Consider the following 110,524-nt stretch of genomic DNA (forward strand, 5'->3'; position numbering starts at 1 on the left):
AAGTACTTTTCCAAGAAATACTTAGTAATTACAAAGACGGAAAGAATTATTTTACAATGGAGAAGCCTAGCAGCTACCACCTTAACCAAGCGATCAAAATGAACATCATTTGTAATGCAACAAACTGAAGTTGTGTGTCACCTAATAAGATGCAATGAGAACCCAGCCTCACTTCCATGTTGTTTTTGCCCTGGATGCACAACCTGAATCTAATCATGAGAAAACATTAGACAAACACAAACTGTAGGACATTCCACAAAACAGCTGCCCTATAATTTTCAAATATTCCAAAGGCATGAATTTTGCGGAAAGATGGGGAACTGTTCTAGATGGAAGGAGACTAAAGAAAGACGAGAGCTAAATGCAATGCGTAATTCTAAACTGGATCTTTTTGTTTAACCCTGGTAAAACTTGAATGTGGTATGAACACGGCATGGTAGTAAAGATCAACGTGCATTTCCTCATTTTGATGGTTGTACTGTGCATATGGAGGAAAATGTTTTTGTTTGTTGGAAATACCAACAAAAAGTATTTGAGGGTTATGGGACATTCGTGGTAACAATTTACTCTCAAAAGGTTTTTGCTGGGGTGTGGGGAGTTCTTTGTACTTCACTTGCAACTTTTTCATAAGTTTGATTTGTTTTCAAAAACTAAAACAAGATAGCACTTATATAATAAATGCATATATATGTATATGTGTGTGTGTGTGTATATATATATATATATATATATATATATATATATTTCCTAGTTCTACCCATTAAAGAGACTCAGAAGCAATGATCCACCAGTAGCACTGAGTGCCTCCTGTGTGCAGATTATGAATTCTAAATACCATTTTCCACCAACAGGAATCAGAGTTCCTAAAAGAGTGTTGGATTACAGATCCAAGACAGGAAATATACAAGATAAGCCAAGAACATTTTATCATTCCTGAAAGCAAGGAAACTACCAAAGATTACTGAAGTTGGGGCAGAAGAATTCAGGAACTAAGCTGGGGAGGCCCAAAATGGGACCATTTGAACACAAGTAAGAGTAAAAAGTGCAATAGGTTGAAACACATCAAAATTGTTACAACCCATGAGTTCATGATAATAATAGGAATAATAAAAAGAACTCACAGATCATTTTTGGGTGATATAGTGGGGGAACCAATTCATTCTGAAAACATAAAAGGAAGGGGATCAAGAATTCCATCTGCCTTTCTTATAGGAACTACACCTCCAGGTAATCATTATTTGAGGAGAAAAAAATTCTCTCTGAAAGAATCCAGCTGGTAAGTGAAGATGCAGTACTAGAATCATGACTCTGCAAAGCCCTTATGAGCCGATGGACCTACTCATCAGTGTTCAGTCACATCACAGCAAGAGAGGCCGGGAGACATTACATATCTCCTAATGGCACAACATCACCTCCAAAGTATTCTTGCTTAAAGATCGCACCTTGCGTCTATAGATCTATCAATTTACAAGAAATAAATGGAGCAGGGGAATGATTTTTAAAAATATGACCAGCATAATCCATAATGTGGGAAACCCTATAGGAAAAATGACCTGGCTTCTTCAACAAAGAACGTTTACAAGGAAAAAGAAGGAGCAGGAACCTATAGATTCAAAGAGACTTAGGAGACATGTCAGTCAAACGCTGCAGGCACATTTGGGGGAAATTTGAGCACTGGCTGAATATTTGATGATATTATGGATTTGCTCCAAAACAATCCATTTGTGGGGATGAAAGAAGTGTAGCCATGAGTCAAGTTTTTTAAAAGGTCTGGATGATCAGATCTGAGTAGTAGTTCATTGCTCTCTACTTTTGTTATGCTTTAAATTTTCACTATAAATATTTCTAAATGTCACTAAACTCCATAGTTTCTGCCTAGGTTGTTCTGGCTCTGGTCCCTCCCCTAGCCTGCCGCCTACCACATCCAAGGAGAGCAGGAGGTCCTCTGTGTCAACAGTGTCTCCTTTAACAGAAAACCTTCCTCTCCCTCCGTCCAACGATAAATGAGCAGAAACAAGAGAAGAGGTGGATGAGGTGGGTAGTGTAGGGTCTTGAACTTAGAGCCTCCAATAGCAAACATGGGGTGGGGGATAAATTGGGAATTTGGGATTAACAGATACACGCTACTACATATAAAATAGATAGGCAACAAGGACCTACTGTACAGCACAGGGAACTATATTCAGTACCTTGTAATAACCTATAATGGAAAAGAATCTGAAAAAGAATAGATATAAGTAACTGAATATATATATATGTATAACGGAATCACTTTGCTATATACCTGAAACACTGTAAGTCAACTATACTTCAATAAAAACAATTTAAAATAAATAAATATAGCGTTAACTGCTCCCCCCCTCCCCCCGCCAAAAAAAAAGTAAAGAGTGCTTGTGAGGCTCAAATGTCTGAAAAATTACATATGAAAGAGCCTGTATGTAGAAAATGATATGCAAATGTAAGGCGAGATTGTTTTTATTTTCAATTCCTTCTCCTAAACAGAATTTTTCTTGGCCCCATGCTATAGAAATATAGGAACAGGAGGATGGGGGAATTGTTCAGGCCTAAGAGAAGGCTCTCTTCGATTTTCTGCAACCACATACCACTGAATTTGCTGACCTGGGGATCCTGGCATCTGTGTCCTAGGGTGGAGCTGCCTGGACCAGCCCATCAACCACGGGCAGGGAGAGAGACCTGGAAGGAGGAGAGGAAGTGGGGGCAGGGGGTGGGATCTTGTCCGAGTGATGAAGTATGTGAATGAGAGTTGGCTGGAACCAGGCATCAGCACTAGGTTGGCCACGCCATTGACGCAGCTGGACTGTGTGGCTCTAGCCCTGCGCCAACACCCCACGCCTCTAGGCACATTTTGGAGGGCATTTTGGGAAGCTGAGCAGCTGCCCACCTGACAAAAATGCTCCACTGCTCCTCTGGGTCTGGGGGAATCCGAGGCCGGGCAGGTGAGTCTGAGCTGGCCTCCGTGGGACTCGAAGCACCCCCTGCCCCAGCACTGAATCTCAGCACTGTCCAAAGAGGTACATGGTTGGAGCTTCTTGGACGCAGTGGGGTACCTTGAAGAGAAAACTAGGGTGGCATGCAGCCCAAGTGGGTGTGTGAAGACCACAGCACCTGGGCAGGAGGCCAGGCCCTTGTCCAGTCCTGCTTCTTCCTGGCCTGGTCACTTATTCCGCTTCCCTGGGCCCCAGTTACTCTAGGTCTTGAATAGGGTCCAGAAACCTTTGTAAAATCTTCTCAGGTGACTCTGATGATCACACAGGTTAGAAACCATGAACTCATCCAAATGGTCAATAATCTTCTGACTTTGGTTTTTGGAATCTGCTCCTGCCTGATCTTTTGCTTTTCTCTGAACTGTGTTCATTTAATTAAAAAAAAAAAAAATACACACACACACACACACACACACACACACACACACACACACATATATACACACACAAACTATATATATATATACACACACACATATATATATACATACACACACGCACACACACACGCACACACACACATATATATATATATGGATGGATAGGAAGTGTTCATTCAAGGGGGGAAGAAAGGAAAACTGACATTTCTTGAGGAGAGAGTCTGTTCTGTGCTGGGTACTTTACCAACGTCATCTCTGTGTTGCCTGCCCAGAAGACAACTGTAGACTATAGACGTACTTTCAAGCAACTTGCCTTTCTCCCTTTTCCTGACTCTGAAATGCAAGGGCTACTCCGCTAGGGATCTCCTCACATTCTAAGAGGGGGAAATGAGAATGGGAACTCACATCTATTTTTTAGTCTTTTATTAACATTTAATTTTTTTATGCTAAAACAGTGTATAAAGGGAATATCTGTATGTGTTTTTTTAAGTCCGTAATGAAAAATAGTGAGAGTTTATCTCTCGCCACATTCCAAAAATTGTCCCCCTACCCATTGCCCAGACAACCACTTTCACCCACTTCTTTTGGTAGTTATCCCTATAATATAAAACTTATATGCTAACACTGCATTTTTCTCAATGTATCAGTTTTAGGCATAGTGTATTTACTGACTTTTCTGTTATGATAGTATGTGAAGTATTAGCTTTCTCATTGCCACCTCCACCTGTTGTCTCCCCATCCTCTCCATATGGTTGAATCACTATTTTTTAAAAAATTTTTAAAAATTAATTAATTTTATTTTTGGCTGTGTTGGGTCTTCATTGCTGCGTGCAGGCTTCTCATTGTGGTGGCTTCTCTTGTTGCAGAGCACGGGCTCTAGGCACTCGGGCTTCAGTAGTTGTGATGCACGGCTCATTTGCTCAGTGGCATGTGGGATCTGCCTGGACTAGGGCTCAAACCCATGTCCCCTGCATTGGCAGGAGGATTCTTAACCACTGTGCCACCAGGGAAGCCCTGCCATTTTTAAATTTTATATCTGTAATCAGGGTTTATATCATTAAGACTTATATAAATATTGTTTATGACAAAAGTCAAGTGGCACACTATGAATGCATTCTCTTTCCTGTATAGTTTTTCATTTTTCCTGGGGTTATTAATTGCTCTTCTTTTTATTTGCATAATTTTCTGTACTTCTTTTGAGGAGCTTCATCTTGAAATCTACAATATCATTTTTGTTATCAAGTCTATGTTTTTTCTAGAGAGCTCCTTTTGAAAGTCCTTCATTCTTCTCCTAAGTCTGCTCTAGAGTAACCTCTGAGAATTCTCACCACTCCTCTGAGTTGCAACCCCATTTCTGGGAATCTGTGACTGTTTCTATTTGAGTTTATTTTTTTGTTTTTTTGGTACCTCTTCTCCCATAGTTTCCCAAGACACTGTGGATGGAACTGAATTTTCTGAATCTTTGCATGTTTGGAAAACATTTCTCTTCTGCTCTCACACTTGGCTGATCAATTAACTGGGTACGAAAACATAGGCTGAAAATAATTTGATGTCATAATGTTAAGATACATTTGCTCAGGAGAAGTCTAATGCTATTCTTATTCCTTTGTGTGTAATTTGTTCTGTCTCTAGAAGCTTTTAAGTTCTTGGCTTTATGCTTGGTGTCCGGGAATTTTAGGATCAAAGACCTAGGTGTAGGTCTTTCAGAATTCTTTGTTCTAGGTTTTGGGCAGGTTCTTTTAATCCTGTGTCATGTACTCTTTAATTCTTGGAACATTTATTATATTATTTACTTGATAATTTCATCTTCTTCATTTTCTCTCTCTTTCTGGAATTTGTTAGTCGTTGAACCTCTTAGACTGATCTCCTGATTTTCTTATCTTTTCACTGTTATTTCTTATTCCTATGTTCTATTTTCTGGGAAATGTCCTCAGTCTTATCTTCTAACCCTTCAACTGTATGTTTTATTTTATCTGTTAATTTCCAAGAACTCTTTCTTGTTAAATGATTGTTCCTTTTTCATAGCACCTTGTTCTTGTTCCATGGCCTTTCATATTTCTGTGAACATATGAGATTGGTTGCCTGTTCATATTTAAGAATGAGGAGCTACAAGAGTTGATTGGAAGCTCTGTGTTGCTTATCACTTTAAAGTGACTGGGATGAGACTTTACCATTTCTTTGGAAGACCACTCCCCCTGAATATTAGTATCTGGAAGATTTTTCTTGGAAACTATTCAGTTTCTCTAAAGAATCCCATTTTCCTGTTGGAGAAAAGATGTGCATCAGCAGGTAAGGCAAGAGGAAGGGGCTCCCTGCCTGCTCCATAGTCAGACTTTCAATTGATACTTCCTTTTTAGCCCTGAATCTCACCCCCACTATTTGGTGCCTGGAGCCCCCAAGTCCATCACCTCTTCTGTTCTCTTTCTCCTAAGAATAAACCCTGCCTCCTGCCTAAGGAGTAAGAATCTGGTGCTAGTATTCTGAAGGTAGATAGGTTTCCTACTTATGTCCTCATTTTCCTCCCATGCCTCACCCTACCCTCCTCCCTTCCTGGTGCCTTCACATTCTGAGCCTCTTCAGGGTCTACAGCACGGATCGGCTCTTTTCTCATAGATACCAGTCTCAACTCGCACATTTCTCCTTGGTGCTAAAATCGTTACCACTCCTCCCAGCATCGACGCCTCGTCTTCTCCTGCGAGACCCATTGAATCTCCAAGTTCCACTGCTTCTTCGTCTCATCACCTCTCACACTCACCTGCTCTCCCCTTCTCTGCCTTCACTTCACCTCCACAGTCAGACCCCTGTTGTCTCATGCCTGGCTCATGGCAACATCCTTCATCTCACAGTCTCTTTAAGCTCTTGTGTATTTCTCTCCTTCAATCAGTTCTGCATCCCGTGGCCACACAAAGCTGATCATCTCTCTCCCCTCCATTAAAGTGCAGACTTAGGATAAAATCTCAACTTGAGCATGAATACTCAGCCTCCACTGCTCTCTTCAACCTGTCCCTCCTGGATCTTCTTCCCACTGCACACGCCCTCTCCAGCCATACTGAATCCCTCTGCTAAGCCATGCTCCCGCTTAATGCCAAGCCCACGCCCATGTTGCTTTTTTGCTTTCGTTTTTCTTTTCAAGAACTCCTACTTAGACCCTGCCAGTCTCAGCTTAGATGTCATTTCCTCTGGATAGGTTTTCCTGGCCCCAAGACTAGTAGCTTCTCCTCTATACATCCCTAGGGTAATGCCACTTGTCTTCATTAAGCTACCAGCTCCTCCTCCTGAGTCGTCAAGCATAGTTTGATGAATATTGCTTCCCCAGTGCCTAGCACAGTGCCTGACACATAGTAGATACTCAATAAATACTTGTCAAACAAATGAATATATGAATAAATGGTTGGATTCCCACGTTCAGATGCAGAAAGTGAGGTGGGAGAGGCCAAACGAATTATTGAAGGTCATCCAGCAGGGATCTGCACAGAGGTCCCTCTGGCTTCAAAGCCTATTGAATGATGGGCACCTCGTCCTTCAAGTGCACTTGCTTTCCTAGTCCCAGGCCTCTGACTCAGAGATGTCAGCCTTGGCGCCCCTGGGGATTAAATTTCCAGGGCCCTCTGGGGTGGTTTACCGTCGGCTGATCTCCAGCATCTCCTGCCTGGGTCTACCAAGGTCCTGCAGAGGTCCCTGCCAGCCTAGTGCCTGTGATAAAAGACAGCAGCCCCAGAGGGAGGCGGGTGGGGACCTCCGGTTCAGCTCCAGGCTCCTTGGACCCGCCCTCCTTCCCCCTCCTCTCCTCATCCCCCTCAACGCTCGTTTGCTCTGGCCCTGGTACCCGGAGAAACTCAGACTGCGAGGATTTTCATGGGGGACGCAGTGGCGCCCTCACTAACTGCTCCCTTAACGAGCAGAGGAGTGAGTTCCATTTTGGCCCAATTCAGAGGACACTGCCCTCTGGGGACCAGTCCGGGCTGAAAGTTCAGATTATTTTGCAGCTTTTGGAGCAAACATCCACTCCAAAAACATGATGTCACCAGAGAAGGCTTGACTACCCTGTGGGGTGCTGGCAGCAAAGACACCCCTCTCCCATCTCCAGCACGTCCTCCCTCAGGGGAGAGACAAGAACACTCATTTCAAAGCAGGAATGGTGCTTCTGAGGGGAGTTGGCCTGGTGTCTTTTGTGTGTGTGTGTGTGTGTGTGTGTGTGTGTGAGAGAGAGAGAGAGAGAGAGAGAGAGAGAGAGAGAGAGAGGGACCCAGAAACCAGAGATGGGAAACAAAGCCTATGCACGAGTTCTGAAAGGCTTTGATGAACTATCTCTGCAGCTCTAAGCACATCTAGTTCAGGAAGCTTCCCTCTAGTCCAGCTCAGGCTAGGGTCTTTACTATTGACCTGGGAAGTGAAGGGGGCTCCAGCTAATATTTCTTCTGCTCCCCTAATGCCTTCCTCTTTGAGAGGCCAGCACTGAGCCCCAGGAATCTGCAAGGTGAACATGAACCCCTCATGTCCACACGTTTTCCCTTCCTCCCTTCCTTCGTTCACTCCTTTTCGTTTTGCATCTATTCTTTCCTCATTCTGCATGTTCCTCCTTTTCCTTTTTCCTTTCCTCTGCTTTCTCTTCTCATCTTCTTTTCACGTTAAGCTAATAACATCTAACCTTTATTTATCCATGATGAGAGGCCAGCCCCTCATTTATCTAAACATCTTATGGGTAGTGTGTCATTTCATAAAAATTTTTTCCTTTAAGTGTTTTACAAGAGTAATCTTGCTTGTTGTAAAAAAAGAAAAAAATTAGAAAGTACAGGTGAGCTGAAACCGAACAAAAAACAACAAAAAGTTAAAGTCCCACCATAATCACATCTTTGACATGTGGTGTACGTTCTCCCAGATTTCACTCTAAGAATGGACCCTTCCAAATCTACTAGAGATTCTTTAGAAGTCAGGAGTCCTGGGTCTGCAGTTGAAGCTCGGCCTTGAGCAAATCGCAGCCCCTCGGCGTGTCCCTGGGCGGCACCTGCATCGCAGGAAGAGGCCTGCCCCTGCCAGCTGGTAGCACGCCCAGGTCAAGAGACCAGATTTTTTTGCTCTCAAGAAAGCCCCAGCCCATTGCCTTTTGCCACCATCCCGAGAATCAGAGCCGGATTCCGGGCATGGCCACACACCTCTTCACATCCCCTTGGGCCCACCCCGACTTCTCAGCTTTCACTGTTTCTGCCAATGCGTTGGAAATGCTCCTGTGTTCCCTCCACCTGCACTAACAGAGGGAAAGTACTGCCCCAGCACTCCTTCCATGTGCTCAGCATCTCTGCCAGGCCCAGGTGCCCCACAGATGCAGGTGCCCCCCGGAGGCTCCTCTCCTGATGGCTTGGGGCTGTTTCTTCCCTGGAGCGTCATGGCCAAGTTTCCGTGGCCCTGCCTGCGGGGACCCTGGGCCAGGGCTGTGGGTGTGGGCAGCTTTGGGTTCCACGTGGGCTCTGAACAGGAAGGGCTTTCATGTGGGTGCCATCTGGACTCCTGGTCCTGGCCCCGGCCCTGGCAGTGCCCAGCGAGGGGGAGCTGCAGTGAGAAAAACATTTTGTGTTTGGAAGCCTGTTGGTGAGACGGGAGGACGGCAGGGCAAAGCGTTCGTGCAGGCTGAGAGGACAGAGACCAGTGTGACCCTGTGGAAATGAGACGAGAAAGCCTCTTCCACCTAAGAAGCAGCCTCGGCAGAGACACCGGGAAGAAAAGTCCATCGGGTGGTGATGGAAAACAATTTTTCGAGCCTGCCTTTGCTCTCTCCCTCTCTACAGGCTCACTGAGCCTAATCAGGTCAAGCGTCCAGCTCCCGCTGCCAGACATGGTGGCATTGTTTCAATCCCCCGCCCCCCCTCCCCCCCGCTCCACCATCCCCTCCACCCCTGAGAACCGAGTTCTGACAAAGGAGGCCCTGAGGGACGGGCCTGGGAGGACAGAGGCCAAGGGCTGGGGAGGCAGGGTCACTCCTTCTCTACTCCCTCCTGCTGGTTATTTTTCTCCCTGGGACTTGAGGGAGAAAACAAGGCTGCCTCTGGAAGACCCGAAGGCTGTTTTTGTTTACATAAAGGCACTTTCTGAGCAAACTGCTCCCTGAAAGGTCAGCACTCATCCCAAGCAGCGCTGGGACCCAGGGCAGGTTTGGGAGATGTGGGGAGAAAGGAAACCGCAGGCCACTTGAGGTCAGATGACTTCACCGGAGAGGGGAGGGGAGCTTCCTGGAAACGGGACTCTGGGAGACTCTTGCTGCTCCATAGAACTCGAATAGGGCTTGTTTATCTGTCTTCCAGAACACCCCACAGCGTGGCAGAGAGGCCAGAGCCACGGGCAGGACACAAGGGAGCTTGGCATCTGGGCCTGTATCCCACAGCCTCTGCCTTCACCTCCCTAGGCCTGAGTTTGCATGAGGGCACGAAGTAGAAGAACCTTGAGAACCCCCCAACCCATATATTCTCGGTGTTCAGCAAACATTTTCTGAGCAAATACCCTGCACCTGGTATGATACTAAACCCAGGGGCCCGGGTAAGGTGACCGATAGCCCTGGTTTGCCTGGGATTCTCCCAGTTTTAGTACTGAGCACCTGGATGTTGGGTCAGGCCAGCCCCAGACCTCAAGCAGCTCAGGATCTGGAAACAATGGCAGCTGTACAATAGCATGTGATGAGCGGCCTAATAGAGAGTATACAAAGGCATGGAACGTGAGAGACGCAGAGACTAGCTCTTGGGAGGAGAGCTGGGAAATTGCACTACGGTGACACCTATTAGCAATGAGGAGCTATGGCTAGATTTCTTTTCTTTCTTTTTTTTTTTTTTGCGCTATGCGGGCCTCTCACTGTTGTGGCCTCTCTCGTTGTGGAGCACAGGCTCCGGACGCGCAGGCTCAGCGGCCATGGTTCACGGGCCCAGCCGCTCCGCGGCATGTGGGATCTTCCCGGACCGGGGCACGAACCGGTGTCCCCTGCATCGGCAGGCGGACTCTCAACCACTGCGCCACCAGGGAAGCCCTTACCACAATTTTTTTATCCATTTACTTATTGATGAACATCTGAGTCCTTTCCAGTTTTTTTGCTATGATGAATAATGCTGTATGAATATTACATACAGATCTTTGTGTCTCTTGGGTAAATGCCTAGACGTAGAATTGCTGGATCATTTGTTAAGTAAATGTTCAAATTTATAGAAAATTCCCTGACTTTTCCAAAGTGGTTGTGCCATTTTACAGTCACACTGTCAACGTCTAAGAGTTCCAGTTGCTCCACATCCTCCCCAACATTTAGTTTTGTAAGTTTAAACAATTTTAGCCATTCTAGCAATATCTCATCATAGTTTAAATTGCGTTTCCCTGGTGATTAATGAAGGTGAATACTTTTCATGTACTTACATATCATTCATATATATCTTATTTGCAAAATGTCTGTTCAAGTCTCTTACCCATTTTTAAGTCTGGCTATATGTCTTTTTAAAATTGAATTGTAGGAGTTCTTTATATATCCTGAATGCATATCCTTTGTCTGATACATACATTGCAAATATTTTCTCCCAGTCTGTGGTTTGCCTTTTTATTTTTTTAAAGGTATAGTTTGAAGAAGAGAGGGTTTTAATTTTGATAACATCCAACTTATCAAGAATTTTTCTTTTATGGCTGTGACTTTCATATACTAAGAAATCTTTGCCTACCACAAGGTCGTGAAAATTATCTCTTATATTTCCTTCTAGAAGTTTTATAGATTTAGTTCTTACATTTAGGTCTGTGGTCAATATCAGATAAATATTTTGTGGAAAAAAATCATTTTTGTTGAAAAGATTTTCAGAATTCCCTGTCTGTCCAGTGGTTACGACTTAGCACTTTCACTGCCAGGGGCCCAGATTCTGCAAGCCCACATGGCCAAAAAAAAAAAGACTTTTCTTTACTTATTGAAATTCTTTGGTGCCTTTGAGGAAATTCAATTGATGGTATATGAGTGGCTCTATTTCTGCATTCTCTGGTTCACTTGATCTATATATTTATCTTTACACCGTTATCACACTGTCTTGATTACTGTTACTTTGAAGTAAGTCTTTTTTAAAAAAAATCTTTTTTAGAATCTATACATTTTTTAAGTAATAGAAACGTCTTTATTTTATTTATAAAATTTATTTATTTTTGGCTGCATTGGGTTTTTGTTGCTGCACGCAGGCTTTCCCTAGTTACGGTGAGCGGGGGCCAGCGCGCAGGCTTCTCATCGCGGTGGCTTCTCTTGTTGTGGAGCATGGGCTCTAGCGCATGGGCTTCGGTAGTTGTGGCACATGGGCTCAGTAGTTGTGGCTCGCGGGCTCTGGAGCACAGTCTCAGTAGTTGTGCTGCAGTGGCTTAGGTGCTCTGCAGCATGTGGGATCTTCCCCGACCAGGGCTTGAACCCAGGTCCCCTGCATTGGCAGGTGGATTCTTAACCACTGCACCACCAGGGAAGTCCCTAGAGTAAGTCTTGAAATCAAGTAGTATAAGCCCTCCAACTTCACTCTTCTTCAAAATTCTGTTGGCTTTTTAGGTCCTTTGCATTTGAACACACATTTTTGTCATCAGTTTATCAATTTCTACCAAAACAATCCTCTGCAATTGTGTTGGGAATGTATAGAATCTACAGATAAATATAAGGAGAATGGACATCTTAATAATATTGTCTTCTTATACATGAAAATAGTATATATTTCCATTTGTAAAGATTCTATAAAATTTCTCCAGCAATGTTTTGTAGTTTTTCAGCATAGAAGTCATGCACATGTTTTATTCAATTCTTCCTATGTATTCTATGTTTTTATACTATTACTGGATTTTTTTTTTTTTTTTTTTTTTTTGCGGTACGCGGGCCTCTCACTGTTGTGGCCTCTCCCGTTGCGGAGCACAGGCTCCGGACGCGCAGGCTCAGCGGCCATGACTCACGGGCCCAGCCGCTCCGCAGCATGTGGGATCTTCCTGGACCGGGGCACGAACCCACGTCCCCTGCATCGGCAGGCGGACCCTCAACCATTGCGCCACCAGGGAAGCCCCTCTTTATTCTTTAGTTTGGATAATTTCTATTGATTTGTCATCAGGCAAATCATTGCTAATGTGCTGTTAATTCCATCCAGTGAATACTTTATTTCAGTTATTGAAATTTTCAGTTTTAAAATTTCCATTTGTTCTTTTTTTTATAACTTCCACTTCTCTGTTGAGATTCTCTATGTTGTCATTCATCATGACCATATTTTCCTTTAGTTATTTGAACATATTTATTATCGTATTTTTAGTCTTGGTCTGCTAACATTTGGGTAACCTCTGAGTCAGTTTCTATTGCCTAATTTTTTTCTTGACAATTGTCACATTTTTCTGGGTTTTGCTGGGCTTTTTTTTTTTTTTTTTTTTGGCAGGGGTGGGACACATCTAGTAATTTTAAATTCTCTATTGGACATTGTTGATGACATATTTTAGAGACTATGGAATCTGTTATTTTCCTTAGAAGAGTGTTGAGAGACTGGAGTTTTGTTCTAGCAAACACTTCGATCACTGGTTGATACCCTTAAACTTGGCTTGACTTGATTTTATGCTTTGTTATGGTAAGTCTGTAAAGAGCCCAAGTTATCTTCTAAGCCCTCTAACTTCATAGGACTCAACCTCCAAACTCTGTCTCTTAGACATTTTTTAGAGTTTGGCTTTAGTTTTTTTAGGGTGGGCCTATGAGAGGCCTTCCCCTAGGGTATAGTCCTTACTCCTAAAACACAGATTTTCTTATATCTCAGCCTGATGTCCAAGATGTTAACAGGGTGTTAATGACATCTCTCCACTCTGGCTGGTATGGATTTCTAATACCTCTAAGACTGTTTGACCTCTTATATCTCTGTTCTATTTTTAAGCCCCTATCAACCTCACAGGTAATTCTTCGTAGTCTTGATCTGTGCAGGTACAGTCCTCATCCAAGGACTCATGGGTGACCCAAGCACAATTTTGGGGTCTCTTATATGCACATGTCTCTCTTATTCAATGCCCTGCTCTGCAGATTCCAGTTGCTTCAGCTGCTGCAAGCTCTGAACCCTGACTCCTCAGCTCAGCAAAACTTCTCTGCTTAGATTAGACTTCAGCCCTATGCCTTCACTTACAAAACTGTCTCCAGGGTGATCATGGTGTTTACCTCGTGGGTTTTCGTTCTCTCGGAAACCATAGTCTGAGATTTCCTGTTATCCACTATCTGAAAACAGTTGTGTCATATATTTTTTCTAGTTTTATGGTTGTTTATAATGGAAAGACTATACCTGTTATCCTGTGATATCCAGAAGTGGAAGTCACCCAGTGGATTTCAGACAGGCAAGTCTCAGAATCACTTCAATTTGTATCATATGGTAAGGTGTTGAGGGAGACCACTTAGGAAACTCTACCTCATTTTCTACTCCCTTTACATTCCTTCCTTTTTCTGTATCTTTTTTTCCAGTTATACCCTGCCCTCTGATGATTTGATCCTGCTGGGACCTGAAGTGATAAACAGATGTGTTTAATTCCTTTAGGTCAGTATTACGTCCTGGCAGTTCATAAATCGGCACAATTCTCTCTTTTGTGGATAGCTTGCATTCCTCCTCCATGTCATGTTCACGAATTAGATCATGAATAACCTGTACTGACCAAACTATCAGGGAGGTAAGCTTCTTATTGATCAGAGCCCCATTTACTTCTTCCCACACATCCCTCCCCTTCTCCTTCTGAGAGGATCATTTCCTCATTTATCTGCTCATTCTTTTCTTATTCTGTATGTGTTTTTCCTCTCTCTACTTTATTTCTTATTAAAAAATTTTTTTCTGGGGCCATATGAATATGTATGTATCTTTGTATAAACTCATATACATACATATGATTTACACAACCTGATGGGGGATGTTCATGCATATGTTAGTGAGAATGTGTGTGGCATAATTTCTGTGGAATGAAGTTGGCAAAGTGAGGTTGGAGAACATCCAGAGGAAGAGAACTATTTATTTACTAAGCATTGGCTCTGAGTCAAGGCACTAAAGTATACCCTTTACACACAAACTTCATTTAATCTTCATCACTACTCTATGAAGTAAGGATTCTTATACTTATTTTTCAAAAGGAAAGCTGGGGTTCAATGAGGTAAATGTAACTTGCCTCAGACACAGTTGGTAAACAACAGAGCAAGGAGTTACATCAGTGTTTCTCTGGCTCATATCTGGGCTCTTTTCACTATACAATACTTTCTCCCTAGAAAGATGTCTGTTAAAAAAAGGGATCAAAGGGCATGTAGTTCCCTGACTTGTGAGGGTGGAATGAAGGGAAGAAGATGTATGGGGAAGTAGACCTATGGTCCAGTATTGCCTTGATGGAAATGGTCAGATCTTAGGGATCCTCTCTAATCACCTCCCACCTGGAATCAGAGTGATCTGCGAGGGTTTGTGATCAGGCACTGGAGAATGAAGAGGGTGGGAGAACTTAGCCGAGGGGATCAGAGATGTAAGTAATTGAAAAGTGCAGAAAAGGAATCATAGGATTCACAAGGAAATGGGTCCAAAATCTAGGAGGAGAAGGGATTGAGGATGAGGTCAGGAGAACGGAACCCTCAGGTGACAAAAAGGTCATTCGGCGCTGAAACTTACAGGAATCCACGGGGGCGGGATTAATGAAGCAGACAGACAGCCTTCCCAGAAGTCACTCACACATAAAGAGACAGGAACTGGGTGAGTGCAACCAGCCTCCCCTGGTCTCAGCAAGGGGTGCCAACATCATTTATTAGATAATCAGGATGAAACGGGTGGTCTAGCTAGAAACCTTAGCATGTTATGAAAGTGTATTGAAATGAAGCATGATGTCATGACAAGTGCAAGAAGGGAAGGAGTCAGAGAGTTTGAAAAAGAGAAGAAAGTAAAGGAATGTAAGGATTGCTCAGAGATTCTGCCACCCTGGCCAAGGGAGACAGACTGAACTGGGTGGCGTTCAAAAACGGGGCGGCTAGAAAGCTGTGCTCTGATGATTTGCTAAGTTCTCCCCAGTCTCAATTAGATGTAAACACTCCTTGCTTTGGAAAGGCAGTGTGACATCTTTACTTTTTCATATTTTAAAATAAAAATAATTGATTAACACATTCACAAAAGGTGCAAAAGAATATACAGGGAAATGTAGGTCTCCCCCCACCTCTGTCACCCACTTCCCCAGCCCTCCTTTCCAGAGGAACTCCTGTTATCAGGCTTACGTGGTTCCTTCCAAAGAGATTTGCAGCATTTAAAACCAGCTGTGAGTATATTGATAGCTTTCACAAAATGATAGCACACCGTACATGTTCTTTTGCACTTTGCTTTTTATAAATTTTAACTTTTTGAGTATTTTTTGGAAATTATTCCTTATCAGTAGCTAGACAACTGCCTTATTACTTTTTAAGAGCCACATACTTTTCCATTTTAGAAGCTGTATCATAATTTAACTAGTTTCCTACTGATGGGAATTCAGGTTAACTTCCAATCTTTCGCTATTACATACTGCATACTCGGCAATAAACATCCTTTGAACATACATCACTGTGTGTGTGTGTGTGTGTGGTATGAGGGAGCAGGGAGGACCTAGGAGTGGAGGTGCAGTGTCAAAGGATACGTGCATTTTGAACAATGGAGAATGGTTGTCTCCCTTTTTAAAATGAGTGCTGGCTGCTCATTTGTGAAACCACCTGCCTGATGGGAGGAAATCGATCAGATATACCACTACCTATGCTCTTTGTTTCAGTTCTTCCAACAATGCTGTGAGGTACAGAGGCAGGTCATTCCTATATTTTGTCCAAGAAAGTCAAGCTCAGCAAGGTGCTGGCAATCCCAATGTAACTCGGCAACTTCCAATCAGTCTCTTGGGTACCCTAACACTGGAAAGGTTGCAACTCTCTGGATAAAGGATAGAGATGCTAGGTCTCTAGAACTATGTGTCCTTCGTGATAAATAACCGAAATCAGCTTTCTGGTCCAAACCAGTCTTAGCTGTGGGCCTGGGGTCTTCTGCTGCCTCCAGCTTAGCTTGAGCAGAGCTAAGAGAGCACAACTGGGCCTGCTCCCAGCCCACCAGGTTCTATGATGTCTTGGGGTCCTGAGACAACGTGGCCGGGCCACCCCCAGACACAGGATTCCCCAGATCCTAGAGCATTTAGATGTCTTTTTAGTGTCCGCATACCCACATCCAAACACAAGAGGACTTTTGTTCTGAAATGGGTCCTTGGGGAGCCAGCCCTAGCCACCCGAACCCCTCCTCTGCGACGTGGGAAGATGATGAGCTATAAACAAGATGCGGCTCAGTGCGTTACTAGCATCGCTTTGGGTCACTTGGTTTAGCTTGGAACCACCACAGAATAAGCACACTTTTGGTGGGCAACCCCGTTTCACTTCCTTGTTCCTAGGGAGTTTCTACCCCCAGCCTGGCCTATAGCCCTTTCCCTCTTAGCTTTCCAGGTTTTGAGGAAACAAAAGCTCTTCCCAGTGTCCCCCCAAGTCAACCCCTTGGTTGGAACTGGGGTGTCTACAAGACCTCCCACCCCGCCAAGCCCAGAGAATGTCTCCCCCTGGGCACTGCCAGAACTGGTTTATGAAATTTCTCTCTCAGACCTTTCGAGTTGCCTGGGCACACACTCCTCTTAGATGCTGTTTCTGATTTCAGGTCTTTTCTGACTGACTGGTTCGGTCCTAACGTTTTCAGAGTATTTCCCAAGGAATTCCAAGTTCTAAGGAAGGGCCTTGGGGCTGCTTAGGAAAGCCTCTTTAACTAAAGAGTTCCCCACCCCCTTTTAAAAAATTGGGAACTATATCATACATTCAGAAAAGTACAAAAACATATATGTACAGTTTAAAAATAAAATTAAAGCCAACACCCATGGAACCATCACCAGGTATAGACATAGAATATTGCCAGTACTCTAGAAGCCCCCTTTGTGGCCCTCCCTAATCTATTTGATACGTTGAAATTCAGGTGAGAGTTCTCCCCCTAAGCAAATCTGAAAAACAATGAGTTACTGTCCTTCTGGAATGCCCCTCCAGCTATACTCACAGCATCCACTCACACACAGTGCTGTCTTCTCCAGGGCCTACGAAGCTCTAGAACTTTGCTCACTCCCAGCCCTGCCTCCCAGCCCACCAATGGGTTAGGAAGAAATATTAGTAGGTAAAAAACTTCACAAATGAACGTATTCGTGAGGGAGAAGTGGCTTTTTACGGTCAATCTTCCTTTGCCTTTTCTTTGTTTTGAAAGTCTTTTTGGTAGGTTGGTTTGTTTTAGGACACTATCAAGGACTTTGGTGGTTCTTTCCCCTTTCCCCTGTGTCTTTTCTATCGCTTTCCTTCCTTCCTTCCTTCCTCATCATTAGTCATCACTGACCATCAGTCATCGTGGGCACAACAAAACATTCCCTCCTGTAGATGGAAATAATTTTAGAGTACAAACCACGCATAGGTCACTAATTACAGGTACAATTACTGGTCACAGAATCAAGTTCTGTCCATCATTTTTAGTTAGAATCCCTGAAGGACAGGAATTCAATAAATATTTTTAAACCAATGAAAGTTTCCTGGGTTGCTGTATCATTCAGGATCCACTCAGAAGTAGAAATCACACCAGTTATTCAGATAGAGGGTATTTAATACAAAGAAGTGTGGACTGGGGTATAGTGGTCCATCAGAGAAAAGGCAAGGAGGGAACCCTAAGGGATCACAGAGGCAGGAAGCAGTCACCACCCCCAGGGCCGGTAGAACGAAGGGTCAAGACTGAATTATTGAAACTCAGAAACTTGGAAGAGGGGCCCATAAGGCTGAAACTCAGAGGTCTGAGGAGGGGGCTCGGCTCAGCTGACCCTGGTATCTCTGAGCTCGGAGAGGGGAATCAAGCCCTGTGATGTGAGGCATCAACCATCTGGTATCAGTGTTTCCAATGGGGTGGGGGGGGGGCGTGCAATCAGGCTGCTTCTGTGTTTGACAAACTTCAAACTGGATTCAGCTGCTGTTATAGGTGAAGAAGGGAGATTGGGGTGATGCTCACAAGAAACAAAAGCCCACAGGAAGCAGATGGGAAGGAGTGAGTCTCTCCTCCTCCTCCTGGCTTCAATCTCTGTCTACTAACCTCTCTGGGCAGAGCGTAACCGGAAGCCAGGTGAGTGAGAGAGTCCTGGCATCACGAAGCAGTCATTGAGCAGAGTGCAGAGTTTGGGACAGAGAGACAGTAGCTTAATAACTGACCCAGTAGGTCTGACAGGTAACCCAGGACTGGCTCCACTGAGACCACGAGCCAGGGGCTGTATTTAGTCCGTTTCCGCTCACAGGGTTGGAGCACTTGATTCTGGAGAAGCAAAGATGAGCTTATGAAACACAGCGCCTGCCATCAGGAACTCACAGACTGGTGGGAGAGCACGTATGCCTACAGGTTATTACAGGGTGAACAGTATGTGTGAAATGCTCCCTATTTACAGTTCCCCCACCATCATCCTATTTATTTATCCTCCTACTTGCAGAGAGATGATCAGGGAAGGCCCCCCTGGGGAGGTGACATTTGAGTGGAGTTCTGAAGGATGAGGCAGCAGCCATATGAAGGTCATGGGGAGGAGAGTTCCAGGCGGTGATATCTGCGGTGTTCACACCCTGAGGCTGGCACCTGTCTGTTCTGTTTGAGGAAGTTCAAGGCCACTGTGCCTGGAGGCAGGTGGGGGGCAGAGGGACAGTTAGAGGAGCCAGCAGGGAGCAGAGCAGGGGAACCTCCTGAACCTTGTTAAAGAGTTGGGATTTTATTCTAAGTGCAGGGGGAAACTATTGGAAGGATTTTAGGCAGGGAATAGAGGAGATCTGATTTATGCTGAAACAAAACGAAAACCTCTGGTTTCTTTAAGGAGAACAGCATCAAGGATGGAAGCAATCTACAGATTCGGGGCAATCCCTGTGGAAACACCAATGGCATTTTTCACAGAACTAGAACAAATAGTTCTAAAAGTTGTGTGGCAAGTGAAATAAGTCAGAGAAAGACAAATACTGTATGATTTCACTTATACGGGGAATCTAAAAAACAAGACAAATGAACAAACGGAACCAAACAGAGACAGAGTCCATATAGAGGCCAAACGGGTGGTTGCCAGGGGGTGGGGGTCAGGGGGAGGAGAGGAAAAGGTGAGGGAGCTTCAGAGGTACTTTCAGTTACAAAATAAATGAGGGCCAGGTATGGAATGTACAGCATGGGGAATAAGTCGATAATTACGTAATATCTTTGTATGGTGACACATGGTAACTAGACTTATGGTGGTGACAATTTTGAAATGTACAGAAATAATCGAATCACTATACTGTGTACCAGGAACTAACATGGCATTTTAGGTCAATTATACTTATATTAAACCATCAAACTCATAGAAAAAGAGATCAGATTTGGGGTAACCAGTGGTGGAGGTGGGGGAGGGTGGATTGTATGAAGGTGGTGGAAAGGTACAAACTTCCAGTTATAAGGTAAGTAAGTACCAGGGATGCGATGTACACCATGATAAATATAATTAACACGGCTGCATGTTATATATGAAACTTAAGAGAGTAAATCCTAAGAGTTCTCATCACAAGGAACAGATATTTTTTTCTATTTCTCTAATGTTGTATCTGTATGGCATGATGGATATTCACTAGGTTTATTGCGATAATCACTTCACTGGTGTACGTAAGACGAATCGTGATACTGTACACCTTCAACACACACAGTGCTGCGCGTCAATTATATCGCAATAAAACTGGGGTGGGGGGGAGGATGGAAGCAGAAAGACCAGAGTGTGCTGGAAAGTGTGCTGTGGACCTTCACACACGGTACCTCATTTAGCTGTGGCTCAACAGCCCCATGGAGAGCTTTTATTATCGTCACTTGATAGATGAGGAACGTGAGGCTTAGAAAGTCACGTGGCTTATTGGAGCTGAGATTCAAATCTGAACAGCAGGCGCGCGCTTTTTCCACACCCCTGCCACGCTGCAGCCTGCTTCTGCTGCTGCCCGTTCAGTAGGGAAGAGAAGGGGTAAAGAACACCTCCTCCAAGTTATTGTGGAGGTGAGGCGTCCGTGGGAGGAGGGCTCATGATCCTCTGACTGAAGGGCATATAATCACGGGGAAGCCAGATTATTAACCTGAGGGCAAAAAAAGGATGCTGATGGAATTAGCACATCATTATAGAAAGTAAGAGGAGAAGAAAATCTCAGACACCATATGCCTTTTACCATTTATTACCATATGTCAGCCCCTTATGCCTTTTACCATTTATTTCTATGTCTCACTTCATGGAAATTTACAGGATCACCAATTCCTTGTTGAATACAAGTAATGACAGCAGTATCATCTCTCGTTCTTGATCCTAAAGCGAATGCACTCTCTCGACCTCTCCCCACCCCCTTCTCTCTCCTCCCTCTTTCTCTCCCACTTCCCAGCAAAAGGGTATTTGGCTCATTAATGCGCAGGAGGAGTGCAGGGGGTGGGAGGAGAGACTGCTTTGACGGCAGGGAGTGTGGCTCTGTTCAGGGATTATGACATTGTCGCCAGGCTCTGAGTCTCTGCTGTCTTACGGTGGCTTCTTTCCTAGGCAGGGTCTTCTCTCAGTGTTAGGCAAACGCCCAGCCACTCCAGGCATTTCAGTCTTCTGACCTTGCTACCCCATGAAGAGGAAGTGTCTCTTTTCTCATATTTCCAGCACAAGTCTGGGCACTGATGCTCTTTGGTGAATGAGTCCCGCCTGGGTAACACGTCCATTCCGGCAGAGGGTATGGCCAGAGCAGTGGTATTCTCACTGGTCACCCCTGAGTCACTGGTCCACTGTGGGGGAACGTGAGTGGTGAGGTCAACACTATTTGAGCCGCATGAAGTGGTTAAAGATATTTATGCAAAGGAAAATACGGGTGTTGTTACCCGAAGAAGAGACAGTGATTGCTGGGGAAACTAACACAGCAGCTATCGCTGTAGGCAGCAGGGGTGCTGAGTTTGCAGGACTGAAGCTGACCGAGACCAGCAGGAAGGGAATTCTGGGAGAAAGAAACGGTACAAGAATCAGGCGTGGAGGTGGACTGGAGAGAGTTTATGCAGCAGCCTGGGCCCCCAGGAGGTCCCATGATGGCCAAGGAGGAGACGGGCCTCTTGCCCTCTGTTTTCTTTTTAAAGTAACAGTTTTCACCATCATCATCATCATCATTATTTGTCTCTTAAGTTTTGATTATTGAAGATTTCCTATTACTCAGCCATAAAAAAGAAGGAAATAATGCCATTTGCAGCAACATGGATGGACCTAGAGATTATCATACTAGGTAAGTCAGACAGAAAAAGACAAATATCATATGATATCACTTATATGTGGAATCTAAAAAACTGATACAAATGAACTTATTTACAAAACACAAATAGACTCACAGACATAGAAAACAAACTTATGGTTATCAAGGAGTTTGGATAAATTAGGAATTTGGGATTAAAATATACACACTACTGTATATAAAATAGATAACCAACAAGGACCTACTGTATAGCACAGGGAACTCTACTCAATGTCTTGTAATAACCTACAATGGAAAAGAATCTAAAAAAGATTCTATATATAACTGAATCACTTTGCTGTACACCTGAAACTAACAGAACATTGGAAATCAATTTTTCAAGAAAATTTTTTTAAAAATTAAAGAAAAGAGGACTTCCCTGGTGGCGCAGTTGTTGGGGGTCCGCCTGCTGACGCAGGGGATGCAGGTTTGTGCCCCGGTCCGGGAGGATCCCACATGCCACAGAACGGCTGGCTCCGTGAGCCATGGCCGCTAGGCCTGCGCCTCCGGAGCCTGTGCTCCGCAGCGGGAGAGGCCACAACAGTGAGAGGCCCATGTACTGCAAAAAAAAAAAAAAAAAAAAAAAATTAAAGAAAAGAGAAAATATCCAACATACACAACGTTAGAGTGACTGGATAAAGAACCCCATGTCCCCATCATCCAGTTTTACAATTATCAATGTTTTGCCAGTTGTGTTTGATTTGTCATATCCCATGGAGTACTTTAAAGCAAATCCCAGACATCAAATCATTTCCCCTCTAAACATTTCAGGTGTGTATCTCTAACATACAGAGGCTTTCAAAAAACCATAATCACAATACATTATCACACTTAATTTCTTAAATGGTCTAATCATAAATCTGTGTTCACGTTTCTAAGATTTTCTCAAAAATGTCTTTATAAGTTGGTTAGTCTGAATTAAAGTCCAAAGTTCACACGTTGCATTTGGTTGATATGTCTCTTGAGTTTCTCTCTTCAATACACTTTGACTTGAAGATGAATTTTAAGTCTCTTTTAATCTATAACATTCCCTCTTCTCTTTGCTTTTCCCATGCTATTTATTTGCTGAAGAAACTGAGTCATTCTGGGTTTGACCGGCCGACACCTCAAGCTCATGCAGATGGTATTAACATCTTTCTTTGGAGCCACTGTATGTAAACTGGAAGACAGATCTAGTGGTTGGATTGCAGTCAGGGTCAATTTTCTTTTCTTTCTTTCTTTTTTTTGGGGGGGGGATGTTTACTTACTAGGTGGAACTGTGTACTTTCTATTGCCTCGTATCAGGAGGTATGTAATGTCTGGTTCTCTTAAAGGAAATAATTTCTCTTTTTTAAATTTTTATTGGAGTACAGTTGATTTACAATGTTATGTTAGTTTCAGGTGTACAGCAAAGTGAATCAATTGTACATATACTAAAGGGAATCATTTCAATTCACCTCAATGAAAGATTTTGCTGTGGACTTTTTGGGTAGATAATATATTTCAGGTTTAAAAGTTCCCTTTTATTCCTAGTTGGAAAAGATTTCTTAAGAGTCATGAACGGATGCTTTATTTACTAAATGCTTTTTCTACATCTGTTTATGTATTTTCTTTTCTGGTTTTGGTAACAAGATTTTCTCTCACAGGATAAGTTGGGGAATGCTCCCTATTTTTTTCTGTTCTCTGGAAGAGTTTGTGTCGGATTAGAATTGCTGTTCTTTGAACGTTTTCGTAGAATTTGCCTTTAAGTCTTTCTGCATGGGCCTGGTGTTTTTCTTGTGGGGCTATTTTTCATCACTGATTTAATTTCTTTAATGGTTTCTAAATATTCAGGTTTTAGACTTCTTGAGTCAGTTTTGGTGAGCTGCACTCTCCTATGAATTTCTTTGTTTCATCTATGTTTTCAAATTTATTGGCATCAAATGTTCATATTATTTCCTCTTAATGTCAACTCTTTCATTCCTAATGTTCTTTATTTATGCCTTCTTTCATTTCTTTTTTGATCAATATTGCCTGAAGTTTATCAGTTTTATTAGGCTTTTAAAAGAACCAACTTCTGTCTTCTTTGATCCTCTCTATTCAAAACGTTCTTTTTCCCATTTCATTAATTTTTGCGCTTTATTATTTCCTTCTTCTATTTTCTTTATATGTGTTCCTCCTGTTCACTTCCTCAAACTTTTTAAGTTGGACACTTACCTCATGAATTTTAGCCTTTCTTTTTTTCTAATTAATATGAATGTTTAAGGTTATTAATTTTCTCTCCAAGTATGCCTCAGCTACACTGCTCAACTTCTGAGACTTAGTCTTTTCATTATAAGATAATTTTTTTTTTTGTGTGTGGTACGCGGGCCTCTCACTGTTGTGGCCTCTCCCGTTGTGGAGCACAGGCTCCGGACGCGCAGGCTCAGCGGCCATGGCTCACGGGCCCAGCCGCTCCACGGCATGTGGGATCTTCCTGGACCGGGGCACGAACCCACGTCCCCTGCATCGGCAGATGGACTCTCAACTACTGCACCACCAGGGAAGCCCCATTATAAGATAATTTAAAAATATTTTCTATATCTATTTCAGCCTAATTTTTATTATAATTTCGTTTTTGACTCACAAGTTTTGGGAAGTGAATTTCTACTTTATGATTTTTAAAAAATTGAGTGTTAGTTTATATTCAGTGAAACGCCCAGATCCTGTGTATGGTTTGAGTTTTACCAAATGCATAACTCTGTATAAATCACATCTATCAATATGTAGATAGTTGCATCATGCTCTTTCCATCAACCCCTGCTCTTCTTCTGCACAGTCTAAGGCAGCAACTATTCCGATCCTGAGCATCACAGAGTAACTTTGCCTCTTCTAAAATTTACTATAAATGGAATCATACTGTATGTATTCGTTCATGTCTAGCTTCTTTCTCCAGTGTAGCAGTTTTCAGTGTTGTTGCGTGTATCTTTTGTTTTTCTCTTTCTTCCTCCTCTTCTTCATCCTCCTGCCACTCCTTCTCCCCCCTCCCTCTTTTGAGTAGTTCATATTCCATTGCACAAAAATACCGCAATTTATTCATCCAGTCCCCTGTTGATGGATAGCTGGGCTGCCTCCAGTTTTCAGCGATTATGATGAAAGCGGCTGTGAATGTTTTTGTGTAAGTCTTTTTTTGTGGAATATGTTTTTATTTCTCTTGGGTAAATACCTAGGAGTGGAGGTGCTGAGTCACAGGGTGAGTGTTGTTTACCTTTACAAGAAACTGCCAGGGAGTTTCCCAAAGACGTTCTACCATGTTCACACACCAGGAACATCCTCACTAACACTGGACATTTTAAGTCTTGTTTTTTTTTAAGTCTTTTTAATTTTAATTATTTTAGTGAGTAAGCTGTGATATCCTAGTTCTTTTTTAAAAATCAATTTTACTGATGTATGATTTACATACAATAAAATGAACACATTTAAAATATATCATTTGGTGGGTTTTGACAAATGTCTACCACTGTGTCACCACCAATCCTAATCAAGATATAGAACATTTCCATCACCTCGCAAAAGTCCCTCATGCTCCTTCACAGCAAATTACACCCTACTTCTGCCCCAGGTAACCATTAAACTTATTCCTACCACTTTTGATTTGTTTTGCCTGTTCTAGAATTTCATATAAATGGACTCATACATGAGATACTTTTTTTTTTGGTATGGCTTCTTTCACTCAGCATAATTATTTTCTTCTTTATTGCTGAGTGGCATTCCATTGTATGGATGTGCCACGACTTGTTTATCCAGTCTCCTGAGGGGGGATATTTGATTTGTCTTTACTTTTTGGCTCTTATGAATAAATCTTCTATGAATATTCTTATACAATTTTTTTGAATATATGTTTTTATTTTTCTTGGATAAATTCCTAGGAGTGGAATGGCTGAACCATATGACAGGTGTATGCTTAAATTTTTAAGAAGCTACCAACCTGTTTTCCAAAGAGGTTGTATCATTTTACATTTCCACCAGTGGTGTAATTGAGTTTCAGTTGCTTCTCATCCTAACACTTGGCATGGTCTGTCTTTTTTTTTTAATAAATTTATTTATTCATTTATTTATTCTTGGCTGTGATGGGTCTTAGGTGCTGCATGCGGGCTTTCTCTAGTTGTGTCGAGCAGGGGCTACTCTTCATTGTGATGCGCAGACTTCTCATTGCGGTGGCTTCTCTTGTTGCAGAGCATGGGCTCTAGGCGCCCAGGCTTCAGTGGTTGTGGCACGCGGGCTCAGTAGTTGTGGCACGCGGGCTCAGTAGTTGCGGCTCGCGGGCTCTAGAGCGCAGGCTCAGTAGTTGTGGTGTACGGGCTTAGCTGCTCAGCAGCATGTGGGATCTTCCCAGACCAGGGCTCGAACCCATGTTCCCTGCATTGGCAGGCGGATTCTTAACCACTGTGCCACCAGGGAAGCCCTGGTCTGTTTTTTTAATTTTAGCTATTCTAACAGGTGTGTAGTGGTATCTCATGGTGGTTTTAATTTGTCTTTTCCTAATCACTAATGATGTCGATCATCTGTTCATGCGCTAGTATCTTTTGTGAAGTGTCTGTTCAAGCATTTCACCTATTTTTATGGGTTATTTATCTTCTTGTTACTGAGTTGCAAGAGATATTTATATATTCTATTTATAAATTATTTGTCAAATATTTTCTCCCAATGTATGACATGCCTTATCATTTACTTAACTGGCTCTCTTAATGTGCAGATTTTAATTTTATGAAATCTACTTTATTATATTTTTCTTTTATGGTTAATGCTATTCTTGTTTCAGCTGAGAAATCTTTGCCACTCCAGGATCATGTAGGTATTTTTCTGCATTTTATTCAGAAGCTCTATATTTTAATTTTTAAGTTTAGGTCTTGACCCATCTTGAATTGACTTTTGTGTATAGTATGAAGTAGGGGTCAAGATATATATTTTTTCCTGTTTAGATATTCAATTGTTCCAGTACCATTTTTAAAGAATCTTTCTTTTTCTCATTGATTTCTTTTGATGCCTTTGTGAAAAAAAATCAGTTGACCATGTAGTATTGAACTTTTTTCTGACTCTGCTCTGTTCCATTTGTCTATCTTTGTGCCAATACCATACTGTGTTGATTACTATATCTTCATATTAACCACTGAAATCAGGCAATGTAAGTCCTCCAAATTCGTTCTTTTTTCCAGTAATTTTTTTCTTTTCTCTTTTGCTATTCTATGTCATTTATATTTCCATGTATCTTTTAGCATCAGCTTCTCCATTTCTACAAAAAAACATGCAGGAACTTTGTTTGGGACTGCACTGACTATATATCAGTTTGGGGAGAATACATGATATTGAGTCTTCCAATCCATGAACATGTGTATCTCTCCATTTATTCTGGTCTATCAAAATGTCTCTGAGTAGCATTTTATAATTTTATATGTAGAGATTTTATACCAATTTTGTTAAATTTATTCCCAAGTATTTTATGTTCTTTGATTGAAAAAGCTTTCTTCTTTTTTAATATCGTCATTTAAAGCTCTATACTTCCTTCTAAGCACTGCTTTATCTGCATCCAACAAATGTTGGTATGTCGTGCTTACGATACCAGTTTAGGATGACTATTCAACCGTTGCTGGGTGCAGTGTTCTCACATCATTAGGTCAAATCGGTTGACAGTATTGTTCAAATTTCTATATCCTCATGGCTTTTCTGCTTACTTATTCTGTTTCAAATACTGAGAGAGGGGTGTTGTTTTTAGGCCTTGTTGCTGTTGGTCTAGAATTAGTTCAGAGTCAGCTCACAGGCCTGCACAGATTCTTGCCCTGTATATTTCAGCCAACCACTCAGGGGAGCTCTATGCAGATTTCTGGGGATCCGCCTCTGCACAGCTCCCTCCTGCCCAGTACCCTGTCCGGTACCCAATTCCAGCTGCCTTGGCAGCCCTAAACTCTGACCTCTATTCCTTCCAACCCGTGGGACCAATGATCTCTGAGTGAACAAACTCAGTGGGATGCCCACACTGCCTATTCAGTTTTTAAATGTTTCTATGTCCAGAAGAAGGTTGTTTTGTGAAGCTGAAGTAAGAACAACGATGGATGATGGGGAGCAAGCAAGTTCCAAATTATAAACTTGTGGGTCAGGCTTGTTGGAGGCATTTAGAGGTTTTGGGAGTTCAGAAGAAGCAGCAGCCATCAGGTTATAAATCTGGTTAAAATCATCAAGTGGAGATTCTTTCTTCCTTTCATATGGGGGAACTCTGCTTTATCACAAGGGACAATGTCAGAAGAAACAGAGTTGGCTTAGGGCAGTGGTGTTCAAATTTTTTGTTGTTGTTGTTTGGTTTTTTTGCGGTACGTGGGCCTCTCACTGTTGCGGCCTCTCCCGTTGCGGAGCACAGGCTCCGGACGTGCAGGCTCAGCGGCCATGGCTCACGGGCCCAGCCGCTCCGCGGCGTGTGGGATCTTCCCGGACCGGGGCACGAACCCGTGTCCCCTGCATCGGCAGGCGGACTCTCAACCACTGCGCCACCAGGGAAGCCCTCAAATGTTTTGATCACAACCCCCATTCATAAAAAATAATTGGGGGATTATTTCTTTGATCTCCTAATATATGTAAATTTATTTATGAATTACTTTCTGTGTTTCTATTATTGGTTAATGTCTCAAAGCAAAATTGCACTTAGAATGATGTTGATCGTGAAGGATAATAAATATAAATCTATTTTCAAGTCATATTTTTGATCAGTCCACACTTTTTTGGCTGACTTCATGTCAGATCTGATTCTGTGAAAACAAAGTGTGACCTTGAGTGAATAAAACACAACAGGAAGATGTTTTAATATTTAGAAGTTTGTTCCTCCCCGCTGCACAGTTTGGCTGGGCACCCGTTTTGGAGACCTTGGGTCTAGGGAGAAGGACGTAGGGAGGTTAGCAGCCTGGCTAAAGGTCGGCGTCTGGCTTCCTTGTGGAAGCCTCCAACTTTCACAGCAGGAAGCGCACTCCTGTCTCCAAGTCCTGCACTGTTCTCACTAGTCCATCATCATGTTTAGTGATGAGGCAGCCAGGATGGGGAAGTCTGGTAGCCCTGAGACTTGGGGCCTTGTCACAACTTTGTCCCTAGCTTGCTTTGGGACTCTGAGCAAGTCTGTTTCTGTGTATCTCGGTTTTCTCAGGCCCCATTGAATTCCCAATCCCACCGTTCTGGAAGAAGTAGCTCTGAGACAGGCTGGGACCTGGGGCCCTTTGCTACAATGCTTACACCTGGACAAACATCTCCTTGAGCAACAAAATACAAAGAAGCTATAAGGGACTAAAAATAACTGCATGCCTACGCAGTTGGGGCAAATTCTGGACAAAAAGGTACAAAAAAAACCCCAACTGCCACTTCTGAAGAGCAGGGAGCAAAAGCAGGGTACTGTGCATGCCACCTGCATCCAGCGCCACCTAAGAGGTCGGCAAAACTCCTAAGCCACCCCTCCGGCCTGACCCCCGGACACATCCCTACCCTCACCCCATATAAGGAACCAGCTCGTGCCCCTGCTTGGGGAGCAGGGGCCCCAATAAACCCTTGCCTGAATTTCTTGTCTGGCCTCTTATCGATTTCTATTGACTGGGGAAGGCCAAGAACCCTGGTCAGCATTAGCTCGGCATAGCTGGCTTCCATTAATCCTGGGTTCAAATCCACATAATATCTACGTGGCCTTGAGCAACTTACTGTTTTGAGCCTTGTTTTCTGACCTATAAAATGTAAATACATTTAGTTCATGAGGATTAAATGAGATACTATACATAAATCGAAAAAAAATATTTTCCTTTCTCTGTCTCTTATGCCTGTGGTTCTCAAGTTTTACATGGGGCATTGGAATTCCCTGGGGAATTCTCCCCCTCACTCCTCCTGTCCCACCCCATCTCTGTGGTCCTGAAGCAGTGGGTCTGCGGTGCAGGCCCGCAGTCTGAATTTTTGTGGGTTCCTGGGTGGTTGCCCTGCTGAGGGCACTGCACCAGCCTTTACACCTCTCCCATTACATCAGACACAGAGCCTTGCCCTTCGAAGCATTCAAAAGAAAACAAAAGGACCGGACAGGTGAAGGCAAGGAAAACAAATCCCCAGGGAGGTTGCTCAGTGCGCCGCCAGCCTATGTGTCCAGGCAGCTCCTTGTCAGCCCGGCCCGCCCTATTGGAAAGCACGGCGTGGTCAGAATGTATTTGTCAGTTCTTCGCTCTCCTCTCCTGTGGCTCTGTTTTGACAGGTGTGTCCAGGGCTGGCATGGCAGGCGTTGCCAGCTCAGCCCTGGCTGGGGAAAAGGAGCAGGAAGAAGGCGTGGACGTTCTGCCCAGCTCACTGTCCTGCCCCAGCTGGCAGGGCACTGAGGCTGCTGGGGAGGAAGGGTGGGCAGGTCGGGGGTCGTTAGAGGTGCTCAAGGACGTGCCCCAGGCCTGTGACCTCCAGGAAGCCCCTTGCTCTGCTTAGAAAAAGGCTCAGGAGCTCCTCAAGATTTTGCACATCTGGTGGAGATGAACACAACCCAACAGCGAAGGCCATGATCCTAAGCCACTGACTGCATCCCGCTGCTGTCACCTCTCAGTCTGGATTCAGACTTTCCTGCCTTGGCCCTGGCCGAGTCCAGGAAAGACACCAAGCAGGGCAGGAGGAAGAGCACTTGGTTAGAATTGTGGGACAGAGGGGTCGGGCACATCCGATGACTCCCACATGGAGTTGAGACCAGGCCACTCTCTTTGTTTCCTGACGAAGAAAGTGAAGGTTAGAGAGGGCCGTGCTGGGCCGACTTTGCCGCGATAAATGGAGGACCCAGCAGGGAGCAAGAACGACGCATCCCTATTCCATGTCCACCGAGGGTCTCTATCGTGAAGCCCACCCGATCTCCCCACTGGATGCGGGTTGGATCCATTTCCCAAAGTTTATGCACAGAACAAGATACTGATTCACAGAGTTTGCTGCAAACTTTACAGTTCTGACTGCCGGCCCTGCTAACCCCTGTGGTCAGCTCTTAGGATTTTCGGCAATACCTACAATGGTCCAGATGCCCTGAAGGGCCGTTAGTACCAGGAGTGTTTGATGACATGAGACAGAGAGAGGGATTGCAGGGAGAGTACTTTCTGGGGAACGTGCAGCGGTTGGTGCCCATTGGTCCTAACCAATAGCAAACTGAAATTGCGGCAAAACCAGAGACATGAGAAATTGCTTTGCCCAGGAACCGAGACACCACAGTTCTGGTCCCGGTTGGTCAACGAGCCCTTCAGCCCGTCTCAGCCTTTGGTTTCTTACCTGTAAAGAGGTTGAGCTGGGTGAGTCACAGCTTGTTCCAGGCTCTAACCGTGCAGGGAATGTGGGTGGGAGTGTGCAGGACCTGGAGTTCTGGCCACTCATCTGCAGAGGAAAGTGGTGAGTAATGTTGCCATCCAGGAAGCTTGGGTCTATAGGATAAACACCACCATGATGATGCCTGATGTTTACGGGATGGTAACCCTTGCCGGGCACCAGACACTGAATTGTGTCCCTGGAAAATCCATATGTTGAGGCCCTAACCCTCACTGTGACTGTATCTCAAGATAGGGTCTTACGAGGTAATGAAGGTTAAATGAGGTCATAAGGGTGGGGCCCCGATCTGATAGGACTGTGGCCTTCCAAGAAGAGGAAGAGAGCCTTCCCTCTGCCTCTCTCTCTCTGTCTCTCTCTCCGCTTCCCCCACACTTCCTCTCCCCCTACCATGTGAGGGCAGAGCCAGAAGGCAGCCATCTGTAAGCCAGGAAGAGCTGGTGCCTTGATCTTGGACTTCCAGCCTTCAGAACTCTGAAAAAATAAGTTTCTGTTGTCTGAACCATCCAATCTGTGGTATTTTGTTATGGCAGCCTGGGCTGACTAAGACACTGGGAAACTGGCCAAGAGCATCATCTTACTTAATCCCCTCAGCAACCTCATTTGGTAGGTCCAGTTGTAATCCCTGTTTTACAGGGGAGGAAACAGAAGCACAGAGAAGTTAAATCACCCAAGACTGAGGTTCAATAGAGAAACGTCTAAAAACTCATTATCGGACTTCTCTGGCGGTCCAGCGGTTAAGATGCTGCGCTCCCAATACAGGAGGCCTGGGTTCAATCTCTGGTCGGGGAAGATCCAGCATGTTGCACGGCATGGCCCAAAAAAATAGAAAAAAGAAAAGTGGAATTGTATAAATAAGTAAATAAATAAAAAGTGTCCCAGATTTGACCAGTGGGAACCCCTTTAGGCTGGCTCCTGTGTCCTTTAAAAACAAACAAACAAAAAGACGCAAAAACAACAACTCACTATCTATGTGACTTTGGGAAGTTAATCTCTTCAAGCCTTAGTTTCCCCATCTACATAGTGGGAATAATAATAATATATGTAGCTACAATACAGAGAGAGATTATAGATTTATAGACATTATAGCTGCATTACAAATTGTAGTGAGGATTAAATGAATAAATATATGAAAAGTGCTTAGAACGGTATTCTGTTGCATAGTAGCTCTCCCATGGGTGTTTGCTATTACCATTACTGTTGAGGTTATTCTCCTGTTCCTCTGTTGCCAAACACAGATTCTGTGGCCAGCTTTGCTCATGGTTGCTCTTGCTCTTGCGCCTCTAATTTTTTACCACGTGATCCCTCTCCCTCCGCCTCTTCCTCTGTGGTCACAGCCCACTGGATCAGGGTAGACCCCTGACCCACAGGGTGAGCGATCAGATTGCTCTCCTAGGGCTGGGAACTAGAGATTGTAGGACTGGGTCCTTTGGTGGTCAGCCGTCGCCCTGTTACGCTGGGTCTCGTGCAAACAGAAGATGCTGGTCAACAGAAAGGGTACAAAGAGTAGCAGGAAGGGGAGGTCAGGGGCCCCTGAGAGAAGAGAGATAGGAGACTGGCTGGTGCTCTGGAGTGAAGACGGATGCTTGAGACGTTGGCAGCTTTCCACGTCTAGTCACCCTGAGATGGAGTTGTACTTCAAGTTTCCATAGGCTTGATTTTACCCGCTGCATCCTTGTCATGACTGCCCCCTCCTGATTTCCTTGCTAGAGCCTGAGAGGGCTTCTGTGACCAGGGAAACCAGAGGTGGTGGTGACTGCCTGGATGGACCCCAAGGGCCTGTCTCCATCCTGTGCCTGCAAATCAAGGTGATCCCCCAAAACCACACGGTCAGGGATGTGTTGGTGGCCATTGTCCAGGACCCATGAGTTTTTCTTTTGTGTGTTTGCTTATGTTCTGAAATCAACGCAGTTTTCCATCCTTGCAGCCTTGTCTCTCATTCTGGCCCCCAAGTCATCCCTTGGAATTCATCCCAGACCTAACTTTTCTGGATTTGGACTCTGGGACGTTGGCTTGCTCCGACGCCTGGGTTTTCCTGCTCTTGTTTCCCTGGCCCAGCTCTCTGGGTACCTGCGCCCATGCCGGCCCCTCCCACCCAGGGGTACCCCTGCCAGGCCTGTCATCCACCCCACCCGGGACAGTGAGCAGTGAGAGTTTCCTGGAGGGTTTCCTGGGGACCCAGACTGTGAAATGACACCACTGGATGGTCCTCACTGCCTCCCCCAAGGCCCATTACCTCTGTGCCACGACCCCTTCTTCTCCAGCCCCCAGCCTGCCCCGCACGAGGCGGAGACGTATCTTTCACTACTGCCCCCTCCTCTATGAGAGGCGAGCCCCCAGGTAAGGCAGCTTCAGCCCTGTAACCCCGCAGTACCTAACTCACTGCCCAGCACATCTCAGTTGTTGATGGGGGCAGGTGGGGCAGGGACCCTGAGCCACCACGGGGAGTAAGGAAGTGGTGGGCGCCTCGTGCCATGGTCCCTGGGGCCCCATCCCCATCCTTCCACCTCTCTGCTTGCTTCCTCTACCAAACACCCTATAAGCCTTAATTTCAAGTGCTGACTTGACCAGGCCGCGGGATACTCAGGTGTCAGATTAAACATTATTTCTAGGTGTATCGGTGAAAGTGTTTCCGGAAGAGATGAGCATTCGAATTAGGTGAGCATTTGAATGGGTGCACTGAGTAGAGAAGATGGCCCGTCACTAAAGCAGATGGGCAGCCTTTCAGCCTGTTGAGGGCCTGAATAGGACGAAAAGGTGGAGGAAGGGAGAATTCTCTCTCTGCCTGACTGTGTGAGCTGGGACCTCTGTCTTCTGCCCTAGGGCTGGAACCATACCATTGACCCTCCTGGGCCTCCAGCTTGGGGATGGCGGATCATGACACTTCTCAGCCTTCCTTTCTCTGGAGAATTCTGACTAACGCTCCCCACAACCCCTGCCCCCCCCAAAAAAAGTAAAAAAGCAAAACAAGGCACAGGGCTTTCACTAGGCCATGTTTTACTGACGAATGAGGTTACTATGCTACCATAGTCTGAATGTTCATGTCCACCCCCCCAAATTTCTATGTTGAAATCTAACCCCCAGTGTGATGGGGTCAGGAAGGGGGGGGCCTTTGGGAGGGGATTAGGTCACGAGGGTGGATGACCCTCATCATTTATGTTGTTTCTGCTGTTTTAGAAGTCACCCAGTCTGTGGCGTTCTGTTACAGCAGCCTGAACGGACTAAGACATATGCCTTGAAAGCCAGCCGAGGGCACAGCCCCTTCACGCACCCCTGATTCCTGGAACAGGCCCAGCTGATTCCCAGAGGACCCAGCTGTCCTTTGTTTCCTGTGGACCCTGGAGGGCCAGGTCCTTTGGGGCAGGTCTGGTCTCCTCCCCCTTTTCTGTTTTATCTCCTTGTGTTAGGGACAAGACGGGGGAGCAGGGGGTATCACTCAGGTGTCCTGTCTTATTTTCCAATCTCATTCTAGCCCAAGAGCTCTAGGGCCCTGCTGCAAGATTAGTAGGTTCACCTTGCTTCCACTGGGTTCCTGCTCGCTGTGGGTAATCCCTCAGCCACGCTTGGTCCCTGGCCCCTGCAGGACCACTGGGAACTCCCAGCAGAACTCAGTGTTTCCAGAGTGAAGGGCCAGGGGGTCCGACCTGGACTCCACAGTGGGACTGAATATCTAAGGGACCCCTTGTGTACTGGTTCCCCTTCAAAGGCCAGGTGAGGTGGAGCCCTTGAAGACATCACGGTCCCGGTCAAGCAGAAAGGACCAGAAGACACCTCCCTCCTGGAAACAGCTCTTTACTGAGTCGGTGATACTACGTGGCATGATATCATATGTAGACAGGAGAACTACACGGCAGTGAGGGCAGCGGGAGTGCAAGCCAGTTGCACACCTGTTACAAGAAGGGGGAAGGCTTCTGGAACGGAGAGGGGCCGGTCTCTGGGTCGGGCTGGGGAGGGGACAGCTGTAAGCTCCCATCCCGGGGTGGTCGTTATCTGTTAGAACACAAAGGAGGGGCAGCTTCACTGGGGATGTCCCAGTCCTCCTTGCTGCTGGCTGCGCAGGAGGATGAAGGTGGGTGAGGGGTGACATCAAAGGGAGCTGGGGCCCCTCCCCCTCATCTGGTCCATCTGCCCCTGCAGAGAGGACTGGGGCCATTCTGGGTCACGGTGGGGTGAGGTCAGGAGGAGAGCAGGCGCGGGGAAGGGAGAGCAGCCCGGCGGTCAGCCCTCCCCCAGTTGCCACAAAGCGGTCACCCCCCGGATCGGAACGGGGCCTTCTACTTTGGCAGAACGTTCCAGGGCCTGGAGAGTGTCCCGGTGCAGATGAAGCTCCTGCTTGGATTCCTTCTGGGATGCTCCTGAGAGGTGGATGCAAGGATGAAGCGAGGAATTTTCTGGAGATGTGGAAAAAAATGCTGAACTCCTGGGGACACAGTGCTCAGGGCCCAGGTGTGTCCCGTGTGAGTTCCCGGGACGCTGCTCCCATGGTTACAGGGAAGGTCTTGTGGTTGCCAAATCCACCTCGTCCCTCGAGTTTGAACCGTAATCCCCTGCAAAGCTTTTCCTGGGTCTTTTCAACCCCTGGGAGCCTCAGGGAACTGCCAGCCAGCTAGGATGGGTGTGAAGATGCTAGAAAGACTAGCGCTGGTCACCAGCTCAGAGCCAGAGTTAAGACCGTGCCCCGAGGTAGCCGCTTCCCCGGCAGGCTCAGCCACAGGCGAGGGGGCTTCTCCTGCCCTCTCCCCCCGCCCAGCCACGGAAACCCAGTCAGCCCCCCGGCCAGCAGGGAAATGTGCGTGTGCATGTGCGTGTGTGTATACGGGGCTGCCTTCTATGGTATAGTCACTACTGGGAAGCCCGGAGGTGCAGGGGCAGGCCTGGGAGCACGCTCTTCGGGACCGAAGGACCACAATGTCTGCAGGTGCGGCTTTTCAGGGGTCTCTCCTCACCCGAGCACCCTTCCCCACCTTCTGCGTGGCAGTGTCTGGGACCGGGCCGCTCCTCAATAGCGGCTCTGGCTCCCTGGTGGGCCTGGGGGCCCAGGGAGGCCAGGGGGACCCTGGATTCCTGGTTCGCCCTTTGGCCCCATGGGCCCCCGCTGGCCTGGTGACCCTATCTTCCCAGCGATCCCTGGTTTTCCCTGAGGCCCCTCTGGCCCTGGAGACCCTGGGGGCCCCTCTGGCCCTGGTGGCCCCACGTCCCCTTTGGGGCCTGGCTGTCCTCTTGGGCCTCCAGTTCCAAAGCTGCCCTTCAAGCCTTTGAGGCCTGGGAAACCTCGCAGGCCAACCGGCCCCCTTTCTCCTACAGGCCCGGTGTCCCCTGGCTGCCCTTGAGGACCCTGAGGTCCTGGGGGGCCCAAGCTGCCGAGGTCTCCTTTTGGTCCTCTGCTGCCAACGGGCCCTTTCACGCCCACATCTCCCTTGAGTCCTCTCGGTCCTGGAGGGCCTGGGGCACCTAGGGTCAGAGAGAAGAGGGGAGAGATCAGTCCAGGAGGGCAGGTGTCCCGAGGCTGTCCCGTGAAGTGGACGCCTGGCAGCGGGCACTGTGACACCCGAGGGTTCGAAGCCACAGAGCCCAGGTCTGCCGACTGACTTGACCCTCTAAATCGGCTTGGCCACCGGTGAAGTGGGGCTGAGAATCTCACCTGCAGGCTGTGAGCCCATCCCGAGCTGACATGCGTTGGCATTTGGCATGAGGCCTGCGCCTGGAGGGCACTCATTGTTTTGACTTCAGGGCTTGGCCGTAGTTCCACACTTGCACTCAGGTTGGGGGCTGAGAGAGCTGGACAGCTCTGGGCAAAGGCCACAACCATCCAGGATCATCTGTCCTACTCTGGAGAGCGGCCTGGATGCCTACACTCATTATGGACTTTGACTGCTGTCCTGACCTCCTGCCCCAACCCCATCCCAACCCCAGGATTTGCCCCTGACCTTTAGGCACCTGGGACCAGGAATGGAGTCAGGTAACAGGGAGGAGAAAGCCAAGAAAGTGAAGCCTGAGAATTGGATCCCTCCCAGTGTGAGTGAGTGAGTGAGAACAGCTACAACCCAGAGAAAGGGCAGCTCCTCCAGGAAGTCCACCCTGACTACTCCAGCATCTTCTCTGAGCTCTTGGAGCTACTACTTTCTGAATCTTTTAGTTGATACATAGAGAGAGAAGTCACAATATAGTGAAAGCAAATCCTTGGTACCTCTCTGGTGGACTCCACTAGACTGTAGGGCCCCAGGAAGATGGGCGGGCCACGGCTCCCATCCCCTGCCCTGGGCTCGGAGCCTAGGCACACGGCAGGGAAAGCTCAGTATACACTTGAAGAGCGTGATTCACCAAACAGCTGTGGACCCCCCGCTTTTGCTCAGCTCTGGCCTAGGGCCTAGGAGAGACGCCAGGATGAAGACACTCTTCTCTTCCTTAAAGAGCCCAGTCTAGCGCTCAAGCCAGGGGTCAGATGACCTTAATGCCCTTCCTGCCTGCCATGTAGGTCAGAGTCACCACCTCTCAGAGCTGTACCAACCCTGAAGACACAGAGCAGAGTGTGGCCGTCACTCTGGCCAAGGCACGTCAGATGCCCCGGGGTCAGAAGAAAAGAACCCTCTGGCCTAATGAGAACAGGAATTGTGGAGAACAGCTTTAGCCCCCGCGGGGTCAAGGCACCGCAAAAGCCTGGCTTTCTTCGGTGGTCTCGGCAGCGGGTCACAGGCTGCCCCCCAGGCCTGGCCTGGGAGGTGAATTCTCACACCCATACTCGGCTCTCCCCCAGAGCTCTGCTGTTACACCATCCCCTTTGTAACAGAATCCTGGAGTTTTTGAGCTCCGTGGGAGCTGGTCCAAATCCTCCATGTCAGAGAGGTGACGTGATAGCCCCAGGGGGCCCTGAGCGGAAACCAGGAGCCGGGTGGGCCTCTCAGAGAGACGGGATCTTCTATGTGGGAGCCAGGAGCCCTCCCAGTGGCCGTGACCCAGTTCTGCGGCCTCGGGGCCCCGTCCCTGCTAATGCAGACACCACTGCTGTCCACCCTGGCCGGGGCTACCTGCTGCCTGCCCCCAGCCTCCCCCCACACTCCCACCCCCTCGGTGCCCCCTCTCACCTCCCTCCCGGAGTGTTTCTAAGTGGAGCAGAGAGTCAGTGAACCCCATCCTCCAGTGACGGTCTAAACTGGGGCCCAGACACACTCAGCCCCACCAGGGCCAATAAAAACCTTCCAGCCGTTCCCTGCCACCTCCTGCCCATGACCGCCTCCCACACACAGAGGGGCTGTGGCCTGCGTGGGCTCGGCTCACGTGGCCTGCCGGCGGCACCGGCTGAGATGCCTGCCGTCATGGGCTGGCTGGGGTCTGGGAGCGGCTTGACCTGCCCTTGTGTCTGCAGCACAACAGCCAGAACAATACGGCCCAACGAGGGCACAGGGCGACACCGGGCAGGGACCACCTGCCCCAGCCCGGTAGGCATGGCTGGGAACCGGCAAAGCCACTGCGCCTATCCTCACCCCAGCTCTGCCCTTGGCGCCTGGGCCAGCTGGGGCTGGAAAAGCAGAGCCATTTGGAGGTGGAGAGGCCCCCGTAGGCTGTGCAAGTGGAAGGGAATCAGAGAGCGTGGAGTGACGCTGGGCAAGTCGCTGCCCATCCACGCTCAGACCATCTATAACATTGAGGTTGCACTTGACCGTCCCCCAGGGCCCTGTGGCTCCACAAGGACCCCTCCTCCTGCCTCTGTCCCTCCTGCTCTAAGAACGTGGCTCCCAGGGCTTGCCCCAGCTCCCTGGTTCTTCTCTCTTTCTCTATAACCACTGCTGTGGCTTCCAATCTTGTCCCCTGGATGGATGGCCCCCAGGCCCAGCCTGGACTCAGGAAAAGCCTGAGAAATCTCATCTGGACAAGGATGTCCATGGATCCAGCGGGAGCCCCTCCCTCCTCCCGTGGGACCCCCATCCTTCCTGAGCCACCATCTTCGTCGCTCGTCCTCTGCTCCCGGCTCCTAAGGGCACGGCGGCTGCAAGGATTTCTCACGGTTTCTACGCCAACAGCGGGGAGAAAAGGCAGAGAGTAAAGGCCTCTCTTTTGCTTCTCTCCTCCAGCCCCCTCGGGCTCCTCTTTCTGGGAAAGCTCTTGGGTACCTTTGCTGGCTGGGGAAGGCTGGGTGCCCACGGGCCCAGGATGTCGGTTTGAGCAGAAGCCTGGGTTGCACCGTTCTCCTCACTCCCCCAGGAGCTGCAGGCCCTAGTGCAAGTGGAAGGAGGCCCGGCAGGAAAGGGGTCACCTCCCTCTCCACTGCCGCTGCTGACCCCGTCTCTGAGAGCCCACGCAGGTCTCCCGGTCAGTGGCCTGGAGGACATCCGGTGGGGTGGCTCCACGTGGGGCAGGACCTGTGTTGCAGGCATTGGCCTCTCTCACTGCCCTGGCTCGGTGTCGGTGTGCCCACGATGGCCCCGGCTCACCCTAACTTCTCTGTGACCTGCCTTCTCTTGGGTCACGGCCACTGGGAGGGCTCCCTGCTCCCACATAGAAGATCCCGTCTCTCTGAGCAGTGAACGTTTGCCTGCCTAGTCTCTCGTACGTCCCCAGCACCGTACATTGAGATCATCGCCCCATTTTACAGATGAGAAGTCGCGGTGCAGAGAGTGGCGACTTGCCCATCATCACCAAGCAGGAAGGGTGGAGACAGGATGCAAACCCAGGCCTGAGAGGCTCCTGGTCGGGTCCCTAGACCCCCTCCCACTGCCAGGACCTCCTGCCCTCGTGCCACTCGGAGGAAGTGGAGGGTCCCCACAGAGCTGGGAAGGGGTCACCTGAAGGACTGTCTTCCTCTGGTGAGCCGAGCCTCTGCCTGTCCCTCCAGAGCCAGCCATGAGTCATGCAGTCAGAGAGGGGAGAGCTGGCAGGACCTGGGTCTGGCCGGGGAGGAAATCAACAAGCAAAGCTTAGCGGTTAGCATGGGGGGAAGGGATGCAGGCAGAGGCTGACCAGGGGCTCTCCACAACAGGAGGCCCTTCACCCAGCCTGTAACAAGATCTGGGTGTCGGAAGGGCTAAAGGGCAAAGTGGGGGCAGGGAGCTAAATGCTTCTCTGAGCAGCGGGGGCACATTTGAGACAAAGGAGGAAACGTGATGGGGGAGAGGAACGGGGCACTGTGGAGTCCCAAGAAGGCCCGGAATTACTCAGGAAGCCCTGGGCTGTAATTAGGCCATCCCGGCCCATTAGCGCAGAGCCACAGCTGACTGCATGTCTGGGACAAGTAGGTGGTCTGCTCCTGGTCTGCACTGGGAGTGGGGAGAGGGCGGGGGGCTGAGCAGAAGCACCCATGGGTGCATGGGTGAGGGAGTGCATGGGCGGGGAGGGGGTGGGTGCAGTCCGTCTCATAATCTAAAGCAACGTGCCAGCCTACAAAGGGAGAGGGAGACAGAAACAGAAGGGGAGGCTCTCGGGAGACTGGCCTAGTGCCGTGAAGGCACACTAGCCTGCACTTCAGAGGACCTGAGTTTGAGTCCCAGCTCCCCTAGTAACAAATCGGGTGGCTGGGTAAGTCATTTGGCCCTCTTTGGACTGCAGGCTCCTCTTTGTTCAGTGAGAATATCAGCCTGGGTCAGGGACGCTCAATCCTGGCTGTTGTTACCTGAGAAGCATTGAAAACATGCCAGTGGATTTCCACGTCTGCCTATGATGGATTAATTTGTACAGACTCAACCTCCCGCTGAGAGCAACCAGAATCATTAGACAGAATGCCAAGACATCCTTCTGAAAGCTTTGGAGAGCGATCAAGGGCCAGACTCCCAGGGAGAAGGGAGACTCATTGGAGAAAGCCAGACCTTCTGGGCCTCTTTCTCCTCTCAAGGCATTTGTTGACTAGTAATTGGTTTGGGCAGAGACGCTGAGAAGCTGAGTAGGGTTTTCAGCAGCTTCACTGGGGCTGGGGCTCAGGGCTGCCAAGGTCCAGGGCTGAGATTCAGGAGAAAAGGAAGAAAGGAAACTGTGTGGGCATTTGCGGTAAGGACCAGGGGGTGGAGAAGCTGAGCAGAGAATTAGGCTTCATCCCTTCAGTCCTGTGGGGCTGGGGAAACAATAACCTGAGTTCAAGGCCAACAGGTAGTAGTGACCTGTAAACACTCCTCAAAGACTGTGTCCTGGAAGTAAGAATGTATCAGAAATAGGCCAGGTGTCATGGTAAGCTCTGTCGCAGGCACCAACAGAAGCTGGTATCATTCTCCTTTTCATTAATCCCCCTTGCTTCTCAATAACAAGCGAACCTACTAATCCTGCAATCAGGCATGTTCCTCCCTGGCTCCCCTCCAGGTAGCTCCTCCGCCCTAAACCACAGAATAATTCAAAGTTCTCTTTACAACATGTAAACTCCTGGACACTGTCTGTGGCAGGAGGAAGGAGGTTAGTGCTTAGGGAACGAATTGGTAGGTGTAATCCCTCGTCCTCAGCTTCTGCCCTGTGGTCATGCTTTCACTGATGCACTCAACGAGCAAATGTTTCCTGAGAACTTTCCAAAGGTCAGGCACTGTGCTGGGCACTGATGAACAAGACAAGGAGCCCATCATCAAGTGAATTAGATTCAGAATCATCCCTTCATTAGGACACCCTTTTATATTTTACCAAGAACTGTTCACACAGTTAACATTCTTACTCACAACTACCCATGAGAGATAGGCAGGGCAGATGTTATATTCCTACTTACAGATGAAGAAGCTGAATTGAAAGTGGCCAAGAGGGCTCCTCTGGTGGCACAGTGGTTAAGAATCCACCTGCCAATGCAGGGGACACGGGTTCGAGCCCTGGTCCGGGAAGATCCCATATGCCACGGAGCAACTAATCCCGTGTGCCACGACTACTGAGCCTGTGCTCTAGAGCCCGCGAGTCACAACTACTGAAGCCCACGCACTTAGAGCCCATGCTCCACAGCAAGAGAAGCCACCGCAATGAGAAGCCAGCACACCACAATGAAGAGTAGCCCCTACTAGCCGCAACTAGAGAAAGCCCGCACGCAGCAACGAAGACCCAAAGCAGCCAAAAATAAATTAATTAATTACATAAATTTATATATAAAAAAAGAAAGTAGCCAAGAGCCTTGTCCAAGGCCACTCAGCAAATAAGCAATGATGCTTTCTTGGCTCCAATTCCCAAGCGATAGTCTTAGGGTAGGCACTGTCTAGCATACACACAGAAATCCTCCTATAGAATAGGAAGAAACAGTCTATGAGAGGCACAAACACTATAGAAGTACCACTGGCTTTCCGTTTGGCAAATGGAGACTCAGAATTAATCACAGAGCTGGAAGAAGTCTCAGAGAACAGCTGGTCTTATCCATTGATTTACATATGAAACAAAACCAAATGAAACAAAAACCCCCCAAAAAACCAGAGGCCCTGAAAGATGAAGTGATTCTGCCTAAAGACCCACAGCAAATTAGAATCCAGGCTCCTTCCCCGGACAGTTTAAGAGCCCCGGAGCTTCAGTCAGCACTTGGCACCTTCCACACTGGCTGTGGCCATTGCTATCCCTCTTCCTTTATTCTGGAGAGCAGCTCGGCTTCAGCCAGAGGGAGACGTTGCCAGCCCCAGCGTGAAAGCCGATCAGCACCTGTCTATGAATGAATGAATGAATGAATGACATGTTCCTGTAGGAAGGGATGTTGGTTTTGTCCCTGAAATTTTCTTTCAGATGTGAGAGGCTTTATATGTGGTGATTTAACAACCAAGAGAAATGTTGCCCAAAGACACAATTTAAACAAATATGCTGAGAGTCAAATGTAGCTCAAAGCGATGTCCCACCTTGCTCTCCAGTTAGGATGAGGTTCTTTGATGAGAACTCTGCCCTCGTTAGGACAGGAGCAAATATAAAGTCCCATGACTATTGTTGGGTTATACTTAGAGTGAGGTTCTCAAATTGTTCCCTTACTAACACTCTTGGGACCATTTCCTTCTTTTCCAGTCTGTCCCACACATGACACCTAATCAGGACCTGAAATGCCTTTTTGGTATCTGCTCTCAGTGTCTCCTCTTCTGGCTGGGCACTAGACGTGTGCGTCTCAGAGCCATGGCAAGGGGTCAGGATCTTAATCATAGTGTGACCTTGAGCTATCCCTTAACCTTTCCCAGTCTCAGGTCACCTTTCTGTAAAGGTGCACCTGCAACACGTCTTGTCCACAAAGGTTGCCAGGCTAGGGGAGGGACAGATTGGGAGTCTGGGACTGGCATGTACACACTGCAATAATTAAAATAGATGACCAACAAGGACCTACTGTATAGTACAGGGAACTCTGCTCGTTATTCTATAATAACCTAAATGGGAAAAGAATTTGAAAAAGAATAGATACACGTATATGTATAACTGAATCACTTTGCTGTACACCTGAAACATACATAACATTGTTAATCAACTATATTCCGATATAAAATAAAAATTTAAAAAAAATGTTGTGAGGCTAAAATGAAACAAAGTGCGTGAATGGGCTTCATCATGATTGAACGCAACCTAAGAACAACAAGGTTACCAGAGGATGAACCACGAGAACTATCTGCTAATGCCTTCTCTGGAACACTGCATCCTAGAAGTCACACAGATACGTATTTTAGATGAAATACTGTGGGACTGTTTCAGTTACTAAGGAAATACTCAGTACCTGGCTTTGTTGCCAGAATATGACAACAGGCAAACAAGATCTTACCTCACCTCCATCCCCTGCAACACCACCAATCTAGAGTAAAGAAAATATTAGCAGAAATGCTCACTGATATAAAATGACGGTAACACAGGTTTGAAACCAAATGGTTATAGAGAACCAGAGAATCAGAGAGGTTGGCTCCAAGTCTGAGCTCTGTGAAGAAAACAGCGCTGTGTGGGATCATGGGGCCCTCCCTCCTGTCTCCTGCAGCTCCCTGAATGATCAGGCCCAGGCTTCTGGCCCCCCCAAATGTGACTATACATTCTAGAGCCTCCAGATCTCAGTGGCTACTTATTCTATTCTCTAGAGCCAAGAGCTGCTATATTTTCAGGTTGAACATACTTCCCACAAAGACACGCACTTCCTGGGGAAGGGTCCAGGAAATTGAGTATAGCCATACAAATTCCTGTATGGAATCCGAATTAGGAGTCTTCTGGGCCATTTTCCAGGAGAAAAACTGTTGGAAATATTGCTGTGAAGGACTAAAATGGAAAGGTAATGGTGTTTGTTATGGGGTGAATTGTGTTCCCTCAAAATTCACATGCTGAAATCCTAACCCACTCTGAATATGACCTCATAGGGAGACAGGGTCTTGACAGAGATCATCAGGTTGAAATGTTGTCATTAGGGTGGCCCCTAATCCAATATGACTGGTGTCCTTATAAAAAGGGGAGACTGGGACACAGAGACAGACACACACAGGGAAGATGTTATAAGGAGACACAGGGAGAAGATGGCCGTCTACAAGCCAATGCCTGGAATAGATCCTGCCCTTATCACCCTCAGAAGGAACCAACACTGCCAACACCTGGACTTTAAACTTCCAGCCTCCGGAGCTGTGAGATAAGAGATTTCAGTTCTAAGCATCCCCAGTCTGTGGTGCTTTGTTACAGCAGCCGGGGCGGACTAATATAGGGTTTACTTCAGAGTGAAGTACTCATAAGCAGAAGCCATAGAGCATTTCAAGTCAATTCAAAGAGTGGGCCAGGTAACCAACCTTTGATGTGGGATCTAAGGGGAAACTGAGGGCAGAGCTGTCCCAAGGGGAGAAGAGGTCAGTCCCTTTTGGGGAAATGGATGGACGGTAGACAGGAATAGAGCGCAGAAACTCCACCAGGAAGCCTGTGCTGTCAGCAGGGAGCATCTCTCGTTTGCTCAGGTGCTTTTAGGGGAATGCGGGTCTTAGGTGACTTTGGAGGAGGCCACTCAAGGCAGCTCGCACAGCACTGGATCTGAACCACCTTGCATCCGAATCCCATTTCCCTTCCTTGCGAGCTGCGTGAGCTTGACTAGACCTCATCTGGCAGCCGGTTCTTCAGTTTCAGGGACCATGGGAATTCAAGGCGATAACGCATGTGCCCAGGGTCTTTGCACGTCTGCTTCTCCACCTGGAGCGCCTCTGCTCATCCTTGCCAACCCTGCTCTACCTGACTTTCTCCCCTGTTCTCAGGCCTCATTTCTGATGTCACCTCTGGTGGTTGATTTCATGTGTCAATTGGGCCGGGGGAGCCCTGATATTTGCTGTGGACCTGCCGTATCAATAAACAGAGGATGTTGCGGCCATCAAGGCATCAGTCACTTGCAGCCACCCTTGACAGTGCACCCTGAGAGGATTCAGGATGGAATAAAACAGGATACTGGCCCAAGATAGTGAAGGTGCCTGTCAAAGGAATAATTTCATTAAGCCCAGACTCTTGCATCTTCCCATACATAGAAGAGTGCTAAATTCATTAATTGAGATGTCTGGTTTTCCTTTAATTAGGAATAATCTTCTGATGTTCAACTACCTGGATTTTTTGGCAAAAACTCCTATATATGCTGGCTCTTCCCTTAACTCTTCGGAACAGTCCCTTAGAGCTATCTGAGAGGCTGTCTCCTGGGCTTAAGTCCTCGGTATAGCCGCTGAGTAAAACATCGTTCTCAACTTGAAGATTGTGCATTTTTTTCAGCCGACATTGGTGCAACAGCATTCTGGGTGTGTCTGTGAGGGTGTTTTGGACAAGATTAGCATTTGAGTTGGGGGACCAAGTAAAGCAAATGGCTTTCCCCAATGTGCATGGGCCTCATCCAATCAGTTGAAGGCCTGAATAGAACAAAAAAGGCTGAGTAGGGCTTCCCTGGTGGCACAGTGGCTGAGAGTCCGCCTGCCGATGCAGGGGACACGGGTTCGTGCCCCGGTCCGGGAAGATCCCACATGCCGTGAAGCGGCTGGGCCCGTGAGCCATGGCCGCTGAGTCTGCGCGTCCGGAGCCTGTGCTCCGCAACGGGAGAGGCCACAGCAGCGAGAGGCCTGTGTACCGCAAAAAAAAAAAAAAAAAAAAAAAAAAGGCTGGAATTAAAGCATCATCTCTCCTGGGTCTTCTGCTTGCTGACTCACCCTGCAGGTCTTGGGACTTGCTGGCTTTTACACCTATGTGAGCCAATACCTTCAATTCTTTATAATACATCAATCTCTCTCTCCAGAGAGCCTACTGGACATAGCATACATACACATCTTGCTGGCTGGTTCTAATACAGATTTTGGTACCAAGAATGATTCCAGGTGAACAGAATCTTAAAGATGAGTTTTCTGATTTGGTCTGTGGTTTCTGCAACGGGCTCTCTAATATGATTAGATTTAAAGATGCTGAGGACTCTCTATCCAGTAGTGAAAGCAGCCTGAGAATCCCTGGCAAGAGAGATACCCAAAATAATGGAGACGCCTAAGCGAGGATCTAGGCAACCATGTATGTTATACCTTTGAACATTTTGGTCAAAATAACAAGTATGATGAGATTGGCTGGTTGTTTCTAATGTTACTGGACAAAGTGGGGAAAGAAAAGGATGAGCTCAGGGATTCGAATTCCTAGCTCAAGGGCCCGTAAATGACCTGAAAGCTTCTATGTTTGCCCTGAAGGAGACTCTTACCCGCCGTAGCCACAGGGCTGAGAGGCTGAAAATCAGACCCGCAGTCTCCCCCTGTGACTGACTGAATTACAATGCGAGTTGAACTCCCAGCCTCCCAGGGTGTCTCCTGCTAAACCCAGGCCACGGGCTGGGAAGGAAGGGGATCCTGCAAGTTGGAATGGGGGTGTGTGGGAAGACCCTGATGGAGCTGGGGAACTTGAACCCTAAATTCTGATGCGTCTCCTCTGCCAGCGGCAGCAGTCTCTCTGTCCCCAGGAGAAGCGGCCTCTCCACCCCCACCCGTCCCAGGGGGTTAACCCTGCGTTACCTGCGGAAAGGGTAATGACCGCCCCGAGGCAGCTGACAAGCAAGACATTGCTGGTTCTCCCCAGTGTCGACCCCACCACCGCTCTTGGCGTCTAGACCTCTGAGCAGACTCAAGTCCCAGCAGCCCCTAAAGTGAGGTACAAAGCGTGACCCGTGAGGAGGTGCACTACCCTCCGCGTTTTCTAACTCCTGCAGATAGACACCCGGGCCACACGTGTGGGGATGGGTATTAAGGCTGTGGGATAAATCGTGGAAGGAACGGAAAGTTGGATCGGGCGGCATTTATTGCCACGGGCTCACTAAGCAGGGATTCTGCATCTAACTTTGCATCTTGGGGAGGAAGGAAGAGCTCTAACAGTTTGCTTCGCTGCTTGGCTGAAATATGGCCAAAAGGAGACCCACAGTGAGTGAATTAGAATTGCCAGACCTGCTTTGGGTTAATGTAGAGAAAGGGATTCCATGACTTAGGGAGACGGGAATGTTCAAGTGAGTTTGTCATTTGAAACTCACCCACCCTGGGAAGGACCAGAAGGCATGCCTTTCACCACAACTGTGAGAGATAAACTTGAGAGGGAAGCCCTGGCATCCCTGGCTCTTTTCTGTGGGCCAGACTTCACAGAGGGAACTGCAGTCACGGAACTGGGAAACGTAACCACAATGAGAGTGATTGGACCCGTGGTGGCAGGGACCAGAGGTGGCACTCAAGCCCCGAAGGCAAGGAGGGAATGGTCCCTGGAACTGACAGCAGGGTCAGTGCTGCAATCAGAATGTCCTGACTCCTGCAGACCATGGCTGGCTAGCTCGTCGTGGGGTTCCTAGAAGTGAAATAGACAGGAAGCCTACTAATTCTTAACGTGTTCTGTGTAAGCAGAAAAGTTCTAGATCAAGTGAACAAGAGTCTAACTTGAATCATAAAAACAGAGTGTCATAACCCCCAACCAGTTCTCAGACTTGAGCCACTTTACAGACTCAGAACCCCTTGAATGAAGAGGCCAGGTCCCCTCGAGGAAGGACCCTTGTACACTACCAACAATATTTACTACTAATCATTTTTCCAGCCATCCCCAAAGGCCCCTATGGTCTTTTGCCAGGATAACTGTGCATTGGGCAAGAGGAAATAATCAGAACTTTCAGGCACCACTGGACACAAGCTCTGAACTGACACTGATTCCAGGAGACCCAACCATCACTGTGAGGCACCAGTCCGAGTAGGGACTTGTGGCGGTCAGGTGATCAATGGAGTTTTAGCTGAGGTCCATCTCATGGCGTCCTATGTGAATGCTCACCAAAGGTGATATCAGCAGAGGAGGATTTTAATAATCAAGTGAAGAGGACGACTTGTTCTATGGGTTCCAGTCAGGCTTCTTCTCCAGCCACCCCTGTCATCAACCAATGGGCTCACGAACAAAATGGCCATGGTAGCAAGGATGGAGCTTATGCATGGGTTCAGCAACACGGATGGACTTCCAGGCCCCAAGGCTGACCTGGCTACAGCCACTGCTGAGCACCCAATCTGCCAACAGCAGGGACCAGCAATGAACCCCCAATATGGCATCATTCCCCAGGGTAATCAGACAGCTACCTGGTGGCAGGTTGATTACACTGGACCACTTCCATCATGCAGTGTTTTGTTCTTACTGGTTTAGACACTTATTCTGGATATAGAAGTGCCTTCCCCGCATGCAATGCTTCACCAAAAATACCAGCCATGTACTTGCAGAATGCATTATACATGGTATTCCACACAGCATTGCTTCTGATCAAGAAACTCATTTCACGGCAAATGGAGTGCAGCAGTGGGCCCATGATCATAAGATTCACTGGCGTTACCATGTCCCCCACCGTCTTGAAGCAGCTGGCTGAACAGAAGGGTGAAATGGCCTTTTGAAGACTCAGTTACAGTGCCAGTTCTGTGGTAATACCTTGCAGGGCTGTATATGCTCTGAATCAGCAACAAAAACATGGTGCTGTTTCTCTTACAGCCAGGACTCAGGTCCAAGGATCAAGAAGGGGAAATGGGAAGCCACCACTCACTATTAACCCTAGTGCCCCACTAGCAAATTTTTTGCTTCTTGTTCCCAGAAACTTATGCTCTGCGGGCTTAGTGATCTTAGTTCCAAAGGGGAATATTTCTGCCAGGAGATACGGTTCCATTGAACTGGAAGTTAAGACTGTTGCCTGCTCACTTTGGGCTTCTCATGCCTCTGAAATAACAGACAAAGAAGTTACTGCGCTGACTGGGATGATTGACCCTGACGGCCAAGGAGAAATCAGACTACTTCTCCACAATGGAGGTAAGAAAGAGCATGTCTGGAATCTAGGAGATCACTTAGGGCGTCTCTCAGTATTACCATGTCCTGGGATTAAGGTCAATGGAGAATTACAACAACCCAATCCAGGCAGGACTACTAACGGCCCTTCAGGAATGAAGGTTTGGGTCACCCTACCAGGTAAAGAAGCACAACCAGCTGAGGTGCTTGCTGAAGGCAAAGGGAATACGGAATGGGTAGCGGAAGAAGGTAGTTATAAACACTAGCTGTGACTCTCTGACCAATTTCATGAGCAAGGACTGTAATTGTCAAGAGTATTTCCTCATTGTGTTATGATTATATGTTGACATATATGTGTATATATCTTTGTTTTGTTCCCTCTCTTATCCCCTTACTATGTAACAAAAAATACAAAATGTATTGACTTTATATCACAGTATTTAAATATTGTTAACTTTATATCATAATATTTAAGTTATGGGATATTAAGAAGAGTAAACATCACTCAAGGACTTTACCTCCTCTTCTGGGGAAGGGGTTAGTGCATTTTGGGTTACTCTCAGGATTGTTATATCATGTATATTAGGCAGAATTCTGACCTTGTTACTTTCTTTATTTGGAGATTAAGTATGATTTGAGGAGATGTGCATGGGTGTCAGGTGGATGAGGGACGCACTTGTGACAGTTCATTTTTATGTGTCAACTTGACTGGGCCACGGGATACCCAGATATTTGGCCAAACATTATTCTGGGTGTGTCTCCATTGTGTTTATGGATGAAATCAACATTTAAATCAGTACTGAGTAGGAACTCTGCTCAACATTATGTAACAACCTAAATGGGGAAAGAATTTGAAAAAGAATAGATACATGTATATGTATAACTGAATCACTTTGTTGTACACCTGAAGCTAACACAAAATTGTTAATCAACTCTACTCCAACATAAAATAAAAAGTTAAGAAAGGGCTTCCCTGGTGGCGCAGTGGTTGAGAGTCCGCCTGTTGATGCGGGGGACACTGGTTCGTGCCCCGGTCCGGGAGGATCCCACATGCCGCGGAGCAGCTGGGCCCGTGAGCCATGGCCGCTGAGCCTGCGCGTCCGGAGCCTGTGCTCCGCAACGGGAGAGGCCACGACAGTGAGAAGCCCGTGTACCGCAAAAAAAAAAAAAAAAGTTAAAAAAAAATCAGTACTGAGTAAAGCAGATTGCCCTCCTCAATGTGGGTGGGCCTCACTTAATCAGTTGAAGCCTGAATAGAACCAAAGGCTGACCCTCCCCTGAGTAACAGAGCATCCTCCAGCCTGACAGCCTTCAACTGGCACACTGCCTCTTCCTGGTTCTACAGCAGCCTCCAGCCTTTTGAGTTGAACTAGGACATCAGCTGTGCAGATTTTGGACTTGCCACCCTCCAAAATCACATGAGCCAATTCCTTATAATCTCTCTCTCTCTCCTATATCTCTGAAGAACTCTGCCTAAGACAGGGGTGAGATGGGAGGAGAAGAGGGCATCAGAGTGACAGGCATCTGAACTGCAGATGGTTGAGAGCACCAGTAAGGGGGTGGGAAGGGAGAAAACAAAAGGAGACAGAGTTTCCGAAAGATGAGATCTACCTGTATCTCTCTGTGGGCCCAATTAAACAGATCTGCACATATAAATCCAAATTTGTATGTTGGGCAAAGTGAGGAGCCATACACTTTTCCAAAAGAGGTTGGCAAGGACGTAAAAGCTGCCAGTCACCCCAGGAATTTGCTGCAGGATTGTATCAGCCCACTGAGATTTTTGCCCAAAACCAGGTCCTTCTGTGTTTCCCAAGGTCACCGAGGCCCTCCGGGAGCTCCCCGGCAGCCCGGCCCAGATCTGGCTCTCACCTCGTAGGATGGTGACGTTGCGCAGGATCTCCCCGTGCTGCGTGTCCACGGCCTTCATCTCCTCCATGACCATGGACAGGTTGCGGACGTTGAAGTCCAGGCGGGCGCTGAGCAGGCCAAACCGCTCCCGGAGCAGGTCGGTGGTGGCCAGCATAAGGGAGACGGTCTTGTTCAGGTAGTAGAGCTCCTCGGCCTGGGTGTGAAAGCCCAGCGTGCAGGAGAGCCGCACGTCATCCAGGTACTTGAGCATGCTGTACACGTGGCTGTCGGTGGCGTTGATGTTGGTGAAGATGGTGCCGATCTCAATCTCATGGGAAGCCATGCGTCCTTCCAGCGTCTCGAACCTCTCCACCGTGCGGTTCTGGGCGTAGTGGGTGTGGTACTGCAGGTCGTGCATGTTCTCCTCATGGTCATCCAGGAAGGACGAGATGTTATCCAGCTGCAGCTGCAAGCCCATGACCTGCAGCACCAGGTCGTGCATACTCTCAGAATTCTGGCTGATGCGCTGGGAGGAGGCCCCCAGGGTGGCCTGGAGGCTCTTGACCGCTTCTCCCGTCTTGGCCGAGGTGGCGCGCAGGCTGCTGAAGAGCCGCGTGTAGTTCTGCCAGTCGGCGATCATCTTCTGGAGGGTCAGGGTCTCCTCGTCTGTCTTCCGCCGGATCCCGTGGATCCACTCAGAAGTCTGCCCCACGGTGAAGTTGATCTGGTGCATCGCAGCCTTGACGTTGTAGCACTCCTGGGTGAGATCCTTCAGAGAGAGGTCCAGGCCGGCTGTGGTGGCCTGCCAGCCTCTCACCTGGGCCAGGAAGAGCCCCAGAGACTGGTTGATCTGGTGGACGGAGAAGGAGCAATTGCCCATCTCCTGGGAGATCTGACCGCTGGTGGTGGAGAGCAGTTCGTGGGTCTGGGACGTCTGGTCCAGCTGGACCTCCTGAGCCAGAAGCATCTTCTGAATTCCCTCCAGCTCCGCCTGCAGCTTTCTGATCTCTTGCCCCAGCTGCCCAGCCTCATGGCAGAAAGAGCAGTTGTTCGGGGCTTTCAGCTCTTCAGGAGAAAGGGACAACATTTTGAGTTGCTGAAGGATCACGGGACAAAGGTTGCTTCTTTAACATTTCAGAGCATAATGAATTGGCAAGTGGCTTTCCTATCCCTCTTCCTTTCCTAAGACCTGCTATGAAATCCTTTTTGGAAAAGTCTTGCCACCTCTATGCAACCTTATTTCTACCAAATGTCTTTACTCTGACCTGAAATGTAGGCTTTAGGATATTTTCTCCATCTCACCACCAAATTCTTGAGAGTACGTACCTTCATAACTTTTCTGAGGTTGCCAACAACCTCCCATTTACATTTTATTTTTACAATTTCTCCCCACATTTTAATATTTGTGCTTATCTGAGCCCGTCACAAGCTCGTGGAGAAAAGGGTACAGGGATAGTTTCCCCCGTGACTGATGAGAAATGAGGCTCAGAAAAGTGACTTGCCAAATGTCACTCAGCTAATTAGTGGCAGACTAGGACTTTCTCTTCCCACCAAGCAGACCCCCTCTAAACCCTTCTATTATGGCTCCTTCTGTCTCATTCTCAGAACAAGAACGTCCCTTGTGAAAGCAAGAGACAAAGAGACAGTAAATTGTGCAAACTTTAAGGCAGTGATGAGGAAAGGGCCGACTTGTCAAGAGCACAGGGAAGATCTTAAAAATAATTTCAGATACGTGGAGATATTTGGCGAGTGGACTTGCTTGTCTCTGGCTTGCTTCTCTACCTGGAGGCTCTGCTAGATCCGTGCCACTCACAGAACCCCGAGCCCCATTCCTGGGTGCACCCCAGGGTAGCAGCCCTCGTTGGCTGGATGTTCTCCAGCTGCACAGGGAGGCCGGGAGCCATGACTGTCTTTCCCTCATGCCTTGAAGCTTGGTGAAGGCTGCCCTGCTCCAGGGCACCATGGCATGGGAGGAACCCTGCCGCCCCCCGCCCCCCGTCAAGTAATATCGGCCTTCTGTCACGGTCACTAGCACATCTGGACACTGGACACTCACCCAGCCCTTGGAGATTTTCCTGCATAGACACAAGCTTCTTGTCATAAAGGGCCTGGGCCAGGGAGATGTCTTCTGAGAGAGAGTCCACTTTCCTGAAAACTGCAGGGGAAACAGAGACGAGAAAAGGGTCTGAGCTCAGAGAAACAGCAGTCGTTTGTTAAGCAGACAAACCATTTATCAGCCCCTCTGCGGCCAAAACCGTTCACTCTTCTGTGGGGCTTCCCAATGGCCAGAGCCTGTCACACATCTCTTAAAAATATGTACCTGTGTATCTATATATCTATAATCTTTTTATATATCTCCCTTAAGTGTATATATGCATTTATACATATGTGGGTATATATGTGTATATTAGAATATGTAATAGTACATAAATTATACATATACATATCTAATTTCCACCCCCCTCAGATTTTAGACCTAGGATCTGACCACAGGGTAGAATGGGGACAAATAAGAAAGGAATATAAAAATAAAAATTATTCTTAATCCTATCCATCTCCGTGCCTCACCTGAGTCCCAGCTTTGTCTTTAATATCTAGTACACTGGAGCGAACAAACCTACAGGCTTCCCTTAGTAAAAAAGCTTTTTTTAAAATCTGAAGCTAAGAATGGAATGAGATTGCGGTTAAGAAACTTTCAAATTTGTTTTCACTTTTTAAACATAAATGGTGTTAGTATCCAGAGGCAGAAGCTACCTGAAACTGGCAGCTCGCATCACCTGGGTCAGCCACCACAGTCATACAAACTGCTGAGTGTGTGAGAACCACCAAACTTCAGATCCCCGGGCCTCGCTGGCAGGACTCTGACTTAGTAGGTCTGAGGGAGACCCAGGAATTTGCATTTTAACAAATCCTGGGGGCAACCCTGACGCAGGTACACATCCAACCTCACTTTGAGAAACACAGAGGCCATGGCAAAGGCTTAGACATTGTCCGATCTGGTGATTTCAACCCTGGATGTACACCGGAAGCATCTGAAGAGCTTAGCCACTGAATTAATTCCATTATCCGAGGGGGGGGGGGCAGGCATCCATATTTTTTTACAGCTCCCCGATGATTCTAACATGGGGCTGAAACTGAGAACGACTATCTAGTCCTAGCCTCTCATTTACCAGGAGGAAAACAGAGGTCCTGAGAGGGGAAGTGCCTTGTCAAGGCCACACAGCTAATGATTGACCAGAAGTTACGAGCTAGTCTTTGCAGTTTGAATCAGGCACTCAGAGCCCCTAGTCAGGAAGATGCTGGCTCTGGTCCATGAGCCACAGAGATGTGTGTTTGTCTTTGTAGGGGTTTTGGCACTGAAAGGACCCCTGATGAGAAACTCCCCCCCGCAGCCCGGGGTGGAGAGCCCCGGACGGGCGGGATGCTGCTGGCAGCCTGCACTCACCCAGAGAGGCCAGCACGGCCACAGACACCAGCAGGAAGGCCAGAAAGAGGTAAAGGATCCGCACCGACGTGTGCAAAGACAGGTTCTTCTGGCAGCGGCTGCAGCGGGGCCCCGGCCGGCCTGTGGAGAGGGGGGACAAAAAGAGGCCGGTGGCAGAGGCCGCGGCTGAAGGGTCAGTTCTCCTGCTCTGGCCTGTCTCATCCCATTTTGAACCAGCCTCAGAAAGGGAGCTGTCCTGGATCCTCGCCTCTACCCACTTCACTGCCTTTTCCGGAGGTCCTAGAGCTTTTACGAATAGGCAAGACCACAGTGAGGATCTTCAGAGTACGCGCCCATCACACCATCATTCTGTCTCCACGGCTTCGTCATTCAGCCCATGGTGCAGGAAAACACCTCTTCCCGAAACATCAGCCCCCTCACAGGGCAGCCAGCCTTGTCTCACCATTGGGTGACCAACTCCTCCCGGTTTGCCTAGGACTTTCCTGGACTTTAGCACTGAGAGTCTTCTGTTCTGGGAACTCCTTGGTATTGGGCAAACCAGGATGGTTTGCCAAGACTGTCTCAGTTTTAAAGCTGTAAGTCACACATCTTGGGAAACCCCTCAGTCCCAGGCCAACCAGAAGGTGGGTCGCCAGTCCCCAAACTTTGCAGGTAACCAGAAGTTCTCCTGGAAGCCAAACGGATGATTCCAGTGTATCAGCTCGTCCTTGTTATAGAGGAAGGTTGGAAGAAGGTGTTCCTGGCGGCTCTGGGAGGTGGCCAATGGCCAGCAGGAAAGCTGTGATGCTCCCAGCTGTGAAATTTCTAAGATGGATTCAACTTCAGCTGCACATTATGAGTACCAGGAATGTTTAAATACCCTGATGCCCATCCATGCTCCAGACCTAAAGAGATCAGAATTTCTAAGGGTCGGTCTCAGGCGTCCCCAGGTGGTTACAGTGCACAGCCAAGATTGAGAACAGCTGCTCTAACCTCTACGGAAATCCACCAAGAAGCCCTACTGCAAATAACAGTTCAGAGGGCATTGGTTTCTCAGATCAGCCCCATGCCAAGCTGGTCCTGTGGGCCTGAGAAGGACGGGCCACTTGATGGGCATGGGATACAACGAAGGGGACAGTTCTGGGCCAGCTGGAAGAGAGGTCCTGGGGGAGATGGTCCCGGGCAGGTCTGAGGAGGAGCCCTGGAGACAGAGGTCACGTGTGTCCAACTCGGACTTCATCTGTACCGCATAACCCAGGCCCATGCAATGCTTCCAGGGAGCAGCGGGGAAGGCACAGCCAGGACTTTGAAGCCATGCGGACAGACAAGTCTGTCCCCAGCCTGGGGTCAGCCCGGAGCCCTTACCCTCCTGTGTGCACGGGAAGGACGGCATGTCCTCGTCGTCGTCGGCTGCCAGCTCCTCTTCTGTAACACACAGCGCATCTCCGTCGCCAGCGGCCGACCTCACTGTGATGGAGCCAGAGCTGTCAGACCCAGGCTGGGGAGCCACGCCCACCCCTCTCCAGCTGCCCCATTCTTTTACTGTCCCCACACCCTGTGCCCACCCCCGCCCCTGGGTCCAAGTCAGCCCACCTGAGCTCCAGGTGACCTGACAGCAAGCAGAGCAAAGAAGGATGGAGGTCAGAATCAAGTGGCTGAGGAACTGGGATGTCCCAACACCTCTGGGGGAGGAGAGTTCATGATCTCTGGCAAACTGGTAAAGACACGCAGGCCAGCCCAGGTGCCTTCTCTAGCTGTGCCTTGTTCAGACCCCTGGGGTGGAGTAAGAAAAGGTTGCTTGATCTGACTCAGCACCCTTCCATTCCCTGACACGTTGTAACCGAAGCAGGATTCTGCTTCTGCAGGTACAAGGGCGAATCTGGCCCCAGCACAGTCCCCGCCAAGACTCTGCATCCAGCCCAGCCGGGGGGCTTCGGAGAGGAGGAGCTGGCAGTGTGAGGACACGGGATGGGCACAGCCTCTGCCTCCACATTGCCTTGTGCAGGACGTGCCAGGGGGTGGAAGGGACCACGGCTGGAACAGATCTCATGCCGGAAGGCTGATTCCATGCTCGTTCCCTGGGATCACGTGCTCTCTAAATAAGACCTAAGTGATGTATTCCCTCATTCAGAAGATTGCTCCCATTCCCCCAGACACTGCATAGCCCTTCCTCCTTACAAGATCTGCTCTTTTTATGAATGGCCAGAAGAAAGATGTCCAGTATTGGCAGAATGAGCCGGACCTCCAAGTGGGTGTTTGAGAAATGAGGTGGTCTGCATCGAGCTGACCAGGGCTTCTGTGCGGGGAAGTCCGGGTGCAAGCTTACGATGACAACTACATTGCTTAGCAGATAGTTGGCGGGGGGATTTTTTAAGCTATGCCTGGACATCCAGAGGCAATAAAAGAAAAGATCAATACATTTGACTACACGCTAGTAAAACGACACTTTTGCACGGCCATAAAAGCAAATGACAAGCAGGGAGAAAATATCCATAGCATACCTCACAGATGAAGAGCTAATATACCACATTTATAAAGAGCTTTTAAAAACTGAGGAAATAAAGGACCAAAAATCCTACAGAAAAATGAACAAAAGACCCAAACAGGCAATTACGAAAAGAGATACAAAAATGGCCCCTGAATAATTTAAAAGATGTTCAACTTTACTCATAAGACAAATGCAACTTAAAACTACACTGTGATAATATTTCTCACCCATCCCATTGACAAAGATGCAGAGGACAATACGCATTGTTGGCCTAGGTGGTGCGGGGAGTTGGGGTCTGAATGCAAAATGGCCCAAAGCTTGTGGAGCGGGGGTTTAGCAGATGCATTTACCCTTCAACACAGCAACCACACTTTTATGAATTTGTCCAGAATACAGACCTCCAACAATCTGAAAATATATGTGACAAGGTTATTCATTACAGGATTACTTGTAATTACAAAATTTGGGAACTATCTAAACGTACAGCTATAGGAGATCGGTTAACACACGATGGCATGTATACACGCAATGGGGCTCAGTGCAACTATACAAATGAATAAGGAAATCTCTATTAACCGATGTGGAGTCGTTTCCAAGAGATATTAAATGAAAACAGCCAAGCAGCACACATGGTATGTCACTTTTTTGTAAGAAAGAAGGGAAAATAAGAAAACACGCATATATCTACTTATCGTTAAAAGAAGATAAACAGGAAAAGCAAACTGAAAAACAATGAAGTTGTTTTCTACAATGGATGGGGTGGGGGAAAGGGATATACGAAGGAGTCACAGTTCTCTGAATATAATTTTTTTGTATAGTTTGACTTCTGAAAACATGTTAATATCTTACATATTCAAAAAATTCAATTTTATTAATAAAAAATACTTGGAACTAAATAAGCGTTGCTTGCTTGAATAAATACAATAAACATACTACGTGGGGGAAAAAAAGGAAAGAGGAACTAATCTAAGTAAATTATAACACAGTTTGGACTCTGTAATCTCAGTCTAGGATGTGATAACATAGGATTGGGGAAGAAGTGCAAACAAATCTTGAACTTTTAAAGCAATTTTATTTCTTGGTGTAGCATGGGTAAAGCAATTCCAAAGTTATTTTACATTAATTCAAGATTCAGCAAATAGAGTAAATGCATTGATGTGGTTTGGACCCAGGGTTCTCACTGTGAAAAAAGGGATGCAGAAATATACAACGGGAGAGACAAATAAGAACCCCTTGGAGCTGGACTGAAATTTGAAGGTATCAGTGGGAATTAGTAATTTCTAAAATATGTTTATGTGTGTACATATTTGTTTATGTTCATATATAGGCATAGATGCATCTATATTTGTAGCTATGTGTGTGCATATAAATTTGTTTGTTGAAAGGTCCAGGAAGCAAAGACACCAAAATAGCCCTGAACACCCCTAGCAATCCAGTTGGTCTCTAATACCATTTCCCACTAAAAGGAACCCAGGCTTCTTAAAGAAATGGCTGATTTTAGGGTTGGGGCAGAGGGTAGGTAGAAGATGAATCTAGAACACCTTGCTATTTCAGAAATTAAGGGAATGCTCAAAAAAAAATGATAGGGGCATATCAAAAAGAAATAGAAACCAGCCTGAAGATGCCCCCACTGGCCAAATCTGGGACAATTTGAGCACTAAAATAATTAAGTATAATAATGAAATTACAAGTCATTGAAGAAACAGGAATCCATACCAATGATAGACAGACAGACAGGTAGGGAGAAGGGAGGGCTCTTCTTACTGCTGGAGTTGGGACTGCAATCATCATGATAAAGGCCAGATCATGTTAGAACCATGAGTGGACGCCACCTCTTGGGAAAATTTTGATGAAGAACAGTATATATGTATGCTTACGTATAAGCCTTTATCCATGGCCTTAAACTGTCTGCTTACAGACTACTTATTAGTTGCAAGGGAGGAAAAAACCCAGTAATTACATAGTGGGGAAATCAGGCAACGCTGACCAGCACACACCATCATTTACGTAAGTTGCTGGCCAAGGGTGCATAACCACAATCGAATCATGAAGAAACATGAGAAAAACACAATGTAAGCATTGTATTTTTAAAAGTTGGGGGGGGGCTGTATTTTTCAAAAATATTAGAGTCAAAAAAGACAGTTGAAAGGTGAAGAGACATGACAACCAAATGCAATCCTTAATGTTAAGCTAGAGCCTGCTAGAGCCTGGAGGGAAAAGAAAACCCATCGAGGTTATTATCTGATCAACGAACATCGGGATACATATGGTACATTAGATAAAGAACTGAAGCACATTCATGAAGTTCATAATTGTACCCTGATCATATTCCTGTTGTTAGGAAATCCACACTGAAATATTCAGAAGTAAAGAACCATGATGTATGTAACTTACCCTCAAGAGCTTCAGGAAAAATTTATGTGTCTGTGTGCATATGCAATAAGTGTGTGTATGTATAATACCGCAGTGAAAATCCTTATACGTAAAATGTTATGCACATATAGGGCTTTATTTAGACAGTTTTCTAAAAGTGAATTGACTGGAGCAGATTGTAAGAACATTTTAATGTTCTAGAAACCAATGAACAAACTGACATCTAGAAAGGGCACACAAATGACACTTCCACCCACACAGCATACGAATATATACTGATATACTAGTCCTTCCCCAATGAGTCTTATAAAAAATAAATGTCTTTATGAGTTTAACTCAAAGAATCTCCGTATTTTATTTTGCACATTTAAGAATTATTCGTGAAATGGAACATTTTCAAGTGCTTACTAACCATGCCTTTCCACGAATTAACTATATGTAGCCTTTGCCCATTTTTCTGTTGAACTGTTGATTTTTCTTTTCACAGAAGGTTTTGATGAGAACATAACCTATCATCATGTGTCTTGCAGATGTTTCATTATATTTATTTCTGAAAATTGTTAAAGCTTGTGTGTGCATAGCTTTGGGGCCACCATAATGCACTCCAGGGGGTGGGGAGGTGTGGAAGGGCATTCATATTGTAGCCCCTGATTAAACAGTGGATCCTGAGGGGGTCTGTGTTCAAAACTCTTTCTTCCAGAGGGCATTTCCTAGACTTTTCCCAGGTGCCAGGGGAGCTACCGATCTGGGATCACTGTGGTTTGATTCCTTAGATTGGATCACCCAAGTGTGCACATAGAATATATACTAGATCCCCAGACCAGGTGAGGGCAAGCCTGTGTTAACCCAGCACCGCCCCCCTCCCCTCACCTGGCTTGTCTGGAGATATCCCATTTCCTTGTCAGCTCTCTAGCAGGTAGATTTCGCATCTAGCCTCTTTCCTTTCCCCTCCCCCCTTTTCAAGGAGCAGACTGGCTGGGGTGAGACTCAAAATCATTAACCACAGGTCTGGGCGCTGACCAAACAGTAGGAAGACCATGGCCCATCAGAAAACAATGGGGCCAAAAAAAATAATAACCTCAACCAGAATGGCTGTCCCAGGGTGACAGCACCTGGAAGCAGCATCTTCTAGGGTTGGAGTTTTATGCTGTGAGGTCTTTGGTTCAGCAAAAGTCCACAAGTGCCCCTTGTGCCTCTCACAGCCTTGTCTTCTCCTGCACCCAAGTCTAGAGATTCCTAACATCCAGCTCCTGCATTTGTGGACTCGTTTGGTTTCAGTCCCTAATTTTAAGGGGTGTTTTTGGCTTGGTCCCTAGGGATTTCCCATTTTCTTTCAACTCTAGCTATGCATTTAGCAGTTTGCTTGTAGTTTATCAGGCACTTAAACTTTATAACCCAGGAATATTTTAAGTTGGTAATGCTAGAAGTAGAAGCTCCAATTTTTGTTTTTCTTTGTTCCCTTTTTAAAAGTGATGAAGGGTTGGATCTTGCCTTGGGGCAATCTTCACAACGATGCTATAAACTTTAGAGTCGGTAGTACCACTTTCATAGGCAAAAAGACTGCGGTTCAGAGAAGTTAAGAGTGTTGCTTAACAGCACCCAGGATATGTGGTGAAGCTGAGATCTGAACTCGGAAGTCTTCTCTACCGCACCCACTCCCCACTCAGAGTAATGAGACAAGGTTCTACAAATGCTAAGAATCCTTGCTCCTGTGACTACAAGGTGAGCAGGTATAAATGAAGAAGGCTGGGCCCAGGACTGGCCATGGTTCTCAGGTTCTCTGGCAATGACCCGGAAGCAGCCTCATTTCCCAAGTGCTGTGCTGTCGTGACCACTGTGACCTACCCGGGAGCCAAGAGGCAGAGTGGGCAAGGAATGCCCGATAAGTGAGGGCAGCCCTGAACGGGCTCAGTCGGGGAGGGACTGTGGGTAACCCCAAATGAAAGATGCCACCATCACTGCCATGAGTGCCCTCTGCTTGTCCTCCAGGTCACGACTTACATGTCGCCTCCTAGCAGCCTTCCCTGAGCTCCCAGACTGGAGGAAGTCTCTTGCTTGTTACACGTTCTTCCACGTGGTCTGTATTTTCCCTTTGTGGAATGCAGTATACCTGTTATTATTTATCCGACAGCTCTCTTCCTCAGTGTCTAAGATCTGAGGGTGGGGACTGTGTCTGTCTTTTTCTCTGCTTTACCCAAAGCCCCTAGCACAGGGATTGGCACAGAGAAGTGCTCAACAAACACAATTTCGCATGGGACTATGAATGGTTTTGTGTTACCCTTCCTGGTAGGGGGTCTATGCCTGCACGTGTAATCATGGAGAAGCCCGGTGCAAAGACCAAGGTCAGCCCCCTACCCTCAGAGACTCTGAGTTAATGCGGGGGGAAGGCAGAGACCTGGGTTCATACCCTTTATCCCCACAGCTAGCCTGACAGAGAGACAGGGTGAGAAGTTATTCTCCCAGTTTTACAGATGGGGAAGCTGAGTTAGGAGGAGGAGGGTTAACTTTGAATGCCTGGCTAAAGCCACAGGGACAGCTAGTGATGAGACAGGCTGGGACCTGGGACCCTTTGCTGCAGTGCTTGCACCTGGACAGAAACGTCTCCTCCAGCAATAACATACAAAGAAACTATAAGGGGCTAAAAAGAACTGCGTGCATGCACAGTTGGGGCAAGTGACGGACATAAAGATACCGAAGACCAAAAAAAAACCCCAACTGCCACTTCTGAAGAGCCGGAAGCAAAAACAGGGTGTTGGGAGCAAAAGCAGGGTACTGCACGTGCCCCCTGCATGCAACACCACCTAAGGGGTGGGCAAAACTCCTAAGCCATCCCTCCGGCCTGCCCCATGGACACACCCCTACCCTCACCCCATATAAGAAACAAGCTCACACCCCACCCCCGTCGGGGAGCAAGCAAGGAAACCTGTGGTTTCAGGGGCCCCAGTAAAGCCTTGCCTGAATTTCTTGTCTGGCCTCTGATCAATTTCTATTGACTGGGGAAGGCCAAGACCCCTGATCTGTAAGAGTGGCAAAGCCTCCTGAATTTCATGCTTGAGTTTCCTCTCCACAGTAACAAACTGCAGGTAGCCTCTGTCTGATACAGTTAGTGTGTTCTCGTGTGTGTGTATGTGTGTGTGTGTGTGTGTGTGTGTGTGTGCACGCTTTGGAGGAGGGTGGGTACAGTAGCAGAAGGAAGGCTGACATGACTGGTACCCTTTATACGTATCCTAAGAAATCAACCTCTTGAGCCCCGCTTTGTGTCTTAAGGCTGTCACCCTATCATCAATCTGCCGACAGTTGAAGAGCATAACGTCGCCTGGAATGTTACCAGGACTGCCGTCGCTTCCCCATAAACGAGCGCCACAGGCGAGGCGGTGCTTTCTGTGCTGTGTCAGACCAAACCCTCGCCCTAACTAGCGGCACCCTCTCACCCCCCAGATGATTTCAGCCGGAACCACGCTGTGGGCTGTTGGATTTACCGCAGCCCCGGGGGCCCCTCAGGGAGGTATTCTTTCCACTCCTTGGAGCACAGACTCCTCCTAGGCCTGTGTTTCTCATCTCTCTCCACCCCTGGTGGTGCCTGCGTGCCCGCCCCTGTGACTAGGCCTCCTCCCTCTTCTGGCTCCAGGGTCAATTTCATCACTTCCCTGTTTATAGCCTTTGCAGGGAATCTGGGAAGACTTAAATCAAGCAAGATGGACACCAACCTTCAGCAAACACCCCCTCGGAAAAAACACAGCTCTGTCATAACTCTGCTCTCCCACCGAGAGCCCCTAGATTGGCAGTCATTAGCAAGTGAGAATTCACCGAGACCCGTCCGATGCTTTGCGGAGCCGCCCGCGGGGAGGGGAATGATGGCCAGCGCGATCTCAGCTCTCTTTAGATGAGGGGCTTCGCAAATGTTTGGCCCTATTCCCTTTTTCCCTTTGCTGACGTCACAGCTCCATAACTCACAGCCCCACCTCTCCCCACCGTCCCCCCTCCCCGGGTCCCATCCCCAAAGAGCTCTTCTCTTTCTAATCCTTCCAACTTCCTGTTTACTAGCGCTGAGCCAAGGACCCTGGGGACCCCTAATTTACCTATGGCTGGAACGCTATAGCAACTGTTCCACTTCAGCCTTGTTCATCTGAATGAAGACATAATCCAAAGCTTTGCGAGGCTCTTAGAAGCCAAACCCTGTGCAAGCACGCACTCATTATACTCGCATTACACCAAGACTGAGCCAGTCAGAGGAAGGATGAGGAAACAGGCATAAAGAATTGAGAGGAGCTGGGCTTGAGGGACAGAGGCTATGACTGATGAGAGGATGATCGATGAGACAGGATCTGTACTCTCCCCTTGCACTGGACCAAGTGGGGTCAGCAGAGACAGGAAAAGAATTCTCCACCCCCCTCCGCATCTCCCATGCTGCCTGTTCCCATGCCTTCTGGGGCCATGTGACTGAGTGTTGGGTGCCCCAGCTTTCCAGAGCTTTCAGAGAGAGGGAGTGGGAAGGAAACTTACAAGTCACAGAGCCCACCTGTCATGTTACAAAGGCTGGCAGAGGTTAAGTCATCTGTCAGCTAGTTAGAGGCTCCGGAATGCCCAGGGATCTGAAGCAAGATGCAAATGCACAAACAGAGCGCTTGCAGAGTTACACACACCCAGCGCAGACAGGCCACGGAGCTCGGAAAGGCCTCTTCCATCCAGGCTCAGCATCTGTTTACACGTCTGGCCTGCCAGTGGTTTGTCATCCCCATGAGGTCAGGAAATCTTCCCTCAGCCTCTTTCAGCACAGGGCTGACCTCATAGCGGGTGTTCAAAAAAGATGGGTTTACTGACCTTTTGAGAAGGCCTGCATCCTTAGTTAATTGTTAACTTCTGCCCTTTTAATTAAGAGCTCAGTTTTACTAAAAAAAAAAAAAAAAAAGATTAATGAATTAAAATATGGTTTAAAGATGGTTTATTCTTAGAGTTCTCCCTGGCTAGGGAGTGTTGGGGAGTTCTGATGCATTGAAGATGCAAAGGCTTAAAGCAGCAGAGACTTAAAATGAATATACAGGGAGGGGCCTAATGTCTGGATTGAAAAGGAATGAAAGGCTAGGTTGGGGGCGGTGCAGCAAAATTTAGCATCTTCTTCCCCTCCCTTTCTCAGAGCTGGAACAAGGGATATGATTTTCCTCTCCTAAAGCTAAAAGGCCTCCCTGTTTTGGGGGGTGGGTGGTGGTTAATTTTTTCCATGTGTCCAGTTAATCACTTTAGAATACCACCAGCATGTTTATGGCCCTCTCAAATCAGGCTGTGGTTCCTTCCTGCATCATACGTAAACCATCCATGAAACTGAGCACTTCTTGACATGCTGAAAACTGGGAAGCACCTGCATGTCAGTGTGGGCTGCCAGGTGCCTGGAATGGTGGACGATGTCGCCACAGTTGTCTGAAAAGAGGCCACCTTTCCAGGAAGGCAGAAGTAGCCTCTGTTGCCTTCTCTCTGTCTCTCTTTGTGTACTCTTCTTTTTTTTTTTTCATTTTGCTGATTCCAGGAGAAAGGCCACTGGGACAGGAGGGGGTGGGCTTGGGAAAGGGCACTGGCAAAGCTAGGGTAATGCCTGGAACCTTAAGTATTCAGGAAAACCCCTCTCTTGAGACAAGCCTGCTGCTCTGGGTAGCAAACATCGAAGACTCTGTGAGCCAGTTTCAGCCTCCCCTGTTCCAGAGGCCCCAAGGGATTGGAGCTGTCATGAGGGAGCATTCTCATCCCTGTCATGAAGAAGCCAGGCCCATGAATGACCCACTGGAGGCACTGCCGGGCCCCACTCCTCAGCTAGCGATCTCTACCCAAATTCCAGGCAGTGAATTAAAAAAAAAAAAAAAAAATTAGCCTTCGAAGACAGCGCTGCAAGCCCAGACTCATAAAGTAGTGGCAACCACCGGAGACTTGAAAGAACCTCTGTTTCTCCCATACCTATGGTCACATTCTCCAACTCAAATATCAGAAAGGCCGCCACAAGGGAACTCCCTTGCTTTTTTCAAGCCTCAGCTCCCACAGAGCCACGTTGCAGAGAGTTTGATTTGAAGGTGCCAGAGTCGGCACATGGCTGGGCATGACTTCTGGCTCTGCTGGGGCTGAGCCGGGTTCACTTGTCCCTCTGGAGGTGGAAAATAGCCCCGACCTGTTCACCAACTGCTAACTCAACTGTGGTCGCAGAGCCCAGCTTTCGGTTGACTGAACATGCGGTGTTGAGTCACTCTTTAGCCTTTCAGGGACTGCAGTCTTCCGTCAGAGTCAGCAAGCGGGGAGAGATTCGAGGAACTGAAGAAAAGGTCTTTCTCTGGGAACTTCAAGGAACATATTTTGATGATTATCTTCTACAGAGTTCAAAGAGTGGGTTTTCAAAACAGCCAATTGGGTCAGTAAAAATAAAGTTTTCGGAGTCTTCTCAGGAGCCAATGCTATATTTAAAGTTGCAGAATAATTGTAGTTTATGGTCGGAGAAGGCTATAATTAAGGTGGCAAAACTGTTTTCATTGGAACCCTTCTGCCATGACCCCCTCCCCACAGGCTTCCGCTGAGGGTACGTTTATATTCGGATGGGAATCAGTCTGTCCCTCTCTGCTCTGATGATCTGGTCCTTCCCTTTCAGATTCTCCTGCTCAGCAAGGTGTCGTGATTTGCTCCCTTGTGACTGTCGCCTCTTTTCTGCTCCTTCATTCCTAAAATCCACATTTGATGCTCTTGGGACAGGCATTTCCTCTCCTTGCTGCCACCTCTGCCTGTATCCTCAGGGCCAGCCCCCAGCCCCCAGCATCTGCTGTCTTCCACGGTTCCTATAACCACAGAGGTTGTGGGCGATCTCCCTCTTTATCCTAAATGACTTTCCTCCCCTTTCTTGCCCTCAGTATTCTAACTGGGGCACTCCTGGCATTTGAGTGGCACAGGTCTCCATTAGACAGGATTTACCCACGCCGAGCAGACATCTGGCGTTCTGACCCACTGAATGCCAGTAGCAATCCCTGGTTATCTGCGACGACTCCAAATGCCAACCCGTACTCGTGGGTTCCACGTCTGCGGATTCAACCAACCGCGGTTAGAAAATATTTGGAAAAAATTTTCCAGAAAGTTCCAAAAAGCAAAACTTGAACTTGCTGAGTGACCAGCAACTATTTACATAGCAATTACAGTGTATTTACAACCATTTACCTTTACACAGGCATTTACAGTGTATTAGGTGTAATAACTAATCTAGAGGTGATTTAAAGTATATGGGAAGATGTGTGTGGGTTATATGCAAATACCATGCCATTTTATATAAGGGCCTTGAGTATCCTTGGATTTTGGTATCCGTGGGGGACCCTGGAACCAATCCCCTGCAGATATAGAGGGATGACTGTACCCCTTCAAGGGGTTGTATAACCTCTATTTCAGAAGAGAACCCCAGCTATTCACTCAGTACAACAGACCTTAACCGTCCCCCATCACATACACAATGGTCTCCTCTTGGAGACAGCAGCTCCTCCATCGATCCTGAACCCCACAAACCCAGTAGGGTGGGAGGGGTGGGAATCATGAGTTTCTTGATCTTGATTGTTACCTCTGGGCCTTCAAACCCCTCACTCTCTGCTTTTCACCACTTCCAGTCATGTATTCCCTCGCAGGGGATTCTCCTTCCCCTCTCTGGGCTCTGTGTGCAAAATAGTGAGAATACCATCTCCTGCACAGAGCTGCTGTGAAAATGAGACAACATACAAAAAGCACCTGGTACACAGTAAATACTTGATAAATGGTAGCAACAGCCATTTTTATTAGGATTGTTTTTCTATCCCACTTGAATTGCTGCTGTCATTTCTCTCTCTTTCCTAATGCCTGTCACTCTCAGGACCAATTTCCAACTTTCAAGAAGTTCAGTTTTCAAAAACACGTCCTACAGAGCACTAGTTCAAAATATTCTTTGTGAAAAGGGGTCCTTTGATCAAGTAAATCTGGAAAATGCTGCGTTTTCCATCACCCTCTCGAGACTCGCATTAACATAGTACAAATTTTGAAAAATTCTGCAAAAAAAGCCCATCTCTATCTGTGTTTAATTCTGTGTTTCTCAAACTTATTTCACCGTAGAATTTCTTGCCATTCTTGAAAACAATGATCTATTAAATCCAATGGAACTGGCAGTCAGAGGTGCACCCATATTGGGGAATACTGTTCTGGATAAGTGCCTCACCTGGATTCAATGATTTCTTCATCCTGTCTCCCGCCACCAGCTTTAATGGAGGGAACATGTTGAAAGCCCACTGGGTCTCTAGACCGCAGGCCTCCTTGACCTGGAATCTGTAGGTCTCATCTCCACGTTGGCCGCAGCTCAGCCTGCACATCCTCTGGGGTAAACCTAACTGCTGTTCTGTCTGCATGATCGCAAGCTCCCTTCTTGCACCGTCTCCCGCTGTTTTTCCTAATCCCCTGCACTAAGTCTTTATACTCCTGCTTCTCGCAGGCAGTCAGTCTGGACCCCAGGATCACCTTCGGCTCCCGGGAGCCTTTAGCTTTCTCTCCTGGCCCTTTTGCCTTTGACTCCCCAGGCCTTTCTCTCTGCACTGCACTGGGGACCCAGCCCCGTGGGGGCATGTCAGACACTGGTGTGGCTCTGTCGCCGGTCAGATCTTCCCATCTGCATCCTCACCCACTATTCCTCTTCTTCTCAGCCCACCTCATGCTCCAAAGATGAGCTCACTACCTCCCTTTCTGAAAAGATCAAACGCATTAGGTTTAAGCTCGTCATCTTGCCCTAACTTCCTCCAGGTGCCTACCCCTTAAACCCAGTGTAGATGAGGGTGTGTGGAGATGGGCCCTCGTGCCCTGGGAGCACAGTGTGGACTCTACTTCCAAACTTCATTTTTTTCGACTGAAGTACAGTTGACGTACAATATTATATAAGTTACAGGTGTACAGCATAGTGACTCACAACCTTTAAAGATTGTATTCCATTTATAGTTACTATAAAACACTGACTATATTCCCTGTGCTGTACAATATATCTTTGTAGCTTGTTTTATACAAGTAGCTTGTACCTCTTCATCTCCTACTCCTGTCTTGCCCCTCCCCCCTTCCCTCTCCCCACTGGTAACCACTAGCTTGTTCTCTATATCTGTGAGTCTGTTTCTTTTTTGTTATAGTCACTAGTTTGCTGTATTTTTTAGATTCCACATATAAGTGATGTCATTACAGTATTTGTCTTTCTCTGACTTATTTCACTCAGCATAATACCCTCCCAGTCCATCCATGTTGCAAATGGCAAAGTTTCATTCTTTTATATGGCTGAGTAGTATTCCATTGTGTATATATGTGTGTGTGCATGTGTATATATATGTACCACATCTTCTTTATCCATTCATCTGTTGACAAGACACCTAGGTTGTTTCTTTATCTTGACTATTGTAAATAATGCTGTTACGAACTTTGGGGTGCATATATCTTTTTGAATTAGTGGGGGTTTTTCAGATATATACCCAGGAGTGGAATTTCTGGATCATATGGTAGCTCTATTTTTAGTTTTTTGAGGAACGGCCATACTGTTTTCCATAGTGGCTGCACCAATTTACATTCCTGTCAGAAGTGCACAAGGGCTCCCTTTTCTCCATGTGCTCACCAACATTTGTTATTTGTGTTCTTTTTGATGACAGCCAAACTTCAAAAGAGCATGCCTTTTCACTCAGCAACCCCCTTCCAGGAATTTTTTCTAAGGGAATATGTATACCACTTGGCAAAGATGGAGATGTAAAGATTATCACTGCATGCTATGATAAACCTGAGGATAAATGTATATACCTTAAATGCCCATTGATAAGGGATTGGTTAAAGAAATTATTGTAAATCCATACTATGGAATATTATGCAGCCAATAAAAAGAATGCAGATCTATACTTACTGCCTAGGGAAGATATCTAGGTTCTATTGCTGAATTTTATAAATACATACATAGAATAAGCCATGTTATTAGTAGTATAATCTTACTTATGTGAAAAAAATCCATGTGCAAATAGACACTGAAGGATATCTGGAAGAACTCTCTTCCAAATCTCGTCAGTTATCTCTGAGGGGTAGGAGTTCAGGTGAGTGCAATTTTTTTTTTCCTTTTCTGAATTTTTCAAAATTTTTATAATGGGGATATGTGGTAAAAAGATTAAATGCAACTAGGAATGCAAAGAGCCTATGTCTACATCCTTCCTGGGGCCCCCATAAAGACAGCTTTTCTTCTTTTTTAAAAAATATTTATTTATTTATTTAGGGTGCTCCGGGTCTTAGCTGCTGCATGTGGGATCTAGTTCCCTGACCAGGGATCGAACCCGGGCTCCCTGCATTGGGAGCGTGGAGTCTCACCCACTGGACCACCAGGGAAGTCCTAGCCTGTCTTCTTTCTACAGCAAAGCTCAGCCACTCCCATCTCCTTCATCCCTGGCCCCCATCTCCCCTTCTCTTCTCTCCCTCCACCTTCCAATGGGCAGGCCAGCACCACCTTGAAAAACCATTGACGCCTGGCCCCGCTTCTTACTTCAACTCCTTAGCTCCCTTTTCCTGAAACTTCTCTAACACAAGGTCTTCCTGTGCCTTTGCTTCAAACCCACCCACTCCCCTCTAGGTTTCTGCAGCCTACTTTTTTCAGAATCAAATAACCCTTAGCTAAGCCTGTCCATCAACAGTCACACTGTTGACCATTTTGTCCTTCTTGGAACTTTCTCCTCTTGGTTTCCATTACATTACATCCTCCTTCTCCCCCGGTGTCCCCAACCGCTCCTCTTGGCTCTGTTACAGGTTCATTTTCTTCTTCCCTCATTGCTTTCTCTGAAAGTAGAGATTTCCCAACATGGGGGAAGGGCATTAGAGAAGTAGCAACCAGGCCATCTCCTGACAAACCCTTCTAGGGCTTCTCCAAAGTCAACAGGAGTCAACAGGACACAGCTGGAGTCCTTGGCGTGGCACTCACGGCCTCCCGGTCCTGTGGCTCCCTGCATTTCTCTGCCAACCCTCAGTCTCCAGGCAAATCTCTCTCCCATCACCGGTGAACACACCCAATGACAGTGCCCAGCTTTCACCAACATGCTTCCTGCTCCTGCTGTCTCTTGGATGACCCCATCCAAATCTTGTTCACCCTCTCCTCCTCCCTAAAGCCTTCCCGACCTGCCCCAACTTAAAAGGCTCTTTCTTTCTGGGGATTCCTATGCAATCTACTGTATATACCACTCCCTGGTTCCTCACATCATCCCCCTTGCTTACTTGGTTCTCTTTTTTTTTTTTTTTTTTTGCGGTACGCGGGCCTCTCACTGTTGTGGCCTCTCCCATTGCAGAGCACAGGCTTCGGACGCGCAGGCTCAGCGGCCATGGCTCACGGGCCCAGCCGCTCCCCTGCCTCGGCAGGCGGACTCTCAAACCACTGCGCCACCAGGGAAGCCCTGGTTCTCAAGTGTGTATGTTTTGTCTCCACCGGAGGGCATCCTTGCTCCCCTTTAGACTAGCCGCTTCCTCCCCCAAAGTAGGTATTGATACATGTTTGCTGACTGAAAGGTGTGAGGCAACATCCCAGAATAACCACTATTTAACCTGGGTTCGGTTGGATGTGAAGGCATCCCATCTGCACCTTAAAGGAGTGTCTGCAGGTCTCCAGCTAGACGTTTAGGACACTGTCGGGTAAGGGTCTGGGGCTCAGAGGATTAAATCCGGTATCACCAGCCTGTGCCGTGTATCACATCCTTGAGACTAGGTGGGACTGTTCAATGAATGGGAGTCCACGGCTGAGACCACAGACTCTTCCAGAGGTGGAGCAGCAAAGGAGGAGAGACGGGAAAAGGACCAATAACACCCAAACTCTCTCCTTGGGACCTCTCTTATGCACTTACCACTTTCAGACTTTTTTTGAATGATTTGGGCACAAGTCATAAGTGTCCCAGGAAAGGGTGCACTCCTGGAGAGAAAGGACAGTGTCCAAATTCTAAGCCCTTCTCTGCATCTTTTTTGGCCGTTAGACAGACATAGACACACAAGCCCGGGCACTTGGCATTTGGTAAAAAAAAAAAAAAAAAAATGCTGGTTGAATAGAAGCATGAATCTTTACCAAATACCTGTGTTAGGTTCTGGGGACATCATGGGGTGTCCTTGCCTTTAAGAACTTCAGCCCAGTGGGGGACTCAGATGTAACCACTGAACAAATATAACGGACACCTCCTAAGTGCCAGGCCTTGTGCAAGAGTGAGACAAGAAAAAGGCAGCCAGGGTCCTCACACTCATGAAACTCACACTTGGATACTACCCTGTGGGCATTACAGTCTTAGTCTGGGGGAAAACTGTGGATAGATAGACAGATAGATAGAAATATACATACCGGGCTTCCCTGGTGGCGCAGTGGTTGAGAGTCCGCCTGCCAATGCAGGGGACACGGGTTCGTGTCCCGGTCCGGGAAGATCCCACATGCCGCGGAGCGGCTAGGCCCGTGAGCCATGGCCACTGAGCCTGCACTTCCGGAGCCTGTGCTGCGCAACGGGAGAGGCCACAACAGTGAGAGGCCCACGTACCGCAAAAAAAAAAAAAAAAGAAAGAAAGAAATATACATACCCTCACAAAAGGAAAAACATTAGAGGAGAATGTCAGAGCTGGAAAGAACTTCAAAGAACATACAGTCTACTTGCAGATGAGACTGAGAGCCAAGGAGCACCAATGACTTCATCATAGTTACAAAGCGACAAAGCTGGTGTGTGACAGGGCTAGGCTCAACCTTGGGCTCAGTGCTCACCACACACACACACACACACACACACACACACACACACACACACACTAAATTAAACATGATCAAAACACAGACAGTGAATATATGAGTGACACGGTCCATCATGCTGCTGTACTTGCCAACTCTGTACTTGTAACACCCAGCACAGCTGCCTGTCCTTCACGAAAACTGCCAAGCTGTCCACCAACATCTACTGAGAACTAGAATTCTTTATCCTCGCTCCCAAATTAGTTTTAGGTGGGAGTCTTCAGTGATTAAAATCACCCCAGCTGGATGGCAAGGTGACCAGCTTGTGTGTGTGCGCACGCGCGCATGCGTGTGTATGTGTGTCTGTCTGTCTGTCTGTTTGGAGCTGATCTCCAACATCTGAGCCCCAGGGCACCCCTCGTCCGCATCAGGCCACTTATTGGCTCTGTGCACCTTTGCTGTGTCGGCCCCTTCTAGTCGCAGGCCCCCTCCAGTGTCCCGAGGTCTGGGGATGGAGGTCAGGCTTCCAAAAGGGACGCAGTCTGCACATTCATGAGTGGATATATCCCCCCTGCCAAGTTGCAAGAGGTAGATTTTCCTAGGATCACACTGCTGTTTTCTGAGACCCCCTGCTCTCCTGCCCGCCCTTTGCCTGTGGGCTGTAGGCACTGCTCCCCGATTCCGTGGGGAGGGGTCATTTCCCCCAGGTTTGGGGAACAGCAGGGTGTGGCTCTGCCCGTCCATGGCAGCTGAGGCCAAGTCTCCCAGGGACATAGTGGCCCATGAGGTAGGCCCACTTCCAAGCATCTCTTTACCAAGTCACTTCTGCTCCCTACGTGGCTCTCAGGCCCGGAGCTCCTGGGCTGAGTCACAGTGCATCAGAGCAAGATGGTTCTCAGGGACCACCCAGCAGGGAACGAGGCCCACAGAGGGAACACTGACCAGAGCCTCACGCGGGGCCAGGACTAGAGCCTCTGTCCTTGACTCTCAAATCAGTCATCTTCGCAGGGAACCAGGCCGCTTCTGGAGGGGTGACTCACATGTCTGGGAGGGGATCTCACAACAGGACCCTCTCGCTGGAGATGTGGGAACAATTCCACAGGTGGCTGTTAATGGCCCAGACAAGCCAGTGGGCAGCTCCAAGGTGGGCCCATCACCAGGGGCTGGTGGCAGCTGCGTGCCCCTCAGGTGTGAGAGGGGCTGGACCCGGAGCTGGGCCCTGCTTGCATCAAAAGATGCGGCTGCCTGGGAGGCCCGGCTGCCAGCCAGTGGGCAGGTGGGCAGGAGGCGCCTCAGGGTGGAAACAGCTTGGCTGGCAGAGCGGACCCTGGCACCTGGCCACTGGTGGCAGCGCGCCTTAGCAGACCTGTTTTCTTGTTTAAGTATCGTCCCCGCCAACCTCCACAAAACATAACATCACCGTGTTTTGCTTTGAGCGGGGATAGTGAACCTTTGCCAGCAGATGTGCTTCTCAGATTGGTGCGGCCCTCGGAGGACAGTCTGAGGCCAGCCTCCCCCGGGGAAGGCCATCCTGGAAGGAGCAGCCCACTCTTCTGGGCACTTTATTTTTTTCCACTTGGGTAAAAAAAATCCTGATTCCTCCACAGATGCCCCCAAGGCCAAATACTGACTGCCTGCCTGGCTTTTCCATCTCAGGTAGAGGGGGTGGCTCTTCCTGGCCCCCGGGGAGAATGAGGGTCTCTGCAGGGAGGTGGGCTGGGAATCAACCCCGCCTTCCCCGCAGCTCTGCGGCCCGGGCCCTGGGAGGTTATGGAAGATCCTAGAAGGTTTCCCAAAAGTGGAGGAAAAACACACAAGAGCTGCCCTGAAGGCGTCAGCGGACAGGAATTCGGCCCCAGGTGGCGGTGAGGCTGCCGTCTGAGGGAAAAGGAGGGAGAGGGGCAGGACTTGGGTTTCTTGCTCAGAGCCCATAGCCTCCCAGTCAGCAGGCCAGGAAGACGCTGGGACCCGACGACCTGCTTCAGCCGGTCCTCCTCACAGACCTCCTCTCAATACCTGTTCACATCAGCTCCTTCCTCCGCAGCTTAGAGGAGTCGCATTGCCTCGCTGAGTTTCAGAAAGGCGGGCCGTGTGTTCCTGACTCCCTTCCCGGGAGCTGGGTGTCTCCTCCGTTTCAGGGGACTTCGGCCCTGCCTGGCTTTTCCCCGGTCTGTTTTCCCCCAAAGAGCTCTTCTGGAAAGTTGGCGGAGCCAAACCACTCTGAGAATGTGCAGCCTCTTACCATCACCATCAAGGTCCAGAGCGGCGTGGGCCCCAAGCCTGTGGTGAGATGTGGCCTCAGACCTTTCCAGAGGCTTCTGGTAATGACCTGCCCCAGGACCGCTGCCTGGGCACAGGACACTGCACAGATGTGGTAGCTGAGAGCAGGAACCTGGTGAGTGAGGCTCCTCTCTGCTGCTAAGGGAACTCCCTGGGGCTGATGATAACTTGCTTGCCTCGTCCCAGATAGATCAAGACGTGGTGAGGCCACCGGGAAGCACAGACAGAGGGACCAGAGGCCGGAGGGAAGGAAGAGGGATGTATGCATCAGCAAGCACACCGGCCTGGAAGTCAGGAGCCCTGGGCCGGTCCCCCTGACGAGCTGTGAATCTCAAGCAAGTCCCTTCTCTCATCCACAGTCTCAGCAATGTAATTTGCGGGGCCCAGTGCAAAATAAAACTGCTGGGCTCCCTTGTTAAAAAATTATTAATAGTTTCCAGACAGCGACAGCAGAGCACTGAACCTCATGTGGTGCCCTGGGCCCCTGGGGGACTGCACAGGTGACACACCCATGAGGCTGGTCCTACCTGCTTGGGCCTCAGTTTCCGCAACTATACAACATGGAGGCTGTGATCCATCAGAGGTTTACCCGTGGAGCCTTTTCTTCACAGGAACCCTCAAACCCTTCTATGCAAATGAAGCGGCTTCGCCAACGCCAACACCACCTGACGGCACAGCGGAAAGCCCTGCAGATGACCCCGGAAGTCCTTTACCGTTGCAACATTCAGTTAAGCTATCTGAAGGATTATCGTAAAGCAGGTGAGGGAGCATCAAAACCCCGAAGTTCTCTGCCCCACAGTATGACTCCAAAGCCTGTTTCTCCCTTAGCCTGAGAATGACGGTGAAGACCAGGGGTGCACTCTCCCGGGCCTCGAGTAAACCAGGCCCGGGGATGAGCATCAGGGACCAAGTTTGGTTCTTGTTTCCATCCCAAGAACTGGCTGCAAGGACCACTGTGGTAATGCCCACTGGCCTGGGGAGAGCTCAGGCCTGCACCACTGATCTCCCCCTACTGCTCTGCGCCCAGGAGGTCAGAGGACGGTCAGCCAGGGTTCAGAGGTCAGGAAGGGCTGGGCCTGGGCTGAGAAACCCAGACACCGCAGGTCTCTCCTAGGGAAAGGGTGGAAGTTCCCGGAGGAGAATCCTGGGCCTGGCGCTGGGCAAAAGGCTAGGTGAGGGCCGCAGCAGCCTCTGAGATGGGTCCTCGGATGGGGTGATGCTGATAGAAGGTTGGGCTGGTAACATCGTTCTGTGCTGACAGGTTAAAGGGATCAGATACTTCTCTGGATTTACAACGGCTTTTCGGGAAAGAGCAATGGACGGTGAGCACATTCTGCATCCTCCCTCTCCTCTCCCTTGCCTCTGGACTTCAGGGCTCCATCCTGTCTTCCCAATACCTTTCTCCGGAGGATACGAAAGAGAAGCCCACGCACTTCCTACCGGGTGAGTCCTCCGGTCCTCGCCCGCCCTCAGAGAGAGGTGCCCACCGCGCCCGGGCAGGGTGAGGGGTCCCGCAGGGGCTCGCCTCGGAACTCCCGCGCGCGGGCGGGCTTACCTTTCATGGTCCCCGCTCCGGGGCCTCGGGAGGGCCCCGCCGGAGGCGGCTCGGCGGCCGTGCGACCCGGGCTGAAGCCGACGGGTCCCGGGAGGGCACGTATCGATAGCCGCCCTACGCGCCGCCCGCAGGAGTGGGGCTCGGTGCCGGAGTCACGCCGGAGCCCCGGCTGCGGAGGCGGCGCGCCGAGAGGAGGGTCCGCGGGGTCGCAGGCTGGGGGCGCCGCGCCCCGCCGCCCATGCCGCCGCCGCGCTTCCCGTGGAGGCCGGCGAGGCGAGGGCTGCGGCCGCCCCCGGCCCCGCGCGCCCGCCCTCCCTCCCTCCTCGTCACTCCTTGGGCCCCGGCCCAGATCAACTTCCTCGCTCTTTTCAAAAGTGCCGCGGCCGGGCCTCTTTGTGCCGCCGCGGGCCCCCGCGCCCCGCACGGCCCCCCCGGAGTCCCCTCGCGCGGGGAAGGCCCCGAGCCCCGCCCACCGACCGCCTCCGGGAGCCGCTGCACTGGGGATTGGGGGCGCAAGGAAGGCTCTTCCAGAGCAATCGTTCGCGCGGTGGGGGCCGCCTGGTGGCTGGGGGCTCTCGATTTTCGCCCTGGACCTTTTCCTCACCCATCTGCGGGGTAGAGGGACTGTTAAAGTGAGGATCCCCGGGTTCCGGCCCCAGCCCCTCACGACCTCCGGACTGCCTGGGACTGTCCCCGTTTTAGCACTGAAAGTCCCACATCCCTCGGTCCGGGGCGGACCCAGACGGTTGGTCAGGCCAGCTCTGCCACTCCGGGTGAGTGACTTTGGGCGGCCACTCCATGTCTCCAAGCCTCGGTTTTCTGCCGGAGAAAACTGGGCCCTGAGCGCTCCCAACTTCTGTGACTTTGTTCCTGGAGAGGCCTCTGGTATAAACAGTGACATCTGAGGGAAACGGGCCTCAGGCAAAGGAGTGGTGACTCTCTCGTCCGAGGCCCTCCTCCGGGAGCGGGAGTGTGGGGAACATTCCACACTGTCCCGGACTCCCTGAGGTTGCATCCTGTGAGGAAAGACAACAATTTAACAAGTAATGGTACTGAGGCGTGATGGCCATGGTGGCAGGATGGGGCAGGGGGGGACGGACCACACAGTGGGGACCACCTGGCCTGGCCTCTTTCCATTGCTACGTCAGCCCCTTTCGCACATCTCCACACCTCCATGCCCACCCCCATTTGGCCCTTGGAGTAAAGTAGGTGAGGTCAAAGGGGCAGAGAGACTTTCTCCTAAGCCTGGGAGCTGAGAAGGGGCCAAGGACAGCCCCCCCCAGCCCCCCACCCCCGCCCCATTCACAAATCCCAGCCAGTCAGAGAGGGAGATGCTCAGCTCTCTCTAATCTCCTCCCCTTCCCAATGGCAAGTTTCAGTTCAAGGAGTGCATTCTTTCTGTGATCTCAGCAGAACCTCACCGTGGCCTTGAGAGAGGGAGCCAGGAACCTACTGCCCATTTTACAGGTGAAGAGACTGAGGTTCAGAGAGGATTTTGCCTACCTGGTAGTAGTCACGAGGTACTCCTGGGGCTTTGAATCTGGATTCCAAGTCTGCCACATGAGCCTCAGTCTCCCAGACTGTGGCAGGGATCAGGAGGCTGCTTTGTAAACACCAGGGAGTTAGCCACCCGCAAAGCATCCTTTAGGCAGTTTACCTATATATTAATTAATTTAATTGTCTTAGCAGCCCTATGAGATAAGCACCATTATAGTCCTAATTTTTCAGAAGGTAGATATTGCGCTTAGTGTCACGTAGCTAGTAAGTGGACATCTTGGGATTTGAACCCAGGGAGGCCGAATCCAGCGCCTTTGTCCTTAGCCACGGTGCACCACCCTGCCTCTCACAGAAGCTACTCAAATATTTGTCAAAGAGAGAACAGACAAATGACCCTTGGTTTTCTCCATGCTTTCTTTAGTTGACTACATCCAAGATGTCTGGTGAGAAAAAGGTCCTAACCTTGTATGTGGGAGGATCCTCTCCCACCACCTCGCCCCCTTGGGATTGGAGGATGTATGTATGTGTTGCTATGGTAATGCAGATGCATCAGTAGAGAAATGAAATATACTGGTGTCTGGCTGTAGATGGACCCTGGATGAGCAGAGCTGGACCCAGCCCTGAAGAGGTTCAGAGGATGAACTCCTGCTCCCAAAGGACTGTGGGATCAAGGTCAAGATCACAGATGAAGAAGGGAGGAGACCGGATTTCCTGGAAATTTCACCAGCCTTTGGGTGAGAGTTTTCAGCTGTAATTTCAGGCAATTTCTGTGAACAGCCAGAGGGGTGAACCCAGGGTCAACTGGGATAACTCCCCCTGAGAGACCAGATTATGGAACTGTTAGGATGTGGCTCAGCTGGGACTTGAGTGCAGAGGCATGGACAGCACCAGACAGGGTAGGCAGGGTGGGATGGGCTACAGAAGGTTGCTTAATATTGTTTTTAACTTGAGTTTGGTTGGGGAAGGTGTGGGGACATTTGATAGCAGCACATACGCCATACTTATGTTGAAAGTCAAAGGAAATCGGTAAAGAGCAGAGGTCATTTAGAGGAAAAAAAATGGAATCACTAGTGGTGGAAACTTCATGTATTATTAATGAAGGTACAAAGTCTCAACTCAGTCCTTTTTTTAAATTGAAGTATAGCTGATTTATAATATTGTGTTAGTTTCAGGTGTACAGCAAAGTGATTCAGTTATATATGTGTGTGTGTGTGTGTATTATATATATATATATATTTCAGATTATTTTCCATTATAGGTTATTACAAGATAGTGAATATAGTTCCCTGAGCTATACAGTAAATCCTTGTTGCTTACCTATTTTACGTATAGTAGTGTGTATCTGTTAATCCCATATCCTTAATTTATCCCGCCCCCTTTCCCTTTTGGTAACCATAAGTTTGTTTTCTATGTCTGTGAGTCTGTTTCTCTTTTGTATATAGATCCACTTGTATTATTTTTTAGATCCCACATATAAGTGATATCATATAATATTTGTCTTGCTCTGTCTGATTTACTTCACTAAGCATAATATTCTCTAGGTTTATCCATGTTGCCGCACATGGCAGTACTTCATTCTTTTTTATGGCTGAGTAATATGACATATATATGCCGTCTTCTTAAGCCAGTTGTCTGTTGATGGGCACTTGGGTTGTTCCACTTCACTTCTTGAGCACTGTTGTGATTTACTCAGAACAAAGTCTCCTAGGGAGCTCCCCAGACTTTCCTTTCTATTTTCTACTTCAGGCAAAAGAACCCCCCAAAACTCTCTTTCTCCTAAAACTCAATTCCTCGACCAGTGCCCTTGATCCCTTCCCTCCCCCCCACCCAAGCGCCTCTCCAGCATTAGGGCATTGTTGCCACTTTTCCTTCTTAGAATGTGGCTTCAGCCCTCAATGCTCACTGAAATTGCTCCCTTCCTCCTAGTTGCCAAATACAATAGCCTTTTCAAAATCTGTACCCTCGTTAACCATGTTGTAGCTTTAACACTGTATTAGTCAGGGATCTCCAGAGAAATAGAACCAACAGCCAGCAGGCTGGAGACCCAGGAAAGAGTTAACGTAGCAGCTCAAGTCCAAAGGCAGTCTGCTGGCAGAATTCCCCCTTTCGTGGGAAAAGTCAGACTATTTCCCCTTGAGGTCTTCAACTGATTAGAGAAGGCCCACCACACACTGGAGGGTGTTCTGCTTGACTCAAGTCTACTAATTAAAATGATCTCATCTAAAATACATTTTCACATCTAGAAGCATCTAGAATAATGACTGACCAAATATCTGGGTACCATAGCCTAGCCAAGTTGACACATAAAATTAACCATCACAAACCATTGGCAGCTCCTTCTTGAATCTCTCTTTTCCCCTAGTTTATCTTATCCTACTTACTTCCGGTTCTCCTTCTGAATTTCTCTGACTCCTTTTTTTTTTACTAAGGGCCTTTCCTATTTGGTACATTTTCTGAATGTAGACATTCCTTACTCTTATATTAGTTAGTTGGTGTGAGTAAAATTCACTGCTGTGGCAACAACACACTATCTTAATAGTGTGTTGGTAAATTAAGTTAATAATTATCTTAATAGTGTGTTGGTAAATTAAGTTAATAAACTTAAACAAAAGTTTATTTCTCACATGACAATCCAGTTTGGGTTGGACAGTTCTCTTCCAGATGGTGACTCAGGGACCCAGGGACCTTCCAACTTGTATTACCACTGTCTTCAACAAATGGCTTTAAGGTGGCTGCAAAACAGAAGAGAGAATGGAGGATCATGCATAGGAGAATTTTAAGGGCTGGGCTGGTATACAGCACTTCTGCCCCTATTCCATTGGCCAGAGCCCCTCATTGTGAGAGGCCTTGAAAATAGACTTCGCTGTGTGCCCTGGATAGAGGGAGAAGCACAGATCAGGGAGCACGGGCATTCTCCGTTCAGACCACCTTCGTGGTCACCAAATACCTGTTTGCTCCTTTCTTTTTGCACATAAAACATGTTCATTCCTCCCCAGGAAGGCAACTCCAAGTATGCCCACCACTGAGCTCTAAGTTCAAGCTCTCCCTGTAAGTCTGTCTTTTCCTTCAGGTCTGGGAGTGGCTCCAGTCCAAATGGAGGAGCCTGGATCAGATCATCACAATAAAAACACACATTCAGAAAAGGGAAGAATGAAAGACACACAGTAGCTACGGGTCTGTGGAAATTTCGAGATCCCACAGGTGCTCTAAAGGCCCCTAATCCTGGGGTGGGGGAAGTTCTTTGCTTAGGCCCTCATTCAACTCTGGAGGAAATTTCTTGTCCATTATGTTCTGGGCTATGCCCTCTAGAAGGTTCTTCCTGCTTACCACCCTCCTGGGACACATCTGAAGTGGATGCTGCGGGTGGGAGGTGGTGAGCCTTCCCTGAGAGCTGCTTAACTCTCACAGTCCCTTACCTCCTGGAGCAAGGTTGTTTTTCATCTCCAACTGTCAAGATGACAGGTAAAGGTCTAGGCATGTGGGGTTTTGTTTGTTTCCCAAGAAAGTCCCTCAAAATTCTAGCAAAGTCTCATCTATTTGCTTCGAGTCAGTGTCGTGGGCCAGTGACCACACCCAGAGTTTTTTCCTAGAAATAGTTCTCCAACTGGCTTTATTTCTTTGTTTCCCCTCCCCTGTGCCTCTCTCTGTTTCTCAGAGGGCAGTTAACTACCTTGATGCTCCAAGACTTGACTGGGAAAGTCATCCTTAATCTGACCTTTTCACCAAGTCTAGGTCTTAATGGGTCTTTGCTGCTAGAAAGCTTTCCAATCTTATTTTCTGCCATTTGGGATCTAGAAGCAGTCGATGTTTTCCTCTTACAGGCTCAAATTTTCTACTCTCCCCATTCCCTCTTATTTCTCTTTGCAAACCATCCACTTCCCCAGAGCTCATCTCTGCCTTGTATTGCTTTACCAAGTACAGCCAGGAGCAGAAGTCACACACTCTCACTTTCTTTCTTTTCTAACCAGTGCCCCCTGGACAGGCCTACTTAGTAAGCATGGGGTCTGCTATCCCAGATAACATAGGCACAGTTTACCCAATGTTTTGCCACTGCATAATAAAGGTTTTCATCTTTTCAGCTTCTGGTGCCAGGCTCCTCACATCCGGCTGCCCAATGCTAAGTTAATGCTACGTATTTATGTTTCTATTACAATGGCATCCCGTTTTAAGATAGCGATTTCCATAGCAGTGAAAGCAAGGAGCACAGGCTCTAAAAAGTAACTGCAAGGTTTTAATGACAGTATAGTAATGGTTTATTTCTCATTCGTATCACAATCCGTTGCAGGTCGGGTAGTTCTTTTACAGATGTTGACTTAGGGATGCAGGCTTCTTCCATCCTGTGATGCTGCCATCTTTCAGTAAGCGGCCTCCGAGGTTGCTGTAGAAGGGGAACAGAGACTGGAGGGCTGTGGGTTGAGATGATCACGGGACAGGACTTGACGAGGCATACAGTCACTACGAGCCACATTCCAGTGGCTAGAACTCAGTCACATGGCCCCAACCAAAGGCAAGGGACTGCAAGGAAAGGAGGAAACGTGGATACTGGTGAGTCCTACCATACGTTTACAATCCTCTCCCCAACCCAGACCTTTCAAAGTTTTTTGCCCTTTCTTCTTCAATAGCATGGATTCCAACTCCATGCAGTGTTACTGCCTTGTTAATGCGAGTGTTTCACCCAAATCATGAATCCTTTGGAAGCCAAAGAGTAAAATACTTTTTGGAAGCCTTCTGTACTCACCACGATACCACCTTTCAATGTTTGAAAGGACGAGAGGGCCAGTCCAGGGTAATTCATAGCAGCACTCCAGCAACGTTGGTCATAAAGGAACATCTAAATCCCATTTTCCTATTGGCTTCAATTTAAAATAAGAAATAGAATTCCCTGGTGGGGGGGGATCTATCAACATTCTCAACTGAAGACTTATCCAGAGAAAAATTAAGTTGGCCTCTTTTTGCCCCATTCTCTGAACTATGTGATCCTTTCATGATTTTTAAGTTTCCTATATTTTATTGCTTCCTCCCAGAAATTTCCCTAAGATTCATTCTGTGTTTGGGATTCTTGCCTCACTTTACACTTACCAATTCTGGCATTTTTAAAAAAATATTTTTAAATTTTTTGGCTGCGTTGGTTGCTACACATGGGCTTTCTCTAGCTGCGGCGAGCAGGGGCCACTCTTCGTTGCAGTGCGCAGGCTTCTCATTGCGGTGGCTTCTCTTGTTGCGGAGCACGGGCTGTAGGCGCGAAGGCTTCAGTACTTGCAGCATGCAGCCTCAGTAGTTGTGGCTCGTGGGCCCTAGAGCGCAGTCTCAGTAGTTGCGGTGCACGGGCTTTGTTGCTCTACAGCATGTGGGATCTTCCCGGACCAGGGCTCGAACCCGTGTCCCCCGCAAACTACTGAGCCTGCACTCTAGAGCCCGCGAGCCACAACTACTGAGCCCGCATGCCACAACTACTGAAGCCTGCATGCCTAGAGCCCGGGCTCCGCAATAAGAGAAGCCACCACGATGAGAAGCCTGTGCACCACAACGAAGAGTAGCCCCTGCTCGCCACAACTAGAGAAAGCCTGCGCACAGCAACGAAGACCCAACGCAGCCAAAAATAAATAAAATTTTAAAAAGTAATAAAATGACATTTAAAAAAAGCAAAACTAGGGTGAGACTGCTAACAAAATAAATGGAATCTTAGACGGCACTAATTGAAAAATTAATTCAGGTAATTTAACAAGTATTTATTAAATAAATACATACTGCATGCTGGGCTATGTCTTAGAGAATGGGAGCACAAAGCTGAATGAAAGAGGGGAAACGTTTGAACTATCATCTGATCAATTTCAGTACAATATACTTAGTCAGGATTTTTCAAACTTTTCCACTGCCATAATGATAGAAGTAGCAAAAATATCTTTGAAATCTTTCCTTTTATTTAAAAAATGATATAAAAGTTGCATGCCATAGCATGATGAAACAACGTTTGTTTTAATATAAAAATAATGGTTTTCCTGGATTGGGAGTGGGTTGGTGGCAGGCTGGAGAAATGGTGAGGAACATGGCAGAGGACTCTGCATTAGTACTTTTGTACTATTTGATATTTTTAAATTATATGCATACAAGACTGATAAAAAAATTCATTTAGAAATAAAAATAACAGTTTAAATGACTTCTAGAATATGTTATGCTTCTAAATAGGAAGAAAGAATATAAAAATGTGAATTCTTCCAAAACTATTATGTACTTTTAGTGAAATTATAATTACAATATCATTTTTTTTCAACTGGGCAGAATTAAATGAACATTTATAGAAAAGAATTAATGTCCAAGAACAACCAAGAAAATTTGTAAAGGAAGAGCGAGGGAGATTACCTTCTCAACATTAAATACTGTTTTAAAGTCATGTGATAAAAACAATATATTACACATGAACAAAGAAATCAGAGGAATAAACTAGAAAGTCATTAAAAAATCTGAATATAAAAATTAACACAGTAGAAAGCTAGAAGAAAATTAGAATAACTGTCTATATTTTATTTGCACCTTATTTCCTTTATTGTTCTTTTTCTCAGTGTTACCCAATAGCGCTCTCTTTTTATAGACAGACGAAAGCTGACAGCCCCTGGGATCTTTTCCCAAATAAATACTGATTAGTTAATGGGCTATAAACTACAGTTAATCTCACTGTTGTCCTGAGTGTATTCATAACTTAATATTTCTTTGACAACCCAGGAGTTGTATTAGGCATTTGCAGGGCCTTACACTTGCTCTCACGTCTGTCTTTTGTGGTGTATTAGATGCACTTGTCTAGGTTAAAATTTTTAGGGACTTCCCTGGTGGTCCAGTGGTTAAGGCTTCACCTTCCATTGCAGGAGGTGCAGGTTTGATCCTTGGTCAGGGAGCTAAAATCCCACATGCCTTGCAGTAAAAAAAGAAAACCCAAAACATAAAACAGAAGCAATATTGGAACAAATTCAATAAAGAGTTAAAAAATGCTCTACATCAAAAAAAATCTTAAAAAATTTTTTTAAAGTGTATTTTGAAAGAATGTTAATGAAAGCATCACTTCCTAATATTATTCTATAGCATTTAATATTTCCATTGCTGTTATATTTTTGCTTTTCTGAGGATAAGGCCCTATCTATCTATCATCTATCTATCTATCTATTTCTGTTTATCATCTATCTATCATCTACTATTTATTCTATCATCTATTATATCTATCATCTATCTATACCTATTTATCTCTAACTCTATCATCTATCTATATTCTGTTTATGTATCATCTATTGTATCTATCATCTCTATTATCTATCTATCTCTAGCTCTACATCTAACTATCTGTCTCTCTAGCTATGTGACATCTATCTATCTATATCTAACTATACCCAATCTACACTATGCAGTATTTGGGCATGTATTACATAATAGACATCTACCTAATAATTTTTTCATTTTAATTTTTTTGTATTGAAGTATAGTTGATTTACAATACCATATTAGCTTCAGGTGTATAGCATAGTGATATAGTATTTTTAACAGTCTATATTTTAGTGAGAGGAAGACCTTCTTAAGCAAGATAGGAGACCTAGAAACTATAAAGGAAAAGATAAATTTCACTACTTAAAAAATTTTAAGAGCTTCCATAATCAAAGGTAAAAGACACACGACAGCTTTGGTAAAAACATTTGCAACACACATAGGATTACCTCATTTATTTAAAGAGCTCCTATACACTGGTAGAAAAAAAAGAATGCATTGTAGATCAACTATACTTGGATTTAAAAAAACAACGAATAACCCAATAGAATGAGCAAACAATATGAATAAGCAAGTCACAGAAACAGAAACTTTATTTTAAAATGAATAGTTGAAAACTATAAACAGGCAAAGAGATTAAGGGAGCAAAATGTCATTTTCTCCCACTGGAGTGGCAAAAATTCAAAAGGACAATATCCAGCCTTATGGTCACATAGGAAATGGGGTTTCTCAGAGACAGTGGGAGTAGCTGCTACTTTTTGGGAAAATCGTCAGCCAGTATGTAGTAACATTAAGACAAAACATTCTCTTTTACCCTACAGTCCCAATTTGAGAATCTCTTATACCAATAAAGGCACCAACATATTAGGATATATGCAGAAGTCCGTTTATTGTGGCACAGCTTATAGTGACAGAAAAAGTTGGCATGGGAGAATGGCTGAATAAAATATGTACAGTAGTTACTGAAAAGATCTATCTAAGCATTGACTTGGAGGGCTAGCCATAATATTTTATTACGTGGAAAAGAGCATGTTGCAAAGCAGCACATATAATCTGATTTTATATTTATTTTAAAGAGAAAAGAAAAAAGAAAAATCGCTTATACATTTGTATATGTAGTATATATTATATACTATATATATTATATATAGTATATATATTATATATATTATATTATATAATATATATATAATTATATTATATATATATATAATATATTATATATATTATACATACACACACATTCTAAATACAAATGTAAATAGACATCCATTGCTTTAGAAGCACGAGATTTAGAGGGGAACTGAAAAAAGACAGGGAGAAAGAAAGAAAGAGAGAGAGAGAATGAAGACTGATAACTCACTAAATAGTAACTTTTCTCTCTAAATCTTTGAGTAAAACTAGAGCCACTTGCTTCTGTGTCTTTGTGTACAGCCGGCATACCATAGCCTGCCCCGGGGGGCCAGTATAAACCCATTTGAGGATCACAGTTTGTTAAAACATCATGTAAAAGTAAGCAGAGGGGTTCCAGGAACTTCATATCAAATCACATGTAGTGATAGTCTTTGATCGCTGCCCCCTCAGCTGGCCAACCAAAGCTGGTGTCTTCCGTTTGTTGCTAAAGCCACGCTAGAGAGACGATGACAGGGTGGAGCACCCTAGGGGCAGGGACAAGCAGAGCGAGGGTCTGGTGACCTCACTCTATGAAAAGGAAGTACATTTGAGATAGAATATTTGTTTTCAAATACTTAGAGGGCCGTCTCGCAGGGAACAGAGAAGAGACGCAAGGAAGCAGGTTTCAACTCGGTGTAAAAACCTGCTAACTAAGATTCCTTTGACCTCCAGTTTTCTCTTCTATAAAGTGAGACTAATACCGCACACTCTAGCAATGACATAGAGATGCAGTAGGGATCAGATGGGGCAAAGTGTAAGCTAGGAATTCATAAACTGGAAAGCAGTGGTCCTCAACGTTGGCTGTGCATTAAAATGACTTGGAGGGTTTAGGAAATCCTGATGCAATCTCCGGCTGTACCCAGATCACTTCAATCATGACTTCTGGAGGTGGGATTCAGGCATGGTTAATTGTTAAAGTTTCCAGGTAATTATATTGTACAGTTCCAATGAGAATCACTGATCTAAAATAATTATCCGTTGGATTCCAGGTGGTTGTGGAAAACGTAGATTTGACCTGAGGCAGATCTGGGGGCCAATTTTAAAAAACGCCCATTAGTCTAAGAATTGCAGCTAAAGGTTAGCGTTGACCAGCCCTGGAGTGAGATGCAGCTGGCCCTCTGTATCTGCAGATTCCAAATCTGTGAATTCAACCAACCACAGATTGAACATATTAAAAAAAAAAAAAAAATTCCAGAAAGTTTCAAAGAGCAAAGCTTGAATTTACTGAGATTCTGATAACAATTTACATAGCATTTACATTGTATTTACCAGTGTTTACATATCATTACAGTGTATTGTATATTATAAGCAGTCTAGAGATGATCGCTTATAATATGTATAAGCAAGAAGTATATGGGTGTGAGTAGATTATATGCAATCACTATACCATTTTTTTTTTTTTTGGTACGCGGGCCTCTCACTGTTGTGGCCTCTCCTGTTGCGGAGCACAGGCTCCGGACGCGCAGGCTCAGCGGCCATGGCTCACGGGCCCAGCCGCTCCGTGGCACGTGGGATCTTCCCGGACCGGGGTACGAACCCATGTCCCCTGCATCGGCAGGCGGACTCTCAACCACTGCGCCACCAGGGAAGCCCCCACTATGCCATTTTTGTAAGAGACTTGAGCATCCTTGGATTTTGGTCAATAGCATGATGAACAGTGAAGATAGTTTAAGAAATACTTGTCTACTTATAGGTCCATGATAAGCAACTCAGGAGAGACTAGCCCCAGATTTTTCCCAAAGAGATCTTATTTGGGAAGATAAGGGAAACATATCGGATGGAGTGAATGTTTCTGGACTTTAGGTAGGCCCTGAAAAAGCAGTCAGGATGCCTCCGCATCAGCTGTGGGCTAATTTTATCTCATCTGATTTTATTATCCATGACTTTTTATCAGCCCATGATTGACTGAATACACCCAAATAATAATTAGAGCCTGGAGAGTGATTCTTTTTTTTTTTTAAAAAAAGATTGTTTTATGCCACTAAATTTTGGGGTGGTTTGTTATATAAAAATAAACAACTGTATTAGCTGCGCAAGCTTCAAACATGGGAGCCGTTACAGGGTACTTACTGTTCTTGTCCATTTCCAGCTTGTTCCACTTCTATCAGCAGTGGTTAAGCTGCCGCCCTGTTGGTGGTGCAGAGCTGGGCCGCGGTGGCAAAGGTGGGGTGCACAGCAAAGACATCGCATAGCAGGGGGGAGAGGGTGGGCAAAGCATTAAGAGATGAACAGATCAATGTAAAGCTCTTTACTTTCCCCCAGCCCCCTCTCCGATGGTCCCCGACTCCAAGAAAAACATCAAGCCCAAAACCCCAAACCCGACCGCCTAAGTCCATGATGGGAGAAAAATGATTAAACAGCAGCGTCTGCCAAAATGATGATGAATTCTATATGAATCGGCCAAGTGACTCAGCAGCTAAATAAAAGCTTATCTCGAGTGTCCGGGCAAGGGAGCAGGTGGTCCCACTCTGCTCTGTGGTCAGTCCTCACTGGTATTGGCAGACCCAGGGTTCGAGAGAGGCAAGGTCCGGAAGGCCAAAGGGCTGGGGAAGAATCTTGCACTCAGTGACGACGCAGGCAGCGACAAGCCCGGGGCACCACTGGGAGGAGTGACTAGCTGCCTTCAAATATCTGAAGGGCCAGCAGCCAGGTGATGGATTGGGTTTTCTCTGTGTGGTTCCAGGGGACAGAGCTGGGTTTGGGGTTGTCCCTTGCAGGAGCCAGACTTTGACTCAACAAAGTCTACACACAGCTAACTCTGTAGACGGTTTTACTAGACAATTGCTCCCATGGAGGTAGTGAGCTCCCTGTTGCCAGGGGCATTCAAACAGAGGCAGGATGACCACCTGATGGGAATGTGGCAGCGGTGGCATCAAGTAGTTAAGAATGGGCAGTTAAGAATCAAGTAGTGGAATCTAAAAAAGGGTACAAATGAACTTATCTACAAAACAGAAATAGAGTTGCAGATGGACAAAACAAATTTATGGTTACTGGGGGGAAAGTGGGGAAGGGGTAAATTGGGAGATTGGGACTGACATATACAAACGACTATATATAAAATAGATAACTAATAAGGACCTACTGTAGAGCACAGGGAACCCTATTCAATACTCTGTAATGGCCTATATGGGAAAAGAATCTAAAAAAGAGTAGATATATGTATATGTATAACTAACTGGTTCACTTTGCTGTACACCTGAGACTAACACAACACTGTAAATCAACTATATGCCAAAACAAAAAAAACAAAAAACAGAATCAAGTATTGGGTGAGGGCTGTACCGACTGGCATCTGTGATCTACTTAGACTACTTAAAATCCAGTGATGCATTTATGGTGAACTGTTTTCCTTAAAGTTTAATCTTCTGAGCCTTGTGTGCTTAGCAGCGAGCTAGAGTCATCAAGTGATCTTTCCCAGAGGACCGCAGTCATGGCTGTGAATCATGTTATTTTCTCCCAAACCCTTCTTCCTCTCCTCCCTTCCCCTACTTCAGCTGACTAAGGCAGATCTCCTTGCCTTGTCCTCCAAAGTCCGATTTTTAAAAATATAATTAGTACAGATTTGTGCCTCCTGTGCCAGATGCTGGGGGAGCTGCAGAATAGAAAAGTTACAAGGAACGTGCTCAGAGAGACTTCTGGCCTTGGGCACTGATAAGATGCTAAGGAAGAGGCAGTTGCCATAGAAAATGTAGCTGTTACTGATAATTCAACTTTTTTTTTTTTTTTTTTTTTTTTTTTGCAGTACGCGGGCTTCCCACTGTTGTGGCCTCTCCTGTTGCGGAGCACAGGCTCCGGACGTGCAGGCTCAGCGGCCATGGCTCACGGGCCCAGCCGCTCTGCGGCATGTGGGATCTTCCCGGACCGGGGCACGAACCCGTGTCCCCTGCATCGGCAGGCAGACTCTCAACCACTGTGCCATCAGGGAAGCCTGATAATTCGACTTTTTAAGGAAGATAAAGTGAAGCCTCAGGGGAGAAATATTGTTCCCAATTGTCGATTGATTTTTTTTCCTTCTGAGCTAATGATCTTCTCTCACTTGGCATTGCCTTGGGTTAGGGTGAGGGGGACCTCAGAGATGATACATTCCAGATTCCTCATTGTCCAAAAGGAAGAAACTGAGAACCCAGGAGTGGGGGTTAAAGTCTTTGGTCCAACCAAGGTCACCCAGAGCCTCGGGACAGAGCTGAGACTGTGGTCAGAATTCCATGCGCCCAGCTCAGGTCCTCCCCCCATCCCCTTTTTTCTCACAGGCCTACAAGCTCCCTCTGTGCTCCTTCCTGAAAAGGGTGGGGTCCTAGTTGCCCCTGGACCTTGGGTGACCAGGGACTGGGCCTTAGGCTGTATCTCAAAAGTTGTGACCAGGACAACTCAGCCCCTGGCCATAGAGCTCTCCTCTGAGCCCTTCATCTTGCGGGGTTTCAGTCGGCCAGCAAACCAAGCTGCCTATACCTGCCTGCCGACCCATCTCCCCCAGCCAGTATAAGAACCACCCTCCAGCCCCTGGACCTTTCTCCTGGGGCTCAAACATCCTAGGGTCAGAGTGCGTGGCTCTGTTTCTTCCCCAAGAAGTAGCTATGCCTGAGGGGCTTCTCAGTTAGTCCCCTCCCCGCCAGGGCGCGGTGTGACGCCTCCTATCCCTGTTCCACATCAAAGCCCCCGCCAAAAAAAGTCCTTTGGCAGGGCTTCCCTGGTGGCATAGTGGTTGAGAGTCTGCCTGCCGATGCAGGGATCACGGGTTCGTGCCCCGGTCTGGGAAGATCCCACATGCCGCGGAGCGTCTGGGCCCGTGAGCCATGGCCGCTGAGCCTGCGCGTCCGGAGCCTGTGTTCCGCGACGGGAAAGGCCACAACAGTGAGAGGCCCGCGTACCGAAAAAAAAAAAAAAAAAAAGTCCTTTGGCAAGATTCCTCCTGAGCCAGCGGAGGAAACTTGGGGCTGGTGGAGATCAGTGACTCCCTTGTAAGCAGGGCCAGCAGCATAATTTGCGCGTCCCCGTGCACAATGACAACGCAGGGCCCCTTTTGTTCAAAAACTCTTAAGAATTTCAAGACTTGGGCAGTAGCTCCTCAAAGTGTAGGGCAGCAGGGTCCCGTGCTCATGAAGCCCGCCCTGCTTGGCTGGGTCCCAAGTGGATGGGGAAAATACTTGCTTAACGTCCAGGAGTCAAGGAGCCTGGGAGGCCTTCTAGTTCCCCATATGGATGCTGTGTTTATCCCTAAAAACACATTTCTGTTTCCTCCCGGCCAGCAGGTCTGCCAAAGGACCACCAGGTCAGGTGGTGGTTCGGGAAGCCGGCATTTTGTACTTCCTGTGTTTTAGCACGACATCCCTCTCCATCACACCCACGTTATTTCTGACGCTGTTCTACTTCAGTGGAGCCAGAGGAGTGGCGCGTGTTGAATGCGAAAGATTAACGTTCAATCGGGCAGCGGAACACTGACGTTCTACTGGGGACGAGGCACCAGCCAGGGGCGCAGAGCATCCCTCCATCTCTGCGGAGCTGGGTGCCAGCTCTGCACGTTAATTCAGGCTCTGCCCTCCTGGGGGCGCAGTGCCCCAGCTCTGAGCCCCCGGGGACGGGGAGCCGGTAGCGGTGCGCGCCCGCACCCCAGGGTCTGTCTCCGCCGGAGCCTTTCTTGGTGCTGATACGCGCCCCCGCGCCCCCTGCCGGGTGCTGCACCGGACATCCACCCGCCCGCACCTCCGAACCCCCTCCCGCACCGGCTTCCAGAAAGCTCCCGGTGCTTTCTACCGCATTCTTTGGGCGTGAGTCATGCAGGTTTGCAGCCAGCCCCAAAGTGGGTGTATACGCAGCAGAGCGCTATAAATACGAGCGCCTCACCGTGCTGTGCACGCGGCGTCGCCAGGAGGAGCGCGCGGGCACCGCTGACCGGTGAGATGTCCCCACCTTTCCTGCCCCTGCGCAGAGCCTGGCCGGGACTGATGAGCGGGCGGGGGGCGGCACCCAGGCGAGGAGAGGACGGCTACTGGGAGTCACAGGGCTGTCAGAGGGGCGCTTTAGATGGAGTCGCGGATCCTGGGAAGGGAGGTGGTCGGAGCCCCATCACCAGACAGCGGAGCCGGGACCGAATTGCCGGCAGACAGGCAAGGGACTCAGGAAGCCCTTTGTTCATCAGCTCCAACCACAATTCTGTGGAGTAAACGGGATAGATGTAAGGATCCTCCTTTTGTAAAGATGTGGGAATTGACACTTGGAGGACTGACGCTGTTGCCCGAGGCCAGGCTAGTGAGTGGCAGAGCTGGCCTGCACTTGCAGCCTTCCTGCAGCATCTTCCTTGGAAAGGTACTGAGCTCCAGGGGTGGTTGTCAGCTTGCGCGCATGAGTCATCTTGTTTGCTCGCGAATTCTCTAGTTCTCTGGATTGTGTGTTTATAAGTAATGATGTTTTGATTTAAGTATATGTTGCAACCACTGAAATCCTACTCTTTCTGCTTCCTAATGCACCAGGGTACATCAGAGAAACATCACACAACCTCCATCAGACTTCAGACATCTGATTCAACTGTCTCATTTTACAGATGATAGTCTGAAGCCTGGAGAGGTTTAGGACCATCTCCAAAGATAGACAGCAAATAGGGATCAGAATTGGGATTAGAACCCAAGCCTTGACCTTCCAGAATTTCTGGACCTAATGAAAAAAAGAAACTTATTATTATTTTTTTTTAAGAGTGAAGTTTGGAATTTGAGCGTAAGTACAGATACTATAAAAGGATGCTCGCCAGAGTGTTCATGATAATAATAGTGGGAAATCACAGACAATTTAAATGCCTGGCCTCGTGGGATAGCAAAATAAAGTACATCAGAAAAAGAACTCCATTACACAGCCACAAAAGTGTGCTTTTAGAGAGTATTTGAAGACAGTGGGTGTAAAGGATCCCACTGTATGCAAATGCATAGAAAAGAGGAAATATACCACATAATGTTTGCCTCTCGATGGTGTGAATTACAGGTGAATTATTTTCTCATGTTTCTTTTTGTTTGAGTTTTCTGCATTTGGGGAGGCAGTAGGAGAGGAGCTTGGGCTTTGGGCTTTAAACCCTGCAGCTTACTAGCTGCGTGACCATGTCCTCCCCACGGCTTCCTCTGGGGAAAGGAGGGCCTTGGAGTGGCTTGTTCAATCAGAGCAGTTGGCAACCAGGCACCCTGGCCAGGAGATGGGTGGGGAGGTGAGTCAGTGCAAAGGGAGGGCAGTTTGGCCGCGCAGCCGCTGTTCTCCTACTGGCCTTGGACTAGTATCGATATCACCTGCAAGCTTATTAGAAAAGCAATCTCTGAATCAGAATCAGCATTATAACAAGACTCCCGGGTAATTCGTAGGAGCTGATCACATCACGGAGGCAAAGCCCACAGTCAGGGAGGGACCACAGGTGACCTTTGTGTACCTGCTTCAGTTCCTCTGTCCCTCTCCCAACACACCACCTCCTCCCACTTCCCCGATAGATACTGCCAATGCCCGTGATTGACCCTACGTCAATTTTGAAGGAGTCGGAATTTCCTATGATTACATAAGACCCTTGGGTTTACAGAACGCGTTCCCATCTCTAAGGTCTCTATTAGATCCCTTTTACAGGTGAGGAAACGGAGGCTCAGAGACTTAAGTGACTTGGTGTCAAGGAAACAACACTGGACTGGGGTTTGGGGGGGCTGAGTCCTCATCCTGGGGTTGTCACCAGCTTGCTGCAGGCCTTGGGGAGCCCCATCCTGTCTCTGGGTTCGGCCTCCCCTCTGAGGTGGACGGATTGGGCAGGAGACAGGTCTCTCTCCCAGCTCGGAACTCGATGGCTCCCACGGCCCCCTGGCTCTTGGTGGGAGATCCTGTACTGACCGCTGCGATTCCAGACTTCTCATCCAGAGCTCTTGCCTTTGGCTGCCCCGTCTCTCTTTTCCTCAGGACCCAATGCCCTGTCTTCTGGTCCCAACCTATTTCAGAGTCTCGTGTCTGGATTTCTCAGAAGTCTTTGCTATCGGGGGCCTCTTGCTGGAGGGGTGTTTCTCGCCAGCTCTCTCTCTGGCGTGACAAAGGCTCTGTCCCTGTTTGAGGCGTTTCAGGCTTCAGTGAGCAGCTAGGACAGAGCCACGCAGACCTGAAATAGCACCCTGGCTCAGCTGCCCACTCACCATCTCTGGGGAAGGCGGTGACCCGCTCTCTTCTCCCACGCTGCTCGGGAACCACAGCCTGGCTGCCTTACTAATTATGTCTCAGGAGAGACTTGCCTTATTAATATTCTCCCAAGGGTCCAGATGGGCCTGCTGAGCGGACAGCAGCTTCTGGATGTGCATCATTTCAGGAAGGGGAGACCCCCTTCCCATTCTCTTAGGGGAAACGGGTGAGTTCAGATGAGCATTGGGGTGAAGGGCAGTGCAGGGGGAGGGGTTTCTGTTTTGCAACAACTTCAGCTTCTGGGAAAGGGTCCATTGTGTAAGACCAGCTGGTCCAGGGCTCAAGGCAGCTAGCCGAGTGGTGGTGGGAGGACCCTGGCACACACCCTGCTGTGGGCTTAGAGGGACTGGCTGCGTGAAAGGGACCTGGCAGAGCAGAGTGGCACGTCCTCCCACAGGGACTTTTCCTGGGGAGGTTCCTTGCCCTGCCCCCCCTCCGCCGTTAATCCTTTGGCTTTGCCCCTCCCTCTCTATTCCCTGAAGACAACCGTCCTCCCCACCTTGTTCTACTCTCATCCATGCTAGGGATGACAAATGGATTTATTTCCCTGTAGCAACCCAGAGGCTGTCACTGCCTCAGACCCTTGAAAAGCAATTTCAGGAGGTGTCGAGCCTTGATGGGGACAGTGCTGTGATTGATTGGTGATGCCTGCTGTGGGCAGGGTGGGTGATGCAGACAGCAGGGGGCTGTCTGTGCTGTGGGCTGCAGTCCCCACTTTAGGGGGACGGCAGAGGCCAGCTGAGTGACCCAAGAGAGGTGTTTTCAGGGTTTGTTTGATGTGAGCAGGTATCATCAGATAGATGCCCTTTCTGGATGCAGAAAGCACATGTGCCTTTTTTAGGCATCGTCAGCTATTATGGGGGACAAGGAGAAGGAGGAAGGAGGAGGGCGGCTCGGACCAGAGCCCAGTGGCTCTGACTCTGGAGTTCTCGTTTCTTCTATATCAGGCTGCTGTCCTGTGGTTCCTCCCCGTACCCACTTCCTCCACTTTCTTTTGAAGGGGCCCAGTGGCAAGTCTGATACTTTCTTGTCACTTCCCTGGGATAAAAAGTCGGTGATGCCAGCTGCAGGGAGAATGGAGGGCAAGGCCTCAGCAGGGTTCCTGGGAAGCCGCACAGGCAGCAGGCTGGGCCCGTAACCAGCGGGCTGTCTAGCTGTTACCATGACAGTCCCCTGTTCTCTGCAAACAGAGGCGTGCTAGGATTCCAGAATTGGAGAAGGAGGCAAGATGAAGACTCTACTGCTGCTCGTGGGCCTGCTGCTGAGCTGGGAGAATGGCAGGGCAGTCTCGGACAAAGAGCTCCAGGGTAAGTGACCAGGCGTGCTCTCCTGGCATGCTTCCCTGTGTCAGGGCCCCAAGGGTTAAGACCACCTTTGTCCTGTGCATCGGATCGGGTTTGCTCTGCCCGGCCCCTCTCTGAGCCGTCTCTCGCCGGCCTAGGCTCTCTGTGGTCAGGTGGGCTTCCAGGCAGTTTCAGGTAGACCCCAAGCCCTTTCTGGCTGCTGCAGCTCGTTTGGCTATTCCCCTCCCCGTCTGCTCGGTCCGGCGTCCATACCTCTTCCGCGAAGCTCCGTGAAGCCTGGACCATTGGAGCCTCTGTGGGTTTCCCCTTGAGTTTCCATAGCACTTACTACCTGTATCCACCACCTTTCCACCTAGAAAACCAATGCTCCGGATTCAGGTAAGGCGGAATATCATTCACTACGAGGGCTTGTCATCCTTCAGAGCCCAGGTGGTGGTTCCCCTCTGCTGCCAGGCCTTTCCTGAAACCTGTCTTCCCTCTGCCCCACTCTTGTCCTATGAGCTGACTGACTCTCTGGGGGTAATAGTTAAAAACCCAAGTGTTGAGCTCAGAGCTGGGTGGAAATCTGGCTCCGCCCTCCCCAGCTGTATAACCCTGGGTAAGTATCTTGATCTCACTGCGATTCTTTATCCTCGATTGTGCAAAGGGGTGAAGACAGTGTCAAGCGTATTAAATAAAATGCACGTGAAGCGTCCAGCTCAGCATTTGGCCCAGGATAAGAACCAGAGAAGCATTGGCTGTTACTTTCGGTACTTTGGTGACATTGTCTCATTACATTTGTCACACGGTGTGGTGTCTGATCACAGTCTCCTTGAAGGATGGTGCTATTAAGTCACCTCTGTGGCCCTGTCACCTGACACTGCATCGGAATAGCGAAGTTCAGATGTTTGCTTAAACTGCATTGCAGAAAGACTTGTATCCACAATAACACTATTTTATATTTTGACGCTTAAACAGTTACGCTTCCAGGATTTTTTTTTTCCCTTGAAAAATTTCCTCTGCAGCTGGGTAGGCTGCTTCTCCAGAGCTCCAGGGGCGGACTGGGTTGTCCCTCCTCTGGGGCGTGTCCGCTCCGATGGTTTGCATTTCTGAGCAGCTGGGTGTAATCGATTCTCTGGCCCTGGGTCTACAGTGAGCCCTGGGATGGAACCTGTGTCAGGGCAAAGCTGGGGCCGGAAGGCTGCCTGCCAGGAGGATCCCAGCCATGGCAGCCCCTGGGCCCACTGGCCTTTCTGACCATTCCAGCTGGTTCCAGGGTTATATCCCCAGCACCATCCCTTCCTCTGGCCTCATCTACCTCCCTGCTCTTTTCTTGCAGAAATGTCCACCGAGGGGAGTAAGTACATTAATAAAGAAATTAAAAATGCTCTCAAGGAGGTGAAACAGATAAAGACCCTAATAGAACAGACCAACGAAGAGCGCAAATCATTGCTTGGCTCCTTAGAGGAGGCCAAGAAGAAGAAAGAGGTAAGAAGAGCGCGGGTGACCCCCACCTTGATCCGCTGTGCTGGAGGGAGGGAGGGGCCGTTGCTCTTCCGAACGCCCTGCCAGGTTACTATGGTGACCCGCAGGCCTTCTCCGGTTGTGTCAGCTGATACTGGGGCTGTGGTTAACAGATAGGGAAGGTTTATTTGCTTTTCAAAGCTTCAAGCAGTGAGATCTTGGATCTGGTTTTGTTACAAGCCTGGCCCAGGGCCTGCCGCCCAGATTCACTTCAGTAGATTTTTCTAAACCCAGACTATGTGTAAGGTCCAAGGCAGGCTTTGGGTAGGGCCTGTCACTGTCACAGGTTAGGAGAGGGGTGGCACCCTACCTTCAGTAGGGGCAATACCTTCGGGGGTACGGCAGGCGCACGCCGTATTGCCCAAGGCTCTATAGAGTTCTGGACTACTTCGTAAAGAGACACCTAGGTCCAATGGTGAACATACAAAACGAAAACACTATAATTCAATAAGGAGCTTATTTAAAAAGTCAATAATGTCCTTCAGGGTCTCCTCAAAGCCTATTCCCATTGCCACCCTACCCGTAATGACAGAGATGCTGAGATGGGGCCCCCTGCCACCTTCATGACCCCTGATGCATAGAGTAAAAGCATTATAAAGACTCAGAAAAGTTGTGCGGTAAAGGAAGCACGTGTAACTTCATTTAATCCAAGTGTTTTCCAAATCGAATTGACCATGGAATCCAGTTATTTTTTTCCTGATAGCTTGTAGCACAATTCCATGGAAACCACTTAAGGAAATGTTGGCCTGGGTGCAGCTCTAACTTTCTTGGAAACTTAGTACCTTTCTTGGCATCAGTATTAGTTCTCATCACACTGTGAGAAACCTAGAGCCCTTGTAGAAGTGGCAGGTCCTGTTCATGAACTTTTGTGCTTCTCATTGGAGTTTGATATTTGACAATCCAGGTTCTATGATAAAGCATATCAAGTTTGGAAAAAGGCTCCATGACTTCTTAGTTGAGGAATATGCGAACCGGAAAGAAAGGAATTGGGCAGCAGAGTTGACGCCTGTGAGTTGGCCCAGTTGGAGGCGTGGTGGCCATCTCGGACGAGGGGGGCAGGGGACACAGAGCAAGAGAAGACCTCACATATTCAGATATTCATAGTGTAGCTTGGCTTTGGGGTATGGATGGTCTACTTAATTCTTTGAAGAGTAATACGCTCATTTGTCAAGATTTTAATATAGAAAAGCAGAAGTTTTTCCATAACCCTTTTACCTAAGGACAATTCACTTAACATTTGATCTATTTCTTACTACATTTTCTCCTCTATACTTTCTGGACAGTGACTATACTCAAACTCCTGAATTTTTAACATGAAAAATGCTTATTATAATACTTAAAACTTACTACAAACATCCCTTGTAATGCTGTCCTATCTACCTTTTGTAGGTACCACAGTTTCCTTCACTTGTCCCCTAGTTTTGAGCATTGGGGTTGATTCCAGTATTTTTGTTGCCACACATGAATATTGTAACAGATATCTTCAAGCATATGGATTTTTCCTTTATTGCAGGAATTCCTTGGGATAGATTCTTGTAGAATTACTGGATCAAATGTCATGGTCATCTTGGAGAGTTTCGGTAGTAGTGGTGACTTTAATTTCGGAAGCTTACCTATTCCTGTGGCATGCCGGGGACCATGGTTGCAATAGAGAAATAAGATTCAGGGAAGCTTTGAAAGATGACGTTTAAATTCCAGAAGTTGAGACTAGGAAGTGGGGTATTGGCGAGAGGGAAGTCCTGGGGTAGAGACTGTGAGTGCAGCGTCAGAGAAAGGAGCTGTCCAGATGAGCTCTAATGGCTGGAAAGGACTAAGGAGCAGTTGGATCTTGAAGGCGAGAGGATGTTTAGAGCCAGATGGGGAGGGAATTCCAGGTGGGCAGATGCGGGAACACGTGAGCCAGAGCAGGGGTGGAAATAAGCACCCCATGTGGCCAGGTTGGGCCGGGGGGCCAGCACCACGGTGCCTGCTTGGGGAAGGGGAAGCCGTGGTTTCTGTTGCTAACCCAGCCTCGGTCCTCCTGTAGGATGCCCTGAATGACACCAAGGATTCTGAAACGAAGCTGAAGGCGTCCCAGGGGGTGTGCAATGAGACCATGACGGCCCTCTGGGAGGAGTGTAAGCCTTGCCTGAAACAGACCTGCATGAAGTTCTACGCGCGCGTCTGCAGAAGCGGCTCGGGACTGGTGGGCCAACAGGTGACAAGGGGCCCCGCTTCTTCAGCACAGCCTGGGCTCTGGTTGGGCAGTGAGGAGAACTGAATATGCTTCTTTGGTTCTGTACCCAATTCCAAGTGTGGGGATTTCCCCATCAAGAATTTCTCCCACACCGGCTGGGTGTCCTGCAGTTGAACTCCGCTCTGACCCCGTCTACCCAGAGACAGCGTCGGACCCCACAGGCTCAGGGCTCAGTCCCACAGGACGCCTCCCCATCCCCACTGCCAACTTCAGCCGCCGATCACGAGTCCAGGGGGTCACCTGTGTTTCTGACGGACTGGCTGTAGACTAGAGTTTCCCATGACCGCCCCCTTGGGTTCAATTAATTTGCTAGATGAGCTCATAGAACTCGGAGAAACATTTTACATACTAGATTATTGGTGTGTTGTAAAAGGATATAACTCAGAAACAGCCAGATGGAAGAGATGCCCAGGGGGAGGGATGGGGAAAGGATGGGGAACTTCCATCACCTCTTCGAGTTCAACAGTCTCCTGCATCTCATTGGCACATGTGTTCATCAACCCAGAAGCTCCCCAAGCCCATCCTTTTGGGTTTAATGGAGGCATCATTACATAGGTACGATTGATTAAATCATTGACCATTGGTCATTGATTCAAGGTCCAGCCCCTCTCCCCTCCTTGGAAATCAGGTGGTGGGGCTGAAAGTTCCAACCCTCTAATCCTAGGGTTGGCTCCCCTGGCGACCAGCCCCCATCCCTAGGTGCTTTCCGAAAAGTCACCTCACTAACATAACAAAAGACACCTTTATTGCTCTTAGCACAGGAAATTCCAAGGGCTTTAGGACCTCTTTATCAAGGACCAGACCAAATATATATTTCTTATTATAAATCACAATATCACAGCTTCATTTCACATGCAGTTGATTAGTTCTGGCTGCATTGGGGCCCAGAGCGCTGTGATCAATTGGTAATGTCTGCTATGAGTGCAGTAATGTGGAGTCATGAAAAGCACCTGTGCCAGGTATTTGCCATCTTCCGAAGACTCTCATTCAGCAATTATTAGCTGCCTAACGTAACAAATGGCTCCACGGTACGGCAGAGCCCTGCATCCACTTAAACAGAAGGAATTAAGAATTTTTAGTACCCTATTACTGATCCTCCCTGTCCTGCGGGCCTTGCTCAGCTAGGGCTCATGAATTTCGCCCTTTCCAGGAGTCCCGTCAGTTGGCCCTTGGCTGAGCGGGCTTGGGGATCACCAGTGGCCAAAGAGGACAGCAGACTAGTCTCATGTGACGGGCCTTGTGACTCTCTCGGCCTCGCAGGTCTTCCTAAGCTCTTCCCCTCGGGGTCGGTAGAAAGGAAAGGCACTGACCTGGACAGTTCAGAGATGGGGAGCCAGTCCCAGCCTGGCCTTCTGCCGCCTGCTGTGACTCTGAGTTGCCCCGGGTGCAGGCAGGAGGGGCCGGGCCTGGCCCGTCTTGACAAGGGGGAAGCACCCCTGACTGTCCCCTGTCTCCTGTCGCAGCTCGAGGAGTTCCTGAACCAGAGCTCCCCCTTCTACTTATGGATCAACGGTGACCGCATCGACTCCCTGCTGGAGAACGACCGGCAGCAGGGCCACGTGATGGACGTCATGGAGGACAGCTTCACCCGCGCATCCAACATCATGGACGAGCTCTTCCAGGACCGGTTCTTTCCCCGGAAGTTCCAGGACACTCAGTATTACTCGCCCTTTGGCTCGTTCCCAAGGGGATCGCTCTTCTTCAATCCCAAGTCCCGCTTCGCCCGGAACGTCATGCCTTTCCCCTTGTTGGAACCCCTGAACTTCCATGACATGTTTCAGCCCTTCTTTGACATGATCCACCAGGCCCAGCAGGCCATGGATGACCACATGCATAGAACTCCCTACCACTTCCCGATGGCGGAATTCCCAGGAGGTTAGAAGGATGGGATGGGAAATCACAATTCATTGAGATGCTAACCCGTTAGATGCTCAGAACTGTGGCCGGGGCTTGGCATGTGTCATCTGAGTTCCACCCCCAGAAACCTGGGGAGGGTGCTCTCATCCCGGTTTGATGGGGAGAAAACTATGACAGGATGGTGAAGGAGCATGTCCAAGGGTTCACAGCTGATAAAGTGGGAGCCAGTCAAATCTAGCCCTGCAGGATTCAGAATCTGTGTTCTTTCGAGTGTACCAAGCTCCTTGCAGCAACTGGAGGGCATGACATTGACTCTTTCCTCTAGAGAACTAGACCCCTTTGTCTTGGGAACTCAGGTGGCTTTATGTGGACGCCATGCATATATTGGTGACAAATTATATAATCAGCTCATGGTACGGTTAAGAAAGCTGTTTGTGGCTGTAACCTTAGGGTCTGGTAGAGAATGGGCACACAATGAATATATTTTGAATGAAGGAACTCTAACATGGACACGAGAAGCCAAAACTTTTCAGAAGTGATTTCCTTCATTGAACCAATAGACACTCGTTGGCCAACCCCATCTCCTAAATGCTACAGTTTGACCGGCACTGGGCTGTGGCTTGAAACGGATTGGAAACACAGGAGGGTATTGAATTGAACGAGGAGTTTACTGCATATCCATAATGGGGGGCTTCCTATGTTACAAGGAGGTTCTAAGGTGGATCCTCTTCCTGCCTTCAAGGCGCTTGCTGTCTGACCCGGGGAGAGAAATGAGCCAGACAGAATGCAGAGCAGAACAGGTTGTGATGCCAAAGAGAAGTACGAGCAGGCAGGAGACGTGCCAGCAGGTGGGGATGGTGGGGGAGGGGGCCGAACCCAGCTCAGGGGGCCCTGGGGACCACCTGCTGGTCCCGCTGCAGGGAGCCCCTATCCGAGCCTGTGTCTGCAGGCGAACAACCAGAGTCCAACCTGCTCTGCCCGCAGAACCATGTCAAAGGGCCAGACAGTAGTGTGGAAGGGCTCTGGGAGATCGCGGTGGTCCATCTCTGTGTCGCTCTGTGTGACCTTCCCTTGTGTGTCTCCAGAAAACAACAGTGACCGCACCGTGTGCAAGGAAATCCGCCACAACTCCACGGGATGCCTGAAGATGAAGGACCAGTGTGAAAAGTGCCAGGAGATCTTGTCCCTGGGTGAGTCGGGGGGCCCCGCGGTCTCCTGTGTCCTCGGGTCTCCAGCACCTCACTAGGGCTGCATTTATGGGCTCAGACAGATGCGAGTTCAAATGCCAGCTCTGTTGCCTTCCAGCTGTGACTCTGGGTGGGGGAGTCCTTTGCCCAGCTCTGCTTGGGTCCCCATCTGGGGTCGCGGGTTAAGATGAGGGGCTGTCCCTGAAGTCGGACAGAATACAAGGTGCTTACCACACGATCCAGCTCACGGTTAACAGGCTGACGGTGGCAGGAGCTGCCGTGCTTTTCTAAAGAGCTGTCATCCTTTGACTTCCTTCAGTTCGTCTGTTCCCAAGGGCCAAACATAGTAGACATCCTCATGTTTTGCTGCAGACAGTGAGAGTTTAGGCAGTGTGGATTCTGTTAAACAAACTCTTCCCATGTGTGTGTTACTAAACACTCTTGTAAACACTTTACAAACATTTACTCTTTTTCCTGGAACAACCGGGGTGGCTACAGTTATCATCCCTGTCTTACGGAGGAGGACACTCAGTCAGAGAAGGTTTGGTGACCTGCCCAAGATTACATGACGCCCTGGGGGCGTTTGTGGTGTGTTCCCAATCAGTGCTGCTGTGTTCTCTACCCTGAACACGTGGGTCTCTCCTAGTGGTACCCTAGCTTCCCGGAAACTTTACCTTTGGTAGGTTGGTCCCTGAGGCAGAGGAAATACCTCCCTTCCGCTGTTTCCTTCGGTTTTATCAGGGGGACTAAATTCTTCTTACTTGGAAATAACACCTATGAAAGCGGCGAAATACTTCCTGGCCGACAACAGTCTATGCTCGGAAAAAGTTAATTGTTTCCCTTGTACCGAGCGGATCGATCTTACGGCTTTGCTCTTACTTAATACTTTTTGGGTTTGCCCGGGCAGGCCTTCAGAGTCTAGCTAAATATTCCTAGTCTCATTGCTGTGATTTTAGAAGCTACTGCAAAAGAAATACAAGTGCTGTAAGAGGCTGATCTATGAAGAAGCGAGAGGTGAGTACACAACCTCCTGGGTTTATCCCATAAAATACCACGATTAGAAGAGCGTAAATCACACCGTGAGAGAGTCACGTTAGGGCCAGAAGAAGAGACCTACAGATCCCCAAGCTCAGACTGGAGCCCCTGGCACTGATCTTAATGTTCACTGATCACAGCTTCCTGAAACAGCGGTTTTCTTTTCTACATTGAAGAAGACTTATGACCCCTTATCTAAGGTGCTTGCAAACATTTGAGCACGTGCTGCCCGGGACCTCCAGACAGGAATTTCACAACTTCGGCACTACTGGCATTTTGGACCAGGTCCTTCTTTGTGGCGGGCTGTCCTGTGCACTGGGAGATGTTTAGCAGCATCCCTGGCCTCTACCCACTGGAGGCCAGTAGCCTCCCACCCTCACCCCAGTTGTGACACCAAAAAGGTTTTCAGACCTTGTCAAATATCCCTGGGGATAGCACCGCCCCAGGTGAGAGCCACTGCTCTAGACTGCTACCCAGTTCTCAATGACAGTCCTTATTTTCAATGATTCCCTGGTAAGAAGAGTTAAGTTTCGTCATTATATACCTTTTTCAACCGAGTTTATTGTTAATAATCCTATGTCTTGCCCCACCTGACATTTTATTTTATTCTAGTAGAAATCATTACAGCCACCATGGTGAAGTGTGCAAAGAACTCCCCCTTTCCCCTGACGTGCTTGGGTTTGATGTGCTCTTTTGGGGATAGTTTTCAAAAATCAAGGGAGAGAAAAACAGTAGTTTTTAGAGAGAGAGAGAGTGGGTAGTTCCCAGCCCTTATCCACCTGACAACCTGCAGTGGGCACTTGGTGACCAAAAGCAATGAACTTCCCCGCTCTCTGGTGAGCTTGGTGACCAGCCATGGTGGGCAGGTGGGCAAAGCCTGGATGCCCAACCCCAGGCTACTGTGCTCTGTGGCCCGAGGGTCCTGACTGGCTCTTCTGCCACCCAGGCTCCTGGGGCCAGAATTTCCAACTCTATAGATATAGGCAAGCTTGGAGAATTTTCCAGAGCCACAGACTCAGAGTAGGAAGAGCCCAAGTTTAGGAGTTAAAGCCCGGGGTTCAACATCCTGCCCTCGCAAATCGTTCATCCTATGACTTTAGGCAAATGATGTACCGCTCTGGTCCTCAGTTTCATTCTTGATAATACTTAAGGTCAGAATACATCTGACTATTAGAGATCACGGCTATCCAGAGCACTTGGTGGTGCCCGGTACATAGCAGGTGCCATGGCAGCTATAAGTAACATCCACCGTTTCCTGCAATGACTAATGGAGGGAAGGAGGGCAGTGAGGTCTGAGCACATGGAGCCCTGAGGTCCGTGCTGCTTGAGGTGTGGGCAGTGCCCCTCATTGCTGGTCCCCAAGGGGACAGGGTCGTGCACCCAAAGAGAAATCAGTGATGTCACTGAGACAGTTTGGTTCAGATGACATCGTCTCCCAGGGCAAGACTTTCTCAATGAAGGACGCGCACGCTGATTTACATGCGGGGCGAGCCTTCTGTTTTGTCTTGAGCTGCTAGCGAACGCTTGGTGGACTGGAGCTTGGAGTAGCTCTGCCTTAGCTCTGCCTTAGGTCCTGGCTGCGTGAACTGGTTGCCATTTGTTTTCATTCCTTTTTAGCTCTCCCTTCACGCTTCTGTCGTTTGTCTTTTTTTTTTTTTTTTTTTTTTAATCTCCGGGCAGACTGTTCAGCGAACGACTCCTCTCAGATGCAGCTGCGCCAGCAGCTGAACATGTCCCTGCAGATGGCAGAGAAGTTCAGCAAGCTGTACGACCAGCTGCTCCAGTCCTACCAGCAGAAGATGCTGAACACATCGTCCCTGCTGAAGCAGCTGAACGAGCAGTTCACCTGGGTGTCCCAGCTGGCCAACCTCACGCACAGCGACAGCCAGCACTATCTCCAGGTCTCCACGGTGAGTCTGTCCTGGCCACACACTGAAGCTGGGCTCAAGGTGTTGTCTGGAGCTCATGTGATCCTCCCCCAGGGCTGAAACGGGGTGAAGATGTTCAAGAGCGCATGTCTGCTTTTCACTGAGCATTTGTCGTATGGCAGGAAACAAAAACCTCAGGTCCAGTGGTGCATGGAAACCTCATCACTCAGTGACATGGAATGTCATGAACCCATTTTACAGATGAGGAAACTGAGAGGTTCAACAGCTTACCCAGCATCTCCTATCTGCAGGGTGATCACCTGGGTGTTTGTTTGAACCTGTCTGCCCGGCTGCAGAGCTAGTGCCCTTTCTGGGGAGCTGCCTTGCTGCCCCGTCCTGCCTAGGATGGCTCATGAATTGTCCCATCGTTCTCCTCCAGTGATAAGAAGCTTCCCTCTAGTGCTGGGAACCTTTTCTTTTTCTTTCCCTGATTCCTCTTCTACCACCACGTGGCCAGTGGCTCCTCAAAGGAAACACGTTTTACTCGGTGGGGCTCCCCCAGGTTGGTCCTTCCTGAATGACATTTACACCCACAAACGAGGGTCTCTGAATTAGGGCATTTCTGTTCACCAAGTTGTATAGGTGTCGAGGTGAGTAAAAAGCAAAGGGGTCAACTGATCTGAATTAATAAGCCTGACTTCAGGTGCCAAATGAGTCCGTGCTGACCGTTGTTTCCGCCCTCTCGTGACTTTTCTCCTTTTAGGTGAATTCCCACAGTTCCGACCCCAGCGTTCCCTCTGGCCTCACTAAGGTGGTTGTGAAGCTCTTTGATTCCTACCCCTTCACTGTGACGGTCCCACAAGAAGTCTCCAATCCTAAGTTTATGGAGACTGTGGCAGAGAAAGCGCTACAACAATACCGCCAGAAGAGCCGGTGAGTGTGCAGGCCTCGCCTGCGGTCCCTCTGGGCCCGTCAGGTCCCTGGGGACTGAGAAGAGGGCAGAGGACCTGCCCTGGGAATCGCTGCTCCTGTAGCCACAGTGCAGGCAGGGAGCCACGAAGTTACTGGGAATTTTCTCCTTCCTTTGGAGGATGTTTCTTCTGGGTTGCTAAGAATTGGAGCGTTGGTTGCTGCCTCTCTGTGAATATCAGGCCTCACCTTCCCCTCCCCGCCTTCTTTTTCAGGGAGGAGTGAGACGTGAGCGTTGCTTTTCCAAGTATGGGGGTGTCTGCGTCCAGCTGCCCCCGCGATGAGCCACAGCCCCCTCTAGAGAGCTCTGCACGTCACCAGCTGACCAGGCCCTGGGCTCGAGGCCCTCCTGACCGCACCCAGCTTCTCCCTCTGGATTTGCACTGTAATGCCTGCATTTGCTGATCACGGGAAGAACTTCCCCGCATGCCACTAACTCAATAAACCGCCTTGTAATCTGAATGCTCTGCTGTGTCCTCTTTATGCTATTTTTGTTTTGTTTTGTTTTTTTTACATCTCCCACACACTTTCATTTGGGTGTGGAAGAAAAAAGGAGAAAAGAAAAAGCAATGGCTAAGATGGTATGTTCTCATATAGTTGAGCATAAAAGGAGTGGGACAGTGAAGTTGACCCAGTTCAAAGATTTCTTGCTTTTAGGAAGAGAGATGTTCCCTATAGCCAGCTAAAAATACGTTTCTGAAAAATGAATCTTTTCCATTCCATTATAAAGAAGATACATATTCTGATGGGGGCGCAGGTGATACCCTGAAGGAATACATTGAAAATTAGGGTGCAGAAGGGGTAAAAATAAGGCATACCAGTTATTTCCATACATAATTGATATTTTCCTTATGGAAAAAGTAGTGCCCCCCCAAACAAAACGAGGTAATTTTCTTTTAGCTGTAAGAGCCTAGAATCCCTGAGGCACCTTCTTGACTGTGGCATTGATTGGCCACTGTCTGTCTATACAAACTTTATCTCTTTCCCTCAACCCCAGGAATTTCTCCTCTGCCTGGGTTTCTCGGGATGACTATTCACCCCTCACTCTGAAACATAGCTGGCCTGCAGGACCGTACGTTGCCAGCAGGTGGCAGTGACTAACCGCGGTACTTCACATTAAGAAGCGTCTGCGTTTATGAATCTTCTCTACAGAATTCTGTTCATCAAATACACTTCAAGGTTTGTAGCAAAGTCCACGTGTAAATTAAAAGCTTAAAATATTCTTAGTTTACCATTCCTTGTTTCTCCAAGTTATCAACAACCCTGCCACACAAGCAACAAACTCTATGGCTCAGTATATGTCCACAGAAGCTAGTACTTTAGTATTGCTATCAAGGAAGTTCAGAGTAAAGTTAGGGTGATTCATTTAAAGATATACCATAACCTTAATTAGGGTTATGGTTCAGAAGGCATTTACTAAAATGACCATAATTGTAAATTATATATTACATCATTGTCACAGCTTATGTTTCAAAACTTATTTTCTGTTTTCCATTATGTTGCTGGATGCCGGCAGTCACTACACCAAGTTGTTGCTTCTTTTTACGCAACCTCCTTTAAACTCTCCTAGACCTGCCCCTTAAAATTCAGAGGCTAAAGCTGACTCAGTTTCACTGGGACCCCTTTTCCCCACCCTCTTCCTTCTTTGCACAGTGGCCTGGTTTGAGGGTCCGTGGACATCCCTCCATCCCCAACAGAAGTTCCAGCCTGAGGCCCTAGAAGGTCCGAGGCAGGAAATGAGATGTTGGTTTCTGGCTTCCAGGATCCTTGCAGCAGAATGGGAACAGGGCTTGATGTTCTGAGAAGAGAGGGCTTGTCCTCTGCCTGGCCAGGGGAGTGGCACAAATCCACTGTCAGCCTCTACGTTGACACTTGAAAGCCTTCTGCTAGAAAATTGTAATTAGATATCATCTCTGATGAGGTGCAACGACCCCAGAGTTGTGCCGTGTGTAGCTTGGGCAACTGTAACTAGCAGCCCTGGGCCAACCACCGTGCTCTAACCCCAGGGCCAATTGCTTTGGGCAATCCCATTGGGTCCCTGCAGTTCCCCTCAGGGCAGGGGTTATTTCCCCCCTGCACAGCACAAAGGCTTCCAGGAGTAGCCTTCATTAGAGAAGTGGCCTGTGACAGGAAGGCCTAGAGGGGAGAAGACCCCACCCCAGTTCCTTGTGATCCACAGAAACTATAGGTGGGGACCCCGGGTTGCAGCCCTGCACTTTGAAGGGGTGGGGAATAGGGGAGCCGTGGGAGCCCGGAAGCCCCGCCAGAGTGCGCCGAGCAGAGCTCGCCACCTAGTGGTGAGGGTGGGCTTGACAGGGGCCCCTTGGTTCGGGCTTCCCTTCCCCCAAAGGCCTCCAATTAGTCTCCTTTAGGCATCACCTCCCCTGGGATTACAAGGTCACAGAGTCACAGTGACGGGATTGGAGGAAAATGCTCACCACGGAAGAGAAACTTTGCCCCACCCCAAGGGCGCTGGAGGCTTAGACTGCTGGCAGGGGCCTAAGGAGGACACACGCACCAAGTTCAAGGCTGGCCCGAGGACAGCGTCCACTTGTCTAGGAGGAGAGGAGACCCCTTGGTAGTAGCAGCCCGGGTCAACAGACCAAGCAAGACCCCACCTCACCTCAGAGGAGCTTGACCAGGAGCGAGGAGGACGTCGGGGTCCAGCGTGGGAACACGCCCCGCTGCTGGTCTGCTCAGAACCGGACGAGGGCAGCCTGTGTGCCCCTCACCTCCTCCAGCCCTCCTCCTCTGACGCGGGAGGGGAAGAGTTTGCTTTGGATGCAAGGGTGACGTTCCAGAGTAAACTTTGGATCGTTTTAGTAACTGTGACCTTTTCAGGAAGAAAAAACCCAATCTGCATGAGCTGTTAAGTGATGGGAACAGAGTGAATCAAATTGTTTCATGTTTGTGCCTCCAAAGCAATCGAAACTCCACCATAAACAGATTCCCGGAGTCGCATCCACAGTTGAACATGAGGTGCAGACAGGAAGTGGCTCGGGGAGAGGTAACTGGGAGTGCGGGTGTAGACATAATAAGGACCATTTATTTGCAGTCATGCAGAATTGGGATCAAACCCAGGTCTGATTCTGGGGTCCATGGGGCCCTCGCTGGCCAGGCTCCCACCTTAGTATCCTCTCTAGACCCAGCATTTGCCCGGGGTTTTCTCGCTGTGACAGGATAGCTTGGCAAACCCAGGAAGTACGAAATGGATCTAAAGACAGCTCGAGAGGGACTCGGGTCTGCAGAATTTATTAATAGAACTGATGATTACCAAATCAGTCAATATGATAGCAAGTGAATGCCAGGCCAAGTGGAACAATTTACGAGGTTAATAATGAACTCTCTGTTTGCCTCTGGGATATCTCGACCCCTCGGTCAGAATCCTCCCGGAGGATGACACTGCGCAGGGTGGGGTGGGGTGACGGCCGTTGGTCCAGCGCCTCCTGCCCTGCGCCCACCACTCTGAGGCCTCAGTCAACAGTTGCCTCCAGCCAGGTCAAGTCCACTCCAAGGTTGGGGAAGAGGAGTCACTCAGGCTAGGAGAGGGAATGGAGACAGGTCAGCACTTTACTTGCCCTCATCTGTTTGTTGCCTCCAGCACCAAAGGAGTAAAGATAACGACGTTCAGCTGGGACCAGACGTTCTCCTACAACCTCCTCGTGATATCCAGACCCTTCGGTGCCCAATTCAATAAAAACGTGCACCTGAGCCATGCTGACTGCCACACAGGTGTGGGTGATGGGTGGACCAATTACTCCAGCCTCACATCCATAAAGAGGCTTTTGCCTTCTTTGGGAAGGGCTTCGGCACAGGTATAAAATCACAGAGATGCACTGACAGCACCGAAGGAAGGTGTTCATTCCCCAGATTCAAGCCTGTGACCCCTCCCCAGTCCACCTGCCCAGAGTGCACAAGGTATCATTCTTTTTTTTTCTTTTTAATTAAAAAAAATTTCTTTTTTTGGCCGTGCCCCACGTCATGGGGGAATCTTAGTTCCCTGACCAGGGATGGAACCCGTGCCCCCTGCAGTGGCATCTCGGAGTCTTAACCCCTGGACCCACCGCCAGGGGAAGTCCCAAGGTATCATTTTTTTTTTTTTTTTTTTTTTTGCAGTACGCGGGCCTCTCACTGTTGTGGCCTCTCCCGTTGCGGAGCACAGGCTCCGGACGCGCAGGCTCAGCGGCCATGGCTCACGGGCCCAGCCGCTCCGCGGCATGTGGGATCTTCCCGGACCGGGGCCGAACCCGCGTCCCCTGCATCGGCAGGCGGACTCTCAACCACTGCGCCACCAGGGAAGCCCCCAAGGTATCATTTTTTTTAAAATAGCAATTATCTGGAGCCTAGTGTAACATTCTCTCACTCTGTGTGTGTAAAAACATCCATTTGTGGATGTCAAAACTTAAACCAAAATTTTGATAACTCTTTTTGGGAACTTTCTGGAAATGTCTGGGCCGCTCTTGATCCTGCCACATGGGGAAAGAAACTCAGGATGGAAACGAAGATAAGCCAGGCTTGGGTATTTAGTGCAGCTTCGCTCAGACACTGCCTTGTATTTTTTCCCCCTTACTTCACGGGTTCCTCACGGAACTATTTTTCGTAGTTATTTTTCGCAGCTACTTTTCCAGCTTCCACTGCCCCATCCTTGGAATAACTCCTGCTTTGGACTCA

At 48.1% G+C, this 110,524-nt stretch overlaps 2 protein-coding genes across 8 annotated transcripts; one reads left to right on the forward strand and one right to left on the reverse strand.

Annotated features, from left to right (window-relative positions):
- Positions 1–20,721: 20,721 nt before the first annotated feature.
- Positions 20,722–76,321, reverse strand: SCARA3 (scavenger receptor class A member 3). 7 transcript variants are annotated; one of them, XM_079925614.1, is made up of 8 exons: positions 75,796–76,243; positions 71,589–71,736; positions 64,067–64,134; positions 55,750–55,851; positions 54,406–54,525; positions 53,017–53,115; positions 50,982–52,025; positions 34,148–36,422 (listed from the first exon to the last, which is right to left on the reverse strand). In XM_079925614.1, the coding sequence occupies exons 3-8, from the start codon at positions 64,083–64,085 to the stop codon at positions 35,971–35,973; spliced, it is 1,836 nt and encodes a 611-aa protein (XP_079781740.1). In that variant the 5' UTR covers positions 64,086–64,134; positions 71,589–71,736; positions 75,796–76,243; the 3' UTR covers positions 34,148–35,970. The 7 variants fall into 7 exon arrangements, with proteins under 7 accessions (XP_079781745.1, XP_079781740.1, XP_079781739.1 ...); XM_079925619.1 differs by lacking the exons at positions 34,148–36,422; positions 71,589–71,736 and adding an exon at positions 20,722–21,398 and having other exon boundaries at positions 75,796–76,299; XM_079925613.1 differs by lacking the exon at positions 71,589–71,736.
- Positions 76,322–91,448: 15,127 nt separating this feature from the next.
- Positions 91,449–106,315, forward strand: CLU (clusterin). Its single transcript, XM_079925620.1, has 9 exons — positions 91,449–91,605; positions 95,085–95,201; positions 96,517–96,665; positions 98,728–98,898; positions 100,401–100,812; positions 101,880–101,984; positions 104,697–104,926; positions 105,648–105,817; positions 106,069–106,315. The coding sequence occupies exons 2-9, from the start codon at positions 95,123–95,125 to the stop codon at positions 106,076–106,078; spliced, it is 1,326 nt and encodes a 441-aa protein (XP_079781746.1). The 5' UTR covers positions 91,449–91,605; positions 95,085–95,122; the 3' UTR covers positions 106,079–106,315.
- The last annotated feature ends 4,209 nt before the right edge of the window (positions 106,316–110,524 follow it).

The sequence above is a fragment of the Stenella coeruleoalba genome, assembly GCF_951394435.1.
Source record: "Stenella coeruleoalba genome assembly, chromosome: 7".
Lineage (NCBI taxonomy): Eukaryota > Metazoa > Chordata > Mammalia > Artiodactyla > Delphinidae > Stenella > Stenella coeruleoalba.

Excerpts from the sequence above, each read along its gene's own strand:
- CLU (XM_079925620.1), top strand. The coding sequence starts at position 95,123 with ATGAAGACTCTACTGCTGCTCGTGGGCCTGCTGCTGAGCTGGGAGAAT. Across the intron at positions 101,985-104,696 it reads CCAGGAGATCTTGTCCCTGG|ACTGTTCAGCGAACGACTCC; the intron begins GTGAGTCGGGGG and ends ATCTCCGGGCAG. Across the intron at positions 104,927-105,647 it reads ACTATCTCCAGGTCTCCACG|GTGAATTCCCACAGTTCCGA; the intron begins GTGAGTCTGTCC and ends TTCTCCTTTTAG.
- SCARA3 (XM_079925613.1), bottom strand. Across the intron at positions 54,526-55,749 it reads CTTCCCGTGCACACAGGAGG|GCCGGCCGGGGCCCCGCTGC; the intron begins GTAAGGGCTCCG and ends CCCTCTCCACAG. Across the intron at positions 52,026-53,016 it reads GGAAAATCTCCAAGGGCTGG|AGCTGAAAGCCCCGAACAAC; the intron begins GTGAGTGTCCAG and ends TTTCTCCTGAAG.